The 121,874-nt window shown below is 33.0% G+C and overlaps 1 protein-coding gene across 3 annotated transcripts; it reads left to right on the forward strand.

Annotated features, from left to right (window-relative positions):
- Window positions 1–5,419: 5,419 nt before the first annotated feature.
- LOC148610377 (uncharacterized) lies at window positions 5,420–79,251 on the forward strand. 3 transcript variants are annotated; one of them, XM_088542935.1, is made up of 20 exons: window positions 5,420–6,289; window positions 49,987–50,058; window positions 50,437–50,508; window positions 52,224–52,295; window positions 53,109–53,252; window positions 53,902–53,973; window positions 55,066–55,137; window positions 56,265–56,333; window positions 57,386–57,529; window positions 60,967–61,107; window positions 61,438–61,503; window positions 63,539–63,682; window positions 66,121–66,192; window positions 67,266–67,443; window positions 70,535–70,631; window positions 71,034–71,192; window positions 72,554–72,781; window positions 73,461–73,640; window positions 74,866–74,991; window positions 77,593–79,251. In XM_088542935.1, the coding sequence occupies exons 1-20, from the start codon at window positions 6,081–6,083 to the stop codon at window positions 79,203–79,205; spliced, it is 3,930 nt and encodes a 1,309-aa protein (XP_088399061.1). In that variant the 5' UTR covers window positions 5,420–6,080; the 3' UTR covers window positions 79,206–79,251. The 3 variants fall into 3 exon arrangements, with proteins under 3 accessions (XP_088399061.1, XP_088399062.1, XP_088399063.1); XM_088542936.1 differs by having other exon boundaries at window positions 70,535–70,604; XM_088542937.1 differs by lacking the exon at window positions 5,420–6,289 and adding an exon at window positions 41,506–41,525.
- Window positions 79,252–121,874: the final 42,623 nt, after the last annotated feature.

Here is a 121,874-nt window from a genome sequence, read left to right on the forward strand (position 1 = left end):
GATAATATGTGGGTGGACAGTATTAACAATTGGTAAACAAGTTGCCCTTTAGTATCTATCAGACCGAATAACGAACATTAAGCCAATCAAGAGAATCAGTTTCCTATAGATTTATATCAGCGATATATTTCCTTCTGTAAATTGGTCTGCAACAATCATGACAGAAAGCGTATTTTTATGCCTGTTATAAGAGTTCGTCTTGAAAATATCCGTACGGTTCTTCAAACTAGGTCTTGGAAAAGGTCTTAGTAAAAAAGAAATCAATAATTTTGTAATTGAAACAAAAACTAGTATTTATTAAGTACAAGGCATTGAAAATTGGGGGAAAATTGGATTGGAAAACGAACGTAATGAATGGAGAGCAGCATTCCAATTTTCAAACTACAAAATGTATGAGTACGAAGTACTGAAAGAGCACTATTAAATTGGTTGTATATAACTAAAACCTGATATGAAAACCCTGATTTTCTATGAGACGGATTTATTCTTACAGCAACTAGATTTTGCTTATAAAGTCACTCCAGTCAAGTATGCTAATACCACTGAATGACCTACAATGAAAAAAAGAACAGAAATGGTGAAACGCAATTAATGCACCATATCGTTAACAGATCAATTGATTGATTGATTGTTGGGGTTTAACGTCCGAGCAGCAATATTTCAGCTATATTCAGACGATGAACATGAAATGGATGATAAATGAACATGAAAAATGATCGATAATAATGTCAAGTATTGCAGCTGGGTCGTAAAAGGAGCAAGTTAACTAAATGATCGTGAGAAAGTGTCGTTCTTTTTACAGAAACTGTCTGTCAAAATGGTTAACATTACAAAGAATATGTAGAAATGCGTCTTATTTTTCAATAATCCATTTTACAGAAAATGCAAAGAGCAACTTTTCGCCATTTTAATAGGAAAAGGTAAAATTTTAGTTTTTACAAGAGCGTAGTATAATTGCTCCGTTTATGAAAAAGCTAATGTACTGGACATATATTATAAATCTGTTCACGATCATTTCTCTCGCTTGACAATATGATATAGGTGTTGATAGAAATAAAGGTTAGGGAATGCACTATCGCCTAGCATGGTGGTTGGTTATTTTTTTATCTGCGCTTACATGTACTTGACAATGAGACGAATAAGATACACGAAAGAGACAAGTGGTTGAATCTGTTGTATTTTTTCAATGACAGGTTTTATTTTTAAATGGCTGATTTTTTGCCTTCTCGTTGTTAAAACAAACCACAACGGGTCCAGGGAACTTTTATTTGTGCTCACGTAATGAAATTTGAATTGATTGTTTAGGGAAAGATGTGACTAATTTGTCCGTCGGTCCGCCCATGGTTCTTGCTTGCGTCCGTGCTTCTGAACAAATGTCTCAAAAGCGCAAGAATAAACATTGCTAAGCTTACATAATTACCCAAGGCATCTGTGAATATTAACGAATCAAATGCACTCCCTTTTTTGTAAAGGTTAAAGAAAGTACGTATCAATCTAGAACAGTACTTACATTGCCAATAAATTTTCATTCAAAAGACAAAAGATTTTTGTCCTCTTTGAAAACTGAATACGCATAAAATTTCGCGGTTGCTAATTTATGCAGATTCTTCAAAGTAAATATATTGATGCACTTTATTTTCGGTTAAAAAAAAGGTAAGCGTTATGTAGATCTAAAATTCAATTTCGACGATACTTTTTCTGCATTATGTTATCTGTCCATCGCGAAAATAGCGAAAATTAGTACGTTTATAGTACTTCATCTTCAGATAAGATCTTGATGAACATCTGACTTTCCTAAGTAATAAAACCTGTCTAAACCGAATATTGAATAATACGGAACCTGTGTAAACCAAACCATGAATTATCCGAAAACCTGTCCAAACTAAACATTGCATAATTCGGAAACCTGTCTAAACCAAACCCTGAATTATAAAAAAAACCTGTCTAAACTAAACATTGAATAATCCAAAAACATGTCTAAACCAAACCCTGAATTATCAAAAAACCTGTCTAAATTAAACATTGCATAATCCAAAAACCTATCTAAACCGCACACTGAATAATCCGAAAACCTGTCTAAACCAAACCCTGAATTTTCCTAAAACCTGTCTAAACCAAACATTGAATAATCAAAAAAACAGTCTAAAACGAACACTGAATAATTCGGAAACCTGTCTAAACTGAACTCTGAATAATCCGAAACGTGTCTAAATCAAACCATGAATAATCTGAAAACCTACCTAAACCAAACCCAGAATATTCCATAAACCTACCTAACCAAACCCTGAATAATCCGGAAACCTGTCTAAACTAGGCTCTGATAACGTTTCTGTATACATGTATAACATTAGATGTATTTTGAACCTTTGTATACCGAAGATCTGTTTATAAACCAATAATAGAGGGTTTAGTTTAGACAAGTCTATCTGTACTTACATGAAGTATAACATTTTATCGCTTCCTTACGCACAATAATATTATAAAAAAAAAACACTTAACACCAATCTGCAATATCCCTGCCAAGGACATGAATTTATTTGCAAATGTTGAAGTTCTACGCACTTTTAGTTCATTATCAAGACGATGGTAAAAGTCAAGAAGCGATCCTGGTGCTTATGTTTGCATTGTCTGAAGTAGATTGAACCAGTCAATATGATTTTTTGTTAAAACAAAATATCGGAATCAAAACGTAGAGTGTACAAAGTTTGCACCTACATTAAACTATCAAAACTCTACTATAGAGGACGCTTACTGAACTGGTGCATCAAGTCCATGCTCGCAGATTTAAGTGGAGTCCGGTATGCTCATTTTTTTGTTTCTTTGTATGGTTATTGCGTGTTTTCTTTATTGTTTATGTTTGTTTTCCCTGTCTAGTCTTTATCCTTGAATTATATATTTTTGTTTTCTGCTCGAACCTTGGTTCTCTTGATTACTCCCGCTCTCTTCCATACACCTTCTTTATTAGTTTTCATAATATGGTTAAGTATTAGCTTTCATTAAAATCAGACAGGAGGTGATTCAGGCATGTCAAAAACCTACGGCATTCACCTATATTTATTATACAGAATCAGTTACCTACTTCATAACGAGTCTTCGTATTTCATTTGGGGGTGTGCGGTTAAAATAAAATTTATATAGTTGTACCTGATATTAGAACTTCGGAAGAGTTATTGTTCTTGATCTGACTGATTTCGATTGCTTTTAGTTGGAAGTTGAAGTGTGGATTTCTCGGAAGTACAGATCAAAATAAAGAAAAGACTATTGTCACATTAAAATATAGCATATGTAGACAAACAAAAATTTTAATTGTTCCGTGGGTTTTTCCACACCATGATTCCCCTTACCATAGGCAGTGTCTGAATTTTATATGGACTGGTACTTAAATATTAGCAAACTACCAGTTTATGTAGCTTTCATATCGCCTGTTTGTTTGTTCGTTTGTTGGGGTTTAACGTCCGAGCAGCAATATTTCAGCTATATTCAGACGATGAACATGAAATTGATGATAAAATGAACATGAAATGATAATGAAATGAAACAGTGATGGGACACAAGGACAATGGGGTCGACAAATTTTGATTGCCACTCGAAATAGGGAGAGATGGGTAGGGTCGGGCACTTTAGCCTCCTGTGGCGGAGCCCTATGGTTCTTACTCCGGGAGAATACCACAGTAGGGTTCTTTAACGTGGGAGGAACGTAGCATCTTTCCCAACACGGTGCACCACTATGGTTTGCGGTCAGGTTTTCCGTATTATAGCCTGACAACCCCTGCATGTAACACGCCAGGGGTACCCCATTCCACCACCTGGGGCACACATCCCAGTTGCTCTGTCGCCTTTTACGACAAGCTTAGAGCTGCTGCAGGCCTATTCTTTTAATACCCGGACCTGCACGGTGCCATATCGCCTGTAATAGGTTCTCCGTATACCATAGACTAAACATACATACACTTCGTATTTCCGTTTTAATCTGTCACATAGTTTTAACTTGGTGGTTGCTTCCTAAAGCAAACACTTATAACAATAATGTGTCTGACTAATATTGTCGGTATGAAACAAAAGCAGGACTCACTCACTTAAAAATATATCATGGTCTGAAATACACGATGTATATGTACACTGTCTTTTCTCCTTTGATTTGTATCAACCAATCAATCAACCAATCACTTCCATGTAGTCACTCGGTCAGTTAGTAATAGTTTGATTATGCACGCTATGTTGTATGTGACGTGAACTTTTGCGCTGCCACGTCTATATTAGATCTTTAAGACCATATCATCACGCAAGGAAAAATGCCTTCCGAAATTGATAATACATATTTTGTAAACATGATTTAAAATCGGATTCAATTTTGTGCAAATCATTGCCAAGTTGAAGTTCAGTTTGTAATAAAACAAAACAAAACAAACACAAAGACAAAAATGGAAAAGTGTGATGCATGCAGACCTATTTTCCGTTCTCAATATAATTCTAATAATTTCCCAATCTGTTTTTCTCGATCCTTTAAGAAATAAATTTTACACCATTTAACATAGGCATGAAGGACGGCTTTATTGTTCTTTCACAATATCACGATGTTAGCTTTATAATTGCCCATTCCATTTTTTTCGTTACATTAGATATTTATGTTGTCACGTTCAGACACTTCTCATATACGCATCCTGTTTTGACAGAATATTACAACCAAATTGCCTAGAAAACATTAAAGTAAAAGTCGACTCCGAAATAGTTCCTGATTTTAAGTACCCAGTTTCCGTTTTCTGTTCTCACCTAGACTATTTAATAGTTAGGAGAATTTGATCATTGCTTACTATTGTTTACTTCCTACGCAATATATATATAAATTTTGCTATAAAATAGTTCGAAAGCTAATGGTGTAAGCACTCTCAAATACGCCATTATAAATATAGCAGAATAGATAACCATTTAAAAAATGATCAAAAGCATATCCACTTTCACTAACTAAACACATTTCAACAGTTTTTCCCTATGTTCTCAGCAGGAGATTTTTTACAGGGTTGAGGTTTTACTCAAAGAATTCTTCAGTTTTAAGTAATCTAGTTGGCCAGAACAAAAATATTTAAGTATGATGTAAATTCGCTTTTTGTTTTTTAATTACGTAACCGGAAACAAATCATATTCCTGTTTCAAATTATAACGTGTTTGATTATACAAAGATAAATATTTAGGCTATCAAGTGTGTTTGTTGGAGGCTCACAATTGATCTGAATAGTTCGTTTTCGCTTCAGGTCTTCGTTTATCTGACCTTTTCTCATTTGAACTCATTTGACTCCTAGTTCTTTTATTATTAGGGTTATAACGTATATAGTACGTCTGACAATTTCAGACATTAGTCATTAATTTTCAAAGATTACGACAAACAAATTGACCGGAAAACATTATTGAAGACGTCTGCTCCGAATTCAATTCAGACTTTATATTTTTCGGGTTCTGAACACGACAACTTGTCAATTAGCTTGTCGATTATTTGTTCCGTAATTACAAAATAACGAGTACAGATGATTTAAGATCCGATTAGCATTTATTTGAGGCGAGCATAACGTCATCAAAGAGTCAATTCAATGATTTCTCGCAGATTCGATACAATTTCACACCGAGTGGGTCTGCGACTTGTGACAGCAGAATGACAAAATTGCATGGTGACAGTCGTAAAAAGCATCATACGGATCATATATTTTGCAATAAAGAGAATGCATCGATGCTATAATTCCGCGTATCGATCAGTTGATTAATTGTTTCAAAGGATAGGAATATGTCGGAGTTATTGGTAATCTTACATTCTACCACTGCAAGCTAAAGAACAATCATACGTTTATCATTTAAAAGGAGGAGCATTATCAAAAGAGGATAAACGTTGTTGAAATAGTTACCAATTATAGAAATATTGTTGATAAACAAAGGCTCTTCAATGTGGAGATTATCTTTGTTTACAGTTTAGCCGGGAAAATGCACGCGGTTATCGCTATAGACCGATAGGGGATAATGATAGGAGCCTGTCAATCAAAAAGTATCCTTTATTGTGAGAAAACTAACAACGATTTTACAACTTTAATGAAATCATGGGACAGGGATTTCAACGAAAGTGCCAATATTTTTGCATACTTGTGTTGTTAATTTATTCTGCATTGGCTGGCAATGAGTGTTCTAGATCAGGAAATCTCTGCCCCCATCTTTGCTACTGTTCAGGAATATGTAATTCTCACGTGGACTGTTCGGGAAAGAACTTTACTGCAATTCCAGTCAATATTTCGGAGAATGTCATCAGTTTGTGAGTATCCTTTAGAATAGAAATATTCGTTTAAAAGAGTATTCCACTATGGGAGCTATTGGAAGGTGCTATAAATTTGGGTATTTTGGTCATTTTTTCTTACATTATAGAAATGCCCCTATTATGAAACCTTTTAAAGATTGAAGCAGCACTCCAGCTAAGAATTATGCAAAATGTGATTCATGGTTGGAAAGCCTTGACATGTTTTATTTTATATTTTGTCTAAATTGTTTTAGTAAACAAAAAGGAACACTTGGCTTTTCATATAACCCTTGGTCTTAGGAAATATATTTTTTAAAAGAATTTACTGCAAAATTCAAAGTTAGGAGAGATATCTGTAAATGACACTGAAATACAACGGAAACTATTGGATTTTCAATGTGAATTATCTCATAAGAGCAGATTGATTGGAATGAATGATTAAACATTTCATCATATAGACCTATAAAGCAACCATACACATGTAATAACAAAATAACAATTGTTGCCTTTTTGGGGTCCATGACATATAACAGAATTTGCATGATTCTTACAAAGACAAAAACACACGAACTTGACGATGTGGGCACATAGATGGTCTTTTGAAAATAAATTGACAGTTTGTTCGAAGTTAAAAGTGTCAGAGAGTTCACAGTAGAAAGATAAGGGAAAAGTGAGTTATCTCCCTTTGACGATTAAATTGCAATGCATTTAATATAATTTGTATCTCGAATTACTGGAAATTAAAAAAGAAGTGAAAGAAATGTCTGCATTTCAGATAACATTTTGAAGTTTCTTGGAAAGACTTGTGTGTTAATATAGTCACCATGATTCATCCACTGCCTGATTCTTGCAATGAATAATAATTAAGACACATGTTGGACAATACTTCCCGTTTAATTCAGATACTGATTTCTACCAATTTGGGGTATGGTCAGAATTTGTCGGCCTTGTTCATGTACGGACATCATTGAAAACCATTACTGAAATGTATCATGCATGTATATGCAAAAAGCCGTATTTCATACTGAATATATGACTAAATGTATGTTTACTTGTTTATTCATATCATAAGATTATGGAGACGTTATACAACACTTTTTGTAAAGTGAAATCTACATTTATCTAAAATTGTACAAAGCAACCCATCTAAAGCCCAACCACCAATAAATACGAAGTTGTGAATACATGTAATTCGACCATTCTTGAAAAAAAATGTGAACAACCTGTTAGAACTGAATATCAGGCTTAAGCTATTGTTTGGTGATATGATTTTAGGCTATGCCAATGATAGACGTAGCTCAATCTTTCTTTACAGTACACCGCCATGTTGCTACAAGCGAATTCTCATTCGATTAGGAGAATGTGCCAGACTTTTCTTCTAGGAAAGATTAATACGTTTCTACACAACCAATAATTTCAAAATTATTATTAAAAAATAATTAAATATAAGACCATATCCATCGACGTATTAAAGACAAAACAGCGCATCCGTATTCAAAATCTTGCGCAATCTTCTACTTCCGTGTCGACAAATTTCGACTTTCGTCACAATATTTTTTATTCATAAACTCATAGCTCTGTTCTGACATTCTACATATAAATTAAGTCCATATAAACATACCATTTACACATTATACCATTCCAACATTCCTCATTCTTCAATCCCTATAAATTATTTCATTTTTTCACCCTAAACAGAAAATTCACTTATCCATAGAATCATCGTGGGATTTTTTCACTTTAATAATATAAAATTACCATTAAATATAATTCTTTTTTTTTCAAATCATTGAGAGTTGGAAAAGAGTATAACTTTAAAACAAATTTCCCCATTATACACATTCAAAATAAAAAAAAAAAACAAGTCCCAATCCATCCCCACCCCCCCCACCCCCCGAACCATTCGTCACCCAATACCCCATCCCTCATATACAATATGTACCATAGAAGAAGGTTCCCTCCTCTACAACCATGCTACTAGCAGGCACACTTCCTGAGCATCATGTACCTAATACTAGTTATACATAAATATTCAATAAATTTAAACCCTTGAAATACTATAATTTATAAAAAATGCAGTTTGTCCCTACACCCAACACATTTAATACTTCCAAAACAGCAGTGTTCAATGAATTTCTAAAATCTTTTTTTAATGCATTGATGTATTGTAATTCCATTAAATTTTCTAAACATTTGAATTGTGTATTATTTTAACAACAATACTGATTCATTAGCATGATGTGTTTCAATAGTCATCCCATATAGTAACCTCGGCTTTTTCAAGAAAATGAAATTAAGTATTAGTCTTTGTTAGAACCAGGCACAATGGAAAACAATCTTATACGTGTCAATAAAAATCAGGGACCTGACTATGTACTTTCAATCAAGGAATTGTTCTCTATTTTAAATTACGTTTGCAATTTTGGATTTTTTACAGGGTATTTCAATGCTTAGAATATTGAGTTAATTTTTGGGAAATTGGGTTTTTCTACATGTACAAATTTACTTGACCCAAAATGTTAATCTGCAGTACATTAAAATACAATAGTTCTTTACCAAAATGATTGATACTAAAATTCATGTTAAAATATCGATGAATCATGTAGAAAATCTATTTATATTGTACCGATTCCCAAGTTATTCCTTTAGAGATAAAGAGGAGAACAACTGTGCAAGCTACTGCACTAAGTTGTTTCGTAAGTACATAAATAAAACAAAATATCCCATAAAAGTCATTTATTAAATGACGATAATCAAACAGTAAAAATAAGTAACATATGTACATTAAATTGGAGTGTCAATGTCAGAGATGAGACAAATAATATAAAATTGTTAATACAAATGACACTCCTTAAAAAGTATACAAAATTCCTTACAACAAAAAATGTATGGCCTAAAAAACGGCCTAACAACAAAAAAGGTTTGGCGTAAAATAAACCGGCCATAGCCAATATTGAAAAAAGATATCGGAGGTAGTAAGGGGAAGAGGTGGTTAATCTACTAAACAAAAATCACAACAAGCTTTCTTGATCAAGTTTAAAGAGTGAACATGTGATCAATCGCTCTAATTTGATTGGATGGTCAGCATTGGTATGCATAAATTAAATGCAGCTGGTGATATGGACTACATTAGATAACAGAGTGAGGGTCAAAAAGGGGGAATATGGCCGCGTAAATCATTTTATTTTCAATAAAATGTTATATGATAAAAAGATAATCAGTTATCGTGAATAACCAAAATAGGACAACTCGTATCAAGGACATGTAAATATTTACTCCTGTGCACTCGCTTGTTTCGCGCATTCGTAAAATCTAGGCGTTCTTCGGCACTCGTGATAATATTTAGGTTATTCACTCTTTCCAGTTAATTATCCTATCATTCAGTCACTGCCTGGTTATAACAGAAACTAACACTTAAACGTCATGCATTTAAATTTTCCTTCGTGTCAAAAAGTCAATATCGTGGGCTTAAACAGCATTCATAGATTAGAATAACAGCTCAATTCCATTCTCGTTAGAGTCAATCAGGCAACTTGATAGTTGTGTCATATCTTAGTGTTCAGGAATCATCCATATTCATTGCTTGAAATTGACATCGCAATTAATCTTCCTCCAGACGTTCAGGATAAATTGCGTGACACTGAACTCATTCCAATACATACAAATATTAAGTTGATAAACAATAAACAATAATTGGATGTCTGTTAACTAGAAAAGTAAATCCAGTCTAAACCAATGGTCCTTTTCACAAAAAAATTGTAAGTGTAAAATTAGTCGTAAGTTATGATGTCATAGTAAATCAAAGTATTGTGACGTCATAACTTACAACAAGTTTTACTCTAACGACTTTATTTGGACGAAATGTCTTGTTCTGTTAAGACAGGTGTCCGGTTTACACAGTTTCAAATCGATTTGAACCTGATGTGAATTGACTCTATAGGATGTCCTGTTCACACAGATTTTCATTTTTTTAACGGGTTTCAGTTTAGACATGTTTCATTGTAAATTTATTTTGAAGTATGATTTGTGAAACCTGTCTATAATGAACCCCTAATTGACAAAGAATGTGTTCGTTTTCAGCAGTTGTTCGGTTTTAGCAGCTTTGAATATAATGAGAATAGGTACATGTATGCTGTATATGTTAAAGAGACAACAACCCCACCTGGATGAAAATTTCAGACCAAGACCACCCATTGGTATTCAGTGATCGACGAGGAAACCTTCATACCACACGACAGGCTGAGGCAGGTCCCAAAGCATCCTTATACACAAGTACAAAAGTGTTGCTTTTAAAACATGTTTTAAACCTTTTCGAAAGACTTTCAAAAGGACATGCTTTAGACAGGTTCAGTTTAGACAAGTTTCATTGTATATAAAACGCGTCTCCAGGGATTTCCCTAAATAATCAGTTCCTTTATGAAAAAACCCATTGTAATTTTGAAACTTGATTTAGGTCTATTACATTATTTGAATTGACTGACAAACTCAAACATATAAATATAGCTTTTTTCTAATTTCGATTTCGTATTTCTTTTCCTGTATTTCACGTGTTTGTTATGTTTGTTTTTCTTGCTAATCCGTTCATCCCATTGGTAGCAGTCTTATATCTGCATTTAAGCTATGTCTTATAAAGATGGGGAGATATTATCATGAAACTTGGTTAAAAGATTGTGTGTTTAATGTATGAAGCCTGGACAATTACGTGTCGCTTTGACACTTTTGCTGAGTTGTTTCTTTTATTGTCTTTTAACACCTTTTAAATATTTTGTTAAAGCTTTCAGGAGATAAAGATATGTTTTCTGTCATAGAATAATGATATTGTTATCTCGGCTTTGAAATGTGTTGGGTAATTTTGGGTTTGGGGTGTGAAGTAACCGAGCATGTGCATAAGATGACGTATCTGATAATCTTAGGCACTTGTTTTCATAGAAAATATATGAAATATACTTACAAAACAAGTGCTATGCACATAAGATTTTTTTCATTCAAAGAAAACAGAGAAATACATTGTCAACCTGTGAATCAATTCATTGTATCTAGAATTATAATGGTATAAACTGCCGAGTCTAATGAGTGATGAAGAGGCCCCATGTATTCGGGAAAAAATTGTATTTTTTATTTTTTATTTTTCTATGAGATGCTAATGTAATTCCCGGCTCCCATGCTTGTGCGTCATTTACTTGCGTATTTCTATACAAATTTTCGATAAAAACATCTTTGATCAATAGACTTTTTTAATATTCATGACATTGACTTCCCTTTTTTAAATGTTAAGCAAAGGGAAGTAACTCTTCAACTACTGTTCCATTGGAGCAATGGATGGTAGTAGACTTCAAATTCCAATATTCGATTGATCGGAGCTGCCATGAATATTTAGATAATTGTGATTTATTTCAAACCATTTATTTTAAGTGTCAAAGAAAAATGTTTACTGTTCTTCTTTCCCCAAGGAGACCGTCAACTAGATCGTCGTGTGTTGGTGGGTTACATCCCTTTGAAAAAGCTTGCATTCCGTAAATATGGAAAAAGACTTGTTGCTCTTTGTGAACATCAGTTAGACAGAGGATGAATAATCAAAAGCTAAACACTTGCCCAGTACAGTAACATGAGTAACAGTTAAGAAAATAACGGTTGCTGATTGGTCAAGTCGCTGGTTTGGCTGAAATATGGATGGGAATCCGCCCAAGACACTTCATTGTGGCACTTAAATTAGGCACACCTGAACAATAGAAAACGAAAAGAAGAAATACATGTTATAATTTAATTAGAGTAGAAAGTAACATTAAAAAACTGAACTATCTTGTGTATTTAAAGATATTTCCGATGCAGAATTTTGGGACCATCAGCTGAGGTCAAATGAGAACTAGGCATGACTAACTACCAAAGCTGCAAATGACAAATACCTAAAACGATCCTCATAAGTTTGCCAGTTTCGTTATCAAATAAAGTTTGGGATAAATTGTATTCCGAACATTAGGTAAAGCTAAGAGACGGACTTTTTTTTACAAAAGCTATTACTTGTATAACGGATATCGGTATCATATTCAGTTAGACCTGTCTTAACGGTTCCATGTATGGACTGACAGTGCTGTTCAGTAAATACTTCATAAGATTGAAGTTTGAAGGGGTTTTAGGTTTATCTAGGGTTGGGTTTAGACAGGTTTTATTATAGTACGTATGTATTGATGGATGTCGTAAAAACGTGAGTACAGATGCCCCGCTGCCTTATTTAGACATAAACTTAATTCAATAAAATTTGAGTGTGAATTCAGAACTGATTTTTAACGTGTACACCTACGGTTAGACAAAAAGACACAAATTCATTATTACATGAAAAAAACACACATACACACCTTAGAATCGACAAATTACAATCACGTGTTTCCGCATTATTCTACGGTAGCAACCTCGGCGAAAGGTCAAATGGGTACAAAAAATAAATAAATAAAACGGAAGATATCTGATGATACCACGTGCAAGTACAATCATCATAGGGTTAAAGAGGAGTTGTGAATAATACAAAATACAAAATACAAAACCTTCAAATCCATGTAAAATGAAAACAACACACTGTATGTAAATCAAAACGAATACTGAATCAATATTCTGGTGCATACTGGAATTACCTTATAACTCTTGGGAAATGTATATAGAGAGTATAGTCGGAAAATGCAGTAAGAGCGGAGAGCTCTACGGCAATGTGCACGTGCAAATAAAAACAGGAAGTGATATGTCACGGAGAGAATGTTAAATAATAAAAGTGTCAGAGACAGATTTTTTTAAACGAGGATTTACTGAACGTCTAAAATTTAACGTACATGTAATTAGGAGTACGTATAATGTACGTCGCAATCAATGTTGCTCCTTTAACTTTCTCCCCAAATTAGTTCCAAAGACGAATAATCATGCCAGAATTTTAGGTAAATGAACAAATTCATTGGCGGTTCCAAACACCATCTCAGAACGTGACGACTCTATTCGCTACACTGCTCAATCGCATCAATTTGATACAGGGAAGATGATGTAAGCACAAAAGGGTCTGAAAATTTTCCACGATGTTAGAACTGTCAAATTTGCGAAGCAAATTTTCAGTCGTTCCCTCCGCGGGACTCGAACTCGTACCGCTATGACATCTATGACAACACCACCTGCACAAAGTTCAGCGCCCTAGACCACTCGGCCAGCTAGGCTATATAAAAAATATAGCTTTTGCTGGCCGGGTCATCCCTCCTCGTAGGATTAACCTATACGATGTAAGGTAGTACGGGACATCTCGGTGTTATTATGTAGGATAGAGGATCAAATTAACGATACATGTCTTACTAATGATTTCATATATTTCAATGATAATATTATTTGAAATAAATATGTATAGTCAGCGTTTTCTGCTAAGTACTGCTGCTCATTCATTTGTCATTTACAGTGAAACCTTATACTATCAAAGAGAAATGCTGTGCTCGCTAATAGGAATTGGTCCTACAAGTTCAATTTTGGTTTAAGGGGGTAGACCTGTGGGAAGGGACATAACTCTTGAAATCAGTGATATGTTTGGATCATATCCATTTCACCAAAGCTTATCAAGCTTTCACTTGAAATAGAAAGCAATCAAAGTTACTTTGATGCTTAGAAGAAATTGATGTAAAATACTTAACACTCAAACGTTCCAATGATTTATAAGAGTTACGTCCCTTACCCTGGGTCTGCCTCCTTAAGAGGAGTGAACACCTTCCGTTTGTATATGAGTCAATGGTAGAGTGAGTTCATGTTATGCTATACTCCAAATATATTTTGATTTTGATCGATGTACAAGTACATCACACATAAAACTTGTTACAATGTAGCTAAATTGAATTAAACTCATTGTGTTGTTTAGAAGGATTTGTTTGGGCGACCAAACAAAAAGACTGACGAATAAAGCTATCATTCTGTTCACTAAATGCCACTCGCTTGAATGACTGGTTAATACGAAATCTTTTCTCGAGGAAAATCAAACTTGACAAATACAGTTGCAATCTTTGACAGTACTTAAAGGGCTAAATGTGAGGTATGTCTTTCAGGAAAAGGAATAAAACACGCTTAAAAAAGAAAACATTTCTCAAGGAACGTTTAGCTTGGAAATTGGGGTATCATTCTTTAAAAGAACTTATTGTGCTAAATGAAATGTATGCCTCCCAGGAAAAAGCCACGTAGAGTTCGTTCTTAACGGAAATATATATGTATACGAGCATTACATGACAGAAAAACTGCTCATTAAATTTGTTTCATAATTCTCAGGAGCAAAAGCCTTCATTTGTATACTTCTCATAGAAAGTCAATAAGTCGACATTATGATTTGTTTCTTTATATTAATCACATTCTCTAGCTGACAAACACAACGTGATATTTCATGATCCTACAAGTCAATAAAAACTTACTCAATGCATTTTTTTTATGTAAAGTACTGGATTTAGTAAGAACCAGGCAAAATTGAAAAAAAAACCAATAGAGACATGCTCAGAATAAAATACACATGAATTTGACAAGGACAGATAGTTTGTGGTCTATTGAAGACAAAGTGACAATTTGTTCGTCTTAGAAGTGTCAGAGAGTTCGACGTTACAGTAGAATGAAAGATGAAAAGTGAGTTGTCGTCCTTTGATGATGAATTTGCAATGCATTTCATATCATTTATACCTCAAATTACTGACACTTAAAAAGAAATATATGCCATTTCTGCATTTAAAATAACATTTTGAATAAGATTCGAAGGGAATACTTTTCCACCATGATTCACCAGCTGCCTGATTCTTACAGAGAATGGTAATCAACTAGAGACGGTGTTAAGAAAGTGTGAATATAGTCTGGATGTAAAAAGGGATCGTTAAAATGAAATAAAACAATAAAATTGAGAAAATGAAACATGATAATGAAAAACTGACTAGAAATGTTGATAAGAAGGAATTCCATTAAAAATATGTGCGATCGCATGCATACCCATGTAAAATACACTGAAACCTTATCGAAATCGATCCTTTTTTTAACTTAATATTTTGGTCGTTTTAGACAGGTGTTCGGTTTACTAATGTTCAAAAAAAAATTTAGACTGATATAAAGAGATTTTAAAAGTTGCCTGGTTTAGACAGGTTTTTGGATTCTTTTCAGGGATCGAGTTCAGACAGATTTCCCGGTACATGTTGTGTATCTTTCTTCTTTGTTTAAAAGCTACATGTACATGTACCATTTACAATGTTATGGTACAATAGAAGAAAATATTCATGAAACAGTACAAAATTGATTAAGCCCATTAAAATCAGTCAGTTCCATTCCTTGTACCTTTTTTTCTTCTCATGACAGGCGATCGAAGATGTCGGCTTTCGATAATAATTAATTTTAAAAATTTATGAGAATAATACGAATAAGTTGCTTTTGTTACTTGGAGCGAAACAAGTGGTATTGTAATTACTAGGATATCTTAATCTTTCGTGAATTTTTCTCTGATTAAAGACGCTTGTTGTCTTCCAAAGCCTTTAAGTAAAAGCGTGATATAAATTGTCATATATCCAAATCATGGATACAGGGATTTGTAAAGGGTGGAGGAAGGGGGACTACAAGAATATGGTTCATTGCTTATTATTATTGCTCAATGTAAATTTTCCAACGGGGTTTGGGGGTCGATTATTTCCAAACGCACTATATAGATCACTTGTGCATGTACTTAAAATGTGTATTGAATAGATCACATGTGCATGTGTACAGGAAATTTTGCTGAGTAGATCACGTACGTACACATGTACCTGTGTATAGGTAATTGATTATAATATGTGTGTTTAGGAAATTGTACTGAATAGATCAGACATACACGTTTACGTAATTGTATCGAATAGATCACGTGTGCACGTGGATAGGAAATTGTACTGAATAGATCATGTGTACCTGTGTACAGAATCAGATGTGCATATGCATTTGAAATTGTACTGAAAAACCACCTGTACATGTGTACAGGTACTGATATACCGCGTGTACAGGGATAGTTTGTGCTTAATAGATAACACGTGCATGTGTAAGGGAAAATGCAATGAATAGATAGTACGTGCATGTGTGAAGGAAAATTCACTGAATAGATCACGTGTACATTGTATAGGAAATTGTACTGAATAGATCGCGTGAACATTGTGTAGAAAGTTGAACCGTCATTATGCCTTTTTCAACAGATAAATTCTCCTTAGATTGGCAGTTCTTGTTTACATTGCCGACATCTTATACGAATTTATGAATAATTCATGAACTTAATCAGTTGGCTGCTTATACTGTACATGTATATTAAATCTGATGATATAACTCCAGAGTAGACAAATAAAACGAGAATGCTAGGTATGGTTTATATGTCAAGTATAGATTTGTTAGCATCTCTGTACTATTTACCTATTTTGACTGGTGGCAAATTATGCTGCCAATTTGTGTTGAAATATACCGGAAACAATGAATTGTAATGCAATTGGGAGGTTTGCCTTGCTATAAAACATGGTTTGACCCACCTTCCATTTTGGGAATTGCTTTTACTAAATCAGTAGCATTGCTTTGCATGGTTTCCAACTTTTCAACTTATTCTGATATTGTCATTTGTAATGTATGGACTTCCTTGTGACTACTGCCTAGATTTTATCAATTCAGTAATTTTATTATTACCCAGTGTTATGAGCCTTCATTAGCTTCTTTTATTTTGTACAGTTTCATAAAACTATGTACGGTTTCTCTTAAGTGAATATATCTATAGCATGATGTGATTTGAATAACCCTTTAAGTCAAGAAGTCAATATTGTAAACCATCGGTTTCCTCATAAATCAGAATTGTTAAGCCGATATATGCATAGTTAGCGTCTAACACGCACTTTATTGCTTTCCCGTTGATGTTTGAACGTTTTAATCAATAAACATTATGTAGTAGTAGATTTTGAAATAAAATTTAAAAACAACTTGAAAGTTTTAAATCATTTATACATTGCTATTACAGTTTACATGCTAATCACCTTTTCACGTTACTAAGTGATTGTTATAAAAATATAAACAGGCGTATGGGAAAGCCGCTTTACGGAATGCTAGCGAAACTGTCCATGTTCATTTACAGAATCCTGATCATTGAAATGGGACACTATTTCTTTATTGGATTCTCTGAGTGAGTAAACAAAACTGTCCGAACTATTGTAGGTTTTTAAATGATTCCCTGTTAAAGATAATGGAATTTTTTTCACGGACATAAGAAATTCTAGCTCTATTTCAAATAGAGAGTACTGGTATGAGTGAAAAAATGACGAATCTCACTCATCAGTGAAAACAGGCCTCATCATTTCCTGCAAATATTATTTTGACTTTCCATTGCAAATGCTAACACATCGCTTATGACATTGTCGATACATTTATGCCGTAAAAGATCAGATAGTGTTAATTTGATTTCCATGGGCAATTCATTTTGTGTTTGTGTTTGTGTTTTTGTTTCGTTTTTCTTTTCTATCATTTCCAGAAGAATCACAATTCCCCAGTACCATAACAACTAATCGCTATCGAAATCAGCAACAATCACAGAAATGTAAAAGCACAAATGAATAGGCAATATTCCACGCCTGAATAAATCAGGTTGTTTATTATAGCACTATTTGGCTAAACCAAATACAAGCTCCGATCAGCACCTGACGTTCCGACGTCATTCTAGACGCTGCAGCCAACCCTTCCAGAAAACGCAAGAATCTTGCAAATTCGGGAAAAGTGAATGATTTCTTTTCCAATGTAAAAGTATCGGGTTCCTATGTCAACAAATTAGATTTCATGTTATTTATCATTTTGCCAAGTTTGTATATATAGTAATTTTTCATCAAAAACGACTGGGTGATTGCAAGTAAGGGCATTACAAATACTCGTGAAATTATTGCAAAGAACTATAATTCTGGTTCGACGTAAATAGCAGGGTTTTATGAAGTCAGATCCTTCCAACAGGAAGTTTTTTTTTAAGTAACATAGACGTCTTTGAAACGTTATGATGTAACCCCCATTTTAAGCATGTCTGAAGCTTCATGTATCCCGATACAGTGTTTTGCCTGGACGAAAGTTTCTTGGGTGTCAGTATGATGATTTTTTAGACGAATTTGTATACATTTAAGATTAAATTAAAAGAAATGAAAAAAAAGGTTCGAATAATTAAGTGCAGAAGTAGAGTTCCAATACATTACAGTTGTATCAGTGTATCACTATATTTGAATAAAAAAAAAACATTTAAAACAACACAAAACAACATAACATAATGTAAAACAAAACAAACAAACGGTGAACAAAAGATGAGATTTTAATTTTATTCTCCTTCATACCTCAACCTAACATGTCTGACCATTTTCGTTCCTACAAAAATCTTTAATGTTCACTTCCTTTAAATATGTGTAAAAGTTGAACGCCTGAAATGATAATTTGAATTTTCCCTTTTTTCATGGTTTGGATCTACTATTAAATTGAATTCCCTGGACTCTTTCCAATAATTCCTGTTTTAAATATTTACAAATATAACTCTGCTTATATTCTGGGTGTGGAAATGTTCAGGAAGCATAGGGAACCAGTTAAAACTCTGCATATAATTTCTGAAAAAGGAAGAATTTGGACTGCGTATGATTAATATGGTTATTCTTCATGAAATAAATACTGGATCTCCTGAGTATTTTTAGATCATTATTTCATAGCTTTAACACAGTACAAATACCGCCATTTTATGCAAATTAGCGTTGTATCTCTGATGAGAAGCACTCGTGCCGTTTGCAGATTCAGTGATACATGTATCTTTGGAAGCAGAACTAATTACTTAGCGGAAGTACGGAAGGAGTAACGAGGTCTGCACAAGAAACAACACGATTGCATGTTAAATGCTTGTTGTTAAATATTGAGTTGCATTTTGCAATCGTGAAAAAAGACGATTTCATCCTGCCTCCATTCTGATAACTACAGAACGTCAGCCACATCCTACCTGCATATGCAGCATAGTTGAGATTACTTGAACTTTTAACACAGACGCATGTCATGTGTAGAATGAAGTTTCGTATATTCCCGTTGGTCCATCTGCATGTATTACCACAACGGTGCATTACCACTTAAGTTAAATGTAATTTGAGTACAAATGGCTTTGTCTCTCACTGGAAAAGCCTAAATTTTATAAAATTTAAATTCCCTTTTCTCGGTTATCATTGTTTTCGTAGTTATTAAGTATCACTCTCTATAAGTATCAGGCAGTGAGTGAAACATGGTATAAATAAACCCAATGATGTAGAGATCAAATAGTAGCCTTTTCAAGTAGAGAAAGTATCCTAGATTGATATTACATTGTCAGAACGGTGGGGTTTTGACATCCATGTTTCTGATTTTCCCCATTTTGCCTGATTCTTACAAACACTTACACTTAAACAACAATATGATAGATTATCCCTTTTTTTGTTTTGATAATCTAGTTACATGTATGTACTTATCATGTTCTGAACTTCTTTTTTAATGAATTATTGAATGTTGTTGGCTTGATACATTTTTTCAGATGCAGCCGGTATAGTTTCGCTTTTTACCCTTTGACCTTAAAGACGATCTTCCGTGGAAACGCAAGTCACCTGATCGCAATTTTGTTTCCCGATTGGCTAAAAAGTTTGTGGCGTTTGAAAAAAAATGTATCGAAAATTAAAATTGCGTGCCATGTGTTATTTCCTGGATGAAATTTAGAAAATTATAGGCAAAAGGAACAAATTTTCTGCGTCGGCCATCTTTATTTTTAAAGATAGAACTTGTTCAAAATGACCTTGCCATAATCATTGTTGATGAATGTCGATGATTTGATAAGAATCAACAATGCTAAAATAATTTACAATGTCAATGAACATCACAAAACAAAACTGTTACGCTTCATGTTTTAGTTTGATAATGGTGCAAGCCATTATTTTTTTGCAAGTAACATTCCTGCTCTAAAATGAATTGATCACATTGTCAAGCACACGTATAATAAATGGAAATGATTGATGGCTGGAATCGCAGCAGTCTGCATATTGTTCATTTAAATGAAAATCGAATAACTGAAAATCGAAAATCATTAGAAAAATTTTGTTATGAGTATATAATGGTATTGTTCAAGGAATATAGTTTGTCTACCCTTGATGAAATGATAATGAACTGTCTTTGATAGTCAAGTGTCTCAGCATAACGGTGTATAACCACTAAGTTAAATGTAATTTGAGTACAAATAGCTTTGTCCTTTATTGGAAGAGCCTAAACTTGTATCAAATTTAAATTCCCTTTTCTCGGTTATCATTGTTTTCGTAGTTATTAAGTATCAGTCTCTGTAAGAATCATGCAGTGTATGAAAGTAACAAAAGCAAATGAGCAACTTGGACTACACTAAAACTGGGAGAATGGACCAGCTTTACTGGTAGGGAAAGCGTCCTCTGCTTTTCAAGAAACGCCGAGTTGTTAAAAAAAAATTCAAGTCCGGGGTACCATCTATAATTCGCTGGTTTTGTTGAATGTAACAGTCTATGAAAAAGAATTGAAGGTGAGAAATATGTAAGTTTTGACATACTTGTATCTCCTCCTGTCTAATATTCTTAAAGACTTAATATTTTTTGTTAACATTGCTATCCTGAAGATTCATGATTACATGATCGATTGCAAGAGAGAAATCAACGGAATGATTACATGATCGATTTCAAGAGAGAATTCAACGGAATGATTACATGATCGATTACAAGAGAGAAATCAAAGGACCTTTCGCCAGATTCTAGCGGAAATCATTTAAAATATAATCAAATGATAGCGAATAGGCAAATGCAAGTAAAACCAGACACATGGGATAACCAAAGAATAACATGTACAAAGAATCAAACGTACATAGGCAACTCCACTAAAAACTGGAATCATGGACTTAGTGCACTGGTAGGGTAAGCGTCCTCTCCTTTTCTAGACATACCCATCGAGTTGTTACTTAAAATTCAAGTCCAGGAGTCTACGTAAGTGATAGAACCGGATATTCATTTTGCTTTTAAAAATACAAAATGTAATATCCATATCCATATCCATATACCAATTTGCAAAAGTATGTTTCCTTTAAAATGTGAAATCAATGAAATCTGTATCTGAAACGATATTCTCATATCACATTTCAAAGAATAAAGGGGGATATCAAGATCACATATTTGTTTATATATATGTAAGAAAAAATCATACACTCTGTTCCTGAATGATTTTTACGAATATTGATTTTTTTGTGACCATGAAAAAGTCAAAAATAGATATAATAGTTTTAGTATATAAGTACCTTCGTACAAGATGGGTTTATGTAATTGTGTTTGATAGAGGAGTGATGCCTCCCCCCCCACCCTTTTTGTTCATTCAACACAAGATTTATTGCGAAGTTTTTGTTTTGTAATGTGATACGGTTGTGTAAATTACGCTCACACAACATTGTTAATTTCAAATAATTCCTTTTTGAGACGATTTTTCAACAAAAGTGTCATTGGCAACGTAATACATAAACGCTCCTAAAATGCCTATATCATTGTCTGAGTTGATATTTATTGTCATACCTAATGGCGATATCCCAATTAGGTATCAATTCCTAAATGACCGAAACGTTTTGTTGAAATCACGTTCAATCAAAACTGCTTTAAGCATCAACTGCAAAGCATCACGGTGTTATTATATCCCTAGTTAAAAAAATATCATTTTGTCTACAAATTTGATAGATGTTGGTTTATTGCGACATCAACCAAGCTATAAAGGCCTAGAAACATTATCACACTAGATGTGAGTTTCCCGTGGGACATTCTGAAATAGCTCTCTATTTCAACATCAAAGACTAACATCTACTCTACAGTATATAATTAGGTTTCTACTATCAGCCATAGTTTAAGTGCCTTTTGCTTTACTGAGCTTGGTAATTTTCAGAGCTGATTTAATTGTATCAGTACATAAATGTCCAGTCTCATGAAAACATTTTATAAAACATGATATTTTCATTTTGTTCATTGTTTTCCTTACGGTTTTCGTTCTATTTATTTTTTTTTAAGAATTGGTGATCATTGGATTTTACATGCAAGATGCAAGTTAAAAGATTGAAGATAGTGTTTCAAATTTATTGTCATTAATATTCTTTTATATTCAAGGTTATAACCCTTTATCTGCTTGAAATTTTCCTGCGGCGCATATGTCATTCTTTACAACGTCGAGGTATTTTTGGGAGTGGGGTGAGCAACTTAACGAGTGACTTTGTACTTTCCTTTTCCATCTGTTCGATGATTTGAAATATAATCTTGATGAAATAAAGCCTTGATTGATTTTTAATATTTTTTCTTTTATGTAAAATTTGTTGTTCGTTTTAAAACGATCAGTGAACGAACATTTTTTTCTTGTAAATGATAGTAGACATAGTTTTTTTTTATTGTATCACGCGTCAGTTACTGTAATTACTGAAAGCACATACATGTGCCTAGATTTCAACGTTTAAAGATGACAAAAAAACCTGAGTATATTTTTCTGCATGTTTTTATGCTTTAATTGTTGAAGCATATGCCTACCTCCCTCTGTGTATAGGAAAATAGTACACATAATTGTACCTATATAACGATAATGGGTATGGTGTATATGTCAAAGAGACAATAACCACACCGGAATACAAATAATAGCCCAAAACCACCCATTGGTCTTCAATGAACGACGAGAAAGCCCTAATACCACAGAGCAGGAAACAACTGGCCCTATGACATTATTATACACAGGTCCATTTAAAAAGTTGTCCATATACACTCAAGCAATATAAAAAACACCAAAAGGTGAAGACGAAACAATGCATACAGAAGTCAGACATCCCTGACTTGGAACAAGCGCGAAAATGCGGCGGGGTTAAGATTAATGTACTTTGGCATGATCACAACCCCCCCTTTAAAATGTGGCCACCGTGAAAAAAAAATATCACACCATTAAACACAGCTAAAAATCAGTTAAAAAAGGTCTGAGTCTATTGTTACAACGGAAATAAGGAAATCATGTAAATTACACAAATGTACAAACTAAGGGCAACTAGCAATTAACTCACACGCCAGCTCCAGACCAGTTTAAACCTACAAATAGTTTTTGTCCGCTTGGCATATATCTTAGCAGATAGGGAATAGGTTTCAATTGTATTAACATTTTTTTATTCTTGATATAAAATGTACATTGTGCGAAGAAACGAGTCAAACGAGCGATCGAGGCCGTCTGTGGTCGCTAGTTCGAGCAATCGATGCCGTCTGTTCCCGCTAGTTCGAGCGATCGATGCCGTCTGTGACCGCTAGTTCATTCAAATAAATTCAAACCTCCATATTTTGATTTTAGACGTTGATATGCCATTTGAAAAAATGAAAAATCTGTACATTAAATTTGATGACGTGTTTTGTAAATGTATTATTCAAAAGTGATTTAGTACTAAATAACCTTTATATAAAATTCTGTTGATTAATACTCCCGAGTACCTCACTTGCATAAGACCAGGTAAAAAAGTAATGTCTATATGTGGCATATCAAGTACTTCTAATCAAGAAATAGAAACAAATGATATTTTACTTCCGTTTCAAAAGTTGATTTTTTATCGCAATCGCAGTGATCTTTGCCATTAATGTTCCTATATCACAATCGATTTAGACCATTGAATAGTATAATCAAACATATTGTCTAGCATTACGCAATTCTCAACGCTGATAAGAAATAAACGACCATGTTTAGATGCAGACAATTTATGTTTATTTTTGATCGTACTTTCTGTAGAGATCTTGATATTGACAACTGAATTGTACACATTTACAAAATTAGGTTAATGTTTTCACCAGACAATTATTGATCGACTCTTAATACATAAGTAGGTCAAACAAATCAGGACAATGGAATATCTTTGCGTGTCAACTCTCATTATCTAATTTTAGTATTAAAATCAAGCCCTTAGACGATAATAGTTTTTAAAAAACCCATATGAATTTCACGTGATAACACCAATTCAAAGTCTTGCCTTTAATGGTGTCTTAAAAAGTCTAAATGCAGGCACCCTGCAGGACCATGGTTGTGACACTGGTGCTCCGTTTACTGGAGAAACTTATGACAAGAAAAATGTATGCCATCATCTTTAATTATGATTATATTTTTGCGATTTGTAATTTAAGAATAGACTTTTTTTGTGGTAAGTTGATGAGCATGCCCAATATACACTTCCGCGAGGTAGGACTTGGGTAAAACAAAAGAATTTTCCTCGCGGAAGTGTTTACTGAGCATGATCTACGCATGATCATCGACTATCCTACAGTTAGCGCAAAAGGTTCGATAGACAAAAATGTACCAAAGTGTTTTAACGATTAGTGTGAGTTTCTTTTGACCTTTTAATCATTATTAGAACGTCCTGGTGTCATTTGTTGGTTTATTATTCTGAAAATAATATTGTAATAGCTTAACTGCTGGTATTGATACATGTAGTAAAGAATAACATTACTGTGCTTTGCATGTGTGATTTTATGTCAATCGTGAATAGATTGAACGAGTACTTAAAATTGCCCTGAATGTTTTCGTAATTTTTCAAGTGTGGATGTGTTTTTATCCACTATCTTACATGATGTTTGTTCACCTGTGCCGGTTATCCTTTCTTTACTTCTATTTCGTTAAAGATTGTAAAGGGATAATTGATTGGAAAGAGTGAATAACCAAAATATTATCACGAGTTAAATCGTTATCCTCAATAACCAATTTATTATTCTATTTATTTTATAGATTTTCTGTGTATTTTTTTTTAATTCTGTGATTGGCGGATTGATATCAAAGTTATGACGTTTTAACAGGGTAAGACCGAGAGTGAAATAACCCAATTTATTTCCGAATTATCGAAATTTATTACACAGGGAACATTGGATAAACTCTGCTATCAGATAATAATAAGTTAGGTTTATCAGTTTAAAAAAACCTTCGATTGATCTGACAGAACTGAAATTTAAAATTACATTTGTAGGAAAGTTTGTCTTCTGCTGATTTATGCCACTTTAAAAAATAGTGAAATAGTACCACTGCCATGTGCTTTGAATAGTCTTTTGCTTCCTTGAATAGAAGTATTTATAATAAAGGTATTCAGAAGACAACATATGAATGTTCCAAATAAAAAAATATCATGACCAGTTACAGTGTAAGTGAGTTTTTACAAATCTTGCTTTTTAATAGTCCATCACTGAGGAAACTCTTTGAACTGATGTGCACTGAAAACATTTTCTCGAACTTTTATTTTCCAAATTAATGCACAATCCTTATAAATCAACCTCATTTTAGAAAATGTACCGAGACAATATTGCATAATTCGTTGCAACCCCTGCAGAAGATTAGACAAGAATAATTCTGTTTCAGACTAACAAATAACTATAAAATCCAGACTTTATTTTAAGAAATGTCAAAACGGTTTTTCTGTTGATTCATGCAAAATGTCATTACAATGGCTCTTTTCTGTAAAACCTGTTCAAACCGCTGTAGTTTAGAAATAATAGCGTATTGGAACTGATTTAATTGCGGTTTCGGTTTTTCCGGGGTTGTGGTTTAGAGGGTTCACTATAACAAAAAAAAAAAAAAAAAAAAAAAAAAAACAGGCAGCGGGTGGAACATGACGAATTTTGTTTTAAAAAATCACGCATTTCATATCATAAATGCATCATGTTTGCCAAAAAAAAATTAAACAGAATCGTTTGCTTTTTGGAAAAAGATGGCAAGGTGTTTATTCCAATTTTGTATTTGTTAACAGCCGTTTTGATTGGACGATGAATGCAGTTTGATAGGCTGATCGGAACCATGGATTATCTCTGTCAGAAAAATCTGTGTATCAAATTCTAACATGACGTGTTTCGAAGCTTTTTATACCACAGCCACAATACTTTATGACGAAAACACACAAACTTGTGCTTGCTATTTTTCTCAACACTAAACAAACAAATACCTATGAAAGTATAGCATCGTCAGTTGATTTCAAAAAAGAAATATGTAAGGTAAGCATTACTTCGAAAACACTGGTAATGTACGTTATTACTGAATAGTCAAATGACCGAATTGTTTTCGGTTAGGTTCGTATATTTTCGACCACATCATTTTTGTTTTCCGTCCATGGACTGTACCGACATTAACTTACTGTAAAAGTGCTTTCAATCGTGGGTACAAATGTTCGTGGTTTAGGGGAAAATGATCAGTTCGTGGATTCTTGAATTCATAGATTTAAAATTCTATCATACAAATATATGGGAAGTTTCCTTTTCGGAGGGAACCTAATTTCGTGATTTATCAAACCCACGAAATCTACGAAAATTGCTACCCTACGGACATTAATACTTTCACAGTACAAAACTTCTGAAACTGAAATTGTAACGTTAATATTTTATTTTTATCATTATATCTAATCTTAGTCAGGTCTTCTAAAAAGTATGTGATTTGAGTAACTATAAAATCGAATGACGAACTAAGATGTGCGATACGAATAGATTACAGCTGATTGATTAAGACAAAAAACTAATTAATCAAAATGTTGTGCTATGTAAAGATAAATTGCAGAAATTGAGACCAATGATGCCAAATTGACTTATAAATTGACATATATCTGAGAATGCTCTGTGATAATAGTCGAACAGAACTTAATTGACACACGTTCCAAAAAACGATCCAACATCCAAACAAACGGATGACATATGAAATACTCACAATGAAACATTAAAAACAATACCCGAGTAATAAAGACATATAGAGATTTTTTTGTTTGTTATTGCTTTTGTTTTTGCTTGTTTTTTTTTTAGATTATGTCGTATCAACATCATTACTACCTCTTTCGTTCTTTAGAAATAAATTTGGAGCGTTTTGGGTTCAAATCAATATTTATATCCAATTTTGAACAAAGAAACAACAGGACGGGAAAACATATCAAAAACTGAAACTGCAAAACAACAAACTCCCGGTTTAAGTTCACCTACGTATACAAAAATCAATAAAAATTTCGACGGAAGTAATCCATAGTGCTAAAAACCAACCAAACAATCGATTTTTATTCTCTCTTTATTCATACCCGTAGTTGAACGTAACTATTATCTTGTCTGCATACCGATCCGAAAAAAAAATGATGTGCGATATATACATATTTTATATCAAAATTACAACAGCAGAATGGAAAATTAAGACTGGTTTTGTGGTCTTTAACTGTTTCTGAATTAAAGTACACTTTTTGGGGTATTGGTCATGCATGAATAATTGTCAGTCTGATACTAATAAAGGCTTCAACTCGACACAAACTTAAGTTATCTCATGAGAGTCATAATACATTCTTCAAATGATATGTATGGCACAGTTTGACTTTCTATGCATAACAGCATTAGTCAAAATCTATATTGTATATGACGTAGATAATTAAGATCATATAATAAGCCGAAAAGTCTACTAAAGTACATCACATAATGTATGAAATTGCAGAGTATTATTTATCAACAGAGTACAATAGCAGGCTTATTAGATCCAGTTTACTGATGGCCTAACAGTTCCTTAGGGGATTTCTTAACGATAACCGGAGTAAGTAGGAATTTGACTAGCCCTTTCTCTGTCTGCATAAGTCGCCAAAACATTAATTAGGGAAACATATAATTTGATAGAACGGAAATATGATATGTCTGGATATCACCTATATATATTCAATGATTTGATATGTGTTTGCATGTACTTGTTCCTTCTTAAAAAATGTCATGCTTGTGTACGCAGAATCTTAATTAAGAGCGAGCACCGCGAAGTCTTGGAAGTAACAAAAAGTGACTGTCCTTATAGAGAAAATGCATCGCTTCATAAAAAATAGAACAAACAAAAATATATAGGTAAAGATTACGTTTCAGTAAAAATAAACTCATCTTTCTGATAGTTTTCGAGTCTTTCTCTACTTTTTTTTTTACTTATTAAAAGAGAAAATGAATATGATTGTTTTTTAAAAGTTAGAGAAACACGTGGATGTACGCACGTGTATCTTTACTGTTCCACTGTTGCTGTTGGTCAAGAACCTAACCCGCCATGGAAAAGTATAACTCCGATTGTATTGTCCAAATTGAAGCATAGCTTTTGTAAGATAGGAAAAAAGTCAATATCTTGTTTGGAATTTGCAGTTGTTTGTTGCGTCTGAATTTTGTTTACGTCACATAATATGTGTAAAATATTCCCACCATCCGTGGAGAACTGTTATATTTCCGGTGTCTGTACAAATTCATCTGACCCGCTAAAACTGAAAAAGATGTTGCTAGAGATGCCCATAACGGTTAAAAAATGTAAAAAATAGCGAAGTGCTACAAAGTTATCGACCATTTCGAAAACGAGGGGAAAAGGCAAATGGGACTGGATTTTTGGAAAAACATTTTTTTTCAAGTTACTCATTAATTGATATCTCTTGCTGCCGAAATACACACACAAATATTGCACTTGCGAAACAAATATTCTCACCCGAACCCCAATCCTTGGTAATATACTCTACTATCTTACGAGTCTCACACAGACGGTACACGTGTGGTAAAGCTCACGTTGGTCGCTGATATAAGCAATGCCTACTCCATATTACATAAACTGTTGAATCATGGTACGGATGTGAAATACCTCAACGGATTGCTCTTTCTATTAGGGCAGTGTAATGAATACAAGGGATTATGATTGTTGGATTTATAAATCTGTGCTCATTTTCTATATTTTGTGAAAAGTGAACTGCAAACGAAGATTGAACATTACGTAACGTTAATTTATATATTAGTTGTCCTTTAAGTGAATTTGAATATTAACGACTTTCAAGATGAATATAATGTTAACATCAAATAACACAAATGTTTATGATGACATAACACAGATATTAGTCACGAAAAATGAAAGACATTAATCAGAACACTTGATGCATTTATCTAAGAATATATTTTATGAATTGTTTGTTGGTAAAATCTGTTTAGTCATATCACTGTAAGTGTAACCTTTGTGTATTAGTATTTCATAAGTAATAACAGTGTTTAATCTAACGTTTATTTGAATAGAGAAATTCAATAGTATTTATTTATTTGTTTGTATATTTGTTTATTTGTTTGTCTATTTATTTGTTTATTTGTTTGTTTATTTGTTTATTTGTTTGTTTGTTTTATGGTCGCTTACAAACCACATAATAACGAAACAAAGCAAATGCTTAAATTATGGTGTGAAAAAATTATTTAATTAATAATGAAATAAATGATATAGCAGTTTACCTAAAATGACGTATAACAAACCAAATAAAACTGATATGGTGCCGTTTTAAAATCTTACATCTGATTATATTTTTCATTGAAGAAATATGTAGAGTGAAGTCATGTTGGTACTTTTGCTGCTATTATTTCAAGATTCGAGGCCCTTTAGATATTCATTGAATGAAAATGACGTCGCGTACAAACAATATGAAATCGTACTAATGTTTTTGCACGACAAGATAATCCACAAACTAAACGTACATTAAAATATAAATAAAAACATCTGCACTAATTTGATGACCAATTAACGGGATATGAGTCATTTTCGATTTTGATACTGATGACTACAGTTTTTTTTAACCAAAAGCAATTATTATATACTTATTCTTCTTTTATAATCAAGTATGATTAACGCAAGACATAACATATTGAATGTTTAATGATTTTCTTCCTTTGAACCTGCAGCATTGCTGCTTCATCTTACTTTTTAGTAGCAGTCTTTATGAAAACGAAGTGATTTATACATGGATGTTGTTCATTTTATTGAACAATGAATGTATAGGTTTCTCTAAGATACAAATCTGGAAACAGAAAGGAAGATCCTTACTGAAAAAATATAGCATATGTAGATCAAAAAAGCATCGTTAGTTCAGTGTTTTTTGTTTTTGTTTTTGTTGTTTGGGTTTTTTTTTTATTTTGTTTTGTTTTGTTTTTTTTTGTTTTTTTTTGTCTACATATTTCCTCTACCATAGGAAGTGTCTGAATTTTATATAACTGGATTTTAAAATCATTGAGTTCACTGTACAAACAATTTAAGATTTTTTGTATATTTGATTTCTCAATTTGTGCGAAGAAGAATAACAAATAATGAATAAATTAGATAACGATAATATTTCTTGGTTGTTTTGTCAATCTGAAAGATTTGTCAGTGGATAAGGAAGCGAAATGATCATTAGTAAATTCATGCAAAGCCAACTTGACATTTTGGGCGGCGAATGAGAGAGCTGATTTACGAGAAAAAAATAAACATTAAGGAAGATATCTTCGACGGACATTTTCTTTCATAATTGTATTTGCAAGTAAAATATCAAATTCATCTGCAAGTTTATTCCATTATATGAATTAAAAGCTACAAACTTTTATATTGGGAATTCAGATATCATTGCCCTGTTTTTCGTGTAGTGACTAACTTAAATTGCAATTATTGAAACCCGTACTTCTGAATTTCATGGTTTTTTTTTTGTTTTTGTTTTTGTTTTTTTTTGTTTTTGTTTTTTTTTCAAAATTGAAGTGTCACTGTTGACTAAATTAACATAAACGTAAGAAAAGTGTATGCAATTATTCCAAAATTTACAGTATATTATCATACATGTAAATGTTCCATTCTTATCATTAAAGACACGCTACATTTCAGTACACATTTAGGAACAGTATCCTCTCGTTAATCAGGACTGAATGCATTTCTTTTAATATAAAACTAAAAGAAAACTTTTTTCACTAATTAGGATATATTCTAAATCTACATCAAATATATAATGGAAATAAACGTTTTTTGTGCATAAAGAGACTAATGAGAAAAATTCATTTTCAAAATGTATGAACATTTCACAATCTCATAAAATTCCATTGAAAACATTTAATTCTCATATGAATTTTTTTTTGTTGGGGGGGGGGCATATTTTGAAAAAACAATTTTCATTAATTGATTATTTAGTCAATTTTTATGATAAATTGTTCATGTAAATCCTTAAAAAATATGTCAAATATAAGTTTTTCACGTGTGTTACGAGACATGTGAAAACTTATATGTTATATTTGATCATGTGTAAAAGCGTTGTTCATCGATACCACTCACCATTGCAGTAATAGGATACTCATTGCTACCTTAACTTTTTACTATATCTGATGTTTTTACAAATCTACAATGTGAATAAGGCAATGACCGATTACCAAGCTTATAAACATAATCAGAGAAGGGCGTTTTTTCCGAGGGCGTCCACGCAAAAATCAGGCAGTATGTGGCTCATGACAAATTTTGTTTAAAAAAAAATCATGTATTTCTTATAGCAAATGTATCCTTTTTTAAAGTTGAATGTCAGTATTTGGTTAACTTAAATGGTTAAACAGAAAAAAAATTACAAGAAAGTGTTGAAATTAATTGAATTAGAGAAATAACACTCTATTTTTATATTTTGGTTGCTTTGTTTGGAAACTTTAAAATCGTATTTCGAGCCATCCATTGTCGCTTAAAAAATCTTTTTATGGATTGTTATGGTGTATCCATCAGCACCATGAAAACTGATTTATTCAACGGGTCATAGTTTTCCTTCCCTCGTTTGTCTACCCCGGACTTGACTTTTTATGAGCAACTCGGCGGGTGTTTTTAGAAAAGCAGAGGACGCTTACCCTACCGGTGCACCTGGTCCATGCTCCCAGTTGCTCATTTACTTTTGTTACTTTGTATGTATGATTTTAGTAACTTTATGTTCTTTGTTGTGTATGTCTGTTTTCCATGTCTGGTCTTTGTCCCTGGATTACATTCTTTTGATTACCGCTATAACCTTGGTTCCCTTGATTACTCTTTTACTATTTGACATACATATGACATAAATATTAAATCGAAACAAAAAAAATAGTGGGGTATAATTATGCCAGCCATATAATAAGATCCGTCTGATTTTTTACATGGACAGCTTCCTAAATATTACAATAATTAGCAAATCAAGAATACAAATGCATGTTCCATTGGTGATGTTATATAAAATGTAAATATGCGAGATGAGTGCTACCTAATTTTGCGAGTTTTGACAAGCAATGAGAATTGTATACCTTTTATCTTAAAAGATATTTGATTTTAATATCGCTTACAGAAAATACTTTTTAACTCATTTCAACTGAAATTAATTGTGTATGACGTCAAAGTGTATTCATTTAAATTGATATTGCTCGGCTTATATCTTCTTTTTGCTTGTTGCGTAACGATACTGTTAAGGTCTCTGTATCGATCAACATGATTTGTTATAGACTTATGAGGAAATTTGTTAATGCAACTGGGATTTGTTGGCATGGTTAAATGTCTGAGTCTTTAACGATTGTAGACAGAAACCATTTTGAATATCCTAAAACAGAAATTGAAGGTTTAATAAGGGTTTCTATATAAATATCAGGCGGATCCTTTGAAACACGACTGACACAAGGGAAATTTTTTCCACTACTTTTTTTTTTTTCAATTTAATTTTTACCACACACCATTGCAGAAACAGGATACGCATTGCTACATTACTTTTTTTTACTATTTAAGATGTATGTCAAATCTACAGTGAAAAAAGAAAATTACCAATTACTAACCTCATAATCATAATATGAAGTAAGAGAAGGTAGATTTTAAGAGGGCGTTCACGCAAAAATCAGGCAGTAGGTGGCGCATGAAAAATCCATTTTCAAGAAATGTTCACCCATTTTATGTTACAAATGCATCTTTTCTCAAAGTCGAATGTTGATTTTTGATTTACATCAATCATAAAAGAGAAATAAATTACATAGAAAGCAATGAAAATCATTGAAGGGAGGTAACTCTTTCATTTGAACAAAATTTGGTTGCATTGTCAGGGAACTCTAAAATCATTTTCTGAGTCATCCAATGTCGATTTATTACAAACAAACTTTATACCATTTGACATTCATATGATATGTACATCATATTGCAACAAAAAAATTTAATGGGATAAAATTTACCCCGTGCCACCCATATCATAGGACCTACCTGATTTGTACATGGACAGCCCCATTATTTCTATCAATATGTTAATGTCGTTTTAGTGTTTACACTGTATTCACAACTTGATTGACATTGTTTGAACTATACGTCCTTAATTAGATGAAATAATTACCTTGATGAGTCTCATATTCGTACGATATATCCTTTGATCTTATAATTAGTCTTTTTGGATCTAATTATATGCATAATGGATTTCACTATAATCTGATATTAGAAAATATGCCCAGAATGTTAATATAATCAATGCATAAGTCGGAGAAAGATTATCAAATAAATTAAGTGAACAGTGTTTTACAACACTACGAAGACAAGGTCAGTAACACTTTAAAAAAACACAAAATTGTAATGTTAGCACGATTTGTCTTAAGTTATCACGTCACAATTCTTTTATCTATTCTGACGTCATAACATACGAATGATGTTACACTTACGATTTTTTGTATGGAAAGGACAGCTGATTAATAATTACATTTGACAGGATGAATCAATCAGTTTCTTGAAATATCATTTCATAGCCACTTGTAATGTTGTTACTGCCTCAAAAGCTAGCATCAATGTTAAAAATGGGTTATTTTCTTTGTTAAACATGTAATGTGTCATATTGGTATTAAGAAAGCTGGACATTGGGACCAATTTCCTACGATTAAGATTTTATAGCTTACGTTTTGATTTTTTTTTTGTATGTAAAGTACGGGTTAAAATACCGGACCAGTTGTTGAAAAAGTTTTGCCCCAAATGAGCCAGTTCAATCGTAAGTTTGAAGCTAGAGTTGGACTTCGCTATGTTCTTGATTTGTGGGTTGACAACCTGTGACAAATATGTCGTTTGCTGATAACTTTTCATTTTGTCATCATCGTACGAGGAAAACATTTCTTATGACATTATATTGTCTGGTGTTGTTCTTTGTAAGAAACAGGCAGTGGATGAATCTTGATGAAAAAGCATAACAAGTCTTTTCATGAAATATTATTAAGATGCTATTTGAAATGCAGAAATGTAATTCATTTGAAATTTATAGTTTTGTAAAGTTTAAAGTCTTTCCATTTACTAATCCTGTCTTAACGTTCCTTTCAAGTAAACTGAAAATCGTATTCTGTTATTTGTAAATCTAACATGAGTCGAAGTGGATAAATACAGAATAACGGCAGTTTAAAGGGCTAAACATTAAACCTGTTTGTGATAGGTGGTGTTCTGTCAAAACGTTCATAACTGACATTATTTTCTTTATCTGCAACATCACAGTCGATTGGACATACATAACGTGTCAATGGAAATTGCAGATACATTTCAGTATCACATTTTCTAGAGATAGAATAATCAAGGGAACCAAGGTTATAGCGGTAATCAAAAGAATGTAATCCAGGGACAAAGACCAGACATGGAAAACAGACATACACAACAAAGAACATAAAGTAACTAAAATCATACATACAAAGTAACAAAAGTAAATGAGCAATCTGGACTCCACTAAAAACCCGGAGCATGGACCAAGTGCACCGGTAGGGTAAGCGTCCTCTGCTTTTCTAGAAACACCCGCCGAGTTGCTCATAAAAAGTCAAGTCCGGGGTAGACAAACGACGAAAGGAAAACTATGACCCGTTGAATAAATCAGTTTTCATGGTGCTGATGGATACACCATAACGATCCACGAGTTCATAATGACGACCATAAAACTTCTGTAGTGATGACTTCAATCTTGTAACAACATAACCCTGTTCCAGAAGGCTATTTGTTAGAGTTCTAGCGCGATACAAAAAGTCTGCGTAGTTTTGGCAAGCTCTGGCATAACGTATGAGTTGTGATATGAACACTCCATACGCAGGAGCTGAAGGGATGTTGCCACAGATGAAAGGAAAGTTGACAATTCTGAATGAAAAGTTTGTCGTAAAGTTTGGTCAATAGTTTTCCTTTACCATCGATTTCTAAGTGTAGGTCAAGATATGAGACTGACTTCACAGTGTCTGTAGTATCCTTTATCTCAAGTTCTTTTGGGTATATGCGATGTATCAAATCCCCGAAATTATGATTGTTTAAAGATAATACGTCATCTATATAGCGGAAACTGAGATTGAATGATCTAGCCAAACGATATTCTTTCTTTCTGATCAGATCAGCTATAAAGTCAGCCTCATAACAGTGGAGGAATAGGTCAGCAAGTAAAGGAGCACAATTTGTTCCCATTGGAATGCCGACCGTTTGTTGAATAAACACGTCCACCACACTGGACAAATATGTTGTCGATTAAAAATTCCAGCATTTTGTAAACATCTTCTTCTGTATATTTGGAAGATAATTTGGAATTGTTTCTTAAAAAGTATGAGGAATATCTACCAAGAATTATATAATAAAAAATATCAAACAACAAATTTGCCGATAAACCAAACAATGTTAAGCTGCATAAGCACTTATATATTTGGTTTGTCTTTGCATGGTGTTGCAACATTTATTGTTGAATACGGATATCTATTCAAATTATTATGCCTTAACCAACTTATGGTTGTACTTTGTGATCCTCTATATATATATATATATATATACCATTCTTTAAGTACCTGCACACGAAACGTTTGAGATAATTGTTTTCAGAAAGATCCAGAGTATGGCACTGACAATAAATGGATTATCTATTGACAAACCCTATTTATGAGGCCATTTTTGCCTGAATAGTATTACTATATATTTTGTCGTGGCTACGCTATGAATTCTTTTTTTTTTGCTATCTGTAAAAGTCAAAGGTATATACAGATTTTTTCTAGTAAATGTTACTTACATATGTAAATCAAAATCATTTAATCAGTATGCACGATTAACTGTACAGTATTGAAATATTTTATACTTTGAGATGATTTCATGTTTTTTTAAATATACAGTTACATTCTACAATCATGTGAATATCGGATATCAAGCGTTGTTTGTATCTTTTTTCCACTGCCTAGTCTTTTTCTTTGCAATGTATTCTTTTGATTATTCGCTCGAATCTTGGTATCTTTGATTATTCTTTTAATAATAGAAAACAATATGATACAAATTTGAAAATCAGACCGACAAATGTCGTGATGCAACTGCTCTTTGCAGCAGTTTGAATTACTGAAAGTTTTGACCCAAGTCGCATTATGATTCACACTTCCTTATCTTTTATAAACAGTCTGCATCGGCTTGGTGTTTACTACAATGTTTAAACCAATGAAGTAACAAATAGTTGTCTTGTTTCATAGAGAGGAAAAAACGATATCACCCCTTAAATCTCCATAATCGTATTTTATACCAACGTCTAGGAAGCCTTGAGTTAGGTTTCTGAACCTTATTCGAGAAATGACACGAAAGTGGCTAAACATAGCGGAAATGTACTTCCTGGTAGGATATCAAGACAGGGTTAGGACATAATCCGTATATTAGCTTTATGTCAAATCAGTGCATCAGGGAACCAAGGTTATAGCGGTAATCAAAAGAATGTAATCCAGAGACAAAGACCAGACATAGAAAACAGACATTCAAAACAAAGAACATAAAGTAACTAAAATCATACATACAAAATAACAAAAGCAAATGAGCAACTCGGTTTCCACTAAAACCTGGGAGCATGAAAAAAAGAAGAAATGGATTAAAAAAACGTTAAATAAAGCAACGATATTAAGAAACAGTGTTTCAAGAAAGCTCCTCACAACCGCTGATGGTTGATCGGGAAGGAAGACATGACGTAGAATGCTATTTATCAACGACATAAAACTAATTGTGGTTGTTGATGTAATTTGTCTCTTCACAAAAAGCCTACTATTTAAGAATAATGAATCTTCCAACGAAATAAATTGAACTATTTTTGCAGCTGTGTTTTGGGACAATTATTGCATACGATGAAAATACTTCTGGTGATTAATTTTGAAATACGACATCTATACAGAATAACGGAAATAGCACCATATTAACAGAAACTATTTCAACGAATTTCCTGTATCGTTTTCGCATGCTAACACATGTATCATGGCAGTAGCTAAAGAGAGAAAAATATTTGTAATAAAATACTAACAATGGAATTACTTAAGGAAGTAGACACAGGGTAAGGGACATAACTCTTGAAATCAGTGATATGTTTGTATTATGTTTAATTTCACCAAAGCCTTTCAAGCTTTCCTTTGAAACAGAATGAAATCAGGCCAAGTTACTTTGATGCTTACATGAAATTGAGGTAAAATGCTGAATACAAACGTTGTAATGATTTTTAAGAGTTGTGTCCCTTACCCTAGGTCTACCTCCTTAACAATATTATACCTAAGTAAATAATCAACGACAAGTATTATTTTCTCTAACAACATATTTAGAATCATGACAACACTATACTTTGAAACATTGTATAAACGGAACACTGAAAAATCTGAAAACATATTTAAGGAGGTAGACCTAGGGTAAGGGACACAACTGTTACAAACCATTAGAACATTATATGAGGGGGCAGTTTTGTGAAGTTATTGTACCTCAACCTCTGTTTGAAATTTATACTGAAGCTAAACAAACTCTCTACTTCGATCATGTTCTTGTTCACGATTTGAATGTTGTTTTATTGTTTACTTACCTTACACTTAAGGGTTTGGTTAAGGCGTTATAAAACTAGTTTAACCCCACTCTAGACATGTCATTATCTACAGCCAGGGGATGTTTGTCGTTTATGTGTTTTCGTGTCGTTTTTGACGTTTTAGTTTATTTTTGAGAAATGTCATCGTTCTGTTGCCATGGATTTTGTTACTTTTGTTATACTTAAAGGTTCGTCTACATTTATTTAAGACCTTTTGATGGTCTCTGTAATTATTTAATATTTTGATAACGGTTATACGATCGTGCATTTGTTGCGTTTCACCATTTCAATTTTTTTCTATAAACCGTAAACACAGTGCAAGTTAGAATCTACATAAGTACAGTGTTGAAAATATGTTAACGTCATTTTCATAAAAAAAGCAAATATTGTGGATGCAAGAAACCACATAATTTAAAAAAAAAGTGTTCCAGGATATCCTATCGTTTCTTGTTTTGTTTCTAGTGTCTGTTGACGTATTTCAGCAATTTTTATGCATCAATCACATCACTACATATATTTGCTATGGCTATTAGTATAAGTCTTTATAAAATCTGGAAAAATGAGGAAAAACAAAAAGTTACCCGTCTGGCTATATTGGTTCACTTTAAAATGTGTCAGTCCCTCTAAGAATCAGACAGTAGGTCAACATGGAATTCAAAACCCCTCATTTTGATAGCTTAATTTGACTATTTGCACCATCAGAATCAAGGAAAACAGACAACATTTTCCATATCATGCCGGACCTCTGAGTTACAATTTCATTTAAATGCACTGACAAAAGGACATTTCAAGGGACGATACAGTCCCTGAACCGATCCGTGCAACTATTTGACGGATCGATGACCGCTGACTGATTGATCGTTGACGGATCGATAACCGATGACCGGTGACCAATCTGAGCGCAGTTTTATTATGTAAAATGACGGATGATCGGTTCATACAAAATTAAGAACTTCCATTGGAACGAATTCAGTTTTTTTTTCAAATAGAGAATGCATCCTTGAGTGATATTTATTGTCAGATCGATGGTTTTTTTTATGAATGTTTCTGATTTTCCAATTTTGCCCGATTATTACATATACTTACACTTTATTCCGCTTTTTGAAAATACTGCTTTCTCTGTATTACTGGATATGTTTTGCAAATGTTTTAGTAATTTGGTAGATAAAAAAAGTTTTCAACTAGTCATTTGCCATTGGAATTTCAAGACAGTACCACTCTTTTTTAAAAAATAATAATCATAATTACATTACATCAGTTCCTTAATAGTCAAATAATACTGCCACATGGTACATGTAGGTCACTATTCACCACCTGTTTCTTACACAGACTTATACCAACATACCCAGGTCATTTTCCGTTGAAAAAATAGTAACCCTGTACTTGAGGGCATTTTCAATTTTATTGAAATTTAACTTGATTATCAACGCACATTTATGAATGTCATTACATGATCATGTTTAAGCCACAACTTCTTCTCTGGTTTGAACGAAATTATTTTTTTTAATTTTCTTCACATATGTGGATGATGTCGATGGTTGTGCCCCAGGCGTTTAAGGAATAAAAAATATTGACTTTTTGTTAGTAGCTTAGCGCTTACCCTACCGGTGCATCTGGTCCATGCTTCCAGTATATAGTGGAGTCCGTGTTGCCCATTTACTTTTGTTGCTCTGTACGTATTATTTTGGTTATTCTATGTTCATTGCTGGGTGTGTCAGTTTTACATGGTTTTACATGTCTGGTCTTTGTCCTGGATTACATTCTTTTGATTTCCGCTAGAATTTTGGTTCCTTGGTAACCCATCCTATTCAACTGCAACAACTTTCCATAAGATTATCTCATCACCACATCGTTTACAGTGGAACTATTTGCATTCAGAATTCGAATAATATAAAACATAACGAAGGGTATTAAAAACATTTCAAAACTGATAGGTAAAAACCCAGACAAGATTGAATAAAGAATAGTCAGATGTAGAGAAGTCCATATAACACATGGCAATATCATGGCATTTATAAGGCAAGAATCGGAAAAATGAAGAAGCATATCAATAGGTGTAAACCTAGACAAGAAATTTCTGATCATTTTAAATCATTTTTTTTCTTTAATCAGTATGCAATGTGTTTATTTAGATCTCAATACCATTTCACACTTATCAGTCAGTTTGCTTTCAGGCGTGTAGCAATAATCTAGCCTATTTTTTTGAAAATTGAGTAGATGTTGTTGAAAACGTTGAAATGTGAAAACAACTATTTGCATTTTCTTTTTACCTCAAATTGATATCTGTAGATAACACGTTACAAACAATTGTCATTCTTTCCGCAGACTTCTGAATGAGTTGTAATTAACATTGAACAATGATTATCTTATCTATTTGTAATGTAATTGCATTCATAGTCGGCCCTGAGAATTAACATGGTCATATTAGTAAAGACGCTTCATGATATTTAGTATGAGATTTGCTTCAATTGACAACAGAAACCTTTTTGTTGTTTATACATGCAAATCATAGAAATCATAGTGCAAAACGGTTTGGATTTAAGAACCATGATTTTTTCATTTCTTTTTTTGAAAGAAATATTGGCCATAAACGTCCCTAATATAGATATTCAAACTATTTAATAAAGACATATTTGGCCAAACTATTTAGTTTCAAAAATGTGGTAAATATGTCCGAACCTGAAATTTTGGAACAAATGATTAAAAGTCGCATAGAAATGATATTTTTATCGTCATTTTCGACATGGTAATTTTGTAATAGCCAGAAAAAAAAATTGTCAGGGTTTAGCCATCTTTTTAACAAAAAAGATTTGACAATAAGTCATTTCAGTTGGTAAGCTGAAATTTTAACCAATTAACACAGCCGAACATTGGTGTGAATGTTCTCAGTTCTTTAGTTATATATATGTTCGTTAAAAGGAAACGGTTTCGTCAGTGTAGAAGAAAAAGTAATCAAGGGAACCAAGATTATAGCCGAAATCAAAAGTATGTTTTCCAGGGACAAAAAACAGACAGGGGAAACAGACACACACATCAAAATAAAATAAAATAAAATAAAATAAAACATAAAGTAACTTAAATTATACATACAAAGAAACAAAAGTAAATGAGCAACTCGCGCTCCACTGAAAGTTAGAGCATGCACCGGTAGGCTAAGCGTCCTCTGTTTTTCTAGAAACGTATACATTTGGACTGAAGCTAAATTGGGTATATGAAGAAAGCAAACATCCTTGCGTTCATTTATTGCAACGAATTTAAACTTTAATTACGCGCATTTTGGATATTATAGGCTTCCTTCAGATTGAACTGATGTTGACGACTGCCATAAGTATGTGGATGACGCATATGATAGACAACTTATGATTCTCAGTGTTAGGCTTTCACTGATTTAAATTAGAAATCAATTTAGTACATTTCCATTGCAGTGTTCGCATTAAGTAATACTAATGCGTTTGTTTATATTATCATCGGAACAATTGTTTCTTAAAATAGATAATGAAGTTAAATAAGGATGTAGACGTCAATTGATATAAATAACCCGATGAACTTCAGTTCTGGTGAACTGTATAGTTGCAGTTGGTGTAGGCGATTGACAACCTTTCAAAACTGCATCAACATTAGGCGACTGACAATCTTACAAAACTGCATCAACATTAAAATGAGGTAAAAGTTTCAGTTGCGATAACAAAATAATTGTAATGAATTTTATGATACTGCCTGGAGTTTCCCAGTGCATGTTTATTGAATTATGAAGCTGGAGCATTTACATTTACTTTATTTCACTATACTAGTCCGATTAGTGCGGTCAGTTTTCATACATTCCGGTTTTGCAAGTCTGCATTCAATAAAAGTTTCTCGAAGAACGGATCATCTTTTTTCATGGGAGTGTTCCCCTTTGGAATAAATATCAAAACTCCAAATATTTAATTAACACAGCACAGTTTTCAATTGTATTTTATTGATTCCACTTACATTTGTTTATTTTTAATTTGATGAGTCTTCCTCATAAAGATCAAGATCAACTTAATGGTCACCTCTTCTCTATAGTTTGGGTAGACAGTGGTCTTTTCTATTTCAAGTACGTTTTGCTCCTAACGGAGTCCTTAGGGCTGAAAATTTTGCCCTTCACTCTATTATATTACGTTTGATTTAAATCTGAAATAAGTTCCCTTTTTCCTTTCAAATGTGTCTGTTATTTAAGAAATAAATCATGGCAATTTGGGTAAAATAATGCGGCATAAATGTTAAGCTCATGGTAACACGAAGATAATATGGAATTTCCGTGATTTATTTCGTTTCTTTTTAGACAATAGCCCCGTGCAGGTTCGGGTGTTAAAAGAATAGGCCTGCAGCAGCGCTAAGCTTGAAGTAAAAGGCGACTAAATAGTGCTCAGAACACTAGCCGGGGGCTAGGACGCTCTGCCCACAGAGCAACTGGGATGTGTGCCCCAGGTGGTGGAATGGGGTACCCCTGGCGTGTTACATGCTGGGGTTGTCAGGCTATAATACGGAAAACCTGATCGCAAACCACAGTGGTGCACCGTGTTGGGAAAGATTCCACGTTCCTCGCACGTTAAAGAACCCTACTGTGGTATTCTCCCGGAGTAGGAACCATAGGGCTCCGCCACAGGAGGCTAAATTGCCCGACCCTACCCACCTCTCCCTATTTCCAGTGGCAATCAAAATTTGTCGACCCTATTGTCCTTGTGTCCCATCCCTTTTTCATTTCATCATCATTTCATGTTCATTTTATCGTCAATTTCATGTTCATCGTCTGAATATAGCTGAAATATTGCTGCTCGGACAGTAATCCGCAACAAACAAAATTTTAGACAATAACGGTCTTTTTTTCCTTACATTTTCGTGACCTATTACGGTAACCTTAGACCCGCCGTATTTGGTTGTACACTTTACGCTAGCTATGTCAGTTGAAATAGTCACTAGTGAAACCTAATTTTTTTTTATAATTAAGGTAAGGGCGATTAAGTAGAATGATATTAGATATGGCTGTGGTTATTTGCATTATAAATTCACAGTGTTTAAACATGGACAGGTACAATGTTTCATTTATTGACGATTGTTATTGTTTAGTTTCATACATGATGGCGCACGTGGCGAGGGCCATCGAGTATGTGTGTAAATGATGTTTTTGTGGAATATGATATAACCATTCTAAAACATAACATTGAATATCTTATTAAATATGAATTTCATGTGCATTCACGGTACTGAAATAAATGAAAACAGATGATACACATCGGAATGTTACGCGTGTTTGTTTACATGATAATAGTGGACAGTAATTTACAAACACACACACACACAAGCCACGCCCTGTGATCCGCGTGCTGTTCATATAGCAATCGAAAATCGACCACAGTTGTGGTCTAAAAGCCTGTTACGGACGTCATATTAGAATCACCTACTTATTATTCATAATAATGCCTAACTAAACGATTTTACAACTTTCATAAATTTTTGTCAATTACGATCCTTAATTTCTTTTTTTTTTTAGATCTTGCTTTCGATTATCAAGTGTCTCATTCCATTTCTTTTCTAAGCAAAGCAGCTAAAAATCCAAAATATGAACTTTCGGCTGATATCTTCATTTCATAATTTAATGCTTAAACGTGGTATCTTATGATTTGTGGGACATAGTATTTATTATGAAAGGAAAATTTTATTGAAGTTTTAAATTAGCATAGCAACTTTTCAATTATTCTAGTGACCCCATCATTAACTTCTCTGAAATAAGTAACCAACTGCCAATGGTGTTTCCAATCACAGAAATACCTATTTCCAAGCATATTTGCTTTTAAATTACAGCCAACAAGATACATGTAACCCAATTTAGTTTCGTTTTAATTTCCGCACCAAACACACATTTTTATTATTCAGAAACCTTAACAGACCACATAACCAGTTATTCCACTGTTGCTTATTCGAGATAAAAACTAAATAGATTGTGTACGAAATTTACGCTTCGCAAGAGTAAGCATCCCTAATTTTTGTGAATTTGTTGGGTAATGAAGGTAATGAATGAATGGTGTCAAAAAAAATAAAAATCTGATATCAGAAGTGATAATTTTTACTAACAAATATACCAAAAAATATTGTTTGTTCGGTAAAATTGTCTACACAGTGAATCACTCCTACCATAAGCACTGTCTGATATGATACTTAATGATTTGTCATGTACAGGGAAAATACTGTGAAAGTACTGTTGTTGGTGGGTTACCAATTTTCGTGGTTTTTTATGGATGTTTGGCTCCAAATGAATATTAGATTACTATTGATGTGTACACTGACAACATAAAAACAACGAATTCAAGAATCCATGAAAATGTGTTTCTTCCCTAACTCACGAAAATTGGTATCCGCGAATTAAAGTACTTTCACAGTATAAGATAAAATTATATGCTAATCAAGTAGGTCAAATCATTATTTGAAGAAGAGTCAAAGATGTGTGAAAATAGAAATAGAAATAAAAAATTAATAATATTTCAAGAGACTCAAAATGAATATGATGATTTGCAAATTTGAAGTTAAAACATGTTGTCGACCTTTTTAGTTAGCAATAAAATGACTGAAAACAAGTAACATTTTCTGTTATATATGCAGTTTTTTATTTATTTTTTTTTTCATTTTAAGGCTGCAATCCATTGTCGTAAGCCAAAATTACTTATTAACAAATTGCATTACATGAATTTAGCTACATGATACTATTGCGTGTTAAGAGTTACTAAAATATCACTCATTTATCTTGTTTTGTAGCCGTGAGATTTAATATTTGGTATACTGTAAACCAACTTATTTTCGCGACTACTTTTTTTTCGCGTTTTGCTGTCGTTGGCTAATTTTGTGCAGATGTATTGCTTCGTTTTTAATAAAATAATAGCTTGAACATATAAAGATAGTCGTATGCGTTTTGGCGACTATTTATTCTTGCGATAATTCTACGTCCGCGAAAGTCGCGAAAATAAATCGCTCGCGAAATTTAGTTGGTATACAGTTACTGCTTAAGTTGATATTATATTACTTATTACCAACAAATAAGACATACTGATAAATTTTGATTTTCCATTAGAATTGTCGTATTTCATCAGATATTTTCATCCATAAAGGTATGAATGTTGTAAACTTACTCCTTAAACCATCCCTTATCAAAATTGTTCATTGATTCATTGTCTCAATGCTAATTGAAAATTCGCCATTCCCCTTTGATAACTACCAAAATGGGCTAATTTATTGCACCATCCAATGTTCAAGTATTTGACATAAACATTAATGCAGTACACAGCTTCTGTTATTTTGTATATTCACCACACTTTCCGGGAAATTTTCCATTTCCCCTATCGAATTACCCGTTCGACATTGAATATGTATTAAGTTATCTTCATTTTTTAATTATTCTACGTCTGACGCTTGGTAACTTTTTTGTCGTTATTATTTTTTTTTCTACAATAATATCATCATTGCATTTATATTTTTATTTTATTTATCTTCTCCATATTTCGTGAATCAATAATTTAGCAAATGGCACTCATTGTTTTCATTCTTTTTTAGGAAAAAAAACTATAATAGTGAGAGCAATTCCGCCATTTCACAATGTTTTCTAAATCTATTCGTATTTGCGATTATTGGTGAGTTGGCTTGATAAAATTGAAATGTATATTTAACGAATGCATAACGGAAACTATAAATAAGAAAGACGGGCTGTTTTTCGAATGTTTTGAAGATTCATAGACACCAATATTTTACCAAATGCAATGGCCCCGTGCAGATCCGGGTGTCAAAAGAATAGCCCTGCAGCAGCGCTAAGCTTGTCGTAAAAGCAACTAAATAGTGCTCAGAACCCTAGCTGGGGGCTAGGGCGCTCTGCCCACAGAGCAACTGGGATGTGTGCCCCAGGTGATGGAATGGGGTACCCCTGGCGTGTTACATGCTGGGGTTGTCAGGCTATAATATGGAAAACCTGATCGCAAACCATAGTGGTGCACCGTGTCACGTTCCTCGCACGTTAAAGAACCCTACTGTGGTATTCTCCCGGAGTAGGAACCATAGGGCTCCGCCACAGGAGGCTAAATTGCCCGACCCTACCCACCTCTCCCTATTTCCAGTGGCAATCAAAATTTGTCGACCCCATTGTCCCATTCCTTTTTTTTCATTTCAGCATCATTTCATGTTCATTTTATCATCCAATTTCATGTTCATCGTCTGAAAATATCTGAAATATTGCTGCTCAGACGTTAAACCCCAACAAACAAAAAAAAACAAATGCAATGTATTATTTTGTTTACAGTAACCTTAAATATATTAATTTTCATTAAATGTCACTTATACTTATGCATCGTGCAATGCAAATTAAATAATTCTCTTTGCCAATGTATTTGTCTCATCAACAACTAAAAACCTTTTCATTTATCTAATGTTTCGGTAAAATGCGATATCTGAGATTCGGACGAATAACTGATTGATATATCGTTGCAGCTATAAAATTTAATCAACAATAACATTACTTGTATTGGCAAAATTTCCCATTCTATGTGTTATTGCGGAATGGGGCATGGGGGTAGGGCCTTTGAATTGGAGATACGGATTTGAAATGGCGAAGACGGGAAACCAGTTTTAAATCGTTACAAATAAAATATTTAATTTTATTAAAAACTAGCGTGAATGTTGAAGTATTTCACAGTATAAATTTGAAGCTGGTAATACAATATAATTTACAAAATGGGGATTCCATGGGGAATTCGAAATTCTTGATGGGGAACCGGGATGGTGACAACAGGAAGTGGAAAGTATGATGGGAAATCCATACCATTTAAGATCTGTGTATTTAAAGATTTGAAGATTTTGCCTTATAACATCACCTATGCACTCTCATAACTTATCTAAGGAGCTTATTTTATAATGGATATAAAGATATACTTACGAAATGTATTCTAAGTAAACAAATCTGTATGTGAAAACAATATATTGTTAAATTATTCTTTTATTATTTCGTATATAAGTAATAATTATTTTTATTAATAAGGTTCTTCAAAGGGAAATCCGAGTACCTAAATTCGAGCGGTAATCAAAAGATAAAATACAAGGATAATGATAAAACAGGGGGAATTGACGTACACAAAACATAACTGATATGAAACTGTCAAACCAATACGTACAGTGACACAAATGTTAATGAACAATTCGGATTTCATTACAATTTGGGATCATGGACCAGGTGCACCGGTAGGGTGAGCGACCTCAGGAAACACGAAATACCCACCGAATTGCTCATAAAATGTCACTACCTGGGTAAAGGAAATATGAAAGGGAAATTATGACATAATTAACAGATATGTTTCCATGGTGATGATAGATACACCATAACAATCCACGAGTTGATGGTGGAAACTATGACATGGTGAACAAATATATTTCCATGTTGATGATAGATACACCATAACAATCACGTTCATGGGGATCGGTTTACCAATACATTTCTACATTTTTGTTTTATACTTTAAACGACGAAAATGCAAACTGACATGCATATTGAATCTTTATAATGACAAATCGGAAGACATGACAATATTCTGAATATTCATTTTGCATTAAATCACGGTTATAGCGGATTTTGTTCCAATTTATAGAATTATAAATTTCCAATATTCTCCAGGACCGTTATTAAACTAAATTTCACATGCAAATCACAGTCTGACAGGATATTGAATCACCAGTTTGTGTCACAATTCTAGACAAATCTTATCTAAAGGAACGATGTTTACAAAGATTGTAATTTCAAAGAATTGTTCCAGTTTGCTATAAAGTTTTTATTACGTGTTGTTAATCATTTAATTACAATATAACACATGTATTTTTTAAAGACTTCTTTGATGTTTTTGGTTCCGTTTGAAGTTGCTCTATCATATAATCTCAGTACCAATGTTTGGTAGCACATTTATTAAGGGTGCATCTACATCTTCTACCGGCCATCTATAATTATACTAGACTTTTACTATCCTAAAGAATATGATTAATTGTAGCAATTATGATACCAGATGACCTTCAAAGAAGTCGACAAGGAAAGATAGAATATGATCTGTTTAATACCTTTTTTCTTTAAGCCATTTTTGAGTGAGATGTTAGACTATCGATTAAGTAGAGAAACCCTTACGACACCATCGAACCCCATGTTTGAATAAACAGTTCTTGAAAACGATAGAACTAAACTGCAGATATCTCATTATTCTTTAACTTATATTTGATATAAGAATTTGTTCGTCATTTCAAGTTACACTGTTTATACCAACAACGAAGCATTTAAAAAGTAAACAACAGAACTAATATTCTTAGTGAATTCATAAGAATATAATCCAAGGACGACGAGCAGACATTGAAAACTGACATACACAACGAAGAACAAAAAATTACCAAAGTAATACATACAAGGTAACAACAGTAAACGAGCCACTTGGACTGCACTAAACACTTAGAGCATACAACGAAGCATTTAAAAACGCAATTTACCGAATGGCGTATGTTACCACCTTTGTGTTTATATTGTTAAATACCAATCCACATAAAATTCAGACATTGTCGATGTTAAAGCGATTCATTTTTAAGACAAAAACACCAAACAGACGATGCTTTTTTTGTCTACATATGCTATAATTTGCAGTCAGATCTGCACTTTTTAGAAAATCATACATTCATCTCCCACTAAAACTAACCAAATGATGTACAGTCTATATGATTTTTATATCATAAGGGCAAAAACCAAATGAAAAACTAAGACTGGTTATATGATCAGTAACTGTTTCTGAACAAGAAATAAAACTGAATTCCGTGGGTTTCTGACATGCATGAATCACCTTCCGTCTAATTTTCAGAAAGACTGCTACTTAAAATTTATTTTTCAATGAAAATTGAAATAATTAGTTTCATTCATGAGAAAAGTAAGATAGCCATTCAGAATAGTAAACAAATGTTCAGATGTTGATTATAGACTGTGTACAAATTCTGTTACTTATTGATAAGTGTTTATTTACAAAGTATCTTCAAATTTTATCACTGATAAACCCCGCTTTTACCTTGGCCCAGTTTATCTGTTTCTGGCCTTTAAATAGACTGACATAATTCTGGATGTCAATGCTATCATTGTTGAAATTTGAAAATAATAGTATATTTGACTGCTCAAATACATCGGATGCAAGCGATGTGTGCATCAAAAGCGTAATTTTTAGGGTTGGGAAGAAAGATTCATCTCATTTCTGGAATCTCATGTCCTTCAATATTCCTTTCATTCTAATTGTTGCAGGTATATCGAAATCGAATCTGCATAATTCAGATATTACAATAAAGATGTAACACTTTGTCGTCTTTGTGTGGATCTTGCATGATTATTTGAAATGTGCTTTTCGATTATATATGTACAACTAGAAATCATTTTCAACTGCACCTTATCTCTTGGTTGATGTAATGAATTGAGGCTACGTTGAACAAGTGGTCAAACACCTTCAATTATTGATTCCATAGGCTTCCATATATTTTTTCTGTGGCTGAGACCATATCATACAGTTGGATATAAAGAGCCAAATAAATCGACCGGTATACACATAGAACACCCCACTTAAAATATCGGGTGAAGATGTGTAATTCATTTTTCTGGTAATCTCCACACCCCGATCCGCAAGGTAATACCTAAATGTTCTCTGGAACACCAAAATAGTACTTGTTTTCTTCTACAATTATTCTTTTTAGTATATACCTTACTTTGTCCATCCTTATGTCAAACATTTTAAAGATTTTCAAGTCTCTAATACACTTCACTCTGAATAACTTATGTAACCGATACTATTGCATGACATTCAGTTATTGGTTGGAATTTAGTTTTTGTCCAGTATTACCCTTTTATCTGACTCAAGTCAAACTTTTTCAGAGATATTGAACCAAATGCAATAACGAAATCTATTGCACGTTTTATTTTGAGTGTTTAATTTGATATGGTATTAAGCAAGTGCACTACATTTGAAATATGAAAAGAAAATGACATTTTAATGAACCAACACTATTTTAAACAAGTTTCTTCTATTTATATTGCATATATACATATATGTCATTTGCTTTCTTTCAGGGATCTAAGTATGAACAATTTGACTCAAATTCCAGAGAGGGCTTTCTCAAAGTTTACAAAGCTAGAGGAATTGTTAGTATAGCTCTTATTAATCTTATGGGTTTTCTAGCTACATTTACATGTACAACAATGATTGGTTTATTCAAACATGATGTGAAGTGTAATACAACTCAGATCTTTATCATAACATTTTATTTAACTAATGGACGTTTACCATTGTAGGTGTAATACGTTCAATTGATTCAACTTTCTTTATAATAATTTTAAGTAGGACTCTAGGAAAATCATGTATTTTGTTTACAAGCTATTACACTACAGATATAACACGCTATCATTACATCATTATACGATATTAAGTTAACATATTATCTGGTTAGTTATTTTTGTATGATAATTCACATTGTTTACATACAGATGCCCTTAAATGATTGCCTTCTCACTTTGCTTTAGGAGACTTGTTGGCAATAAACTCAAAGACATACCAGCCACTGCCTTCCAGGATCTTTATTACCTCCGAAGTTTGTAAGTTCTAAAGTATAAAATGAAATTTCAAGTCCCCTGACCATCATAGCATGAGTAGAAATTTAAAGGCGAGAATCAGGGAACAGTTCTTACCCAGACCTATTAAAAGTTGTCTGTGAACAATTTTTTTTTTTTTTTTTTTTTTTTTTTTTGTTTGTTTTTTTTTTTTTTGGGGGGGTAGTTTTTTATTATTTTTGCTTTGGTTTCGGTTATCAATTAATATTTACTTTTTATAAGTAAAAGCATTAGTTTGCAAATAAACATAAACAAACAAAAATAATTAGACCTTTATTAATGCATTGATTGGAAACTGCATCATTTGTATTCATAGTTCTACAAATATTTAAAGACATGATTCATTTCATACTCACATGAAGACCTTTACATAAATATATAAGACAAGAAAAATAGCCAAGATAAAATGTACAATGGAATAAAAGTACGTAAGCAACTAAGACTCCACTAAAAACTGGGAACATGGACTATGTGTACCGGTAGGGTAAGCATCCCCTTCTTTTCAAGAAACATCCGCTGGGTTGCTCATGAAATGTTACTTCCAGCGGCGTAGATGAAAGTAGGAAAAACTATGACACGGTGGACAAAATGGATATAAGGTGCTACAGTTACTTACAATAGATTTCAATGAATGTACATACTTTGGAATTTTAATATAAAAACATAGATCGCCAAACTTAAATATAATTGAGCGTAATTAAGGCAATTGTACATGGATTTTGTGTGGATTTCACTATTTCGCAAACCTTGAATAACTGTTAGATATAATTTCATTTGAAATTTATATAAAGGACACTTAACTAACATAAAAATGTTCATATTTCAAATTAAACATTTGGTGTCACCGTCTTTTTTTTCTTGTTATATTAATGTAACTGAAATTCCAATTACATTTCTTTAAAACATTTTCCTGCCAATTATCTCCCCTTAAAAGAAGCTTTATAAAGTTAATGTCTGTAATTTAACCATATATTTTTTTTTTATGTCAAATTCGTGACTAATAATTTGAATGTACTAATTCACATTCCTTTAAACATTATCAATGCATTAAATTTTATATTTTGTAAGATGACAAACAAACAAAAAGAATGCTTAGTGTCATAGGTACATGTATGATCTACCTTAAAGTCCCAATATCCCATCTTTTCTTTTTTATTTAGTATGGACATTCGATATTCAAATAAGTAATAAGGTCTAAAATTATTTAAAACAAGAAACTGTCTAGACAGTATGTTTTGTCGTCGACCAGCAATTAAAACTTCTATTGTACTTTTTTTAATATCAGATTCATATAGTCAGTGTCAGAATCACTTTCATCTTGTGATGCTCTTTATTATTTTAATGAAAGAGTAATCAATGGAACCAATGTTATAGCGGTAATCAGACGACTGTAATCCAGGGACAAAGACCAGACTAAGAAAACAGACATACACAACAAAGAACAAAAAGTAACTAAAATCATACATACAAAGTAACAAAAGCAAATGAGCAACTCGGACTCCACTAAATACTGGGAGCATGGACCAGGTGCACCGGTAGGGTAAGCGGCTTATAACGTAATAATTTGCAGCATGATTTTTGTATGATTTAAACATAAAAACTCCAATATATTTGTATATGAAAGACCATCCAATCAAAATATAAAAGTGAAAGAAAACCTGAAATCTCTTGTTTTATCAATTACTAATATAATATTTCAGGTACCTCCGCCATAATTTATTCACAGAAGTTCCTGCTACTGCCTTCCAACACCTTTTCCTTCTCAGAGAGCTGTGAGTTGATATTGATGAAATATAACGATATTTTACGTTCAACATATGGAAAAAAATACTTTAGCACTATGTACCTAGTAATTCAAACAAATAGACTAAAAAACGTACGCTAATCATTCCGTTCATATAAATACAGAATTGCAATATGATATATCTATAACTGAAATAAAACAAACAAGATAGATAGTTTCATCATCCTTACCGGAATCTTCAATGTGGAACGTATGGAAATCGGACGATCGAAATGCATTTTAATGTTTACTTACTTGCAATGCTGCATTACGATGCAAAATCTTCTCTTTCTCTCTGCTTTTCTTAACACTTTTATCGTGTAGAAATACATGTTTGACTTTTTTATTAATATTTTTTTTACACACGATGTTTTACTTTTAATTCTGAACTCAATGTTTTGTAAATGAAAAAGTTTTCATGCATCTGAGTGGTACATTAGGGCTCATTCTCGTGTAACAAGGGAAAGATGAAAGAATAAGAAAGGTTACCAAGGTTCTAGCGCTAATCAAAATAATGTAATCCAGGGACAAAGACCTGAAATGGAAAACAGATATACAAAACAAAAAATACAAACCACGGATTTACTTGAGTTGACGTACATGCCCGATGGAAAGAGGAACAGATATGGTAAATGCAACAATTGCACCATCGTAAAACCTTTACAAAAATAATAAATAATTACAGACACCTTCACATCGTTTCACTATGTGTAAACGCTCTCCTTTAAGTAAGAGCTGAAGGCTGATATAAGCTCTAGACAGTATTCACATATATAAAGTTTTTTTTTTTTTTTTTTTTCAGAACCCTTGATGCCAATTTTATTAGACACGTACCCGATGAGGCCTTCCTGAATTGCAAGCGCTTAAAACTTCTTCAGCTAGATGCAAATCACCTAACAGAGGTTCCAACGGGTGCCCTTCGACACCTTACAACACTTCATGCCTTGTTAGTAACTTCTTTTATCATGAAATGAGTTGAAATGTAATCTTCGTAAAAGTATCGCTGTACATGTAAGAAGTATTTATGAGTTCTTACCGTGTTGATCCAATATCAACTTAGCAAATACCGAATATAACAATGTAAAATTTGGGATACAGAACCTGAATTTAAATCTTTTATACTAAAGGATTTAACATCAGCAAAATATTCACATGAATATCACATGACATTTTCGAAGTTGAATGGAGCACATAAAACTTGTTACAGGCTTCATGCGAAATGTGCATTGGGCCTGCATGTTCATTTTACACGATGTTAAACATGAAAATCATATAGATTTCACGTCATTTCATGTTCATTTCATGTAAAGCATAATTCATGTGAATTACAAATAAACAAGATTTGTCTGTGTACAACTTTTTATAGAAAGATGAAAGAATATAATCTGTTATTAACAAAAGAAAATATTCAATATATGCAGGTGTTCACTAAAGTTAAATAACACTTGCATCAATTAGTCAAAATGTCGTTACTGTAAAAATTATTGTAAATTAATACGTCACAAAAAACAGGGTATTGAGACATTCATAACTTATTACCATTTTAGCGCTTACGCCTTTCTTGGAGTTTTGTCTTTTTTTACTACGTTTTACAGGGATCTTTCAGTAAATAGATTGACCTACATTCCAGACTATTCCTTCGCTAATTTAACGGATCTCATAGAATTGTAAGTTTTGCTAATGTAATTGTTCTGCTGACAAGATCTGCTGTAAATTAGAACAAATATAGTCTCTAGTCACACAAGAATTTCGAACTAGGTCAAGAACCTGCAGTATTTTAAAGTAACTTCCCAAATAGATTATAATGGATTTTTGTTTTGTTTTATCACGGCATAGAATTTAACATAGAAGGAAATTATTCAATGCAAAATTAAAAGTAGGCAAATTTTATTATTTCTAAGATCATTTATTGAAGTAACCTTCTTTGTCGCAGTTTACTCTTATAAAGCCCGAAGTTCTAATGGGTGACGGTCCAAATATTAAAATTTGATTAGTTATCAAAAGTCATTTTCTTTGGGATTATTTAAATCCCGGAGTTCGGACCATTGGACGTCAAGGATGTCATAGTACCAAGACAGGTTATACAAAATAACCTGGCTTGTTCAGAGAGAACCAACCAATCATAAAGCTTGTTTCAACCAACTCATATTAAAGTATTTGTTGAGTACAAGTCTATTTCTCAAATATTTGTTTTTTATGTTCCATAAATGATGCTTTTTCATTTTTACGTTCATATCAATAATAGAACGGAGATCATAGCCACAAATGCAAAGACCCAACAGCTTTAAGCGTTTGTCTATTACAACAATACGAGATACGCGAAATGGGTTTTCTGTTTTCTATTTTATGCAGTCTGGATTTGCCATCAAATAATTTAATATTTCAAAATAGCATCGTGACTGTTTTTATCCAGAAAAGTCATTTCTATTTTTATTGCTTGAGCTCATGGCGTGTTTTACACTCAAGGGTATTGAAATATCATAACAGTTTAATAAAAGTGCAAGTTTCTGTTCCGATATATCTGGATACGTTGATGGTTTTCAGATTTTTTATTTGACTAAAGATAAGTTGAGACGTACTTTGAAAATGTTATTGTCGATTACAATTGAAAATTCCTGCAGACTCTGTTTAAATCGCTAATTACACGACAAATAAACGTCTAAGTACAAAATAACAAGATTATTATAGATAAAACACGTTTTTTACTTCTTTCCATCCGAAAAAAAAAACGCACTAAAGATATCTTTATTTTTTTTCAGAATTCTTCATGAAAACAAAATTTTAGACATAGGAGACCATGCTTTTGAAGGACTTGAATCATTAACCAGATTGTACGTATTATTTAGTGTCAGTCTCTGTAACGATCAGGCAGCGGGTAAACAAGGTACAAAAAAAACACCAATTTGAAAGTTAAATTGCACTATTTGCTTTATCAGGATCATAGAAAAAAGACATGCTTTTCCTTATCACTTTGATAAATTGAGCTATAAAGTCATTGAAATGCACTGAAAATGAATATTTTTAGGCCAGATAACTCTGTCAGAAACCTCATGTTTTCAACATTCATTTGAAAATTTCTGAGCAAATCCAGTGATGCAGATGTCAACTAATTGTCTTTTGCAAATAGAGAGAGAATCTTTCAGTGAACTTATATTATCTGATCGGTGGGTGTTTGACATGCATGTTTTTGATTTTTTGCATTTGCATTTTGCCTGATTCTTACAGAAACTCACACTTTCAAGATAAATCTTGATTGCAAAGAGATACGACTATTTAGAAACAAACTATGCTTTTTTGGTTGCTTCATTCCTAAACATAAATAAATGTAAGATTTTCGTTTGATATATTGTTCGAGACCCATCTTCCCGAAACTTGTTATTTTTTCAAAAGAAGTTTCAAAACGTTTTCACGGAAGGCACTGTTGATGCTGTACATCGAATAAATACATCACGGTTTTTTATTTTATCTTAACATATGTTTAACACAATTGTTAACATTAAGATTGCTATTGATTCATCGTAACAATGTGACCATGAGTCGACAAGTTACAATAAAAGAAAAAAAATCTGTTTTCTGACCGTCGACATCAGGCTTACTATATTTATAGCAAAGGCGTTTCATTTCATTAGATTGCTATTTGCGGTCGTTTGTTTGTATTTAATGAGCACGACCCACGAAATTTGTAAAACTTTTGTTATTCTTGAATGTGAAATGTCCTAGAGCACAATTTCTTCTAATTTCAAACGTGTATGGCATTGTATGGTTGATATATACAACTTATCATTTAACTTTTGTACTATTAAGGCTTTTGTTTGAATTATATAACTTGATTGTTGTAATTGTGTTTGTATTGATAAAAAAGGCTGTCATTCATATTAATGATTAAAAAAAACAGTTGTTTGATAATACATACTAGTTGTAACGATATATTAGATATATTTGCTGGTATATCTTTCAGGGAGCTGCCAATGAATAACCTGAAAGAAATACCTGCTGCATTCATTGCCCTAAAAGATCTAGAGACCTTGTGAGTTTACATATAGTATAGTGAAATATGTTTAAACTGAACCCTCTGGAATAATTAAATCGAACACTTGCCTAATCCAAATCCTTTTTGAAGTCCATTTGTATCATTTTAAATGTATCTTAAACCTGGATAAACCAAACTCTGTTTTAATTGAAGTAAAAATTGGGTTTGGTTGAGACGGGATTCAGTATATACTCGTATACACTCAATCCCGAAGTATTTCAAAGAGATGTCTTTTAGTCTTAAAGTAACAAAAATAACGATTAAAAAAGAACAAAAAATAATTTAAAAAGGCTTCCTAAAAGACTCGATCATTCAAACATGATTAATCTTTTTGTGTTCTCCTAATTATACTATTCTTCAAAGGGCAGGATGAAAATGTTAATTAAGTTCATTCAATATATGACATTTGTTTTGACTCGTTCTAAGTTGAGCTGTTGGCAACGAACATAGTTTTATATTACAATGAATAGGATACAGGGCAGGCAAGTCAAATGATTGTGTACATAGTCCACTCAATCTGTGGTATTGTTACGCTTAGAGCCCGCATGTCGGTTTGATGTGCTTATATCTTCTCTTCATGTATAAATATTTTTGAAAGATGTTATTTGTATATTTTTTCTTGTCATTCCTGTCAGACACACTTGTTTAGCATTTCATATATAGATTTATAATTTTTTCGGTAGTTTTAAACGTTCAACAAATGGAAGCGTCAGATAATGATAATTATGATGATAAATTAACAAGGAATCGTCTATTAGTCAACATTGAATTGTATGTTATGAAAAATAGCATTAATAGAACAATATGTGCAATTTGCTAAAAATTTTTAATAGGTTCAGATATTGTTTAAAACCGAAAAGATTTCTATTATGAATATGGCACGGGATTTACCAAAACAGTGTAACAAACACCATAATTTAGGATTTTTCGCATTTTGCAAGGGCTGCACGTTAATGACGAGAGCTACTGTTGTAAATTGCTTTGCCAATTTGAAGACTTGTTCAAAGAACTGTTAGTTATATTGTATCAACTTAAATTATTTTTTACAGATCATTAGAGGAGAATCGAATTGATTTTATCCCAGACAACAGTTTTATCGGGAATAAACAATTACAAAACCTGAAGTTGAGAGAAAATCCTATCAGATCTTTCGGGCGGAAAGCTTTCCGCGGACTTCCAAACCTGAAAGAGTTGTAAGTAAAATTGTCGTATGAAAATGGGTAAGGGAAATAAAAAGAATCATAAAAATGAAAATAAAGTCAAATTTGATAATGTAGATACATGTATCAGCATATTTTGGTTACATTGTTGCGATTTCCTTTACCAAATATTTTGCGTGAGTGTAAATTTCAATTTATTTTATTATTATTATTTTTTTTTATGATCGCAAATATGACGAAATTTCATGAGAAACAACTTTCACTCCTGGTATTTTTAGATGGATTTGTTTGTGTCCATACATTAACTTTTTGGTTATTTTGTAAACTACATTCTGTTTTGTTTTGTTTTGTGTTTTAGTGTTGAATTTAATCGTTGTCTTCTCCAAGTATTAGACCCCCCTACTCTACATTTTTATTTTATCGTAAAATATAGCATTTGTATGTGGTGTCATTTGTAGGTCAAGCTATTGTTCGTGAACATGTAAAGACGACACAAGTGTTTATTCTTAATCTCAATCCGCTGTTCGATAAGACTTTTTATTTGTTTTTTTTTATGGCGGTACCGAGTACTTCTTCTATTTGTTTGTTTGTTTTGTTTTGTTTGTTTGTTTTTCTTTTTGGTGGGTGGAGTTTGTTTCCTTTTTTTTGTTTTGTTTTGTTTTGTTTTTTTTTTTTTTGTTTTGTTTTGTTTTGTTTTTTGTTTTTTTTTTTAATTTGTTTTTTTTTTTACTTTCTTTTAATCTCGAACTCATCTGTATTTTCTCCAGTGATGATAATATGAAGTTACTGCTTGTTAGACATGTACAGCAAACCAAAATTTACCAAATTTATATTTGATTGAATGATTGAATGTTTGAAATCATTTGGTTTATGCTATGACCGCTTGTCCACCACCTACCAGTAAAACATATTAGAATTTAAATATTTCATAGATTATTAACCGAAATTCTTTGAAGCCCTATAACTACTGAGTTGTCTTTTAATGTATGTCGTTGTTTTCTTTGGCTATCTTATTTGATTTAGGTTTTGGTTAGAAGTCCGCATACTATAACAACAACCGAGACATTTCATTCATAGAATGTAAATAAGAAGTGTACCTTATTGCACCGTGATAATATGCCTGATTAGTATTGAACGTACCGAATAATTGATGGCTTACAAGATTTTGCCTAAGGACATTGTCATATATTTTGATATGCCGACTAATAGACCAACAATGACTATGGGTTCACGTATGATTTAGACCTGTTTTATTGTGTTTTGTGTTTTTCATTGCAGAGGACGGTTTTTCTGTAGTATAATTCAGTTATTGAATCTCAATATTCAATACACTTGTTGTGAATCTTTGATGAAAGTACAGATAATTATCATTATTACATTTATGTTCATTTTTAATTTATAGCATGTTTTTTTTTATTTACTACTAAATTGTATTAAGCATAAATGTATTTTTCTACCACTATAGCAACCAAGAAGGTAGTGGTCTATTTCTATTTTATGCTTGATGTCAATTTGCTGTATTTTGATTGGTTAAATACAAGGATAATAATCTGCTCTATCGAATGTCTCAGTAGGGGGGCTGGGGTGGTAATTTTCAATCGATTTTCACAAATCCTGACCAGTACGAGGAAATTGTTTTCATCGCTAGACAGATTCGAATTCTCAGGCGAAGAAGAAAGAAACGATTGGTTGTTGTGTGGTTGTGTGATTGTAGCGCACTGACTACAAATTCTCATTGGTCGAAAAGAACGTCGTGACAATTCTAACATTGTTCTTCCTTGACAACTCTCCTGAAAAAAATTTTAAAAAAAGACTCTCCAACTGAAGATATTCGATTATGAAATTTCTCAAATCAAGTTAATTACGATATTTCTCAAATCGAGTTGATTACGATATTTTTCATATCTTGAGAAATAAATTTCATAGTTTGACTCCGTCAGCAATCCTGTCGAAGAGGGAAAATTCCGTTATCAACTCTTTTTCGTTGAAGATTCTATATATCTAATTGCCCTCTCGGGAACATTGGACATTTAGTATAAATAACATATATCCAACGCAGTTTGTTACCACCTGAAAATATTATAGTAACCCTTGACATCGCTATGGGGTGACAATGATTTTCTCGAGGTAACAAACTGTACGCCTCCGCCTGACAAATATGTTTTCAAAGGGAACCAAACTGCTCAAAGTATTATTCATCTTGTCGCTTTGTCAGATATGTTAATGTAATGTTTTATTTTGTTTTGTTTTGTTTTGTTTGTTTGTTTTGTTTTTGTTTTTGTTTTTTGTAGTTTTTTTTTTGTTTGTTGTTTGTTTGTATTATTATTTTAATATTTTTGCATTTCTTGACCTTTTTGTCGCATATTTTTGAGACGAATATGACTTTCTGGCTAAAGTTTACTCTTATGACATGCCGAATACAGAAAGAAGTGTGTGTATCTGAATTTAAATGATTATTGAAGGCCATATAATAAACGCATGTTATTGAAAAACATACGAAAATACTGAATTTTGTAAAGAGAAATTCGAAAGACGTATTTCCTGTCAGACTGAAAACCGGGCTGTCGGTGCTTCTAAGTTGTGACTACCTTTTGCATGTCATACTGTAATGAGGACTTCGTCCTCTACAAACACATGGTCATGAAAGAACGTTATTAGTACAGTATGCTCTAAATGTCTTGAGTTTTAAATATAAACTGGGTTGGTTCATTCAATCAATATTCTGTGATAAGATGTAGAACAATTTAGTGGTTTGACAATGAACGAACGATAGAGTTATGCATGCAACGCTGTATTTATAGCTGAAATATATGCCTGTTTCGACTTTGAGCATCTGACAGTATAATATCAAGACAGCTAAGCACTCAAAAGAAAGGCTAGCTCAGCAGTTCTGTTTCATTATTTTTTACAGTAAGAACAGTGAATATTAGTATACTGCACTCTTACAGGGCCTTGAAATAATCACCTACAATACATATAGGGCGACATACCAAAACTAAAATCAATCCGTGCATTGGGAACTGAGATAATTGCGACGAAATTCGGACGGACGTACTGATGAAATAACGGACAGAAATGGTGATTCCTATATTGAAAGGAGGTGTATTTCAAGATTAACACCTATAGTTTTCATATCGCTTTGATAAATCATTTTTTTATTTACATCCTTTGGAAAGAAATAAAATAAGTCCTTCTTTATATTCAATTCTAACTTAAATCACTTTATTAATACATTGGGCCTAATGTCGTACAATTGATATATAGTTTACAAGAAAATTCAGGGTTTGCAATTTTGCCTGCTTCAAACCGTAGCTTACACATACTGCTCATGATTCAATTCTATTTATTTTTCTCCATTTCGAGAGTGTTGACTATTTGCAATTTCGTTTTGAACTGGTAATTTCCTATTTGAATTATCTTCACAGTTTACAAGCTGTTTTATATTCCGTTTTAATGTATATTTTGATCAGAATAATATCTGAAGCAACGGAAATGACGGAATTTCCTGATCTTACTGGAGGTGAACGACTGAAGAAATTGCAACTTGATCGAAGCAGCATTTCTAGAATTCCAACTGATTTTTGCGATATGGTTCCAAACATTGAACGATTGTACGTATGATTTAACCATGCATATGGTGATTAAAAAAAGATGTCAATTTAAATTTTATAAGGTTCCTTGGATTCCTGTAATCTTAGGGACACAAATCTTTGCAACCAAAAACCGTTGACTTACCAAGTGCATTTAATTGTCATGGTCTGAATAGGTTGTCCTAGTAATTTAATTGCTCATCGTTCTCGCTTGATACTTACAATATCAACTGGTTTATTTTATAGCACAATCACAATAAAAACGTTGTCACGATACGTTATGTAGGAAACTCTTACGTTGAAGTTGAAAAATGAAAAATGCGTAACATAACGTTTGATTTTCACTTACAGAGAATTACATTCCAATAAGATTATGAATATTCCAAACCTAAGCCGATGTTCTGGATTGAGACTCCTGTAAGTACATCTATATATAACATCAATTAAAACAAATCTGAATACTGATAAAAAAATCCAAGACGGATAATGAGTCATGGACATTGTCACTACACATCACCCATGATCCATGATTTCTCCATAGATGGTCTTCTCCCTTTCCTACCATAACCTTCATATTCGAATTAAACTCTATTTTATACTTGTCATTTTACTTTACTCCCTTTACAAAACAAGTCTTGACATTCCTGTTTCTGGGCCTACCTCATCATTATACAGAATTGTGGTCATCATTTTGGGTATTGGTTTCCACAACTTCTTGAAACCAGTTTGTGTGAAACGTCAAGTTGACGAAAAACAATCATTTCTTCCACTACCATTTTTCAACAACGGTATAGATGCAATAAATTTGGCTAACATCTTCAAAACCAAAAACGGCATGAACAAAATTCCCCCGTATTTCAAAGGCAGATCAATGCCGGTTATTTCATATTCCTATACTTCACTTATTGCACCCAAATATTCAATTATAAAAGGCTATTGCAGGACCTAGAGATTGAGGACACCAAGGCAAACTACCTGATTGTTATTTCAAAAGCTTTCCGTTCAAATACGGTCACGTCACTATGGTAGATTTCTATCTATGGATGATCCTATCTAAAGGTCCCAACTATCAGTAACCACGCTCCATAAATGAGAATTGTAATTTTAAATTTTTTATGGATGCAGTAGAGACTGTGAAAAAAAAATGGATAAAACGAAAATAAATAGACATTGATTCACTCTCAGAATTCTGCAAAATTGAGATAATGGAAAACCATAAATCCGTGCTATCCTCTTTTGGTGTCTCAAGTAAAGACGATGATTTTGATGTACCGTCTATGTACTAGATTCCTTAACTCCACAAGAATCCTTACAAACAATACTATATCGCTGGATTTGCAAAATGTACCACCAAACCGCTTTAAAAACTTTTAACTTCTATAATCACAGCTATTAAAGGGGATCCAGTCCTACCATCACGCTTGTTATTTCCGTAGAGGTACTAAGTTAATGTGGATTCTGAAAAATACGAATTATCATCTGGAAATCCTAACTTCAAGATTATTATTAGAACACAATAGCATTTTAACCGATAATATTTTTTACCTCTTTGTACTTTTATTCCCAATCCTCCGTTAAAATTCCGACCCCAAAACAATATACATCGTTGTTCGTACAAAAAAATGCGGTATACCTAGATATTTATATGTAGTACTTGTCCATGGTAAAGATTCTCCGTAGTTTGTAAAAAAGATTCCATATCATCTTCCAAATATGCCAAAGATGTTTTCAAAATGCAGGATTTTTTTATCGACAACATGTTTGCCCAGTATTGTGGACGCATGTTTTTCAACAATCGATCGGCTTTTCTATACGAACAAATGGTGCTTCTCTACACGCTGACCTATTTATTCACTCTTTTGATACTGAATTGTTATAGCTGATCTGATCAAAATGGAGTTTAAACTGTGTTTAGCCAAATCCTTCTATTTCTGCTTTATAGATGACGTATTATTGTTTAATAATCCTAGTTTCGGGGATAACGCACATTGCATCTACCTAAAAGGACTTCAGATGAAGTATACTATGGACACTGTCAAGTCAATCTCATGTATATTTACCTACACTTAGAGATCGATGGAAAAGGACAATCATTGATCAGGTTGCAGGACAAACGCGTTGACTATTCTTTCTGTATTGCCACTTTCCTTTTATCTGTGGCAATATGCCTGTAGCGCCTGCGTATTGAGTTTTTACTTCATACCTTATGCCAGAGCTTGCCGTAACTACGTGGACTATCTGCATCGCACTTCACTCCTTTCAATTGGGCTTCTAGAACAGGATTATGTTTCTACAAGATTGAAATCCTTACTTCAGAAATTTTAGGGGGGAGTAATTAACTCTACTCTATGAATTAAGCCATGAATCTGTTGCAAATGCATAGCAAAATATTAAAAATGTGCCGTACGTGCATTAAATGTAAACACGTTTCATTAAAGTTTTACCTTTGTAGCAATATGGGTGAAAACGAAATAATATCTGTCGGAGATGGTATGTTTGTAAACAATACAGAGTTACGGGACTTGATTTTGTCACATAACAGGATTACCTACATCAGTGATATGGCTTTACGTGGTCTTATCAACCTTCAATATTTGTGAGTAATTTAATTTGATTTCTAACAAGCTTACTAATTGGTTGGTTCCCAGTGATCAAAGCAGCTTATTTTTTCTAACCTGGTTTGGTACTGTGACGTAGTTCACGTCGATTGATCTGCACTCCAGTATTTAAATAATCTCCAACAAAAGGTACTGGCATCCATGAGAAATTAAAGTATTTGAAGTGTTTCTGATTTTTAAACATCTGATACTCAATTATTTAGTTTAGGCTAGTTTACAGTGTACATCGCTTTGCGTTTTATAAGTGTAAACTACCACGAACCAAGTTATTGAGTATTACCTGCTAATAAATAAGAAACATTCCTTAAGCATCGTATCATACTTCATTTTACTGATTGAAAGAAAGTTTGTAGAATTTCCTAAATTTGCCACTTTTTTATTGTTGATGCTAATCTACAAGTTTATATCACATAACATGAAGGTTGCAGACGTTCTCTTTAGAATAATGAAAGGAAGGGAAATCAGGGGAACCAAAAAAGGACATTCTTCAGGGATAACATGACAAGAAAATAGACACATAAAACGGAATGAAATAAACAAGAGTAATGTACATAGAAACAAAAGTAAACGAGAAATCTGGTTTCCATTAAACACTTGAAACATGGTTCAGGTGCATCGGTAGAGTAAGTGTCATATGGTTATTGAGAAACACTGGAGCTTCTCACAAATTGTCAAGTCAAAGGTAGATGAAAGATAAAATATAATGAAACCTGTCGAAACCGAATCCCTTTCGGACTTAAAAGATGTTTGGTTTAGAAAGGAGTTCGGTTTACCCGGGTTAAAAGACATGGGACTTCAAGAAGTATCTTGTTAAGACCGGTTTCCAGATTATTCTGGGTTCGGTTTAGACAAGTTTCACTGTATGTAACACGGTTGACAAATCGGGCAATATGGTACAGAATACGCCCACACGTAATTTGTACAACTGCATGTACACTTTATTTATTTTCAAGCTCCACGCATCGGCAGACGTTCATTTACCTCTCTTACTAACCGCTTCCTTACAAGACTTTCGTATTTCTCGGACAGTATACAAATCAAACGACGTTGGACATTCGGATTAAGTCGTTTAAGATCCTTCCCCTTTCCCCGACTTTGCAAGATTCTTGCATTTTCCGAAAAGGTTGGCTGTAGCGTGTAAGAGTAAATTTCGAACGTCAAACGCTGTTCGGTGCATGGTTTATAATGTGATTGACAAGAAGAACACGGTTCCGTTATTTCAGGTTTCATGTTAATTTTTTTAAATCAGAGTAAAGTGATAATGCAAGAATTTAACTTATTCTCCATAGAAATTATAAACAAAAAAGCAATTTGGCTCATCTCTTCTTGACACATTTGGCATTATTGAGTCTTTACAAGGACGCACATACATGACAATCAATAGACATTTTGATGGTTAAAGACTAATAAAATTTAGCTTACACTGAAAGTGACGGATATAAAAATTTACAATACAATGATGTTTGTTACAAACCTTTTTACCAAAAGTGAGTAAAAAGAAAAACTATCATTTTGAAATCCCACATTGCATATATGATAACTATCAAAACACGCTTCATAACTCAATTTTGTCCCAGGGAAAGTATTAATTTATTGTATTTATTAGTTTTGTTTTTTTATCTTAATAAAGACAATTAAAAAGTTGTCGCACATAGCAAACTGTGTACTTGTATGGTTTCTTTGAACGAAATGTCTGCTTCTTTTTACCTGCGTCACCAACATTTGAAATCAGATCTAGAGCACAAAGTCGCTCGATTCATTCGTGCGTCCGTTCGTCCGTCACACTTATGAATTACAAATTTATGTTATCTGTAAGATAAGAAGTATCAATTGAATTGCATTGAAGATGTGCACCTCCTATTATGGATATTATGATATCATTAATTAACATGTCCTAATTTTGAACATTGAAATTTCATCTTTATTATACGGTATTATTTTAGGAAATATGTAACCTACATTGTATGTTGTTTTTGTTTTTTGTTTTTGTTTTTTTTTTCGACGCAGTCGGTATAGTTTTGCTTTTTACATTTTGACCTTAAAGACGCTCTTTTATTGAGACGCAAGTCACATGATCGCAATTTTGTTTCCCGATTGGCCGAATACTGATAACTTCGAAAAAATTGTATCGAAAATTCCGTTACATATTTTATTTCCTGAATGAAATGTGGAAAATTATAAGTAAAACGCAAAATGTTACCACGTCGCTATCTTTTTTTTAAAGATAGTACTTATATAACCTGCTAAGTGCCTAATTGACGACATTGGAGATTGGCTGACAAATATTTGATAGTGAGGCAGATCCAGACAAGTATATGTCTTCTTAATAATAGATTTATGTACTCAAACTAGATGCTTTCCAACGAACAATAAATGCTTAACTATCAACCAATGACCTTTATCTCAACTATTTTAGGGACCTTTCACACAATCGCATAGCGAAAATAGGCAGTGAAGCATTTTCCTCATTGAAAAACCTAAATGATTTGTAAGTATAATATTTTTTAATGGTGTAATAATTCATGTTGTTAATGTGATCTGTTACGCAAAAACTTTAATAACAAATCGATAAAAATACGACTTCTTCATATGGGTTGTTGTAGTCTAATTATATATTTAAGTATGATTATATGTCATTAACGCGCCTTTAGGGACAATATGACATAACATTATACGTAGGTAATTTTGAGCTTCATAAGCATTTGGTTTTAATGTTGTTATTGATAGGTTGCTGATAGCAGTACGTGTACAGGATACATAATGTTCATTAGATTGGTATTTTTGTATTTGTACCACTGGATTGATGCCACTACTAGTAGAAAAAATGTCCTCGACGGTACTTTATATTTACCGACTAAGTAATCAAACTTTCGGTCCCGAAATTGGTGTCACATATACACAGGAATTTTCCGTAGGTCATTAAAATCTTAATTCGAAACCATTTAATTCTGGCATCAATTTAAAAAAAAGTCATAAGTGTTAAGTTGATCGTAAGTAGTGACATCATAACAGAAAATAACATTGTTACGTCATAACTTGTGATCAATTCCAAACGACTATTTTGTGAAATTGATGCCTGAGTCTTAAACATGAGGGCTTCAGTGTTGTAGCTCCTTTGTCATACTTGGTAGTACTCATTATAGTGCTTGGTTTGGATTCATATATTTTTTTTTATTATTTTCTTATTTTTTTTTTTATTTGAAAAAGGGGGGGGGGTTGTTTCTTGATTATAATTGAATCTTGAACTTCCTTGGTATTTGTTTCGTGGGTTACTGATGGAAGATTTCCTCTTGACACACACGTGTAGAACTTACTGAAATGTGCTATATTAACATATATAGGATTGGTTTTTCTTTTATTGTTTGTTTTTGTTTGTTTGTTTGTTTGTTTGTTTTTGTTTTTGTTTTCTTTGTACTTGAATGTTCATATGTGTAAAATTAAATTGGTCGCCCTGATATTCCTCGAACTGTTTAAGACAACGCCGAGGGTTGGGGTGAACAGTTGGCCAAAGTTTTTGAAGGGACGAAATCTTTAATCACATTATTTTTTTGTTAATTTCAGAAATCTTTCAGAAAATCGTTTCCCTCGGTTACCAATGGATGGTCTGCAGAATTTGCAACAGTTGAAAACATTTCACAATGACGAACTCCGTGATCCAATACCAGCTAAAAAACTTCCAAAAATCAAAACTCTTATTCTGTCCTATGCTTACCATTGCTGTGACTTTTTAACTCCTCAGGTAATTATAGTTGATTACAACACGTCATAGTTTTTATCTTTAAGGACAGTAGAATACGAATATCAAATGCAACGAAATGCCATACTTATTGTAATATTTAAGAAAATGGTATCGTAAGCACCTTATCCGTCCGGAAGTCCGTCGGTCCTTTACATTTTTCGTAACAGGTTTCTAAGCTTCTATTGGTGGTATTTCTTAAATATTTGGTATTTTGCTTTCACATGATGACTTGTCCTGTGTCCCTCCCCACTTTCCAATGTATTCTGTTTTTCTTCTTCTCCTTCATCTTCACGCGTAATAGAAGTTCCACCATAATATTTATGCCAAAGACAATTCATTATGGAACAAAAATTCCAATTGGAGTCTATTTTATGTATTGTATTTTCCAAATGCATAAACGAAGTACCGATGCATCAGAATAAGTATCACATAACATAAATTCCAGACGGGATTTTTGTCCGCGAAAATTTCATTCCTTGATAAACATACTATTTTGACGTATCATTATTCATGCGATCCAAAAATTCAATTAATTTGGTTTACTCACATATATATAAAGTAGTATTTCATGTTGCATATTTCAAAAGCAAACAGTTTACAATTATTTGGATTTCATTATAACAGGGAAATATTCGCAAATGCTTTTTCTCCTCTCCACTACTTTTCTCTTTGGTCTTGTAAAAGGATAAGTTTCATTACCTTCTGTTTGAGTATCTTCCTTAATTTTTGTTCTGAATGGTAAAAGTATTACATAAGATTTGTTCTGAATTATTAAAATATTATATAATATTTGTTTTGAATGATTAAAGTATTATATAATATTTGGTCTGAATGGTAAAAGTATTAGAGAGTAATTCTTCTGATGTTTCGTGCGGTAATAATGCATGATAATAAATGCACAAAAGGTGCAGTGTGAAAGTATTAAGTTATGTTCATTCCGAATAGTGATAATATTATATAGTATTCATTTGGTATGGTTAAAATATAATATCTTTATAATTAGTCACATTTAGTCACTTGTTTGCATGTAAACAAAATTGAAAAACAGTTTTTTTCATTGACATTTTGGTTTACATCACAATATAATTTGTTCACTTACCAATCATTTAAGAACATAAATATTTGTTTCATATTCATCAGCTTCCATCTTTATATACATGTATTGCGCATAATTATTATTAGGAACAAATATACGTTGACACTCTTGGCATGACGTAGTGTGCAACATTTCACTTATATTTACAAAATCTTGAAAGTTGTTTTTTTCCTAAAAAATGCCGACAAAGACTATTAAAAATACGTGATTAAAAAACAATCTGAGAGAAGCTTGAGGAAACACTTTTTTTTTGTTTGATGAATACTTAATACAGACATTCAATTCAAATATGTGGTAATACTCAATTAAATGTTAAGCTGTTGCAAACTATTAAGAGGCTGTCTATGAAAAAATCAGGCAGATGTTTTAGTATAAGTGGCACAGTGTAAATTTTAGCCCACTGAATTTGTTATTCCATTGTAAAGTATATTCCATATTCATATTAAAAAGTATAAAAATGCTTTTTCAATCGACAATGGATAGCTCAGAAAATGATTTTAAAGTTCCCTTACAAAGCAACCAACATTTGCTCAAACTTAAGAGTTATGTTCCCTTTTTAAACGAATTTCAATGCTGTGTGTGTGTAATTTATTTCTCTTTAGTCGATACAGTTAATAACAAAACAAACTTTGAGAAAAGATGCATTGTGGTATGAAATGGAAGATCATTTTTGAAATTAAATTGTTGCATGTGCCATCCACTGTCTGGTTTTACATGGACTATCTCTTCAGTCCTCACGACGAAAAACGCTATAGATATTTTTTTTTCAAATATTAAAACAATAATATCGAATTATTTGTCAACCCTTTTTCGTCTAACCCGCACGTGACATTTATGAGCAAACTGGCTGGTGTTTCTAGAAACAAAAAACACAAAAAAAGGACGTTTATCCTACCGGTGCATCTGGTCTATGCACCCGTTGTTTACTTTTGTTTCTTTTTGTGTGTCATTTTGGTTATTTCTTTGTCGCGTGTCTCTGTTTCCACCGTTTAGTCTTTATTCTTTGAATATATTCTTTTGATTTCCACCGTTAATAATTCCTCCGTTTCTTCATTCTTTTATAGCTAATCTGATCCAAAAGAAAGAGCACCGTTAAGCTTGGCCCTTTATCTCAGTTTTTTCTATATATATGATGTATTATCTATCGTTAAACAATCCTAGTTTTGGGGATTTGATACATCGCATCTACCCCAAAGAACTTGAGATAAATGATGCTACAGACACTGTAAAGTCAGGCTCAAATCTTGACCTACACTTAGTGATCGATGGTAAAGGAAAAATATTGACCAAACTTTACGATAAACGTGATGTCTTTTCATTCAGAATTGTCAACTTTCCTTTCATCTGTGGCAACATCTCTTCAACACCTGCGTATGGAGTTTACATATCACAACTCATACGTTATGCCAAAGTTTGCCGTAACTACGCAACTTGAATTCTTATAATTAGGTTTCTGAAACAGGGTGTTGTTGCTTCAAGGTTGAAGTCATTACTTCAGAAGTTTTATAGTCGTTATCATGAAATCGTGGATTGTTACGGTGTATCATTTTTATGAGCAACTCGGCGTGTGTTTCTAGAAAAGCAGAGGATGCTTAATCTACCGGTGCATCTGGCCCATGCTCCTTGTGGATTCCGAGTTGCTCATTATTTTGTTACTTAGTAGGTATTAATTTGATTATGTTATGCTCTTTGTTGTGTTTTTCTGTTTTCCATTTCTGGTCTTTGTCCTTGTATTACTTTCTTTTGATTTCGGCTAGAACCTTTATTTCTTATATTACTTATTTACGATGTGATTGTATGTATTTATTTCCGCAACTCGTTCTTAAGGATACCTGAAAACATTGAGACAACCCTGCCTTGACAACACTCTTAATAAACTCTTCTCCAAATTGATATTGCATAACCCTAAAAAATGGTAGTGATGTTATTATTAAGAGATAATTACATTGTCAGAAAATACTATTCCTATGAAATATATATTTTATTCTTAAATAGGGAACAGGTGAATTGAAACTTCAAGAAGATACAAGCTGGCTCGGGCCCAATATAACTGATCACAATATTGGTAAGAACCGTTCGAACAACCCTTTTGGTGAGTAACCATGACGTCAGTGGATGTTCACTTTAGTTCACTTTAGCAACAACCGAATAAAAAACCAAGACTTGTTATGTTATCAGTGACTGTCTCTGAACAAAAAATAAAATTGAACATGGTGTTTTTTTGACATGAATGAATCACCTCCTGTCTGATTTTCATAAAGACTGATACTTAACTATTTGTTGTTGATGTGCATTCGATTAACTTTGTTCATTTGTCACAATACAGTGCTTTAAAAAAACACGTTCCTATAAGATTTATCATTTATTTAAAGCTTGAATTCAAGAACCGCTATACCGAAGAGCTTCGTTTGATAGAAGTTATTTTTTTTACACCAATTTTCTTTTGTTGTTGTTTTTTTTTCTCTTGGAATAAAAAAAATGTCTTAATTTGCAGACTATCCAGTTATACATTATAACTATAAACCATTGGAGTATTTGTCGCCCTCGGAGAAGACATACCAGTTCCCGGATGTAGATTTTATTCTTCCCGATAATGACTATGCAGAGGAAGAAATATCTGTTAGGTCCCCAATACATTGTGAACCACTCCCTGGTATGTATACAGTCTATGGCCTTGAGACTTTCAAAAATATCTTACACAAAACGTTTAATACGCCCCGTTAAAGCTTCCACAATCAACTGGGTTCTGTATACGTAGTGCCAAAAAGGCATCAATATTCGGTTAGTACCTTCAGATTCAAGAGTTTTAAAATAGCATAATGACAGTTTCTTTGCTGTGTATGTCTGTTTCCCATGTCCGATCTTTGTCCCTGGATTACATCCTTTTGATTACCGCTATGACCTTGGTTCCCTTGATTACTCTTTCGTTTACCTATACTTTGTCAATTGAAAACCAAACCAGCCTCGGAAAATATTTTCGCTAGCTTCGATGATTAAATACAAATAGAATCAAAGTTTTTTCTAAGATAGGGATGACTAAAACAGTCAACAACATTGCGCCGAAAAGGAACATTCGAAATAAAAAGGAATCAAAACGAAATTAAATCAAACAAAGCAAAACATATCGAAACAGTGTAAAAGAAAATGAAATGAAAGAATAGAAAGTTTAAAGACGTTTCGAAGTTTATAGGTGCCATAATGTTTACCTATGCCGGACCTGTTCGGTCCAGATATTTTGTACCATAACAATTTGGAGCTTGTATTAGGGCAGTTTAAACGTACATCATTTTAACAATGTTGAAATGTTATAAGAAAAAGAAACTAGGCTTACAATATGTAATATAGCACGAATTTATGTTTCTGCGGGGGCGTTTCAGGTTCATATGTCTCATCTTATTAATACAAAAATTAATTAGAAAGAGTGAAGGAACAAACTATGCCCACAAGTGCCGAACAACGCCTACTTGATCAAGCATGAGTTTAATCTTTAAGCGTTTTTATAGCGAGTAATTATTGCATGGTTATTTGCGAAAACCAATGGATTTTCTTTATAATTTATTTTTATTTTCAAACTTTAATATATTTTTTTGTGATCGGGAAGATCAGTCGATTTATCACTGATATCTTGATAATTGTATTGCAGTCTATTGAAGTTAATTACTCTCTTGATTTCAATATATTTTTTCATAAAGAGTATTTTGTGCTGTCTAAAATCTAATTGTGGTGATTTTAAAAAATAGCTTTCTTTTACTTATGATGTTTTGACTTAATGTCCATGTAATGTTTTCTATTTAATCACATTTATCACGATTTCCCTTGCGTTTGAAACGTGACCACAGTCTATATGCTTAATCCTATTGCATTGTATCGTATTGTATTATATACAACAAGATCACCGAGTACTAGAATAATGTACAAACTGTGATTCACTTTCTTTATCACTATAAACCCAATGAATATGAAAGCATGCTTTAAGTTAAGAAGAATATCTATAATTCTCTATTTTGTTATTAGGCCCATTTTTGCCTTGCAACGATTTGTTTGGCTGGTGGACATTACGTTGTGGTATTTGGATAGTGTTCATGCTCGCTATATTTGGAAATGGTACAGTTCTGTTCGTATCAATTAGTGGACGGTCCACAATGAGCGTTCCACGCTTCTTGATTTGTAATCTGGCCCTGGCGGATTTTTGTATGGGAGTATATTTAGGAATATTGGCTATCGTTGATGCATCTACACTAGGTATGGTCATATCAAAATTTGAAAATCTTTAAAAATGAAAATAAATTTATAATACATAATAAAAATCACAGCATAGAAGTTGGTTAAATTACTAGTTGTATTATTTTTTTAAACAGAGGTGTAGTCAACAAAACCATAGCTATAGGTCAAATCATTAATCAGCGTAGTAAAATTAGAAAAAAAAAACACTTTAATACAAATTATAGAGTATTTCCATGATCGTTAAAATGTCACTTCAATTCTATTCTAGTTTTATTTGTTGTTGAATATCTTTTCGAAAAGTGATAAAATTAAAACGTTGATCGAATGTCAACCCTATGAAAAATACAACACCCCTTAAATGAAAAGGCACAAGATTGTTCCGATAAACGCGCAATGGATGGACGTTTTAAAAATAAAATAGCTATAAAAAAAAGTCTTATTCTCAGCGCAAACAACACTTGTTATATAAGAAAGATACGATCATACTTGAAATTCATGAGGATGAAACTTCAATCCGATTAAGTATTAGATAAACTTATACTGATGCATAAACCTAAAATAGTTATCATTATAATGGACAAATAGGTAGTAGTGTCCATATATCGGTTATACGATTGAAAAAGAAATCCAAATATCTTCTGCTACGTATATATTAAACGTCAATACAGTTTACATGGAATACTATTTGTTTCATCAGGTGAATTCAAAAACTACGCTACACAATGGCAATCTAGTGTGGGTTGTTTGGTAGCCGGGTTTTTGGGTGTTGTGTCCAGTGAACTGAGTGTTTTTACACTTATGATCATAACAGTTGAACGACATTATGCTATTGCTAATGCCATGCATTTTGATAAAAGAATTTCTCTACGAAAAGCAGGTAAGTTGTTGTATTATCTAATTAAATCATCCGTAATTTCTTGCAAGATAACCATTACAAACTTCTTCGATATAAATTTTGTCGTCTTTTAGGCTGAAAGATGTACAAAAAATATTAAATTTTCCTATGTTGGCGGATGCTTAGTAGTGTACTAAGTACATTAGCAAGTAATGTGCACAAAGTACATAAGTAAGTATTGATTTTTTTGCGTTCTTAAATAGACCGCTTAAAGACGCCAAAATTAGCATCAAGCGAAAATTACCAGCTATACAGAATGTTTTACCTTCCGTAATGTAAAAATGTATCTTTACAGGAAATATCAGTCAAAGTTATGGTAACAATAAAGTTTCGTAGGAAATATTACTTGACACTAACTGAATTTCACATGCCAAATCTGTATCATATGTCATATCAATCAGTAACTCGAATATCACTCAAGAGCCAACGGCCGGAGAGGGTGATATATACTGAGTATTAGATGCCAAAATCAGTGCCACATGTCGTATCAACACACACAACTGCAATATTACCCAAGGGCTTCCGCCCCGCGGTAATATAGGACGAGAGTTGATACTTCATGCAATACAGACTTTGACATATCGTGTTCACTTATCATATATTTTGAATATACTTAGTGTGTTTTGTATAGGGTGAGATATAGGTCTAGGCGTGTGATATAGGCCTAGGGTTGTGATATAGTGTATGCGATATCGGGTAAACGGTATCAGGTTTTAGAAATCTCTTATAAAGCATAAAAATGTATATTTTATTTGAAATATATAAGGTATGCGATATTGGTTATACGACATAGGTATAGGGTTATGACATAGGGTATTTGATTTAGGCCACGAACAACGTATAATTTGATCTAAACAGGTAATAATACGGCATTTGATAAAAACGTTGACATGTGAATTATATCATACATTTTAACAATATTTCAAGTGTGATTTGTTTAGGAGTGTGATTTAGGGTACCCATATGATATAAGTTATGTGATATAGGGTGAAGGATATAAGGTTTAAACTATCCTTTATAATGCATTAACGATAAACGTATATATAAATCTAAATATAGATGTAACGAAAAAAACCTATACATATGCATTCATTGACAAATTGCGAATTGAGTTATTACGAATGGTACTTTAAAATGACAACAGTGCAAAGAAAACGTGTCGTCTTCATCAAATGTATCTAACTTAGCATTATTCGTATTTGTTTAGGAATTGTACTTACTGTTGGATGGACCCTTTGTATTGGACTTGCCACGCTTCCTCTTTTCGATATTAGCGATTACAGGAAATTTGCGATTTGTCTTCCATTTGAAATTAGCGACCGAGCTTCATTAGGTATGTAAATTTAATAAAATGAACAATTTAATATTAAAAAATTATCTACTAGTCTATATCATTTTAGGGCAATACCAATGGTAAAATGATTCATGGCGTAGAAAACTTACACAAAAACGATGTCTTTTCAGTCTAAATATGCTATAAATTCACATAACGATAATCATTGTGGCATTCAGGTTTGCACATTTAGGAAATCATACATTCATCTCCCACGAAATCCAACAAAATGAAACAAAATCAAGAACGGTAACTCTTGCAAAATGCCAATTTCATGTACAATATATTTAATTAATACCTCAAAAGCCCAAGAACCAAATGAAAAACATGACTCTTTATTTCACCAGTAACTGTTTCTTAACAAGAAACAAAACTGAAATTTGGTTGGTTTTTTGACATGCATGAATCACCTGTCTGATTTTTATAAAGACTGTTGCCTATATATGTATTAGAAAAATTCCACTTGGTAACATAGTGTAGTTTTAATCATCAAATTGAAAAGATGATAACAAATGTTTTATTGACAAATGTATGCATTGTTACCACAATTGTATTAGTTTACTTGCACATATGTAGTCATGTAAAACTGTCTGAAATCAATAATGTTTTATCATGTGTTTGTTGATTAAAAAAAAACAAAAAAAATGTTAACTTCATACATTTGTTCCTGAGATGAAATATATATATAGACTGTAAGCTTACTAATTTTTGGGTTTACTTATTTTCGTGGATTATGTTAGTAAAGTGTAAGTATTTGTATGAATCAGGCAAAATCAGAAACATGCATGTCAAGAACCCACCGATCAGACAATATAATTTCACTACAGAATGCTGTCTCTATTTAAAAAGACCATTATTTGATTTCTGCATCACTGAAATACTGAGAAATATTATTATAGAATGATAGAAAAATGAGGTTTTTGAGAGAAATATCTACCATTGAGATGTTAATTTTCAGTGCATTTCAATGAAAGTATAACTCAATGCATTAACATTATATGAATTATCTTGTCTTTTTTACTTGATTCTGAGTGTGTAAATAGTCAAATCAAACTTTCAGAATAGTGGGTTTTCCATGCCATGTTTCACTCACTGTCTGCTTCTTACAGAGACTGACACTTAATCATATATTAAAGTATTGTTTTCCTAAATTGAGAAATTGTTAGCCGTTTAAAATGTTAAAAAACTAATTTGACAGGTACATTTTTATCCACTTTCGTGTGAATAGGGATCATTGTAACAATGTTCAGGTTATTTTCGAAACACGATTTGCGTTTAATATACCTATAGTGTATTTTTTTTATTCCCAACACTATGCTTCGTAGGCGATATCATGATTATCATGGTATGGAAACGATTCATTGCTTTCACAAGAGTTTTCCAAACCTAATATTTTAGGTGCATATTATAACCATGTAGCATAAAAACTGCACAAAATAAGCATCAGCATTCTATCGACAGCATTAATAATGCCTACATGCATTCATTATGATAAAATTTGATATATTTGCCAAATGCAATAAAATGTCGGTCTTTATAGAAATCAATTTTTCATTAGTAAATGCACTTGATAGAAATTGGCATTATTGGTTGTTTTATCCAGATTGTATTCAGTGATTATTCTATATCGGGCGCGACTGAGTTATAAATTAGAGACAATCTAGCTGTATATTGAAAGTTCAAAATAGAATAATATTTATATTTATTCCGAATTTTCCATTTGTATTTTTATATGAATCCGCACAGTGATTATGTCATCATGAAAAGTTTTCAAGTACAAAGGATAGGTTCTAGTATTTCTGGTAGTAAGGTTTATTAAAATGGATTATAATGATTAATTGTTCATCATTTTGTAGCTAGACTTACTCAATAGCCAGCCGTATTAATCAACAAAATTCTTGCTTAGATTTTTAATTACTTAGCTGACACGAGTTTTGTAAACATGGCCAAATATTACGGTATAAATAGACGATTTTGTTTTCTTACTGTAAGTTACACTACAGTATTAACGCGCATTTAGACAAAATATAGAAGGCAATTCATTTTTGCAATGAATGTTGATAAAAGATTAAGATTAAATTGATGGGTAACACTGTTAAAACCTAAAAAGGATATTGATAATTAAGGGACCAAGGGAATTAAAAAAAATATATCAGGACGCAAACCGTAACCCGATCAAACAGATCTTGCGTATTGACACATTTGGACACAATATTCTTACTCCGAGCCAACCTGTCGTCACTCTAAAGCCCTAAATACCACATGCTTGGTATAGCAGCAGTTACTACCAGTTTAACAACTTTGACATTACTCGGCCGGGGATCAGACCCACGACCTATCGCACTCTAGATGAACACGCTACCTAATCTGAGACCAAGGCGTTGTTAGTTATAAATCCGTACTTGCTAGGTACATGGTAAACCAAAATCACATTCGAGCTGAACACAAGAAATAATCATTGTTTTTTTTAAATAAATGTTCCAAAATATGTATGTTTTTACTTTAACTTGAGTTGTATGATCTTAAAATATCACTTGGATATATATATCCTACTACATGTATTATCATTCATGTTCCTTATTTACATTTTGTCTTTTGTAGGGTTCGTGTGTTTCATCATGTTGTTCAATGCAACTTCTTTCCTTGTAATTGGTGGATGTTACGCTCGCATGTATATGAACATTATGAGGTCACATGCATGGAACTCAAGAGACTTTAGAGTTGCAAAGAGAATGGCTATTTTAGTTGTGACAGATTTTCTTTGTTGGGCTCCAATTATATTTTTCTCTGTTTCAGCCGCATTTGGATTCCCATTAATCGGTTTAAATGAAGCAAAGGTCTTGACAATATTTGTGCTGCCATTAAATAGCTGTGCAAACCCTTTTCTATATGCAATTTTTACCAAACAGTTTAAACGTGATTGTGTCAAGTTATGTAAACGTATTGAAGAGTCGTCTATTTCAAGAAGTTTTTCAAATTTTAACAGTTTGCGATTGTCGTTTGGTATAAATGGGACATGCCGTAATTCAGACCTTCAAAGTCCTTTCCACGAGAAAAGGGGGAGTAGCAGAAGTAACTCTGACAGTTACGACAGCAGTTCAGGTGCTCAGAACCAAAATAATGGTGAATCAGAAGATGCGCCTTTAACTTATAAATCATCTAATACAATTTCGAACAGAGTATATCGAGATTCAGATTTTGATAATGACCCAGTACTTAGAAAAGGAGCAGCACGATTTCCAACAAACAATAATTTTCCATTTTCTCAAAAAAAATGCAGATGTCAAAGATGCTACAGACAAAATACACTTTCAGTGGGTTCAAACGGTACAGACGCTGAAATAGTTATACACGCTGATAGAAATGGAGAGCGCTTTATTCCAAAAGAGGAAACGAGTCAACGCCGTTTAGAAGATGATATAGATCACGGGGAAGAAGAATGCTTGATTGATTCTCACAAAGAGTCTAATGAACTTTTACAAACTATGGACAAGCTTTGTGAAACTTGTAGACATATTCAGAACTCGACTTTTTGTAAACAGCATTGTGTTTATACATTCAATGATAAAACATTTGAACCAACAATGGACATGTGTTTAAACGAAGGAAGTGCTCATTCACACTCTTTGCCTTTAAGTCAGCTTTGTCAGGAGGAGTATAAACCCCAGCTTCCAAAACAGGGTCCTCCAAAAGACAAAATGAATCATATAAACGAGTGGCGGAAATCGTCACATTTGTCTTGCCTTTGGCGAAATTCATTAGACTTGGACTTTGGAATGCCGAAATACAAATCAAATAGTTTAGTAGAACTTGCGAGGACGCCAAACTCGTTTGAAAAATCACCATCAAAGCGTCGAAGTTTATCTTCGAAACATGAAGGATATGTACTGTGTAAAAATAATAAAGGGCGGTCTGATTTTGACAACGAAGAACTTTTTGAATACGAAGATAAGATAAAATCATTTCCTTATCAGATTCGAAGTACTCAATCGTGTATTACTACGCCGAACATTTTCACAAAATCTACAGATGAAGTGCCTAAGATCCAAAACATTTTTAATGATAGTCCGAACGATGATAGTGACGATGAGGACGTCGACGAAAGGGACATACTTTTGTCGAAATCATGTGATCGTGAAATAACCATTTCAAAACGAGACGTGTGTGACAAAGAAAGCGGATTTAGCTCCGGGAGTCAGTTGTTGAACTGTTGATGTACTGTTACGAAACGCTCATTTACATTAAAATTAATTAATTGTTGTTTTGTTATCTTAATATCTGCTTCTCAAGAATGTGTGTGTGTGTGTGTGTGTGTGTGTGTGTGTGTGTGTGTTACCATGATTAGTTAGAAATCACAGAAAAAAAAATCGTTTTTGTTTTTTTTTCGAATTGATTCTTTCTCAAATGATCATATTTTCAATGACCTGTTTTGCGTTTTTGTTTTGATTTGTTGTTTTGTTTTGTTTTGTTTATTTTGTTTTGTTTTCGTTTTTGATTTTGTGTTTGTTTTTGTTTCAAATTTTTTGGTAAATATTAAATTGCCTTTTACAGAGCTTATAAAGTTCGATTTTTATCTATTCAACGATCGTTAATTCTTTATCCGCACATGAGTGTACATATGTTTATAATACCAAATATGTTTTCTGATTAATTGTAAAACAAGCAATATTATTGTTGAATTGAAGGCAATTGCTCAGTTAATGTAACTCAGCTTTTATTTATTCTTCTTTATTGAAACGAAATGGGTATTTGCATTAGTATTCTCATTGGAGACCTCTTTTACTGCAAAACAAAAATTTTTAAAAAAATTAGCTTATTACTAAATGACTTTTCCGGCGTATGTTTGAAGTGTTGCGTCTTTAATTTACTTGATACCCATTTGATATGTTTTCGTATAGGTCTGCATCTTTATATATCTATGGCAATTCCTTTTATAAAAAGTTCAAATAAAATATTGTTTGCATTTCGATCGACAATCTAATTTAAAAAAAAAACATAGATGGAGTGTAAAACAAATTTGCATGGACATGTACAGTTGGATAGTAGCATTTACATGTAATTATAAATGAATCTTAAAAGGAACAACATGCTTTTTTTTTTGTAATTAACTAGAATTGAAATTGAAAGGGTTTTTAATGTATGCTTTACTCATTCAGGTAATCAAATAACAAATACGGATTTTTTTTTCGGCGGGGAGGGGGAATATTTGTACTTTCGGAAATTGTTTTTTCAGACTACATGATTTGAAATGTATGTTGGAGATGCCTTCCAATCCAGGTTGAATCTGGAATTTTGAAGAGAGTTCCGATGAAAAGAAGTTCGAAATCATTGTGAGAGTACCAATAATCTTGAGGAAATCGAAATAATGTAATCCAAGGACCAGACATGAAAAACAGACAAACACAATAAAATAACCAAATAAATACAAATTTGTACAAGGCCACAAAATTAAATGAGCGATTCGGACTCAACTAAATACTGGGAGTATGGACCAGGTGCACCGGTAAGGTAAGCTTTTTCTGCTTTTCTACAAATACCCACCAAGTCGCTCATAAAAAGTCAAACGAAAGAAGAATAAAAAACTATGACACGTTGAACAATTCGGTTCTCATGGTGCAGATGGATACAACTTAACTATCCTTGAGTTTATAATGACGACCATAAAACTTCTGTAGTGATGACTTAAATCTTGTTGCAACATAACCCTGTTCCAGAAGCCTAATCGTTAGAAGAGTAGCGCAGTACCGAAAGTCTTCTTAATTATGGCAAGCTTATGGCATAGCGTACTTTCAGATTAAATGCTCACATTAATTTCAATGAAATGGTTGTTATTATTTTGTTCTGGATTATGAACAAGTTTTTTTTTATCTTGAGAATATAAGGAGCAGTAGAAATGGTTAAACGGTATTAGCTTTAAGCCCGTAAGCTGAAATTGTTTGTATTCTTAAATTCTATAGCAAAGAGCGCTCATTCTACTACATCAGTGGTTGTGTACAAATAAAAATTAAGGCCTAAGAAAAACTTTCAGAATTATGTACAATTTTATATATTATAAACTTATTCACCCTATATTTTCGTAAAGATTTCCGTTGAAATAAAAAAAAATATTTAAAGTCATTTCTATGGATGGTGACAATGATTATAATAACAGAACAAACTGAACCTTATAAAAATCTAGATAGACATACACTTTCTTGTATAGTTCAATCACTGCGTGTATGATCATATCCAGGGTACTTAATTTTTTGCAGATTAGCAAGTAAAACACGGTAAATGTGGAAAATACACAGTCAACATGATTATAAATAACAATAAGATGTCATTAGAACATGTACAGAGTCATATAACATAAATTCCTCTGTACCAGGTAATATTGTGATATGATTGTTCATCGTTTGACTAAAAACTGCACGTGTTATATGAATTAGTACAAGTAATACAATACATTAATAGTTTTGTTTTGCTTTTAACAAACAATTCAAGAGTAATCAAGGGAACCAGTGTGATAGCGGTAATCAAAAGAATGTAATCCAGGGACAAAGACTAGACATGGAAAACAGACATACACAACAAAGAACATAAAGTAATTAAAAGCATACATACAAAGTAACAAAAGCAAATGAGCAACTCGGACTCCACTGATAACTGGGAGCATGGACTAGGTGCACCGGTAGGGTAAGCGTCCTCTGCATTTCTAGAAACACCTGTCGAGTGAATGAATAGTCATCACGTTTGTCGTAAGGTTTGGTCAATAATTTTTGTTTACCACCGATTTCTAAGTGTAGGTCAAGATATGAGGCTGCTTCACAGTGCCTGTAGTATCCTTTATCTCAAGTTCTATTGGGTAGATGTGATGTATCGAATCCCCGAAATTAGGATAATACGCCATCTATATAGCGGAAACTGAAATTGAAAGATCTAGCCAAACGATATTCTTTCTTTCTGATCAGATCAGCTATAAAGTCAGCTATAAAGTCAGCCTCATAAGAGTGAAGGAATATGTCAGCAAGTAAAGGAGCACAATTTGTTCCCATTCGAATGCCGACCATTTGTTGAAAATCACGTCCACCACACTGGACAAATATGTTGTCGATTAAAAATTCCAGCATTTTGTAAACATCTTGCTCTGTATATTTGGAAGGTGATTTGGAATTATTTCTTACAATGTATGAGGAATCTCTACCAAAAACTATATATTTGTATCTAGGTGTACCATCTTTTTTGGAAAAAAAAACAATGACGCATAATGTTTTTAAGTCGGGATTTTAACTGAATATGGGGAATAGAAGTATACAGTGTTGAAAAATTATAGGTTTTAATGCTATTATATTCAGATAATAGTCTTGAACTGATTGTCTCCAAAAGATCTTCCGAATTTTTCGAGTACATGCAAACGAAAATTATGCATCATTTCGTTTGGTAACTTTGTTTTTGTTTTCTTTTGTTGTGTCCATTTAGTGTTTGTTTGTTTGTTGTTGTTTTTTTTTGTTGTTTGTTTTTGTTTTTGTTTTTTGTTTTTTAGTTTGTTTCTTTTTTTCTTTTTTCTTTTTTGTTTTGTTTTATTTTTGTTAAATTGAATTTTCAAATGTACGAGTTTTTGTAATGTAATAATTTCCAATTTCTTACCTAATATTTGTTTTATCAACTTAAATTATATATTTCCTAATTCTTCAATCCTTAAACTGTTACATTCAATTATATTTAACACATTTTTCAAATCACAAATACGTTCTATACATCATTCCCCTATACCCCATTTCTTATTCCCATTTCCCCATATAAGTAGAATGGGAAGCTTTACCTATACCAGTACTGTAATATAATTCAAGGAACACAAATCAGGATTTAAGTATCTGTTTTATAACTGAAGTCACTTATCGTATTCATGATTGTACTATTTTATCAAACGTTACAGCCTGCCAGACATATAAAAATGTCAATACATTGTATCGTTAATCCAAAATAAGTTATAACGTCCTTCATATTCATTCATTTGAAATAATGTCTGCGTAAATACCACACTGTCATGTTTGTCAAATTGATACTCAATTAACCAATTCAAAATTGTTTTTATGAATGCATGGAACTCTTCCCGCTTTTGTGTTATTTTAACGAAATTAGCAAGCTTGGACAGGCTGACTGAGGCATTTCTTACCTTAACGGATGTGTCGTCCGTAAAAGGGTGCAAAAAGCTTTAGGGAGAACATGGCTTTCATCCATCAATAATCTTTTTCATTGAAATTTCCCCTCGTTCGTTACTGGTTGTCCAGTCACAACCAATTGTGCAGACTATTTCACCATTTTAGTTTCATCACGATGTAATTTATATATGGCAAGTGTGACCTGTAAAAGGACATTCTATTGGTACAGTACCTGAACCGATCCATGCAACAAACATTGCGATCTGTCATAGATCACCGATCAGTCGTCGATTCATCAAACCGATCCATTGAACCGATAATTGCATCACGTGACCAAAAAGCGGTTAATATATTTAAAGGATTTCGTTGTCTTCTTTGTCAATTGTACAAATATTTACATAATGCAATAGATTTAAGCATCAATTTGTTTTTTTTTATTTTACATTAGCTGTATTTTTAATAGATTATTCATCGTTTTACTTAACAAAAATGCGTTCAGATCGGTCACAGGTTATCGGTTATTGATCCGTCAGCGATCAATCAGTCAGCGGTCATTGACCCGTGAAATTGTTGATAATTGTTATTAAAGATTACAAACTGAAAAAGAAAAAGGAGCCTACAGACGGACTCTGTTTTGGGAAAGTGATACAGTTTTTTCGGGTTCGGTTAACAGGGTTTCAATGTATTTCAAAAGATTTAATGAGCTGTCATACTCAAAAAATCTAAATTAGATTATTCTTAAACAAGACATCATGAAGGTTGGTATTTGTCACCATGACCGATTTCCTCTAATTGTGTTCATATATGATAACGTAAATCAAAATATAAAATAAGGAAGCAATAAACTTCCGGTTCGTAATAAATATAGATATGTTCTCTATAAGTTGGAATCTAGACTTTAATTACTTTTTTTTAATTAACGAACGCATTTCCGCCTCTCATGCAAATCTGATTGATCGATTGTTGGTGTTTAACGCCAAAACAGCAATATTTCAGCTATATCCAGGCGACAGGCAAATCTGTATGAAAACCTTTGTACATTGAAAACTGTTTAAACCGAACTATGATAAAAACCTGTCTTAACCAGACAAAAAATCCTTTTATGTCAATACAATGTATTTCTTAATTGATAAACCGATCATATGTGGTTTAAGCAGGTTTTATCGTATGTATTAAGTACCAGTCCACATAAAATTCAGACACCGCCAATGGTAAAGTGATGCATGATGTAGAAAAAACAACAACAAAAAAAAACGATGCTTTTTCAATCTACATATGTTATACTTCATATAAATATACTTCTTTCTGCATTCAGATCTGTACTTTTCAGAAAATCCCATATTCATATCCACTAAAATCAATCAAAGGAAACCAAATCAAGAACGATAACTCTTTCAAAGTTCACATTTCACGTGCAAATCTATGTAATTTTCATCTCAAAAGCGTAATAACCAAATGATAAACCAAGAGTGGTTATTTGATCAGTAACTGTTTCTGAACAAGAAATAAAACTGAATCCAGTGAGTTTTTGACATGCATGAATCACCTCTAGTCTTATTTCAAAAAGACTGCTACTTAATAACTGTGTATGTATTGACAAACACCGGTAAAAAACAATGCCGAAGCATCAATACACATTTACCATTCAGATACATTAGAATCTAAAGACATGGCAAAAAGGGGAAACAATAGAAATTATTGGTCCATATATACATAGTTGGCAACAAAACTAAATACAATCACATATCAGTAGTAAATAAAACAAAAGAGCTAAAAAAATAGAACACTTTAAAGAGGTAGACCTAGGGTAACGGGCACAACTCTTTTTACAATTATTTGAACATTTGTATTCAGCATTTCATATCATTTTTATGTAGGCGTCAAAGTAACCGTTTCAACATGTTTAAATGAAAGTTTGATAGGATTTGTTGAAATTGAATATGATACAAACATATCACTGATTTCAAGAGTTATGTCCCTTATCCCTGTTCTACCTTCTTAAAATATATGAATATGAAATAATAGGCATGTTCTGCTGCGATCAATGACCTTCACATTGAATGTGAGTTAAATCAGGAAACTATAAATTACTGGTGGTAGTCCTTGTAAAACCTGCAATCTAACTGAAAATATCTTGTCTTCTCTATAGTTTTGTTAATCCAATAACAAAAAAACATATGTAATTAGTATCATGCATATGCACATTAAAATGTGCAAAACATAAGTTAAAAAGCTAATAAACTAGTAGGGATAGACAGGAAATAATATTAGGCAGGTTTTACCAGTAAAAGAATAAAGTTTTGGCTAGAGTGGCCTTATCGATGACGATTCAAGTTCTAAAAGACTTTGGACGACTTGTCTGTGGGCCGAATGATTTTGTGTTTATTTCATCTGAATGATTCCATTCGTTTAAACTAGTCTATAGTTAATATATTTTTAAATTTAACTGAATTTATCACTTTTACCAAGGTCTACTTTTTCAAATCATTAAGAAATATTAAATGACTTCAATTATGGCATATCTTTTTTTTCATGTATCATTTAACAACACCCTATCTCCTTTACTCCACATCATGTATCATTTAACAACACCCTATCTCCTTTACTCCACATCATGTTTCATTTAACAACACCCTATCTCCTTTACTCCACATCATGTATCATTTAACAACACCCTATCTCCTTTACTCCACATCATGTATCATTTAACAACACCCTATCTCCTTTACTCCACATCATGTTTCATTTAACAACACCCTATCTCCTTTACTCCACATCATGTATCATTTAACAACACCCTATCTCCTTTACTCCACATCATTTAACAACACCCTATCTCCTTTACTCCACATCATGTATCATTTAACAACACCCTATCTCCTTTACTCCACATCATGTTTCATTTAACAACACCATATCTCCTTTACTCCACATCATGTATCATTTAACAACACCCTATCTCCTTTACTCCACATCATTTAACAACACCCTATCTCCTTTACTCCACATCATATATCATTTAATAACACCCTATCTCCTTTACTCCACATCATATATCATTTAATAACACCCTATCTCCTTTACTCCACATCATATATCATTTAACAACACCCTATCTCCTTTACTCCACATCACGTATCATTTAATAACACCCTATCTCCTTGACTCCACATCATGTTTCATTTAACAACACCATATCTCCTTTACTCCACATCATGTATCATTTAACAACACCCTATCTCCTTTACTCCACATCATGTTTCATTTAACAACACCATATCTCCTTTACTCCACATCATGTATCATTTAACAACACCCTATCTCCTTTACTCCACATCATGTTTCATTTAACAACACCCTATCTCCTTTACTCCACATCATGTTTCATTTAACAACACCATATCTCCTTTACTCCACATCATGTTTCATTTAACAACACCATATCTCCTTTACTCCACATCATGTATCATTTAACAACACCCTATCTCCTTTACTCCACATCATGTTTCATTTAACAACACCCTATCTCCTTTACTCCACATCATGTTTCATTTAACAACACCCTATCTCCTTTACTCCACATCATGTTTCATTTAACAACACCCTATCTCCTTTACTCCACATCATGTATCATTTAACAACACCCTATCTCCTTTACTCCACATCATGTGCCTTAAATAGGACCATGACAAATTTGTCATTTTTTTTCTCTGGTACATTTTACCTCGTAGCAGTAAATGTAAATTAGATCATCTGATATTGATATAAGGTTTATTTGAATTTTTTTTTTCAGCCTATTACGTAATTTTAACTGACATATTAATTTTACTTCAATTATAGCATAGCTCTACTTTTGACAATATTTCATACATCTTTAAAGATCTTGATATTATTTCCAGACTGTACGTAGTCAATTTCCAGTACGTCGCAATAAATTACAGTGAGTAACAAGATGTATTTGACAATATATGAACTCTATGGTCTATGAAATATAACTGTTTTACAGATGGAAGAAAGTACATATCAACAAGTGTATATAGAAAGTGCAAGATTTTGAAGACAATTTTTTAAGCGATTATCCGGCTGCCTGCGGTGGCCTCCTTTACTAGAATACGCATCCTCCATACTTTAGGATCATTGCTATTAGTATTAATATTTTATCAGAATCTCCGTCGTCTAAATAGTTGCTAATTGAAATTCATTGCAAGATACAGCTAAATACTCGAGTGTGCTTATAGCATGGTCATTTCCTATTTCGTCTTTCCGAATATGACTTTTAAGGAGCAACCGGGTAGGTATTTCTGGATAAGCAGAAGACACTTACCCTACCGATGCCCCTGTTCCATTCTCCCAATGTTTTGTTCATCCCCTGTTGCTCATATACTTTTGTTTCTTTGTCCGTTTTGAGTTGATTGTTTCAACATTCTTATTTGTATCAAGCTCCATGCAGTGGCAGGCGTTTGATTCTTCTCCTTCTAATCGCTGCAGACGCGCCTTTCGAATCTCGAACATTATTCAAATCAAAGGTCGTTTGACAATCGGATGACGTCGCGTTAAATCATCTACCTTTTTCCAGACTTTGCAAGATTGCTGCATTTTCTAAGTGGGCTGGCTGCAGCGCCTAGAATGAGTTTCGAACGCCAGATGCTGTTCGGAGCTCGTTGTTTTATGTGTCTATGCAAATGTACCATCAAACTTCTTTCAAAACTTTTAACTAATATACTCACAGCTGTCAAAGAGGGTGTCCAGTTGTACCACAACAATTTATACTCCCGTAGTGGTATCAGTTCAATGTGGATCCTGAAAAATTTGAAAGATCTTCTGGAGACTCTGAATTTAAGATTATAATCAGAATATAAAAGTATTAAAACTTATGATTGTTCAACACGTTATGCTTATATTCCCTATTCTCAGTGGCAATCCCGACTCAAAAACATTATACATCGATGTTTCTTCAAAAAAGAGGGTCCACCTAGATACAAATATATAGTTCTTGGTAGAGATTTCTCATACTTTGTTAAAACATTATTCTAAAACATCTTCGAAATATACAGAAGAAGGTGCTTTCAAAATTCCTGAATTTTTTATCGACAACATATTTCTCTGGTGTGGTGGACGCGTTTTTCAATAAACGGTCTGCATTCCGATAGAAAAAATATATTCTTCTACTTGCTGACCTACTCCTTCACTGATGATGTATTATCGAGAAAAAATCCTAGTTTTGGGGATTTGATACATCGCATCTACTCCACACAAGTTGAGATAAAGGATACTACAGATACTGTGAAGTCAGCATATCTTTACCCATACATAGAGATCGATGGCAAAGAAAAACTTTTGACCAAACTTTACGACACACGTGAAGACTTTTGATTTTTAGTTGTCAACTATCCTTTTATCTGTGGCAACATCTCTTCAGCACCTGCGTATTGAATTTACAAGTCACAAGACAAACGTTATGCCAGAGCTTGCCGTAATTACGCAGACGTTTTGTATCGCGCTAGACGACTTCTTACATTTATTTTTCTGGAACAAGGTTATGTTGCTTCAAGGTTGAAGTCATCACTAAAAAAGTTTCATGGTCGCCATCATGAAATCGTGGATCGTTAAATTTTAGCCATCTGCACCATCTGCATCTGAAAACTGATTTATTCAACGGGTCATAATTTTCCTCCCCTTGTTTGTCTACCCCGGATTTGACTTTTTATGAAAAACTTGGCGTGTGTTTCTAGAAAAGCAGAGGACGCTAACCCTACCGTTGCACCTGTTCCATGCTCCCAGTTTTTAGTCGCGTCCGAGTCTCTCATTTACTTTTGTTACTGTATATGTATTAGTTTAGTTACTTTATGTTCTTTGTTGTGTTTGTCTGTTTTACATGTATGATCTTTACATTCTTATGATTTCCGCTAGAAGTTTAGTTCCCTTGATTACTTTTCCCTGTCTAGTCCTTTTCCTTAGAATATATTCTTTTGATTTCTGCTGGTATCTTGGATGCATAGAATTTATTTTTAAAATGTATTTATACCATAAAAATGTAATAATATTTTTTTTCGTAATAATGTCTATGAAAATAGTGGAATAATTATTTTGGAAAGTTTAAAAGAGTAATCAAGGGTACCAAAATTCTAGCCTAAAAATTGAATGTGTGTCACTTTTTTCCTGTCCTGATAAAGTATTCTTCATGCATTTGTGAGCTTTAGGTACCATGCATAGTCACATTTGTCATCCCCCTTTATGATTCAGTACAGGTAATTTGGGTTCTTTGTTTTCCAAATGCTATTTTTATGCTAATGCACAATTTGTTTTTGTGATATTTCCACGCAAGGTTATACAAACGTTAATTATGACCAGTGAAAAGTCTTTTTTTCTCAGGTAGACTTATACAAGAACCAAAAAAGGAGCTGCAGTTTTTACTATGTGTTTTTTTTTTATTTTGATTTTTACGGCAATCGTCACAAATAAATTCCAACATGCTAAACTTCCAGAAAGTTTTAAGTATTTTTGCGTGACAATACATCATACGATGCCGATTCTTTAAATAACAAAGTTTTTATTATCAATCGAAATATTCTATGTTGTTTACAACGAATTAGAAATATTTTTAAAACCAACTAGTGTCAATTAATTGCTAGTAGTCCTTTGTTTGTTCATTTGTGTAACGTGTTATCAGTTTGTTTATTTCTGTTCAACAAGAGACTAAGAAATGAATTTTAAGTATGTTTAATTGTCATTGTTTTCTTCAGTGGTCAGATTCGAAAAGAGGAAGGTTGTGATCGCGCCGAAGTACATTAACACTGCCGTATTTTTTGCGCCTATCCCAGGTCAGGAACTCATTGCCTCTGTATTTTACTTATGTGTTACTGGATTATATTAAGAACAACTATTGAGACATGGGTAGCCTTGATCTGACATTTTTCATCCCGATGGGTTTTTATCTCTTTGACATAATCACCATTTCCAATCTCGTTATATTTTATACCAATAATGAAACACACTTAAGATGAACAGCTGCATAAAAAGGAATAACTTGATGCATTTATAATCATTTACAGATATGTGATTGATCAACCTAAAATATATCTTTTTATAAATAAGTAAATACGAACTAGCATATAATCATGTTTCTTATTCTCTAGTTTCCATTCTCTATTTCGAGTAATGTCCCCAAAACGTTTAAATGACAAGTGTGATAAACGTGTGATTTTACCAAGATGAAAGTGTGTCAGAAAATTGAAAATGTGTTAATACTATGAACATGTACTACTAGGACTTCTGTCAAATGAACCATTCGAATTTGAATGTAACAATGCCATTTCACAATATGAAGCATATGCTATTTTCAGCATTGATCCAAAGTAAGTAATTGGAGCAAAATATTGACAATAACAGGATAATCTTGTTTCATGCTTTAAATGTGTATTACTAGATTTCTACGATTCTATTTAAAAAAAAAATGGCACACAATAATATTTTTATCAGACCTCCTGAACTTGTACTTTACCGTATTAAACTAACATGCAATGTGACGGATGTCACTTTTGGTTGTTAGATATAATGCAGGAAGTACTGAAGGAGGTAGATCTAGGGTAAGGGAGACAACTATTGAAATGAGAGATATGTTTGCATCGTATTCAATTTAGCCAATGCCTATCAAGCTTTCTTTTGAATCATAATGAAATCAGTCCAATCAGTCCAAGTTATTTTGATGCTTAAATAAGATTGAGTAAAATGCTGGATACAAACGTTCCAATTACTTGTAAGAGTTATATCCTTACCCTAGGTCTACCTCAGTTAGATTTTCCGTTTTCGACTTGATTTGTTTAGCTGTGTTTATTTCTTTTTTACTGTCTTATCTTTCTTATCGGTTTTGCAATTCCACGGCGCGGATCCAAGGACTAGCGTACCGGGAGTACGCCCCCCTCCTAAATCGGTAAAAAACAATTTTCACCACAAGTATCACCTAATAATATGTTTTGCCTTGCTTTGCACGGCATTTAATTCAATCAATGCCCCACCCCCTCACCCCTACACTTCCTAAACTCAAATCCTGGATCCGCCCTGATTCCTGCAAGCGTGTTTTTATATTTCTCCCATATCAATTGCATTTTGATTTGGTCTTTTAAAATTTGGCTTCTGTTTCGATAGTTCTCCTTTAGAGTAATTGTATATAATTAATTTTTGGTTTAAATTTTTCTTCATTGAAGTAGCTGTCTATGTAAGCATCATGCAAAATCTGAAAAATGTGATACACCCCAAGAAAAGGCTACATATTTTTATTTTTATAATTAAGTTGTTTTATGGGTCTATACTATGAAATGTGTAATAATTCATTCAAATCTGCCTGCTCTTAGGAGGTAATCCACATTGAAAACCCAGTAGATTCTATTGTATTTGAACGCCATTTACAGAGTTATCTCCTTTAATTTAGAAATATACAGTGCACTATGTATAATTTTTATCTCCTAAATGCACGGGCTATATGGAAAACTGAATGTTTAATTATGTTTACTATGACATTTAAAACAGAATATCAAAAATAAAAATATGTACGCTTTTTACCCATGAATCACATTTTGCATGATCCTTAGCTGGAGTGCGACTTAAATGCTGCTGATGAGATGTTAACCCTTGAAACAAGTGTACAACATATCGACATTTGCAATATATATGATGAGTATTTTTGTATTTTAGTACAAAAGAAAAGTTTTTTTTATTGATTTAAGTAGCTGTCTTTGTACGAATCATGCAAAACCTGAAAAATGTGATACACTTCAAAAAAGGCTACATATTTTAATTTTTGTAATTAAGTGGTTTTATGGATGTATATTATGAAATGTGTAATTATTCATTCAAATCTGTCTGCTCTTAGGAGATAATCAACATTTTATATAATTTTTATCTCATATGAGCACGGGTTATATGTAAAACCAAATGTTAATTTTTTGTTTACTAAAGCATTTCAAACAAAATATCAAAAATAAAAATATGTAGGCTTTAAACCAAGTATCACATTTGGCATGATTCTTAGCTGGAGTGCTACTTAAATCATATAATAACATTTATACAAATTACATATTTTACCAATAGTACACAACTTCTGAAGCAAAAAATGTAAATATATGGCAAATTTATTTGAACTAAAAGTTTTGTGTTTTTGAAACCAATTTACTACCGTCAGGATAGTCTGATTACAATGCACTCCCTACCCACACAATAATATTTGTCCAAGCTGATAAGAAGATGAATCGAAATAAATGATACATATGATACGTCTTCTTTTTGTGTTCGATAACGATAAATTGGCAACAAACGAATTTGTTCAATTTAAACAGTTTATTATTGACAGATGTCCCATAAGATTTATCACGAATGTCCAATTGCAGACTATATTTAGTTTGCGTCCTCTGATGCCTTAGAAATAAGAACGGATATGGTAAACGCAACAAATACACCATCGAATGCTTCAAAATAAAAAAGGAAATAGTTTCTCACCGAAAGGTCTTTCACGAGTGTAACCATACCTTTACAAAAACTCTAAAAGGCCCCAACAAGGAAAGTCATGGTATCCACGGCAACAGAACGATGATATTCCTTTAAAATGAACCAAAAGGTTTAATAGTGTCATAAAGACATGTGATAAACAACATATCCAGACTGTGGACGAGTTATAAAGGATGAATTCGTTTTATGAGGCCTAATGCAAAGTCAGAAATGAACTGAATCAACATTTAATACACCAAAAATATCACCCAACAATAAATACAGCAACATTTTTCTTCCTGAGTATTTCACTACATACTTAATAGTCAAAATGATATATCATCAAATAAAAGGTACTATTACAACATTTCATTTTATACATTAATATATTATATATAATAATGTATCAACTATGCGGAGCATGACAAGATGATTTCATTTATAAAGATTAACGTTTAAGTTTCTCTGCTTGGAATAAATAATTAAGTAACGCTCCACCTAAGAATCATGAAAATATGATTCAAGGTTGAAAAGACTACATATTTTTAGTTTTTGATTTATTATTTTAAATTTCTAAAATAAGCAGAAATTAACAAGTGGCTGTTTATAAGATATATATACAGAGAGAGATTCTTATATAGAATGTACTGTAGAATTAAGAAAAAGGGAGATAACTCCGTAAATGACGCTAAAAACAATAGAAACTACTGCATTTTAAATGTTAAAGCATACAGAGTGGAATGAATAATTATATACTTCATAATATCGACCTTGAAAGCAACTTAAAGCTGCATTAGCTGCAAAATTTGTTCAGTTCTGATTATACTGAATTATAGAAGCAATCCTTACAGCACATGTGCGGATTAGGGTCACCAGAAGTAACATGCATCTAAATTTATAAAGGTCGATTTTTTGTCTTGCAAGACAATAAATTTATAGACATTTCATGTATTTAATGCATTTTATTTGTGGATATAAAACGAAATTATACAGGAAATGTACAATTTAGTATAAATGATTAAAAGTTAAGGCATATTTCAACAGAAATTAAAAAAATACGAAAATAACAGCGAATGCAGCTTTTACAACAAAGCTGGGTCACATTTTACCAGACTGTTTCTTACGTTGTTCAATTCCAATACCGTGTAGTTCCCGTTTAAATGGATAAATGCTATCTTTATACATGTTGGCGTTAAACAATTTCAATAAGTACTTTTATCAAAATAAAACTACAGTTATGGGCAGCGACGATAAGTAATTATACATGACACACCACAGATTCCCATGAAAGAAGCTGAGCAAAGTATATTTTAACAGAACGTAGATTATTAAGTAGCACTCCAGCTAAGAATCATGCAACATGTGATTCATGGGTAAAAAGTCGACATATTTTTATTTTTGATATTTTGTTTGCATTTCCATAGTAAACAGAAATTAACATTCAGTTTTTCATATAACCCGTGTTCATAAGATAGAAAACTTATATAGAATGCACTGTAAATTGCAAAAGAAAGAGAGATAACTCTGTAAATGACACTCAAATACAATAGAATCTATTGGATTTTCAATGTTGATTATCTCCAAAGAGCAGGCAGATTTGAATGAATAATTACATATTTCATGGTATAGACCCATAAAACAACTTAATTACAAAAATAAAAATAAGTAGCTTTTTTTGGGTGTATCACATTTTTCAGATTTTGCATGATTCATACAAAGACAGCTACTTAAACATTAACACTGAAAATTTTACCTAATCAAGGCCATATTAATAGGCAAAACCCCAAAACGTGTTATTATTTTCATGTTATGTATCTAATTTATATCTCAATTTTTAGTCGGTTGGTTATTTATTTACGACCTTTGCCAGATATTTCATACATTCAGAACGAATATCATGTCATGATATTACTTTCCGACTATTTTGGTGATACACTCATGCATAAATATGCGTGACATCTAAAGATTAGTCAGCTATGATAGCCTAATTGTGGAAAGTTGTCATCATTCGATTCCATGAAAAATTACGTGTATTGCTGAAAAATAGTGAGGAAAAAAAAGGTTGATTTCTGGGATTCTGCCGAGGATCAAACTAACGACATTCTACGCTCGAGGCGAGCACGCTACCTTAAGACAACAGAGGCGGTTCATAGCATGTACTCTTAATCAGTGCCAAAATACATTGGCCTGCAATTAAGCGTAGGTATCTGCAAGAATAAGGCAGTGGGTGAAACATGGTATGAAAAAAAACGCGCCATTTTGATAGTTTAATTTGACTATTTTCACCATCAGAATGAAAGAAAACAGACAAAATTTTCCATATCATGTTGGTCTATTGAGTTATAATTTCATTAAAATGAACTGACAATGAACATTTCAAGGATAGATAACTCTGTCAAAAGCCTCATTTTTTAACATTCTATTGAAAAATTTCTGAGCAAAGCCAGTGATGCAGAGATTAAATAATGGTCTTTTCAAGTAGAGAAGGTATCATTGAGTGATATTTTATTGTCACTTCGGTGAGGTTTTGACATGCATGTTTCTGATTTTTTTTCCATATTGCCTAATTCTCACAAACAATTACACTTAAGAATTTACAGCGTTTGAGTATAACTTCCTTTGCAATTAAGGCATCAAAATGTATTACACGAATTTGACATATCTGCACTGAACTGAAATTCCTTAGAAATACATAGATGTTTTTTTATTTATTGCATTTTCTCAATAAAGCAAAGTTTGCTCTAAGAGAGACACTTTAGACTGATTTAGGGTGTACTTGAAATTTGTACTTTTCAAGATATCGTTCTTGATTTGATTTGATGTGGTTAATTTTAGTGGGAGTTGAATGTATGATTTTCTAAAAAAAATTCGGGCCTGAAAACAGGTGAAATAGCATTGGCTTGGTGCATGATTTCCGTCCAAGTTGATGTATAAAATATATATTATATTGACATGTGTGCACTTAACTGGATTTCCTTTCATGGGCATTTGATAAATTGATAAAAATACAGACGACTACTATGGTTTATTTTATTATAAAAGTAAACAGATTTGTTTTAGTAGATGTTTTGTACAATATTTAAATTTTTACATCCTTTTGTCAAAAAACTTGAATTAAACGTGACCCCGAATTGTGTCATATTGATCACATTAATCAAAATTTGCAGCATTACAAATTTCAAAATAACTTTAACACAGAGCATTCATCCCTTGTATTGCACATGGTAAAACCCATCGGTGATTGATTTGGCTTTCTATTTTGATAGTTTTGGTCTTTAATAATTCTTGTATAAAAATGCTTTAAGATCTTTCTAAAGATTTGATTCTAATGCTTCTGATGAGAGTTTAACCTACGAAACTCGTGTACAGCATATCAAAATATGCAATATATTGATATTTGTTGTATTTTAAATTAGATTACAATTTATCTAAAAATGTGCCTTTAGAAAGGTTTGTTAGAGTTTAAAGTGCGTCATTTAATCACCACTTGCTTACTTAGTATATATGAGTCAAGTTCTTACGAATGCGTGCTCCAGGTCACAATAATTTTATATAATTACATGCACAGACACCTATTGACACCATTGTATACATTTTATCAAATAATTTGTTTAAAAAAGACATTAAGGGAACCCAGATCCTGGCGAATATCAAAACAGTGTAATCTAGGGGCAAAGACAAGACATGAAAAGATCATATAAAAACAAAAATAGTAAATTGTGAAGATATAGCTTTAAAATGATGTCTTGTACAAGTGTGTTGTCTATATACGAAGAACAATTATGTCAGATAAGATAAGCATTTAGATTCTAGCGTGTTTCCCGTCAGACTCTTCAATAACCTTATTCGAGTCAGTTTAAAATCTTTATAAATCGCTTTTCGGTTATAATTGTCAACTGCCGCAAGCCAGGTTATTTCGTATACAATGTTACAAAATTAGAAAAATTCCTTAAATAGATAAAATAAAACAATTTTAGGCTTTGCCTATGATGGACGGAGCTATTTGTATTCAGATAACTTTTGATAATCCATTGCTATGTTGTTAAATTGCTGCATGTTTCAAACAACGTGAATAATTGCTTGATTTCTTAACATACTCAGTGGGCCTGTGTTAAATGTTCAAAACCTTTTAACTGTAAACGTCATTTCTAAAATATGTTAACTTCGACAATACGATTTTGAGCCATGTAAATTTCATATATAGGACATCGCAAAACTCCGTCCCTTTAAAATAACTCAAAAAGATTTTAAATTATTTCCTGTCACATTTGTATTTTACATATGAAAAAAATAGTCCATATAAAATTCAGACATTGCCATTGGTGAAGTGAATTATGATGTAGAAAAACACACCAAACAAACGATGACTTTATCAGTCAACATGCAATATTTATACATATTGACAATCCTTCTGAATAAATATCTGGGTCTGTATTTTTTATTTAACATTTATCTCTCATTAAATTCCACCAAATCAAACCAAATCATGAACGATAATTCTTGCAAAGTACAAATTGAAATGTACAATTTATATTTTTTTGTTCTCACATGCCAAACAATTAAACTTTTAAAAAATACGACTAATGTGATTAGTAAATGTTTCCGAACAAGAAATAAAAGCGAATTTGGTGGGTTTATAGACATGAATAAATCATCATTTGTCTCTGTTTTGTAACATTTCTTACTTGACTGTAAACAATTTAGAACGCAACAAAATCGAATTACCAATATAACAATATTACTAATATGCATAATACACATTAACCCGAATTCAATGTGAAACTCCTAGACATACATGTGTAGACGTACGATAAAGAGAAATATAAAAATGCCAATCACAGAAAGAAATTTGGAGACATTTCTGTTAATTGCTTTGTAGTTCCTAATATTGCAATATACAACTAAGAAAAACGTAATATGTTTTCGTCGTTTTTTCATTGTGTATTTGTCCTTCATTAATCAGTTAAAAACAACACCATCGATGAAATAAATTAAAATTTGTGTCTGAGAATAAAATAGGTCAAACGGTATTCATAGACAAGTAACTGTTTAGGCAGTTTATCTTCTTGATTGATATTCGGAATACGACTACGATGTCTATAATAAGCTCAATGGATCATTTTTGTGAGAAAATAGCAAAGACAATTCATTACATTATAGCACTAAATGTAAGGTCTTTATTGCACTGTGTAAAAAGAAAGACATTGCCAGTTTTCTCATTCATAAACAAGATGTACAAAACAGTCGATTTTGTTTTTCTCTCATATATATTTTTATTTGTTTGTGTCCGTCTGTTTGTATGTCCGTGTGAATTTTCTTCTATATATGTCTTGTGTTTCGTTTGTTCACTTTTTTGTTCACGTTGCCGTGGCGGACTCAGAGATTTAGGAAGGTTGGTTCCTAAAAGGTTATTGAAGGGAGAGAATTTCAATGTTGTTTTTTTTCGCATTTTTGTCCTAAATTCTGCACCAACGACAAACATGTTAAGCAAAGTAGGGAGTTCTGACCCCTCGAACCCTCCAACCGGATCCACCATTTTACTTTTTGTCCCGTCTTGTCTTTCATTTAGATATTAATTTGTATGAATTTTTGAATTGTATTTATTTTGTTTTAAGGACATAGAAATGAGCACAGTGTTTGTTACATTTTGTCGAGTTCATGAGCACGACCGTGCTATCTTGTCCAAGTATATCACATCATATACACTTCCGGTACTTTGTCTTCTCGATAACATTAGTTTTGCAATTAATTGTATTCTTTAGGGTTTTGGTGTACTTAAGTTGACATAAACATCATTAAAATAGTAACAATTTTGTATTATTTCAATCTTTTAGAAATCTTTAACTATATAGTTTGACATTTATGACTTCCCATCAGAAAGCTGAAAGTAGTTTGTTATGGTCTCTTATCAGTACTCGCGTGATTCTGATTATTGATTTTTATTATTATTGGAAAAAGAAAACCATAACTTCAGTGAGATGTAATACAGATAATGTTATTTAAGGAGGTAGGCCTGAGGTAAGGGTCACAACTCTTACAAATCATTGAAACGTTTGTATTCAGCATTTTACATCAATCTCATGTAAGCATCGAAGTGACTTGGACTGATTTCATTCTGTTTCAAAGGAAAGCTTAAGAGGCTTTGGTGAAATTGAATATGATACAAACATATCACTGATTTAAAGAGTTATGTCCCTTACCCTAGGTGTACCTCCTTAATCAGTCTTTATAGAAGTCTGACAAGATTGGTTCATTCATGCCAAAAACTACCGAACTTCTATTTCTTGTACATTTACTGAACTCATAAACAGTCTTAGCTTTTCCCTTGGCTATTGAGCTTTAAAGATATTATGTAGGGTGTACTTGAAATTTGTACTTTTCAAGATATCGTTCTTGATTTGATTTGATGTGGTTAATTTTAGTGGGAGTTGAATGTATGATTTTCTAAAAAAAAAAATTCGGGCCTGAAAACAGGTGAAAATATCAAAATGTTAAGATATAGAATATGTAGACGAAAAAAACATCGTTTGTCCGCTGGGTTTTTTCGCCATGAATTATTTTAATATTTACGGTGTCCGAATTTCATATGGATTGGTCCGTAAGCAAGACATGGCTAGGATCTTCTTTTACAAAAGTACAACTTTATGTCAACAATATTAGGTAAATAACCTTGTACCATCTATGTACTGCAATTCCTTAACTCCACAAGAATCCATACAAACAACGCTAAATAGCTGGATCTGCAAATGTACCACCAAACTTCTTTTAAAACTTTTAACTTCTATTTTCATAACTGATAAAGAGGGTTTACCACAACACTTGATACTCCAGTAGTGGTATTAATTCAATGTTGATCCTGAAAAAAAATTCTCAATTCGAGGTTACTATTTTTAACAAACAGTCAGCATTCCAATAAATTGTGTTCCTCAACTTGCTGACTTTTTCCTTCCCTTTTATGAGGCTGACTTTATAGCTGATCTGATCCAAAAGAAGGAATATTATTTTCCTAGGTCCTTTAATCTCAGTTTTGGCTATAAAGATGACTTTTTTATCGTTAAACAATCTTAGTCTCGAGGATTCGATACATCACAACTACCTCAAGAACCTTGTATTACAGTCAACACCAAATTTTACCAACACTTAAAGATCAATGGTAAAGAAGAACGTTTGACCAAACTATACGACAAACGCGATGACTTTTCATTCCGTATTGTCGACTTTCCTTTAATCTGTGGCAACATCCCTTCAACACTTGCATATGGATTTTTCATATCACAACCCATACGCAATACCAGAGCTTGCCGTAACAACGCAGTGTGGCTACAAGATAAAGGTCAACACTACAGAAGTTTTATGGTTTTCATATTGAACTCATGGATCATCAGAGTGTATCCATCTTCATCATGAAAGCTGTTGTGTTCCATGTGTTATAGTTTTCCTTTCCTCTTTTGACAACCCAGGACTTTTTATGAGCAACTCGTCGGGTGTTTCCAGGAAAGCACATGGTACATGGCCCTAGTTTAAGTAGAGTACGAGTTGTTCATTTACTTTTGTTACTTTGTACTTTGGTTATTTTATGTTCTTTGTTGTGTGTGTTTGTTTTCCATGTCTGGTCTTTGTCCCTGGATTATATTCCCTCGATTTCCGCTGGAATCTTGGTTCCCTTGATTACTGTTGTAGTATGATTTACAGAAAAAAGCTTGTTTTGTTAATTAATTTTTCGGAAAATGTTACGCATGTACCATTTGTATTTTCTACTATAATATTATGCTCACAAATCGGCGGGCGGTCCTAGAACAGTATAAAATACTTACATGTCCGATTCACCCACCCCATGAGTCAAGATTTCAGTGAGGTCTGGTTTGCTCATTTAACTTTTTTTATTCAACTTTTCCAAGTGATTTTTTATATTTGTTTCATGCTCTTTGTTGTGTTTGTGTTTTTGTTTCACTTTGCCTAGTTTTTAACCCTGAATTTTGCTGACTATGCACTTTTAGATTACCCTTGATTTCTCTTTTCTGAATTTAACTGGCTTGACACCATGGGTTAATTATTATCATATTTACTGTGCATATCATATAATAGGCTGTACATGTGATCATACATATTTTCTATGTATTGTAAAATGTAAAAAATACAATAAGAGGTACAAATGAAATGTACATATCAGAAAAATACGCATGTGTGTCAAGAAGAAATGGCATATTTTTCGCATATTTGTCACGGAAATCGAACTACTTTTAGACTAATCTTCAGGAGTTAGGTAGACCTAGGGTATAGGACATAATTCTTGAAAACAGTGATATGTTTGTATTATATTCAATTTAAGCAAAGCCTATCAAGCTTTCATTTGAAATAGAATGAAGTTAGTCCAAATTACTTTGATGCTTACATGAGATTGATGTAAAATGCTGAATTCAAAAATGTCATTGACTTGTAGGAGTTGTGTCCCTTATTCTAGGTCTACCTCCTCGTCGGACTACATAAATGTCAAAAATACAGTGGGAAAATGACAAAATTGTAAATTAGAATTTTAAGGGAAGGTCAATGAATATGTATATTTTTCAAAAGTAATGCGGGAAGTTTGTAAAATCTACCTGGAAGTTATTAAATGGCTCGTAACTTGATTGAGATGAGATATATTTGCGTTTCCATGTAATTCAAAGATTTGAAATATGCTCTTTAAAATGACGTATTTATCAAATAAATAGACAACACTCATGCCACTGCACTTTCGCAATTTCGAAACCATATCACTATTCACATAGCGGCGACATTGACACAAGCACAATGGCAACCACAGATACTTTGACATGTGATGGACACGTGTGAATATCCGCTATAGTTACGATAGCAGCCTACGCTTTGAGTTTCTTGTTGTTTAAAAAATAAAAAAAAAACATTTTTGATCTAATATTATAGTTATGTATGATATAATTTGCAGAGAGTTAACAACTTCTGTTAAAGATGTCTTCTTTTTCTGTTGAATGAAACATGGTGACCCCTCAACTTTGGATGATATCTTACAAAATATTCCATACCCAAGATATTTCAGTGCAATATTTCTTTTCATTCTCCGAAGCATTTGCTGTAGAGTACCTGAACCGATCCGTGAAACAAAAATTGCCATCGGTCATCGATCATCAGTTTCCGGTCAGTTATTGATCCGCCAAACCGATCCATTTAATTTGTGACCGCATTACGTGACCACGGAAAAAAGAAGGTTTGTTAACCTAAGTTCTTAAAAAATTGTTTAAAACAAATTAAATAGGTTCATATAAACAGACATCTACTAGTGTAGATTTTCAGATTTGCAATCAGGTAGTATGGAGTAGGCACTGCCTACATCAGATAGCACCGTGAGCTTCACCATACTTGTACCGTCTGTGCAAGACTCGTAAGAATAATAAAGGACATTAAAATCCCTTAAACACAAATTGTGGGGGTCGGATGAGTATTTTGTTTCGCAAAGATTTTTCTTTATATTTCAGCAGCAAGCGAAATCATTTTTTTTATTTGAAAATCAGCTTTGTTATATAATGGTGGAAATGTTTTTATTTTTCCAATGGAAGTTTAAAACAAAAACTTCTGAAATGTTTTACATTTTTGTTTCAAAAAAGATCACAGCCACCAGCCCCCTTTCTTTTCCCCTCACTTTCAAAATGGTCGGTGACATTGTAGCACTTCGCCATATTTTAAAATTATTAACCCTTAAGGGCATCCTTTTCAGTTAAAGCGGATCAACCATATTAATTTGTGCAGATACAGTTCTCCACGGATGGTGGGAATATTTTACACATATCATGTGACGTAAACACAATTCAGACGCAACTGACAGCTGTAAATTCCAAAAAGAAAACGATTGCCTTTCCATTTTAAAAAGTACTTCTTCGATTGGGATAATACAATTGGGGTTATATTTTTACCGAGGCGGGTTAGGTTCTCGACCACAACAACAACGGAAGATTAATCAAGGGAATAAAGATGAAGACGGTAATCTAACGAATGAAATCTGGGGACAAAGGCTAGACTTTAAATGCTGGCACACTCAACAAAGAACATAAAGTAACAAAAAATAATACATACAAAGTAACAAAAGTAAATGAGCAACTCAGACCCTACTAAAACTGGGATCATGGACCAGGAGCACCAGTAGGGTAAGCGTCCTCTATGTTTCCCGCCCAGTTGTACATAAAAAGTCAAGTCCTGGGTAGACAAAAGAGGAATGGAAATCTATGACACATTTAGCAAATCAGTTTTCATGGTGCAAATGTATACACCGTAACGATCCACTTGTTCATGATGACGACCATAAAACTTCTGTAGTTATGACTTCAATCTTGTAGCAACATACCCTTTGTTTAAGAAGCCTAATTGTAAGTAGCCTAGCGCGATACAAAAAGTCTTTGTAGTTGTGGAAAGCTCTGGCACAACGTATGAGTTGTGATATGAAAACTCAATACGCAGGTGCTGAATGGATTTTGCCACAGATGAAAGGAAAGTTGACAATACGGAGTGAAAAGTCATCGCGTTTGTCATTTAGTTGGGTCAATAGTTATCCTTTACCATCGACGTCATAGTGTAGGTCAAGAAATGAGGCTGACTTCACAGTGTCTGTAGACAGATGCGATGTTTACAAGCCCCGAAACTAGGACTGTTTAACGACAATACGTCATCAATATAACGTATGTTGAGATTAAAGGATATAGCTAAACAAATCTCCTCCTTTGTGTCATATTAGCTATAAAGTCAGACTCAATAAGAGTGAAGGAATAAGTCAGCAAGTAGAGGTGAACAATTTGTTTCTATTGGAATGACGATCTTTTGTTGGAAAACGCGTCCACCACACTGGACAACTGAATTTGCCTTTAAATATCTTACAAAGGCAAACTGTATACTTTATGAGGTATAAATACTTGGATAATACAATAAAATGCCTGTGTTTTTTTCCTTTGTGTGCCACAATTTATTCACATTTCGCCAGATTTTTAGACGGAGAAGTACCTACTTCTTCACTCTTATAAGGCTGTTTTATATCTGACCTGATCCGAAATAAAGAATATCCTTTCGCTAAATCCTTTAATATCAGTTTCAGCTATATAGATGACGTGTTGTCTTTAAACAATCCTAATTTCGGGGATTCGATACACCGTATCTACCCGAAAGAACGAACTTCAGATAAAGGATGCTACATAAACTGCGAAGTCAGTCTCATATCTTGGCCTACACTTAGAAATCGATGGTCAAGGAAAACTATTGACCAAAACTTAACGACAAACGTGATGTCGTCATCATGAACTTGTGGATCGTTATGGATCGTTATATGGTGTATGCATCTGCGCCATGAAAACTGATTTATTCAACGGGTCATAGTGTTCCTTTCCTCTATCATCTGCCCGGGCTTGCCTTTTTTCTGAGCAATTTGGCGGGTGTTTCTAGAAAAGCAGAGGACGTTTACCTTACCGGTGCACCTTGTCCATGCTCCCAGTTTTTACTGCTATTGAATATTCAGCATGATTTTAATGGAATTCATTAGAAAACAGAGGAACCAACCAAGTGACAATCATTGTTTTATACCCACGCGAACGACAGTTATGTGGCATACTAAAGTTCCCCAGTCCGTCCACTTGTCCGTCCGAAATAAGACTATATCGCTATTCCTTCCTGTAGGTTTTGAACTGCACTTAAAATATGTTTTGCAGGATGTTTCTACACATAATGATGGTGTGCAAGGTCATAGGGTCTTGAAACAAAGTAAGGGATTTCTTATTGGGGGTATTAACAATTTTTATGTGTCCATCAGTCCGTCCATCAGTCTTCATTTTTTAAACCATACCACATATTTACTGCATCAACCAACAGTACACAATCATTCTGAATCTGCAAATCATGTCTTCATGGCTTCTAGTTTTAACTAAACTCGTCCACCCCTCCCCAATTAAGATATGGTTACAATTTGACCAATTTCTTTTAAAATCAATCCTAACCCTTTCCACTGCAAATCATTCGTAAGGTTTGTAGGAAAGTTATTAGATGTGGAGGCAATATCTAAGCATAAATAGTTGGTATTTCTTTTTATTTACCCCTCCCCTTCTGAAAAAGCTGTTCCCTGTAAACAGATTTCTGAGAAAAATCAAACTCACTCAAGATTCACCCATTCTAATCATTCACCAAAGTTTGAACCCTACCATTGCATGCAAATCAGATATCATTCGTGTGTTTTGCATTGTACTCGGAATTTACGCAATCTACTAACTAAATTATTTGAAGGAGAACAAATCGAATGTTAATTTGGGACTTGTTGCATCAAGAAGGTTTGTATCCAGATCTATAACTTATCTATTTCCTGACATTTCTGTGCGAAGAAAGACAACTGGAATGTATTTTTTTAATTACTTTTCACATTACGTATGTTCGTTAAGTTAGTTGTCCGATTATGTCTATTACTGTATTTATTTTTTAAGTCTACCTCTTATAATAAACATTGGGTGTAATACGTTTCGCAAACAAAAACAATGTTGTTTTAGTCTTTGTCTGCTAGTAAGACAACATAGTTGTCACGTATATGTTTTTACTATATTAGGGTGGCCGAAAACTGACCTAGCATTGACACTCATTGACCTACTTCAAAAATTTCATTCGTTTCAAAAATTAACGACCAGTCTGTTAGAGAATCATTATCTTCTTGTTCTCGTTTTATCTATTTTCTTGCATAGTCCTCCACGTCATCCATAAGAACTTTAAAGTTATAATTCCAATTTATGGAGCATGGTTCACGGTGCTTGGGGCCATTAGAATGGACCTTACGGTGAGATTCGTTTTCGATGATTTTTAAATCTTCCGTGATGACGTGACCGGAAGGACCATATTTGAATGGAGAATTTTTGTTAGAACAGTCATGTGGTTTAGCCTTGAATTCCTCAATCTCGAGGTCCTGCATTAGCCTTTTATAATTGAAAATGTTGGATGCAATAGTAGGAATATGAAATAATCGTACTGATTTGTCTTTTAAATACTGAGGAAATTTGTTTTCCTTCATCTTAACCTTTAACACAAACTTTTTTAAGACTCAGTGGAAACCAATATCCGAAATGATAGCCACAAGTCAAGTGTATAATACTGAGGTAGGTTCCGAAACAGGAGTGTCAAAACTTGTTTTTTAAAGGAAGTGAAGTAGAGCGAGAGGTAAAGAATAGAGTTTTATTAGTTCAAATGTGATGAAGTCCAAGAGGTTTTTGTATGAAAGAGAGAAGATCATCTATACAGACATCATGAATCTTAGTTGGTGAATAGTGGTGATGAACATCACTCCTAATCTGCCTTTGATTTTTGTCCAATAAATTAATCACATTTATGTTATTGCTATATTGGCTTGAAAGGTTTGTTATATTTCTGATATTGCCATTGCACCCGTAAGATATTGCAGTACCTAGTCTCTAAATCCAGTATTCCACTCTTTCCTTGTGATATCCTTTACTTAGGACAGGACTATTCGTTGTATTGTATATTTTTTCAAGAGTACGAACTTTCATAGAGAGAATTGAATGTTTCTGTTGATTTAAATGTTGACAAACTGTCGGGGAAGTAGGTGGTATTAATTCCCGAACGATGATCGCACATTCGTTTGTTAAATCGTTTTTTTTTTGTTTTTGTTTTGTTTTGTTTTTTTTTTTTTTTCTGTTTCACCGACATCTATACTAGTCGTAGTCAAATATATCTTTTTGTGATAGAACATGGTTTGGTTTGATAAGTTTGAAAGAGTTAGTATATTTGTACTGGAATAGATGGTCAGTAAACTGAACATGTTTGAATTGTTAGGCCACTATCCATGAGATGTGAGATTACTGGATTACCATTTGGGGTTACCCCAGTCTTGCAAGACAACAGTGTGACCGGTCTGTTTCAGGTTCGGACCTTTTTATACTGGGCGACGTCCGAGCATTTTTTTCATTCATTCCTAATGTTAAAACCATACAGTATAAAACTGGGCTAATGATACCCTCGGGGACAAAATCCACCAGCCGAGGTATCGACCCAGTGGTGTGTAATGTGTAACCCAAGAGTAATCAAGGGAAACAAGATTCTAGAATAAATCAAAAGAATGTAATCCATGGACAAAGATAGGTGGGGCTCGCTATTATTTTATACACATTTCGGTAAGTGCGGTATGTGATGATAATTGAATGTCTATTGACAGTAGCTCGATATATGTTAGTAGGTCTGTGATGAATGAACCCCGGCCAAGCCGGTTCCGCACCTAGTTACACCCGTCTTATACTCAAACAAAGAGAAGATACAATTTACCTAAACGTGAACTGACGTTTTACTGGTAACATGTTTGACTTCAGAATTCAATGATGATTAAAGTGTAATATCTCGGTAAATGCAAGCATAACGTTTTATGTGTTTACTAAATGTGCTGTGACGTTTCAAGCTTCACAGAAAAGTCAAAACCGTTAACGTTCAGATAAGCGTCCTCTGCATTTCTAGAAACACCCGCCGAGTTGCTCATAAAAAGTCAAGTGCAGGAATGACGAAAGAGGAAAGGAAAACTATGACACGTTGAACATGTCAGTTTTCATGGTGTAAATGGATACACCGTAACGATCCACTTGTTCATGATGACGACCATAAAACTTCTGTAGTGATGACTTCAATCTTCTTGCAACATAAACCTGTTCCAGAAGCCTCATTGTAGAAGTATAGAGTCATAAAAAATGTCTGCGTAGTTACGGCAAGATCTGGCATAACGTATGAGTTGTGATATAAAAATTCCACACGCAGGTGCTGAAGGGATGTTGCAACAAATGAAAGGAAAGTTTACAGTACGGAATGACAACTCATCGCTTTTGTCGTATAGTTTGGTCAAACGTTTTCCTTTACCATCGATCTCTACGTATAAGTCGAGATATGAGGCTGACTTCACAGTAACTGTTGTATCCTTTATCTCAAGTTCTTTGGATGAATGCGATGTATCAAATCCTAGAAACTAGGATTGATTAACCATTATAAGTCATCTATATAGCGAAAAGTGAGATTAAATGATCTAGCTAGTAATGTACCTTCTTTTGAATTAGATCAGCTATAACAAATTTCTCGTCATCGTATTTATACAAAATCAAATTATTAGTTTTCATATCGATGTGCTCATGACTTTTATATCAATATAAGCCCAGTTTTGAGTACCGACCGTGGTTAAACTGAAGGTTTTCCCCAATCTCTCAGATAAAAATGTTTATTTTCACAAAAGTAAGAGTTAAACAATAGTTTTAAATTCTACCTAGCCACCCCATTCAAATAAACCAACGAAAAACCGACCAGTGAAGCTTTTTTTTCTTCGATTTCCTTAATGCTCAAACTTTCTTCTTTCGTCTACCCCGGACTTAACATTTAATAACCCTTGGCGGGTGTTGAACAGAGAACGCTTACCCTACCAGTTGACCTGGTCCATGCTCCCAGTTTATGGTGCAGTCCGAGATGATCATTTGCTTTCGTTTCTTGTGTGTGTCTTTTTTATATTTCATATCTTTTTTTATTGTTTTTCTCTGTTTTCCGTCATAATCCGTCGAGGGAAACAACAACTTATTCACATGAAACCAATCTGGATGGACGGACATACGGACATAATATTAGGACGAATAACGGGACTTTGACTTCTCTTCTGAAGAACCCCCTTGCCTTTCTGGAAAATGATATTGTTTGTATTAAAAATGATGTTAAACATTTCATTGCACATGTGTAATTAACGAAATGACATGTTTTTGCATGTTTTTGAATGAGACAAATAGCAGACTATAATGTTATTAATAACCTTTTTGTAACTAAAAACATGCGACAAAACGTACTTATATAGTATTGAAATATGATTCGTTCTTTTTTTTTCTGGAATTTTAGAATTAATGTTAAATAAATTAAAAAGATAACAATAAACTAAAAATGACTTGAACAAATAAAATGTCACAAAACAAACCTACTTCGTCTACACTAATAGTAATACGGTTTTTTTACTGATTAAAAAAATCATTCGTAAACTTGTCGTGGACGTTGTTTAGCAATAAAGTAAAGCTAAAATAAGAAATCTGGAAATTTTGTACAAATAAAACAAATACTTTGCAAAGGTGAGATCAATCAAAGATGGGTGGTTGCTGTTCCGAGTCGAAGAAATCCAAACGTTGTATGCTATCGACGATAAATAAAGCGACTGAATTGAAACCCGAAGCATGGTTGATTGATTATTGGGGTTTAACGCCCAAGAAGCAATATTTCAGCTATATTCAGGCGAAACAAACAGCTGTCAAATATGAACTGAAATATCATACAGACCATTATCAGATAGATGTCTCTAAGATCGTATTTGATTTAATTGGTATACATTAAGCGTTACATCATGATATTAGAAAGTCGTATGAAATGCTGTATTAACGTTTTTCTATAAAAGAATCATTTTGTTACCAAATTTCCAATTTAACACATTGTTGTAGGTTGTTTAAATTTCTTGTTAAAATTTGATTAAAAGTATCAATATAGCATTATCTTGGGAAAACATAACTAAGAGTAAATTCAGATCGAGCAAAATCATTTCAGATACAGACACCTTGATTTACTTTGTGCTAGGAAGACCCCCTCCCAGCATAGACGGTTTCATTGTCTATTTTGGTAATAAAATATAAACCGGTATGCATTACAAATAACTTTGGATGATGTAAACCTTACCTGTAATATTTGTAATGTGTTCATTAGATCTTTAATACTAACAAAGTTTACTTCAGTATTTTAGAACACGCTTTTCTTACCCAATACGTTTAAAAGAACACTTATTCTTGTTTAAGGTTTAAAGAATTTGTCACAATTCAGGCCTGGTCGGCTTGTTAAGCATAGCTGTGGCTACTAACGCCAGGATATTGTTCCCCTCCCTCGCTTTCTCCTCCCTTCATAGAGCCCCCAAAATATTTTCAACAGCTCCATCTAGTAGAGTGTTTCAGTATGTCAACGACCTATCTAACTTAGTTCTAGGCTAACCATTAAGAAGGTTTTCCACGGCATCCTGATTGCTTTAGACACAGTTTGATACCGAAGATATCAAGATCCGAACAGCGTCTGACGTTCGAAATTCCCTGTAGACGCTGCGATTCTCTGACAAGTTGAGGCTAGGGACCTATTGTAGTTTTAATAAAATCAGACCTAGGGAAGTAGCTCTATAAAAATATCTCAATCTTAACTTAAATTTTGATGCTTCATTTAAAATTTAGAAAATAATAATTCACTTTACTGTAATGTATAAAATGTGACTAAATGAAGTAATTAAAATGATAGACATATGTTTAAAAACCCTATTATTCAATGATAAAGTAAAATCAGCTTTTTTTAAAGCTGCTACAAAGAATTGAACGATAATAATAACTAATACTGTGAAATATAATTGCAATTCAGAAGGTTTGGGATAAATAACTCATCCAGTACAAAATATTGATTGTATACTAAGGGAGGTAATTAATTGATACTGATGAATATGGAACGTTTCAAGGCCAAAATAAAAGTTTTTGATATGCAATTAGAATACAATAAAATTATACATTACAATTTTACTAAATTAGTAGTATTAAGTATGACTTCCATGTGGACCAGGTTGATACTTTTTTGTATGATATGAGTATTATCACAATCCAATGTGACAGCATAAATTTCGCATGCAACGGCATGTGTAATATCGGTTCGATTTGTAGCCCTTCTGAGCATTTATCTGTAACCACAATGCTAATCTTGTCTAGTAGCGGTGCTATTCTATCGAAATGTTAAGTATCGAGTATGGACTTGACAAAAATGGAAAAAAATAGTTATTTTCCATGAATAATAACACACAACGTTAGAATAATCAAGTAGCACTCCAGCTAAGGATCATGCGAAATGTGATTCATGGGTAAAAAGCCAACACATTTTTATTTTTGATATTTTGTCTGAAATGTCATAATAAACAGTAATTAACATGTGGTTTTTCATATAACCCGTGCTCTTAGGAGATAAAAATTATATAGAATGCACTGTAGATTTTCAAAATTAAGGAAGATAACTCTGTAAATGACGCTCAAATACAATAGAATCTACTGGATTTTTAATGTGGATTATCTCCTAAGAGCAGGCAGATTTGAATGAATAATATTTCATAGTATAGACCCATAAAACAACTTAATTACAAAAATAAAAATATGTAGCCTTTTTTGGAGTGTATCACATTTTTCAGATTTTGCATGATTCTAACAAAGACATCTACTTAAATTCAACATCAAATAGGGCAGGAAAGCCATTTAATCGCATCTCATTCTTTTGTTTATATACGTATTCAGTGAGAAACTGAGCGGGAAAAAATATATAAAAGATATTTTTGTAACACATAAAAGTCATATTAGAAGCATATGATGTCTGTAACATATAAAGCCATAGTAAAAGCAAATAAAAAGGACCAAGCCAACCCATATGTCCTCAATGATTAGCGATTTATTTCTTTGTTAACCCCTTCCTTCTTTTGAATGATAAGGATCGGTATATCACGTCTCCTATTCAAATTAGATGTAAAGGGAGAAAATTTGTTTTCATTACTACATAATATACAATTATGGTCATATACAGATTACTTATTCGTGAACACGACTTGCTTATTCGTGCCCAATAGTTCATGGCCATGATTAATTAATTATTGATACCGTTTCATTATTTGTGACGACTTGTTAAATCGAGACCATGGATATCCATTTTTTCCCTCGTTATTTGAACTAAATAAACTTTTATAAGAAACGCTATGATGGCTTATAAAAATGAAGGACTGCACTTAAGTATTGTCAACAACATACATTTGAATTGTACATGCTACTTCAAAAACTTGAATAAATCAGATTGAAATATAAAATAGTAATGAACATATTATTCAGTATTAACCAGTACAGTTGATTACTCTAGACATTTTGCCCTACAGGAGGAAGGTAACGTGTACAAAATACTATGAAAATAAATTGTGTAAGAAGACAAAAAATTCTGAATAAGATTATCTCTCTTACCTCAGATACTTTATGATTGTTAAAACATTCAAATACAGTATTCCATTTTTGCATATATACTGAATGCAAGCCATTTTAGCTAGTTTAAAAAAGTAGTTTTTAAAAGTATCCAAGTACTTACCGCCTCTTTAATGAATCAAAATATATGAATTTGAAGTCTACTGTTGTAACTATTTCCGACTGGACAGTTAACAAGTTTGTCGGGTTGGAAAGTTCCTCATTTTCTTTTGTTACTTTGTATGTGTGATTTTAGTTACTTCGTGTTCTTTGCTGTGTGTGTCTGTTTTCCATGTCTGGTCTTTGTTCCTAAATTACATTCTTTTGATTGCCGCTATAACCTTGGTTCCCTTGATTATTCTTCCATTTTCTTTACTTTTATTAAAAGAAGTCAAAGTCATGAGTATGCAATAGGTCTATTCACACTCAATACAGTAATTTTTCATTTAGAATTTTTTCGGATAGATAGTTATGCTTCTCTGTATCGTTCCAACGTTAAGTTATCAATTTTGAATTAGGCATACAATGGGCGAACAAAATCTAAAAGAGTAATCAAGGGAGCCAAGATTCTAGTGGAGAACAATAGAATCTAAACATGACAGGTAAAACAGATACACACAACAAAGAACAAGAAATAAATAAAGTAAGCTGTCAAAGAAACAAAAGTAAATGAACTCGGACTCCACTAAAAACTTGGAGCATGGACCAGGTGCACCGATGAGTACGAATTGGTGTTTTACAACCGTTTTTTTTTCCTGCTATTGATATGTTTTGATTTTTTTTAATTCTTAGAGTACTTATTCATTTTTTATGCAAATTGTTTTGTTCATAGAAAATTAATTACAGAATTCGAACCTGCTCAGAAATTAAAATCAGGGTTTTATGTGTAATTTTGGAATTTTAATTGTTTTAGTTTTAGAAGAAAGGTTTTATTTTAATCAATAAAGATATATATATTAAAATTTATATTTAAAATGTAAATGTTTTGTATATGCATTATACGTGTTTGTTTAAACCTTATATCACGCCACTAGACCTATATCGCACACCCTATATCCCACCCCTAGACCTACATCCCAGACCTTATATCACACCCGTTCACAGACTAAACTTGAAGTATGGGTAAAAATCCCCATGTGAAACTTTTTCGACTTTGTAGTGATAGCGAAGCGGTGTGAGCAACATTCAACTTTTCCCTAAATCAAACATTTTAAAAACAAATATAGGTTCAGATTACGTTTCAGTAAAAATAACTCCTTTTTTCTTATAGTTTTCGAGTCAAAAGAAGTGAATATGATTTTTTAAGAAGTTCGGAATAACATGAATGTACTTACGTGTATCTACGCTGTTACACTGTTGGTGTTTTCAAGAACCTAACCTGCCATGGAATAAATATAACTCTTATTGTTTTTTTTATGTCGAAGCAAAGATTTTCTAAGATAGGAATGTACAGTTGTCGTTGTTAATGTCACATGATAAGTGTAAAATATTTCTACCATCTGTAATATGTAATATTGTGGCATCTAAACAAATCAAACTAAAAAGGATTTTGCTAGAGATGTCCTTAGGGGTTAAAAATTGTAAAGTATGGCAAACAGTACAAAGTCATCGATCATTTTGAAATCGAGGGGAAAAGGGAATATAGGGAGGGGGCTGGCATCATTCAATAAATAATTTTTGACTCATTCATCTAAAACAAATTCCCCATTATTTAAAAAGTCAAATTGTCAATAAAATATATTAATTTCGCTTGCAGCTGAAATATATATCTATAGAAATATTTTTTTTTTATAAAATCCACCCGACTTCCCCCCCCCCCTTTTGTGCCATATGCGTTTAATGTCCTTGACTGTATTTACGAGTTTCGCACAGACGGTACAAGTATGGTGAAGCTACTTAGAGTATTCGCTAATTTAGGCAATGCATACTTCATTCAGAAGAATGCTCCGAAATAGTTTGACATTTATGGAATAACCAACTTATAAACAAATGAATTATGAACGTAGACATATCGTAATTCCAATCTAATTAGCATATGCCTAAAATTGCATTATGATTGGTTGTTCACCTTTTACGACCTCAGTGGCGATGACAGTTTTTACATCATTGTAAATTCCACGTACAAATCGCAAACAACATGGCTATAATCGTTTTGATAAATGATACAGGCTTTTAGAGGCTAAAAACGGTATTATCTGCTTTGTTCCATTCAATTTTGATGTTATATACTCAAAACTGCAATTTTGAAAGAAATAATTATCGTAGCCCGTAAATACTTTGCATATTGAACTTCACACTCAAAACACGTTGGCGGTTGAGTGCCGACATTTGCAATGTCAAATTCGGGTGTCAATTGCACTGAATGAGACATAAAAAATCACTCGAACTTCAATTTGTTTGTTTGGTGTAATCTTATTTATGTATTATAAATTATATTTTACCAGCAAAATGTATTAAGTAGCAGCCTTTTTAAAAATCAGACAAGAGGTGATTCATGCATGTCAACAATCCACGCTAATTAATATTTAATTCTTGTTCCGAATCAGTTACACACTAATTTAGAAATGGACATTCTTGAAGGAACTTAATGAACAAATCATGAATGTGACAGATCCGGAGAACATGGACCAAGAAATCATGGACTCAGATGAACATTCCTTAAACCTAGAGACTAGAAACATGGAGATGCGTAAAACATTTAATCCTAATTGTCATTAGAGAATGAAAAAATGGTACACATTACATTAAACAAACTCAACGCAGAATCCCCGCAATTTGTTCATCCCACACATAGTACAACCACCGCACACTCGTTCGAAAACCCGTTAGCCAATGCAAGTAATGCCACATAGTACGTTTTTTTATTCAATTTATAGTACGCATCGTCTACCAAAGCTCACACTCGCATCTTTCTCTGGCAACATATTGGATGGGCAAAGTTTTCGGAATTCTTGTGAGTCAGCTGTGCATCTAAATATATCGTTAACAGACGTTCAACGTTTTAATTACCAGAATGCCCAATTCATCGGAGAAGCATTGCAATCAATAACAGGCTTTGCTTTGACTAATGTAAACTACGTAGAAGCCGTAAACTTGCTCAAGAAAAGGTTTGGACGCCCAGACAAGATCACCCAAGCATACATAAAAGCCCTACTTGAAATGCAACCACCTAGAAACAATCTTACAAGCTTGAAGCAATTTTCGATAGAATGGAATCCTACATCCGTGCTCGTGAAACTTTGGAACAGAGGAAAGAATAGTACGGAACAGTTTTGGTACCCGTAATTCAAATCAAGTTTCCAGGAGAAATCAGGATGAACATTACTCGTGAATACGGAATTGACGTAACATGGCATTTAAACGAACTTCGCAAGAAACTTCGTCATGATATTAGTATCATAGATGAGTGTCAAGAAATTGATATTGCAGATAATACATGTATGCCAACCACGTCTTTGTTCTACAAAACCGTCCAATGCTAGACCGAATAAAAGCTTAGTGAAGAATCCATGCGTATTTTGTCGTGAAATACACTCTCTAACTAAACGCAACAAAGTACCAGATAACAACGCACGATAACATAGTCAAACGTGACAAACTTTGATTCATTTATTTATGAACACATCGCCTACATGAGTGCTAGTCCAGGAACACGTGTAAAAACTGAAACAAGAAATGCCATACTAGTCTACGTAAAGAACAACAAAGTTTTAAGAGACAACTAAGCTCTAAGGGCCATCAATGTTTTATCAGACAATGGAATCAGAACGCTAATCTTAATCTTGACCAAAGCAGAAACTCATCAATTAGCAACCATGCATCGGTAAACATTGTAAATGACACGAATGAATCTAGAACAAGAATCTACAGCATAAACTCATCACTTGATACACGTTCAAATATGCTTCTAAAAACCGCTATTGCGCCAATTGGGTGGGGAAACACGACCACGGATACCCACATACTGTTTGAGGTGCCAAGAATTCTTTCGTAACAGAGTAGTTCTCCAAAAGATAAACAGAAAAGATACATTTGTCATAACTTGGAAGTAAAACCAACTATTGTCAGATACTAAGACAAATCTACAGTATAACTACAAACAGACGACAGAAAGAAATTACCGATCAAAGTACTTGTAGTACCAACAATAGCCATGCCGCTACAGAAACAAGTCCGTAATTTAGACCGTAATTTGAAGTACTTATGGTTATTCAAATTAGCGCATCCACAGATACGAGTCAATTCTATTGAAATATCCTTTTTATAGGTGCAGAATAATCAAGGGAACCAAGCTTATAGTTCAAAAGAATGTAATCCAGATTATTACTGCGACAAAGTAGAGGATCATATACTCAGGGGAGATGGACCGACTTCCTTAAAGTCCATGATCGGATAGCTTCTTTCCGGACCCGTGAAATGTAACAGAGAAATATCAGGAACATTTGCTGGTATATTCAATGTACTGATGATGACAAACTGCAAAATAGGAGAAGAGGAGACCCAGAGAAATTTCATTATATACCGCACCACCCAGTAGCAAAGGAACACGACACCGTTCCGAATGGTCAATGACGGCAGTTGTGTTTAAACGTCAAATGAACCAATTTTGAATGATTGTCTCATGGATGCACCGCCAAAGCTGAATGACTTAACATATATTTTATTAAGATTCAGATCAAAGCCAGTAGCCTTATCTACAGATATCGAGAAAGCTTTCCTTCATATTGGCTTGCACGAAGATGATAGAGACATGACTTGCCTCTTATGGTTATCCGACCGTCAGATGCGCAAGACAGCTCAAACATCTTAAACTCAGCAGGACCGAGACAGCCAGATTAATGGAGATTTATATGTAGACAACATACTTTCTAGCGAACATTTTGAAAGCGAAGTGATATACTTTAAGGAATCAAGGGGCATGATGACCAAGGCGGGATTTAACTTGAGGTAGTGGACTTCGAACAACGAAAAAGTAAGGGAGTTAGCAAAAGGCTAAGACGTACTAGATCAAGACAAGCAAACGAAAAGTCTTGGAATGTTACAAATTAGCGAAATTGACGAAATATTTTATCCGAAAAGAGAAATACAAGTACAGGAAGTTGTCACCAAACGTAAAATATTACGACAATTGTGCTAGAAAATACGATCGACTTTGATGTTTTACATCAGTCACCATTAGAGCGTAATCGGTATTACAAGATATTTGGAAAGGTGAATTCGAATAGAATGAACCGCTGCCGAGAATTTGTAAACTACAAAAATAACCAGACATAACACAGACAAGCGAAATGGTGATACTACCTCAAGAACATTATGACATCAGAACAACTCACTCTTCATGTTTTCACAGCCGCAAGTCCAGAGGCATATGGATCAGTAGCGTTTTTCTCAGCAAGGGAAACCATATAACTTTAGTTATTGCGTAAACCTAAGTAGCTCCACTGACACTCCCTCAACATGAGTTAATGGCAGCAGTAGTAGGTGGTACCTGGTTATCTTCACATATAAGTTCAACACATTCAATACAACGACATCGTATTTTGAACAGACAGCAGTGTTGTGCTTCACTGGATAAAGACTACTAAACCGTTGAAGCGTTTTATAGCGAACCGTGTACACGAAATCAAGGGGCTGACAAAAGACTGCAAATGGCGATATTGCTCAACTTATCAAAACCCAGCTGATCTTTTCACTGGAGGAATTACCGCAGATATGTTTAAAGAAAGCTCATTGTGGACACGAGGACCGTACTGGTTAAATGATAAGTGAAAATGGCATATTCTGAGTAGAACCATTTTATCAACGATCACAGAAAAATCTGAAATACAGGATAGTACGAGCAATTGTGAAAATGCATCGAACATAAGTAACGTTATTGACATTACACGATTCGAATCATACCGTAAGTTATTGCGCGTAAACTCATGACAAGAAATCTGGAAAACATGGATCACTTGAAACTGCTTGATTCAATCCGCTGTAAAATTATGGCGTTTACACAGTCAGGCATCAACATATGGCGACGAAATGATCTATTTGAGGAACAAAGAACAACAGAACGCGAGCAACTTGCCTCGAATAAAACAATTGGGACTTTGTATTGATGAATCTGGATTTATTCGATGTAATGGACACATACACAACGCGCAGATTCCAGAAACAACTAAATTCGCATATCTGATACTGCCGAATCATCCGCTCAGTATTTTGATAGTGAGAAGTGCCTCTATTTACAATCATAGGAGCGGACTTTACGGGAGCTTCACATGTTAAGGACGCAAACGAAACTCTATGCTTATTTACATGTGCCAATTCCAGAGCAGTACATCTTGAAGTAGTGCCTGATATGTCAGAACATTCTTTTATTCAGGCATTCTGTCGTTTTCCTAGTCGTAAATCTCTTCCATAAATTCTCATTTCCGATAAACCGTTAACGTTCACTTCAGGATCATAAGAAATCCGACGTTTGTGCAGAATCTCAAATTGTAAAAGACAACTTATCAACTTGGTTTGAGTCTGAACGAATGATCATTCACCTTTTCATCATTAGTTATCAAGGATCTAGATATTTTAACACCAGCTCAATTTATGTATGGAAGACGAATCACGACACTGTCGTACCCTGATCGTAGACTTTGACAATCCAGATAGTGCAATTAATCTCGATTCTACTGAATTGAACAAGCGAGTTCAAAGACAGACATTACCTAAATCAGAATACCTTACATCATTGTGAGAGTATCGGGTAGCCACAGGAAAGAACACACAGTCGACATTCTGCAAATACATGACGGTTCGCCACGAGTAAAATGGAAAATTGGCGAAGTATTGGTAGTTATTAAACGGAAACGATGAAATTATTCAAGCCGAAAAAATACGCACATCAAATGGAGAGACTGCGCGACCGATCGTGAAGTTATATCCGTTATGGGTGAACAAATTAGATAATGATAAATAAATTGAACGACCAAAATGACAGGCGAACTAAAAGACCCCAGAGAACATTCAACGATAGTATTATGATTCCACATCAGATGACTAAGGTAACGATCAGCAACACTGTAGAATGCGATGAGATTATCGTGTGTTAAAAGTTCAATTTCATTTTGAAGAGACTCAATTTTACTGTTTAATTTCATTTATCAGAGACGTTTTTCTAGAGTGCTAAGATAATCATATACTGTGACTTCAATCATCGTCAAAACACATCGTTGAGATTGTCCAGGAAATATGTTGTAAAACTTCCGGCAGCGACGTCAGCCAATTATGACGTCGCTGTGGGCGGAAGCGAACGTCAATGTGAAAACAAAGGTTTAGATAGAAACCAAGTCTTCGTGTAGTATCGCAATCTAGTCAACCATAGAGTCCTTACAACGTAGGATATGATAATAATATCGCGTTTCAAAACTCTTATAAACTGATATTATTCTATTCAAATTACTGCCTTAATGATAATATGAATCTTTTTTTTTTCAATATGATTTAAGGAGATAGACCTAGGGTAAGGAACATAACTCTTGAAATCAGTGATATGTTTGCATCATATTCAATTTCACAAAAACCTATCAAGCTTTCATATGAAACAGAATAAAATCAGTCCAAGTTACTTTGATGCTTACATGAGATTGATGTAAATTGCTGAATACAAGCGTTTGAATTATTTGTAAGAGTTGTGTCCCTTATCCTAGGTCTACCTCCTTAAGATTTATTCTTGTTTTGTCATTTATCAGCAGGCTTTCAAAAAGCCTAAGGGTCAACAAGGGAACCCGGCTTCCAACTGCAAACGAGAAGAACATAGGCTTAGGCCAAGACACAAACAAACAATTTAAAAAACCAAAATAACTAGAACTAAGAAACAAATGTGAATTAGCGATCAGGGCGCCACTAGAACAAGGAGCATGGACCAGGTGCACCGGTAGGACAAGTGTCTTCTTCTTTTTTAGAAACACCCACCGAACTGTTCATAAAATGTAACGCCTGGGATAAACAAAAAAGAAAAAAAATGACACGGTGAACAAGTCGGTTTTCAAGATGCAGATAGATACACTAAACGAATACTTAAAGTAAACCATTTACATCTTGTTGGGGCTCTGCTCAATACGGTGTAATAAACGCGTTTAAGTTTTTCGGCACTATCAAGATTTTAATTATTTACTATCGTCGACGGCTTCATTTCAATTACCACTGAAAGATTCTAATTGGTAACTGACGAATTTATATTAGAAAAAGCCACTTCAAATGGAGACCTTTACAATCTACTGTACAGAGGATATGTTCGTTATTTCACAACTTTATACCTCTGCATCTCTGTATCTTAAGTCAAACTTTTATGCAAATACGGAATATACACCGGGAACAGTTTCGCCGACTAATAATGAGTAGTGCCTTGTGGGATTTACCACATACGGAATAGCAGAGCTTATAAACTAGCGGAGTTATATGTATTTAATCAGGAAACAGTTATATGTCTGCTTGACGGTCTTCCTGAAGAAAGTTGTTTTTACTTTATGTACAATTACACAGGTGATAAACTAATATCGAGTTTGAACAAGTAGTTTGTTTTAGTGGTGTGACTAACCCCTGTACCATACTTTGCGGTTCTTTTTCATTTTTTTAATTTTATTTATTTCTTTATTTATTTCTTTATTTCTTTATTTATTTTATTATTATTTTTTGTTATTTTATTTTTTTTTTTAGTATTATTTTTTTTTGTTTTTTGTTTTTTGTTTTTCTTCTTTTTTTTTGGGGGGGGGACCATTTAATAGAATCAATCCACTGTACAGTTTTGTAAAAAAAATAACGAGTCAAAAATAAAAACAGTTTCACCTGCTCATAAATGTAAATTATATTTCATCTATACAAGATCTTCAAACCAAACACATACAAACAATTCTAGTATGAACAAAAACATCAATCAATCACTGTTGGCAAGATATTCGATTTTTATAATGGTAATTCAATTTTCTCAAGAAATATTCATTGTTCTGTTTGTACAAGATTGAGGGCTGACAAGTTCAATTCTACAAAAAAAATATGTTACAATAGGAAATTGGCTAAAATGATTTCCAACAATTTTTCCATTGTAAAAAAAGGTCTAGGCATTATTCGTGCTGTCGTTTTATTTACAATTTTAGTATAATTGAGCAACATTCATCATGTCAAGATTTCATTAAAGGAAACTTTATTAAAAAGAAAGTCACATCTATCGTTTACTAATTTTTTTAATTAAAATGCTATGTAATGTTAGATTTCTGAAACTACCATCCACAGCTCATTAAAGCGTTATGCATTGGCTCTGAATATATATGTATAAGGCTGACATTTGATTAAAGGATGAGGAATTTAGGATTATCAACTATTCTTATTGCGTTTTCGATAACAGGCGCTAAATATTTGTCTTCATTCGCAAAGTTAGATCTTTGGAAAAATGATGATAGTACAGATGAAGTTATTAATGAAATGATGGTTTATTCAGACATAAAATGTTTCGTCTACTGTGTTTTTGATAGTACATGTATGGAATTTGCGTATTCAGCTGTAAGCCGTAAATGTAAACTATTGTCAGAAAGAGTCACAACAGGCATAATTGATGATGGGCAACCTACATTGCCGTACTACATCATGGAAAAGGGTAATAGAGAATAATCGTTCAAAATAATGTCAAGCAAGTATTTTTCAAAATGTGTTTTTGCTACATAATGTATAACAACTTATTTTCTTTATCCAGCTAACAGTAAAACAAAACACAGTAAACGTATTTATTATATAGATAACAGTGTTTTATCGAATGTTCCCAGTGTTCCTAGGGTAAAGGACATAATTCTTGAAATCACTGATATGTTTGTATCATATTCAATTTCACCAAAGCTAATCAAGCTTTTACCACGGTTTAAATTACATTGAAACTGATGTAAAGAGACTTTAAAAATTGTCTTGGTTTGACATGTTTTGGGATTATTCAGGGTTTAGTTTAGATAGATTTCAGTGTTCATTTGAAACAGAATGAAAGCATTCCAAGCTACTTGGTTGCTTACATGAGATTGATGTCAAATGCTGAAGACAAACGTTCAAATGATTTGTAACAGTTGTTTCCCTTACCCTAGGTCTACCTCCTTAAAATATGCTCGCATAAGAGACGATATGGCTAAAGCTACAAGGAAAGAACATGTATACAAAAATTGACACGAATTCCATGTAAATTCGATGTTATATTCAA

The sequence above is a fragment of the Perna viridis genome, chromosome 8, assembly GCF_037379345.1.
Source record: "Perna viridis isolate PV_CMFRI_1.1 ecotype Kerala chromosome 8, ASM3737934v1, whole genome shotgun sequence".
Lineage (NCBI taxonomy): Eukaryota > Metazoa > Mollusca > Bivalvia > Mytilida > Mytilidae > Perna > Perna viridis.

Excerpts from the sequence above, each read along its gene's own strand:
- LOC148610377 (XM_088542935.1), top strand. The coding sequence starts at position 6,081 with ATGGGACAGGGATTTCAACGAAAGTGCCAATATTTTTGCATACTTGTG. Across the intron at positions 57,530-60,966 it reads CTTCCAAACCTGAAAGAGTT|AATAATATCTGAAGCAACGG; the intron begins GTAAGTAAAATT and ends TATTTTGATCAG. Across the intron at positions 70,632-71,033 it reads CCGTTCGAACAACCCTTTTG|ACTATCCAGTTATACATTAT; the intron begins GTGAGTAACCAT and ends CTTAATTTGCAG.